The sequence below is a fragment of the Anabrus simplex genome, chromosome 2 (assembly GCF_040414725.1).
Source record: "Anabrus simplex isolate iqAnaSimp1 chromosome 2, ASM4041472v1, whole genome shotgun sequence".
Lineage (NCBI taxonomy): Eukaryota > Metazoa > Arthropoda > Insecta > Orthoptera > Tettigoniidae > Anabrus > Anabrus simplex.
Window position 1 is genome coordinate 516,487,051 of NC_090266.1, and position 144,179 is coordinate 516,631,229.

The following is a 144,179-nucleotide window of genomic DNA, read 5'->3' on the forward strand; positions in this document are numbered from 1 at the left end:
TTTTTCCGCCTTTCAGGAATCTAACTACCTCTGCCGGGTTTGAACCCGCTATCTTGGGATCCGGAGGCCGACACTCTACCACTGATCCACAGAGGCAGCTAAGAAATATGATAGGAAAGACAAAGACAAAGTGAGAAACGAAGAAAGGAAGTCTCAATAGAAAGTCTAAATAAGAGACTTGGTAGGAATATAAAAAGATGCTTGGACATGTAAAGAGGATGGATGAGAAAAGGATATCAAAACAGACGATGGAGATGATATTCGAGGGAAAGGGAGCGAGAAGGAAACTTAGAAGAAGGTGGATCGATTCAATAAAGGGGAACGTAAGAAGAAGAAACCTGGACTGGGACAAAATGCTGGAAGAGGAAAGGTGGAAGGAGAGAGGAAGGTGGAGAAGTGCCATAAATTCCCCTACCCGGCAGGGACTGGATGATGGGAAACGAGGAGGATGACGACGACGACTAATTAAGCCAACAATAATCTACTTTCAAACAAATTTCAGTATCGCACGCCTACAATATAACGTAATTTTGCGAGAATATAAGGAACAATGAAAGGCAGTACTGCCCAGATGATGCCGATTTAATTTATAAGGTGAGTGGTATCATCATTGGCTTCTCAGGCAGGTGTATAAGTTTCAAATTCGGCCAATGCACGGGGCATTCTTGAATGAAAGTCACATGTTGTGGTTTCGATTGAATGTAAAATGGGAGGCCGTGTGGTTACCATCTTGGTATCAACTATCACTTAAAGCAGCAGATCTCATTTTGTTTGTTTTAGTCGGGCCGATATACAGTACAAATACTTGGCTAAATGTTGGTAAAATATGCCACTCTGTCATGTTTTGTATTTTTCAGGAGTACAGGTCCATATTATATTGTACCGTACCCAGGGGTACTCAGGTTTGGGCAGAGAAGTGGGTTGGTTGTCTAGGGTAGGTCTAAATCTCGAAGTTTATCACTTAATTACAAGTATATGACAGGGAATGGAGGTTTTAACTCGAATGAGAAACAACAATATAGGGTAGGATGAGTTTATTCATAAATTAACCCCGAATCATACTATCACAAATAACATTCAGGTAATAAATGAGTATAACCTTGTCAAATAAATAAAATAGAAAATAAAATGGATTAAAAAAACGTTAAGTACGCAATCAATGAAATGCAAAATGAAAGTCCAAACATAACATTAAATACTTGTGAACTTTAAAAAGAATTCACATCATTGTCCAATGTGCATGTTCATAATTATATTCGTATTTGTATGCGTACGCATATTTGATTCGTATAGAGTAACCCAATTCTAATTATCACCATGATACGGAAATAAAATTCAGGAGAGTTGCCGCAGAAATTAACATTACACGAAAATTAAGACGCAATGGGACATGATATGAACTATGAAAATACTAGTGGCATTTAACAACGCTGTATGTATAATAATCACAATATGATCAATGTATCTCGAATATTTACGTCGGATTTTTTTTGCTACGGGCTTTACGTCGCACCGACACAGATAGGTCTTATGGCGACGATGGGATAGGAAAGGCCTAGGAGTTGGAAGGATGCAGCCGTGGCCTTAATTAAGGTACAGCCCCAGCATTTGCCTGGTTTGAAAATGGGAAACCACGGAAAACCATCTTCAGGGCTGCCGACAGTGGGATTCGAACCCACGATCTCCCGGATGCAAGCTCACAGTTACATCGGATTAAGAAAGGGAAAACTTACATACTACACTGACACGACGTGAATCGCGGTTCACCAAAAAGATCTAGTAGGCACTAGATTGACCACAAACACTCACTCAGCACGCGGGCTGTTCCCCATTAAACGATAAGACAACATATCAAAACAACACGAAATTGCACAAAACACTATCCTGTAAGAGAAAACAAATATTATACTTTATTAGTATGTGTAAAGCAATGGGCAACATTCCGTTCTTCTGCTGCATTTGCGCACCAGAAAATGCGTTCATCTGTCACCTATTTCCTGCTGTGCTGTGGGCTGAAAAGAAATGTTAAAACTCAATACTGCATTGAGGGCTTGGTGACTGCTCGACAAGATTGTATTACGGAAACGACAGCTCATTTCACACTGTCTATACAAACACGGCTGGTAAGTAAACCTGTAAGGCGAGCTCGTATTTCCTCAACTGCTTGGAAATTCACATACAATCGTACTTCTTGCTAGCATGCTATTATAATTCAACATACACATCAGATTCACTGGCCTGACATTAATTTCCCGTCAATTCTGATTTTCAATAATCTCTCGGAATACAATTGCATGACTATACTCCCTGCACCTAATTCTCATCACATCATCAGGCATGCAATCGGCCTGCATAATCAACTTCATAAATCAGCATGCGTTAAATTCTCTTGTATTTCTTAACATCTCATCAGCCTCTCTCATTATAAATTCGGGTTCAATTCCCACTCAAATCATTGTAGGAAACAGTTTCCAACCCACATTGGAAGAATCCTTATCCCGTCAACGTTGCGATGCAGCTATACAGGTGTCACAGCTCCTGAAATAACATGCGTCATGCAATCTAACTCTTACTAATATTTCTAAATGAAAAAATTGAATTTACTCTCAACGCAGCAAGTGTTTAACTCGGAATGTGGATGATCTTAGCAATCTAATCCTCCTATCGCTAACATACAAGAATATCGGAATAATCCTAAGCTAAGTAACCTGCTTAATGACACAAAAACAAAATGTATCCTAACAACTCCCTCAATATCCCATCTAACTAACCGTAAAGTAAAAGAAAAACAAAGAGATCATGCATGCCCCTTCTATCCGTATCTACAACATCACAAATGTAAAATATACACATGCCGTCCGGCAAAAATTACGTTAAAGAAAATCCCTACACTAATCTCCACTAGTATTAAACTTAATTTATATAACATGCCACTTAATGTAAAACATGCGCCTTATCTTTGACAACTCCCTGGACATCGGCAGTGGCTCACATCCCTGCACTGGTATGAGGTTACTCCATTATCTGCACAGCTTTAACACATGGAAACAATCTTCGTTCTTGTATGAGCGGTGCCATCTTCTTGATGAAAGTTCCTGTACACTGCAACACAGAAGACTTCAGGTGAATACCTCTTCACCGCTCGATATGCACGTGCCGAATAAACCCTTGTTAGCCGTGAACTAAGTCAATATTAATCTGGCATAACAAACACACGTAAAATCCAGAATACACATGTTAGGGTTAACACAGTTAGTTAGAGCGGCTCGCGGTTCGGTACGAAAGTCCTCGCGATACGCGACCGAAATACAATGCAGCGGAGAGTCTCTTCTTCACTCACCAGTCTGCGGCTGACATTACCGTCTATTACTTTAGAGTAAAACTTTGCGTCATAATATAATCGGCAATTTATCACTGCAGCAGTTAATTTTAGCAAACTTCACGACTAGATGCACTGTTTTTCGGTCGAAAAGACACACGTGGCAACATTCGCGCACAAGTGTTTGAGCAGTATAGATCAACGTTCACTCCCGGCGACTCACTCTATCAGAATGTCCGCTCCCGGCAACTAATGCAATCAGAATGACGCTCCCAATGCTTGGGACGCTTAGGAAGCTTGGCTAACGCTAGGAGATTCCCGTATGTTAAAATGGTCTACCAACAGCGTGCTTGGTATTCACAATGTCTTTTATAGTTAATTGAAATTTACATTAAACACACTCCTGATGACTCCAAAATGACTCAAAACAATTTGTATAGCGTATTCCTAATTATTTCACACTTTCAGACCTGTGGAAATCCATCAAATAACAGAACTGATTCCTCTATATCCGTGTACTTTTCACGCAGAAATCTATGTTGGTCAACCTGGGATTTTAATTCCGCGCAGTCCAGAATTCATATTGGCCACACCCTCTTTTCCTAATTGGCTGAATACTCTTCTTAGTCAACGTCTTCTACAGCCGAGATATGCTAACTTATGGTAACGCTGAACCTTTTCCCACACCGGGCGAGTTGGCCGTGCGCGTAGAGGCGCGCGGCTGTGAGCTTGCATCCGGGAGATAGTAGGTTCGAATCCCACTATCGGAAGCCCTGAAGATGGTTTTCCGTGGTTTCCCATTTTCACACCAGGCAAATGCTGGGGCTGTACCTTAATTAAGGCCACGGCCGCTTCCTTCCAACTCCTAGGCCTTTCCTATCCCATCGTCGCCATAAGACCTATCTGTGTCGGTGCGACGTAAAGCCCCTAGCAAAAAAAAATATTTAGAAGAATACGATATTTTACACCTAGGGCATATAAGAAAAACCTTCTCGAATAATTACAACTTTGTACGTCAAACACTTTTCCAGGGATGAATAATTTCGTTTACGGAGCTAACCTCATTTAACACTTTTGGAGTGGAATGTTTAAAAATATTTCCTATTTCATACCTAGGATTTGAAATATATACCGCTATTTGGAATTTTGTCTTCGTACGTTAGATCTTTTCGGAGGAAAGAATGAATATATCTGTTTTCGGATCTTAACCCCCATTTAACTATCTTAGGGGTCAAATTTATGTAAAGCGTTGTGCTATTTAACACCTAGGATATCATTTGAAATTTTAAGTTCGTAATTCAAACGGTTTCATAAAAATGCAAATTTTTGTCATGATTCCTCATCCCCCAGTCAAAACCCCCTTAGGGGTGTATTGTTTTAAGTCCACGTCTTACTTATATCCTCAAGAAAGAATTCAACTCCTTTTACACACGCCCTTAAGTTGATCCACCCCAAAAAATAAGTGTTTCTTCATTTTTAAAGGGGATTCCAAATACCAATTATCTCGTCCGTAAGATCCTTCCGTTAGAGATATAAGTATACTTCATGAAGAGAATTCCAAATACCAGTTTTCACATCTGTAACACCTTAATTATTTTATATAAAAGTATCCTCATAAAAGGAATTCAACATTTTCTTCACTTATTTTCACCCACTTCACCCTTAAGTGGATTTTCTGAAAACAAAGAAATACTTGTTTCTTTATTTTTAAAGAAGATTCCAAATACAAATTCTCATGCCTGTAACATCTTTAAATTTTAGATATCAATATCCTCGTAAAAATATTTCAACGCCTTTTTCAGTCTTTTTTTACACCCGCTTAAGTATATTTTCCGAAAAAATAAGCGTTTCCTTATTTTTAAGGAGATTCCTAATACCGGCTTTCACGTCTGTAACATCTATAATTTTTGAGATATCAGTACCTTAATAAAAATAATTCAAATCCTTTCAGTTCTTTTAACCCCCATCCCTTAGGTACTAATTCCAGAAACAAAAAATATGTGTTACATTATTTTAACAGAGATTAAAAGTACCAATTTTCACGTCCGTAGCATGTTCCGGTTTTGAGGTATACTGTAGATATGCTCATTTTAAAAATCACCCACTTTGTCACTCATATTCACCCTCTTAGGTAGATTTTCCAAAAACAAAATATACGCGTTTCTTTTGTTTTTAATGGAGTTGCCCAATACCAATCTTCACGTCTTTAAACTGTTAAGTTTTGAGATATAGATACACTCATTTTAAAAATTCACCCTCCTCCCTTTTCAAGCTCTTAGTGAGTACCAACATTGCAGTATAAATTTATCCCCGAAATTGCATTTCTTTATGTCCTGTAGTTTTGACTCGGCAATGATGTCAGTCAGCCAGTCAGTCAGTCAGTCAGTCAGTCAGGACTTGTTATTTTATATATATAGATTACGTCACACACTCATGATGGAACTACAGCTGTTAACTCCAGGACTCGGTAGCGTAGCGGTTAGCACTATTAGCTGCCATCCTAGGGGCCCAGGTTAGACTCCTTGTACTGCCAGAGATTTAGGAATTGTAGAATGGCTGGTATGTTGTTAAAATGGTACATGCAGCTCATCTCCATTGGGGTCTACCTGAAAAGAGCAGGAGTTCAGGAAGAATCCACAAGAACGATTCAAATCTCCATTTGGACTCCACGAGAATGGAACTCTAATTCTCTACTGTACGAAGGAGGAGCTGAATGTAATTATTCTGTTCTCCATTCTTCATAACGATGGCAAAATCGGCGAGGGTGATGCAAAAAAAGCCAGGAGTTATTACGTTTTTTTATAAATAAATCAAAGGAGGAGTGGACTGTTGACTGGAAGGTGGCCGTTTTAGTATTTCTCGTACCACGAAGCCTTAGCCAATTTCTCTTTCACTATTATGAACATAGCTGGTATAATTAGGCACATCATTTACACAGGCAACACAAACAAAGTCAGACTCAGGAGACAGTTTCTAAGTACGTTTTCTTCCAAATTGACCTCCGAACAGATTCGGAGGCGCAACATGCATAATACCGGCCTAACGATGTCAATTTCTGCAGTACTGATGAGAAAAATGTCTTCGGAAGGAGATTCCATCTTTACTCTTCACGCTACTGCAGCTGTGAAGAGACTACCGTATTATGCGACTTGTCATTTGGAAAGGAACAGGAGATAACAAGAAGCACATGCCACGTTTGTGATGTCTACCAGTGTCTGCAGCACTGTAGAATGCGCTGTCAGCCAGATTGCGATCATTTGAACTGTGAAGTCGAAGACGATTTATGACGGAGGGGACTTGTAATTTTTTCCAAAGAGAACTTAGGCAGTTCATAGGAAGTTTATTTCCAAGCGCATTTTATTTTAGATGTAAGATTGCATGCGTAAATAAAGTCTATTTTGTATCATAAGTGGTCTGTTTAAGTCATGAAAAATTTCCTGCCAAGTTCCTTGATTTATTTATCTTCATTTCTTACGTATTCTGATGATAATTAAGGAACGTAGCTACATCGATTGAGGTACATTTTATAAAGAGTGATCTCAGAGTTCTTCGCGATTAACAAGCCTGTGAAGCAGGCCACTTTAACCCGGCGTTAGTCGCGGATGATCTGACAGATCTGGAAGAGACCTTTCTAGTTGTATCATCGAAAGGGCTGGCTGCCCTATATTGCTCTTCCCACTCTCTTCTATCTCAACAACTGGCACTAGTCAGTATGACTTCACAGGCAACATGCATGGTCGTTGTTACCAGCACGAGCCTTCATGATCTCGGAGATCGCCATGACTAAACACCTACGATTTTCTGGCTTCATTACTTTCTTTTCGTTTAACGTGAATCTTTTTCCGTAGAGAATTATACGAGTTAAAAAACATCTTACTTGACATGAAAATTAGATGTAAAATCAGGTTCTCATCTGGGATATCGCCGCTACTACTTTCATATTTTAAGGTATGGATTCAAATATAACTTATTGCTTGGACAAAGTTAGAAGATGTGGTAGTCAGGTTGCTTCAGGACGAAGACGAAAAACAAAGTGACATTCATAGTGAAGAGGAAACTGACACAGAAGCAGAACGTGCTGGAAGAGAGAGCGGAACGAAATTGATGACAGTGATGAGCAGTTTTCAAATGAAGGTTGGGATGACAGAAATAATATTTGTGACTGTTTTATCGCAATAAGAAAAAGAGGAAGTATAATTGTTAAATCCTGGAAGTGGTGAAAAATTTCCAGTGAAGACAATTAGGGAACGTGGCCTCATCCTCCGGGGATCAAAGGCGACGCCAGAAATGTATATGATGGTGAAGATACCTAGAAACTCTTCATTGATGACTTTATGCTGAATTCTATAGCGAATTTCACCAACCAGTACATACTGAATATTCGAAATATGTTTCAGAGGTTCAGGGACATTATGTTCTTTTTCTACTTGTTTAACGTCGGACTAACACATCAAATATATCCGGCGATGGAGGGACGGGAAAGGGCTCGGATTGGGAAGGTATCGGCCGTGGCCTTAATTAAGTTGCAGCCCCCACATGTGCCTAGTGTGAGAGTGGAAAATCACGAACAACCATCTTCATGGCTGCCGACGATGGGATTCGAACCCACTATCTCCTCAGGTATGTTAAAAGATTTGAACATTTTCATTTGCCTTCCGTATCTAGCAGAAGCATACGATGCCAGCCATTTGAATCTGATGGATCTATGGGGTTTAGGCGGTAATGGCGTTGACACTTTTAGATTAGTGTAGTGTCTAAGAAGATTTAGGTTTCTATTGCGATGCCCGATGTTTGATTACAACTAAACAAGGGAAACAAGAAAGAAAACTAACGAACTGGCACTTATTAGAGTAATTCTTTTAGCAATTTAAGTCTAATGCCCAAAATCACTATTGCCTTGGTGACAAACTTGACAATTGACGAAATGCTGGTTGGTGTCAGCGGGAGATGTTCGTTGCGCCAATACAATCCCAGGAAACCAGCCAGGTGTGGGATGTAAATACTTTCTGTAGTTGATGTTAGAGTTTGTTATACCTTCAGTTTGGAAGTACTTAATATGCAGGTGTCCAGTCAGAGATCCCTTATTTTCTAAGCAATAAGTCACTCAATGTTGTCTAAAGGTTAGTGGAACCCGTGAAGAACAACAGAAGAAGAATAAATAACAATGGACATTCCTTTTTGCAATTTGCTTTATGTCGCACCGACACAGTTAGGTTTATGGCGACGATGGGACAGGAAAGGGCTAGGAGTGGGAGGGAAGCGTCCATGGCGTTAATTAAGGAACATCCCCAGCATTTACTTGGTGTGAAAATGGGAAACCACGGAAAACCATCTTCAGGGCTGCCGACATTGGGGTTCGAACCCACTATCTCCCGAATACTGGATACTGGCCGCACTTAAGCGACTGCAGCTATCGAACTCGGTTGCAATATACAATAAGTTCATTGACTTCAAACTGATGGTTGACCTAAAGGAGATGAATTTGTCTATAGTGGAAACAATGCAGAACAAGTCACAAACATGAAGGAGACAACACATAATTCAACCGTGACAAGGAAAGCCCCTAGATTATGACTACGTCCTGGTAAGGGGTGATAAACACTGGGGAATACAGTACCAGGACGTATGTTTCGTAGACCGTGGTTCTGTCTATCAACGGTGATTGAACTAACCAAACTTTGTATATACGGAGAGTGGAGATAGTGAATTTCTAGTAGAAATGGTTTTGACTTGAAGGAAATTCCAGTTAATGAACAACAGTTCAAAATCCCCTGGATAAATGCGCAATATATTCTAACTAAGTGGTGAGAAACTCTTTATCGATTACTCACAATGGCCTGGTGAGACCAATTAGGAACACTATTGTAAATTATTCTTCTTCTATTTAATACAATTATTAGAGAACGGAAATAAGATAAACCAAGGTAACAGAATTTTAATCTGAAAGAAATTTCTTACCGAGTCTGTAAATCTAAGGACATTTGTCCCTTGTATCTGATTACCTTCAAATGTAGAACGACTGCGTTGAAATTCCATCCTACAACTTGGAGCATAAGATGTGAATGCCCAATCATACAGTATATGTCACCATGTCGATTTAAAGAACCGTGTTCTCCAACGAGAGGTGAAGTCCTGGAAATCCAGAAAGGTTGATAAGTGTTAACTGTAATTCTGGGTGACCAAAATTGTGTATATTATTATTAATAATTAATAAATAATGCCCCTCAAAAGTTCTTCAATTGTCAGTAAACACCAGGCTAAGGTATTTGGGCACCTTCAAATAAACCGGGCTGAGCCAGAATTGAACGTGCCACATAGGGATCGGAAAGCCGGTGCTCTACCTTATGAGCCACCCAGTGTGGCATTTCAGTTTTCTTTATTTTCTTCCTCTAATTATTATTGTTACATAAATATGCAAAAGAAATATATCGAGCGTGACCCGGTTATGTAAATCTCTTGAAGTTCTAACAAATGTTCATTAAACAGACGTAGTAAATAGTTTATGATACAGGTGTAAGAGATTTATAATGCAGATACAGATTATCGTTTTCCCCCATCGAAAGCTATAATTACTGGATCATTTCATAACGTTAACTCACGTGATCTAGTATTTCACGTGCCGCTCTTTCTGTTGTCTGTTTCACGAGAGCTGAAATTTGGGTCACGAAGTTACTAAACGAACAGACATCGTAAGTTGGATCATAACGCTTGTGTTAGTGAACAACATCAGTCATTTTAAAGACAACTTTTATCACACTTCATCCTGATATACACGGGGTATATAAATGTATGTCAGATATTTTGCGAAAATTCCAAACAACAAATATGAAGAGTTTTGAAATGTTTTGTTGTTAGAAATATGTATCCTAAATGTTTTACACTAATTTACACACACGGTATAATTCTGTACGGAACACCAATTGTGGGATTTCAGTACATCGTGCGACCTTGGAAAATGGCTCCTTCTTCAAAACGTAATCCCTGGGCCTTGGTAAAAGTTGCATTGTTCGTATATCCATGTTTCCTTTTAAAAGAGTAAAATACGGTGAAACATCACTAATTCGAACTTAACTAATTCGGAATTCGCCATAATTCGGACTGGTTTCAATCGCGAATTAAAACGCCGAAATATTATATCGGGAATCATCTCGCTTTATCTTAATGCAAATATGTCGAATATGTCGAACGCATCCCCCTCCCATTATCAACATACACTGCCTGATCAAAAGTATCCAGGCACCGAGCTCGATAGCTGCAGTCGCTTAAGTGCGGCCAGTATCCAGTATTCGGGAGATAGTAGGTTCGAATCCCACTGTCGGCAGCCCTGAAAATGGTTTTCCGTGGTTTCCCATTTTCACACCGGGCAAATGCTGGGGCTGTACCTTAATTACGGCCACGGCCGCTTCCTTCCCAGTCCTAGCCCTTTCTTGTCCCATCGTCGCCGTAAGACCTATCTGTGTCGGTGCGACGTAAAGCAACTAGCAAAAAAAAAAAAAAAAAAGTATCCGGACACTTAACTGAAATTGCACTTGAATCGTTTGTTGCAGAAACAGCACTTCTCCGCTTTTTGACACTATATGAGTTATTAATACTGCCAAGATTAATGCACGAAGGGCTACAATTTTGTGCAGAGAAAACACTTCTACCACATATCTCTGCCTGTCAGTCGCGAATGCAATTTTCCGTTTTGTGCAGAAAGAACACTTATGCTGGAGAGGTGTTGTTTTTACTTCAAACCAGCTCGCTTCACAAAGTAGTTGTGTCAGTTCTTTCAGTTGAGTCACTAGGAAGAGGTGTGAAAAGAGATGCAAAAATCGCGTTTCATATAAATCAATTTATGGAGTTTCAGTATGAGGCAAATCATGTCTTAGGAAAATACTATATTGATGGACTGTGCGTTCATACTTTCAAGCTGCTTATTTCTGAAACCGTCTTCCTGTGTTACCAACTAGACTTGCTTATCCACAAGGCTGTGTTCCATTAAATGAAACTAAATTAGCAGACATAAAGAAGTTGGAATCTTGCATACCAGAGTTTTATAATGAGCTGTTTGCATGGACAACATCAGCGCAATAGAAGTGAGAAGCATTGTTCAATGATAAGAGACTTACATGTTACTTGTAATATGTTGTGTTTGGTTTTATATATATACTGAACTTTGGAAAGTGACATAAAAGGAGTATTCTTCTGTTTATTTTCCTATACAATGTCGTCTAATTATAATATGCGCCAATAAGTAAGTCTTACAAATAACTATTAAATAATGGGTTTAAACACTGTATTTCCTCAGTACAAATAAAGTTCCTTTTGAAATTGAAATGACGTTAAAATCAATGTTACACTTCCTTATATTCTCATTAATGGTGTTTGTTGCAGAAACAGCACGTCTCCACCATTTTCAACAAAGTCTGTAAAGGAACGTTTTGGACTAATTCATACAAACAACCTATCTGGCATAGTCATTTCAACAGTAGAATAAGCATAATAAATATCGGAAGGATAGAAATGACATTACACACTACAGACAGTTTTTCCTGTTTTCTGAACAATTTGGTGGGGCCGATGACCCTCGATGTTAGGCCCCTTAAAACAACAAGCATCATCATCATCATCATCATCAAGAACAATTTGGTACGTTGGAGAAGTGTCGTTTCTGAAACAAACGATTCACTTATACTTTACCCGTGTCACGATCCCTATTATTGGGGTGGGTACACCCTTCGCATTTATGATGGCTTTAATTCTGCTGGGCACACTTTCAGTGAGGTGTCTGAATGTCTGTGAAAAAATGGCAGCCCATTCTTCCTTAATAGCCAAAACCAGAAAAGGTAGACTGGTGTCTGGAACAAAGTCTGCGTTCTAACAATTCGGGGCCTCTCAGGGTGCATGCACATGGATTTGCATGCACTGTGCACGGTGCAAAAGACGACTTCGCTTGGTTGACCAGAGTGCAGACCCCCACTCCTCGATTTGGAGCAATAGTGCTGTCTCTCCCCACGCCTGTCTCGCTCGTTCCGCCTGTCTCCCTATTTCTCACTTGGTCCGTAGAGCTCCAAATCCGAGCCGAGTTCAGCCGAGCTTAGCCGAGTAGCCCAGAGACGAAGCGTTGGTCTGAGCCGAGTGGGACCGATGCACTGTGCACAGGAACTCTGCACCTCAGTTTGCACGCTTGGGCGTTTGAGAGGCCCTGTATCTAACTAATTCCAAAGGTGTGCCATTGGGCTCAGGTCGGGAATCTGGGCAGGTCCGTCTGTTTAATGTTTGTTATTTTCCACAAAATACTTCCCGACCAATGCCGCTTTATGACAGGGTGCCTTGTCTTCCTAATAACAATTACCGTCTTCGGGCTTGTCCTACCGGGCGAGTTGGTCGTGCGGTTAGGGGCGCCCGGCTGTGAGCTTGCATCCGGGAGATATTGGGTTCGAGCCCCACTGTCGGCAGCCCTGAAGATGGTTTTCCGTGGTTTCCCATTTTCACACCAGGAAAATGCTGGGCCTGTACCTTAATTAAGGCCACGGCCTCTTCCTTCCCACTCCTAGGCCTTTCCTATCTCATCGTCGCCCTAAGACCTATCTGTGTCGGTGCGACGTAAGAAAAACAAGTTGTAAAAATAAAACGGGCTTGTCCTCTACTGTACGTAGTGCACAACGGTTGAAAATTTGTCAATATCTTTCCGCATATGTAACCACGAAAAGCACCCCTCCCCCCCCCCCCCCCCGCATACCATAACACCACCTCCTCCTTACTTCACTGTTGGCACTACACATTACTGCAAGTAACGTTCGCCTGACATTCGCTAAACCGAAACACTTCCATCGGATGGCCACAGGATATAGCGTGATTCGTTACTGCAAATCACTCGTTCCAAGTCATCCAGTGTCCTGTAGCGTCGCTCTTTACACCACGTCAAGCATCTCTTAGCATTGACTAAAGAAATATTTGGCTTATGAGAGCAGCTCGACCATTGTACCCCATTCTGTATAACTCCCAACGCACAGGCATTGTGCTGGCTGGACTGCTGGTATCTCTTTGGAACTCAACAGTCATTCCTTCCGCTGATATCTTGCGATGTTTACAGCCACCCTCTGCAATGTTCGAAGGTTCCTGTCCGTCATTAAATGAGGTCTGCCTGGTCTTGGTTTAGCTGTGGCTGGTCCTTCGCTTTTCCACTTCACAATAACTTCACTAACAGTCGGCTTGGGCAGCTTTAGAAGGGTTGATATGTCCCTGATGGATTTGCTATTCAGGTGATAAATATCCAATGACTAGACCACGTTCGAAGTCACCGAGCTCTCCTGATCGACCCATTCTGCTGTTGCTGCTTCTTTACTGGCAATACAATGCTCGCCGCCTCCTTTCATACTGGCGGGTCCGTCTATCGTGACAAGTAGGGTTCAATTCCGCATTGCATAGGGATGTTCGGATGCGTTCGATCAGGTAGTGTATATTGGCGATGACAGTATTGCCATGGGATCAACATCAGGTAGCAGTGCATCTTTGGCTGCGGTGGACCATATCAATATAGATTCAGATGACAGCAGCAAGTAACTGGTAAGGTACCACTGTACCCTAAATGTAGCATATAAATTATATTTCCAATAAAGAGTTTCATGTTTTATTTCAGACTGCGCATTATCAAGCCCATTTAACGTAACCCTTGAATACTGTAACCTTAATTTGTTTAATCGTACTGTTGATTATTGTGATAGCATTAGTTGCTTTTAAATTAACTATTCTGTAAAATACTTCACTTAATAATATGTTCAACTCGGTTTTATTTAAACCATTAAATACTTTGTACATGTATTGCATTCCTAATTATAGTTTCGGCTAACAATTTTAGAAAACATTCCATAATTCGAGCTTTCAGTAATTTGGGCTAGGTCTCATCCCTGTTAGTCCGAATTAGTGAGGGTTCGCTGTAAATAAATAAATAAATGAATATACATTGTGTGATAGCAACTGAAGGGATTTCCATGGTTGATGCCTTAATGTAAACTCTATGTTTTGACATCAGTTCAGTATTATTAGTTTTAAATTCAAGCAGTGGTTTGTATGTACCGGGTTAAATCATCTTCTAATTTTCAATTTAACGGCAAGAGATGGCTTCGAAACGTCGAGCGCACGGGAGAATCATGTGATCGTCTGAGGGTTAACAGGTTCGATTCAACTTGGCCGTATGTCACTAAGTTTCCTTTAATATTCCTACGTACTCTAATGAAGTTGGCTTGCCTTTACATTACCTCTTATGAGTACTATTACGCTAGGAAGACAAGTAAAACGCTCTTAATGGATCGCAGCTAAGGTTATCGAACATGAAGGAGCAGGTTATACCGTGGACCTGCGTTTTGTTGATAATACAGTAACGGATGAACGGCGACTTCGAAAAAAATTGCAGGGGTGTTTGATTCTGTATCAATGAACCCCTAATCAACGTTATGTTTTACTTCTCTATCGACACACTTGTCCAAATTTAGGTCTGATTTTAGCCTTCACTGTGGCCTTATGCCGTATCTCCTTCCTCACACTTACGGTAATCTCGGATAAGACCATGACTCGTAACGGACCACAGAAACAAAGAATGCGTGAGAACTTTACTATGTTGCAATTCACAGGCTACTGACTTGCAGTTCGTGGAACATTTTCACACATGCACGAATTGAAGAAGGTATTTCAGGAGTATATTGTTGATCTCTCCGTTAGAGTCAAAGGTAAACGACTGAATGATATGCTACCATATAGACTGCTTTGCTGACTTTTTCCGAAAGACACATCTTAGTAAATTGGTTTCTCAACTCATCGAAGTAAGTTTATCATTTCTCAATAAACTGGGGCTATTGGCCCAAATAGCCAGTAGCATTTGTCAAAAAGTTTTGTTTTAAAATTCCCTTAACGTTGCACCGACACAGATAGTTCTTATGGCGGCGATGAGATAGGAGTAGAAAGAAAGCGACCAAGAGCCTACTTAAACTAGAGCCCCAGCATTTGCCTGGAGTGGAAATGGGTAACCACGGATAACTTTCAGGTCTGCTGACAGGTTGGAATCCACTATCTCCCGAGTGCAAGTTGATAGGTGCGTGACACAAACCGCGTGGTAACTTACTCGGTAAAATTAATATCAACTCTAATACTATCCAAATTGAGAATCACTCATTATATCGACACAGGTTATCGAACAGATATCACACCTGTGGTAGCCCTGTTGCATTTCTCTTTAAAGCAAGAATTCACTACGACCATCACTAGACAACACACACACTAAGCGCATGGGGCTAGCTTTTTGGTTGAATGCTACAAGAACTTGCGTTGCTACACACTACTGTTTAAATTATTTATTAAGAAATGTTAAGACCCTCTTATTTTAGGATGGTTCTTAAGTGTCTTTTCATGAGCACATCTTTTACATTAAGAGGTGACAAATAGTGACAACAAAGTGAAAAACATTGTCACTTTAGACATTTAAACCTTTTGTTTAGTCACGGACAAGTTGTTTTTAATATTGTGTTTTACGTATGTTACTTTTTCTTCTATATTTTTGACTATGGAATGGAATGTCGTATGGCTTTTAGTGCCGGGATATCCCAGAACGGGTTCGGCTCGCCAGGTGCAGGTCTTTCTATTTGACTCCCGTAGGCGACCTGCGCGTCGTGATGAGGATGCAATGATGATGAAGACAACACATACAATCATCCCCCGTGCCATAGGAATTAACCAATTAAGGTTAAAATCCCCGACCCGGCCGGGAATCGAACCCAGAACCCTCTGAACTGAAGGCCAGTACGCTGACCGTTCAGCCAACGAGTCGGACATTTTTGACTATCATTCAAGATCACGGCTGAAGATGTACCAAAAAAAAGGTATCTTTTTAAAATAAATTAATGTTATTGTAATCTAAGAAAATCGTAAGAATTTTTGTTAGTGGCTTACGACACAGATAGGTCTTATGACGACGACGTAAGAATTTAGTGGAAAGTAATGGAAAAACCGGGCTGAGTGTTATTTAAAGATGCTCAAAAATGTCAACCTCGTGTCAGTAGATTTACTGGCACGTAAAAGAACTCCTGCGGGATTAAATTCCGGCACCTCGAGTCTCCAAAAGCCGTAAAAGTAGTTAGTGAGACGTAACGGAAATAACATTATTACTAAAGTGGTGGAAAGGTGGAACTTTCCAAACGTAAAGTTGGAATTAGTTATATATGGTATAACTATGAAAACGAAAATCCACAGCCTGTTTCCTGCCATTTGACCGGGTCAGGAATGGAATGAATGAATGAATGAATGAATGAATGAATGAATGAATGAAGCCCCATCTAGCGGTGAGTATAGGAAAGGTGCCAGCTGCCGAAGCCTATCGCACTCCTCTGGGGCAAAGATAAATGACCGACAAATGAAATGAAATGCTAATGGAGAGTGTTGCTGGAATGTAAGATGACAGGGAAAACCGTAGTACCCGGAGAAAAACGTGTCCTGCCTCCGCTTTGTCCAGCACAAATCTCACATGGAGTGACCGGGATTTGAACCACGGTATCCAGCGGTGAGTGGCCGGCGCGCTGCCGACTGAGCCACGAAGGCTCCCTGTATAACTATATAAGACATAAATGATTCGTACTTGTATTCTGTATACCTTTTGTTGTGTAATAATACCATTTCATCCAACGTTAATAAACATTATTGAAAGCCTAGAGTTTAGTAACTTATTCCCAGACCTAGCATACCGATTTTCATTAAATTATCTTCAGCCATTTTCTCGGACGCTCGTACATACTTAGACAGAAATGACGGAAAATTAAAAAGTGCATTTTCTTGTCACTGTGGACACGACCGATACAGAAATACCATTATTTTAAAATTCTGAGCAATGTACACACAGGGCTCTTATTTTATATACCTAGGTATATATATGATGGTTATTCTTATCGTTCTTTATTATTATTATTATTATTATTATTATTATTATTATTATTATTATTATTATTATTATTATTATTATTATTATTATTATTATTATTTGCTTTACGTCTCACCGGCACACATAGGTCTTATGGTGGGGATAGGAAAAAGCTAGGAGTGAGAGGGAAGCGACCGTGGCCCTAATTATGGTATAACCGCAGCATTTGCCTGGTATGAAAATTGGCTTCAGGGCTGCGGACAGTGGGGTTCGAGCGCACTGTTCCCCATCAAGAGATGAGAGTAGTCAGGCGAAACACATTTTGTCATTTATATGACTGATATTTTTGAGCCTCCGTGGCTCAGGTGGCAGCACGCCAGCCTCTCACCACTGAGTTCCGTGGTTCAAATCCCGGCCACTCCATGAGACATTTGTGCTGGACAAAGAGGAGGCGGGTCAGGTTTTTCTCTGGGTATTCCGGTCTTCCCTGTCACATTTAATTCCAGAAGCACTCTCCAATATTTCATTTCATCTGTCATTCACTAATCATTGCCCCAGAGGAGTGCGACAGGCCTTGACAGCCGGAACAATTCGTATCCCCTCCGCTAGATGGGGGCTTCATTCATTCCATTCTTGATCCGCTCGAATGACTGGAAACAGGCTGTGGATTTTCATGCCTGATATTTATCACCTGTGCTTATACCAATGCATCCACCAATGCCATCTTCTCCACAAATAATTCTGATATATTCGCTTGAAAATGGAGAAAAGAAAGCAAACTGAATCTTCACCATAATCATCAATATTGCATGGTCTGTGGCACTTTCTAGGGGCATTCAAGTATATCAATCCTGTCTGAATGATGGAGTGAACTGCAAGCACCCTCGAAAGGTGAATAGGCAGCAAACTCAGTCCAGAAAGTCAAACAATATCGCTTGTACGACCTGAGCCGGTGTGACGTTAATAGTTCATTATCCGACCACGTGAAACTCAATTATCTGCAAGCGGTTTGGCTGGGCTGCAGTTGACTTGGCAGGCCCAAGGCTCATAATGACCCTTGGTCAGCATTCCACTTTGAATCCTATACCAACCCACGAAGCAATTTAATCTCCAGATTCCTCCTTGGTATCAGTCAGGACAATCTCAGTCGTAATTTAGAAAGTTGGATCAAATAGCAATTCTATAACGTTGATCAGAAGAAACATTCCTTGTCTAGTCACAATTTCCTTCAATTCACAATAAGCAGCCTTAGGGTATTATAATATCGGACTTATTTCAGAAATACTGGAGTGACAAAAAGTTCTTTTTAAATAATTGGATTTCTCTGTCCTTTTATTCTTATTCTTAAAATATCCTTATCATCGTCCGTACACAAGCTTTGGTGCTTTTACGAATTTAAAATAAACTCATGCTTGTTGATGAGAACTTGTGCTGAAGCACTGTCTGCAATCTCCGCGGGAGGCGAGCCAATACCCGCACAAAGATGTGCCTTGAAGAAACTCGGGGTCTTTTCCATCCTTGCGCTCGCGAATGAGCATGGCCTGAGGCACGCGATGAAGGATGCTCTTGACACTGTGGGTGTTACGCGATCCTCTAATCGATATAAAAGCCCGCCTACTAGGTGCAGCACTGACGATAAACTATTATTTATGAAGACATTACTTCCTTGTCGGTAACAGTAGTCGCTGTGAACTAGCATGAGGATCACCACGTAATTCTAGTTAAAAGCATATTGTTCCTTTCTAACAATTGCAGGTTAAACTTACCAAGCAGCCCATAAAGTAGTATCACATACCTCGGAAAACGACTTCCAGTTAATGGGATTTAAACATACATTTGTCTCGTTGCTATTCTTAGTAATAACAACAACAACATGTATTTATTTATTTATTTATTGATTTATTCATTTATTTATTTATTTATTTATTTATTTATTTATTTATTTATTTATTGTTCAACAGGAATTTCTACCCGCTTACAGAACATTTCCATTTCTTATTTCAAATGTTAGAAATAATTTAAAATACGAATTAAAATATCAAACATAATACTATCAACCTCCTGTGGGTAATTTACAAGCACGTAAAAGAATTGTGAGACAGAATTTAATGGTTAATGGGACGTAAAACCAATGTGATTATTATTGCTATTAATAATAATAAAATTAATTTATGTGAGCGTTCTAGCACTGCATATGTCTCGACCTGACACACTCACAATTTTTAAAATGTCCAGCGTAAGAATACCTTTTGTATTTTTTTTTTGACACTTCAGACTGAACGCAATCACTTACATGTAAGTCGAACATTATTATAATAATAATACAATAAAACATTTCACTGCTATTCCCGAATATATGTGATTTATCAGTCAGTATGAAGAGGCGAATAACCTCTGCGCTTGACCTCTTTAGCGGTAGTAATAATCATAATCAATCAGTGTGATACTGCATGTAAATGTGTCTTCTTCGTACGTGGTATTTAACCTACTCATGAACAATTCTTCCATTCCTTTTCAAGTAATCAGAATGGAAACATCGCAATTATGTGCTTGATATCGTCCACACTGCATGCGTGTACAGTTAAGTATTTCCCCTGGAGCAAAGCGATATATTTGCGCGCGTGCTAGCTATGCCATTCCCTTTGGAACACAGCTAATTGGTACGAAACGGAACCGTCTCTTTGTGCTGGCCTACTGTTCATTACTGCGTGGAGATTCTAAGAGATGTAGACATCGATTAGATATACTCATATGCGCTTAATGCTAATGGGTCTAGGGTTTTGGTTAAATCCATTATGATGTTAGTTCAAAGCTACCTTCTTTCTTTCCAAAATGGTAATAATGATGTGTGTGTGTTAGCTGAGCAAACTCGTCCTAACTTTCCCGCCAGCTCAGCTATGTTTCGAATCCTAGCCAATGAATGTCAAATCGTTTAAATGGAACCGTTCTTTACATGCCGCGGTTCAGACTTTGTGTAAAGATGGAGTTCTCTAGCGCAGTATCAACAGAGTCATATAGAACTTCAAGCACGTTTAATTTCATTATTATTATTATTATTATTATTATTATTATTATTATTATTATTATTATTAGTATTACTATTATTAGAACATTACTCCGTCCGGCTCCTTGGCTGCTCAGCTTAGTGGCCCCTCGGTTCACAGAGCTCTGGGTTCAATTCCGGGCCGGGGAATTTAATGGGGTCTGGTTAATCCCTCCGACTCGGGGGTTGGGTATTTGTGATCGTTTTAATACACATCCCCACTTACATAAAACACATCATATGTAAACCACCAGAGAGACAAGCATATTCACATGTGGGCTTAATCATATTAGTGCCGATCCCGGATTATCGAGGGAAATGCAAGGAATATTATCCTTCTGTTCCCAAGGTGTTTGGTTCTATTCCGGCTAAAATCGAAGGCGTTTAATAAAGTTTAAATACCAAGCTCCATGTTGTTAGCTTCCGGCACGTTAATATGATCAGGTTGTACGAAATTCCGGCACCTTAAGGTCAATTACAATTTGTAGTAACTGAAGAAATATTCAACAAATAACTGGGGCAACTGTATTGTTATGTTAGAGTGAGGAGTATCACAATTAAAAGTAATGAGTGATTCTTAACCTACTTACTGTTGAAGATTTTCATAACTAGGATGCCGAATTTCACCGGTTCATTTTGCTTTAGAGAAGTAATTTAGTGCGAATTTTCTTACGGTCATTAATCGCCAAATGGAAAAGCGAAATCATTTCCTTACAGGCGATAGTATTCCTTCAAGGAGTGAAAGGTAAAGATTTGCATTATCTGTAACCTGGGCACTAAATGGGATCGAGATGTTACTTCTATGGCCAGTTACCTTTGTGCGGAGGAATTACCCTGGTACTCGCTTTTGGATCGTGTAGCCGTCCGCTTGCATTCGGATGAAGGTGGGTTCGAACTCCACTGCCGGCTTTCCTGAAGATAGTTTTCTGTGGTTTCACATTTTCTCTGGCTGAATTAAGACCACGGTTGCTCTTTTCCCATTCTAAGCCCTGTCCTATTCCATCGTTGCTATAACGGTGCGATGTAAAATGAGTATCATTTAAAATAACTTACTCTTGATCTAGGCCTAGACTGAGTAAACCCCGAAGTCATGTTCCTTTGCAGTAATAGAAGACTCATTTCTAAACATTTAAGCTCCTATTTCCAGCGAAATGAGCACGCCTTTACCAACTCTACTTTATTGCCCTCCATCGCCAGTTAAATTATGTGAGGTTTGTACAAATCCCAACGTATCTTTCCCAAACTTATCGATAATTAGTTACAAAATGCACTACTGACAACAGCTACCGCAAGGAACAAAAAATTCCGGTTCATATACGCCAGTCCTGTATGTGAGGGGGGGGGGGGGTAACTCACTCCCCGTGACAGGACTAGAGGGCATAGGCCTACTGTTCAGTGGCTCGTTGTTTTTAATTACCTACGCTGACAGACGATATCCGAAGTTCGGTTTCCTCAGTAAGTGCGGAGGAATATAGCGGATAATAAGGCGTACTTAATATCACTGGGTATCTGTCCCAAACATACGTGGAAATATCAGTCCCACCTAGAAGGAATAGAATCAGCTACGAGTGAGGTGCCTGAGGTGGCTTGCTGAAGGATACTTCGGATATCTCGGCCGTGATGATGATGATGATGATGATGATGATGATGATGATGATGATGATGATGATGGTTAATATTGTTTCCAGAGGCGAAACAAAGTTATCTGAAGAAGCATCAGACCAAGAGTACAGTTGTATCCTGAATTCAGTAATAATAATTGTACCGGGCGGTACACCTCCACGCCGCTAATTTAAAATTTGCGCCAGTTGAAACTCCTCTGCTGGAGGAAGTCTGAACTTTATATACGCTATTAATTCGCTACCTTCTCAGAAGATGTCCCCACGTGGAAAATTTTGAGTTTTTGAACTGTGTCATTTTTGATGTGTTTTTGTTTTGCTTGAAGTAAGAAGTGTGAACTTTCTCTTCTAGAGGACACTACTGAAGATCAACAATAGTGCACCCTAGTGCGGAGTCAAAGAACTATTTTGTTGGAGAAATTTTTATTTCAAATGTTCGTTCTTTGCTAAATTTCTTTCAGTCATTGGTTAAGTTGGCAATATTAACCCCGTCTTTCCCCTTGTTTTAAATCTAGCCTATCCCGAATTTCTTAAATTAATTTTCCACCAATTATGTGTTTCTTCTTAGTATTGTGTAGGGGGTTTATGGATGAACCAATAAAATCCTCGTGGGAGGGTGTTATCATTCCCCTAACGCCTAGAAACTTCCGCGAGAGTATATAAACTGCTGATTTTAGGGTCTCCGGGCCACTTCTGTTCCATCTTTCAGTGTATTAAGTACATAGCAGGAGGCGGGAAGCGCCTCTTTCCTCGGCAGCGGTCAACAACAAGGTAATGGCCGATTAATAACTTCTTTCTTTGCTAGCTCAGCAGTTTAACTCTCGGGGCGGGTTCGAAGCGTTCCACCATGTAACCTTTTCCTAAATGTAACTACTCTTTTAATATATTCTCTTTTAAAGCTACATACTGGGATAGAGAGTGCTAACCCTCTCGAGCTCCCACTCATATTGTTTTGAGGTGAACTTATTTTTCTCAACCTATTCTTCGTTAACGTGAAACAAATTGTTCTCTTCTTAAGTCACCTCTTTAGTATGGGATTAGCCCTTGTATTAACGGCCTAGTGCCAAGTAGGTCTTAATCAAAGTGTATTAGGAGTGCAAGTTCGCCTCCTCTCAAATTGTTATTTTAGAGGTCATTTAATTAACCTCCTTTTCATTTAATAGACCTCAGTAGATTGGGTATTTTACCCCTGTGTTTACGTCCGTTGAGAACAGCTTGAAGGTGGAGTTTGGTGTGGCCTGGGAGAGGCTTAAATTTGAGAGCGAGTGGCTCTTTTGAAAATTGAGTATTGTATGCCTCGTGGAGGCTTTTCAGTGTAATTTGGAGCAAGGGCTCCTGGGCATGAATGGGGTTTTCTGCCCCTCTGTTGAAACTTGTGTGTGTGGGGTAAAACTGAGCTGATTGCCCTAGCATTGTGAAGTCAGGGCGCGAAGCCCAAATCCTGTAAATATTGTAACTACCCTTTGAACTTGCTACTTTGTACCTGCCATGCTTGTTATTTCTTTGTTTTGAAAAGAAAATATAACCTTGTTAAATTTTAAATTAATTTTACTTTAGCAGCTTGAGACCTGTTCACCACCCCGCACCTTCTTTCACGTGTAACTACCACAAAAACTTGGTAACAATAATAATAATAATAATAATAATAATAATAATAATAATAATAATAATAATAATTTAGTAAATCCACCTACACTAGGCTGGCGTATTTTACCACCCTAAAATGGACTTAACCGTGATCGAACTCACCTACTTGAGCAGACAAGGCCAGTGCATTACCATCTGAGCTACTCGGCCCGGAAGGAATATTCCGAATATTACTATTCTTGACATCAATTCGAATCTTGCATGTTGTACATTTCAGGCCCTAAATGAAATGCTTAATCTTAATCAAGCAAGACAACTTGTAGTTCCAAATGACACTTGATGTCGTGATCATAGCCATGCAACCTCTATTCTTACAGGGACGTAAGTCTACATATCAAAAACTACCATGCAGTGGTCAGGATTCGAATCGTGGTCGCCTTGGTGAGAAGCTAGTGACTATACTACTCCACTATCACACTCCCTATTTTTAGTCTCGTTTGATAATTTGTAAGAATGTCCAGCTCGGGTCGGGGACCGGGTGTCACTGTGCCCACCGTTCCTGTAACTCGTACACTGCTCATAACACTATAATATTCTCCACCACACATAGAAATGTCTACCTTACAACTTCTATGGCAGGATATCAATAGCTATTGAAAATTATTTGTATTATTTGTATTAGTTGTTTCTACTTATATATAATAACTAGCAAGATACCCGTGCTTCGCTACGGTATTATACTGAAATTTATAATTGAATGCTTATTGTTATAGATATATAATCCGCCGAAATTCGCGATCTGACTCGTTTTCTGCGAGAAACCACCAAAATTCCCGATCTGACTCGTTTTCTCTTATTTTACGGCACGTTTCCTCCCATTTTTCAATCTTCCTTTCCAGCAATCGAGTTCGTACTTCCCGGGCTAGACTCAGGTATTCTTCCCGGTCAATTGTGTACGTAAATCTTTGCCATCTTTTCCTATAATCATTTTTAATATGGATAAAATCCTTCAGGAGATCCGGCGTGGTGTTATATTGGGTGCCTTGGCGGCACTGAACCGGCGGCCGGACTGCATTCTTAGTCATTACCCGTCCAGTAGCCGTTTCCAGGGCGATCCGCACATTTGATGACGGTCCGGAACATTATTATTATTATTATTATTATTATTATTATTATTATGTGTTTCTGGAATGGCTGATGACAGGGAAAACCGGAGTATCCGGAGAAAAACCTGTCCCGCCCCCGTTTTGTCCAGCACGAATGTCACATGGAGTGACCGGGATTTGAACCACGGAACCGAGTTGTGAGAGGCCGGCGCGCTGCTGCCTGAGCAACGGAGGATCCTTATAAGTATATTAATAACAGTAAAATCAATTGGTCTCACCTCCTTCTACACCCTACCGCCGTTAAGTTAATTTACCAAACCTCCCCCCCCCCAAAAAAAAAATTAAAAGAAGGCTTGTTTCTATATGTTTAAGGGAGATTCCAAACACCAATGTTCACGTCTATTACCTTCAGTTTTGAGATATAAGTATCCCTATGAAAATAATTTACTTTCTTCACTTCATTTCACACTACTCCCCCCCCCCTAAGTGAATTTTCCCGCAAAAAAATACTTGTTTCTTTAATAGTAAAGGATCCTCTAAATACCAATTATCACGACTCTAACTTCTTCAGTTTTTGATTTATGTGTCCTCGTGAAAGGAATTCAACTCCTTTACACTCCCGCCCTCCAAGATGGTTTCCTCCCAAAACGCGTTTTTCTTTGTTTTTAAAGGAGATCCAAATACGAATTTTCACGTCTGTAACAACTTTAGTTTTTATTAGATGTATGTATTCTCATACAATTAAGTCAATTAATTTTTCAATTCTTTCACCCCCCCCCCCCCCCAACCCTTCATTGGATTTTCTGAGAATACGTGTTTCTTTACTTTTAAAGCAGATTATAAATATCAAATTTCACGTCTGTAACATCTTCATTTTTGAGACATCAGTAGCCTAATTAAAAGAATTCAGCACCATTTTCAGTCACTTTAACCCCTCCCTCCACCCAAGTGGTATTTCCGAAAACTAAAAATACACGTTTCTTTATGTTTAATAGAGATAAAAAATACCATTTTTTACTTCTGTAACACGTTAATTTTTTAGATATACTGTAAAAATTCTCATTTTAAAATTTCACACATTTTGAGTTCCCCTTAAGTGGAGTTTCCAAAAACAAATCACCTCTCTTTCTTTACATTTACAGGAGATTCCAAACACCCACTTTTAACGTCTGTAACATTTTACGTTTCCAAGATAATCTGTAGATATAGTCTTTCAAAAAATTCACCCCAATTCGTCACTCCTGTTTAACCGCCATTAGTTGGATTTTCCAAAAACTAAAAAACGCGTTTCTTTATTTTTAAAGGAGATCCCATATACAAATTTTCAGTTCTGTAATATCCTTCGTTTCTGAGATATATGTATCCTCATTAAAGGCATTCAACCTATTTTTCACCCTTTTACACCCCTCCTATTAGGATTTACAGGAAACAAAAGAATACGTGTTCCTTTATTTTTAGAGGAGATTCTAACTACCAATTTTTACATCTGTAAATTTTAAAGTTTTAAGTTGTAGACACACTCATTTTAAAAATTCACCCCCCTTTTCACCCCCCCCCCCATTATTTGGATTTTCAAAGAACGAAAAAATACATGTTTCTTTACTTTTAAAGTAGATCCAAAATACAAATGTTCAGGTCTGTAATATCTGCAGGTTCTGAAATATAAGTAGCCTCAATAAAGGCATTCAACCCATTATTCACCCTTTTCCACCCTTCCTATTGGGATTTTCCGAAAACAAAATAATATGTTTCTTTATTATTAAAGGAGATTCTAAATACCAATTTTTACATCTATAAACTTTAAAAGTTTTGACATATAGATACACTCATTTTAAAAAATCACCCCCTTTTCAACCCCCCCCCCATTAATTGGATTTTCCACAAACAAAAAATACGTGTTTCTTTATTTTTAAAGAAGATCCCAAACACCAATTTTCAGGTCTGTAATATCTTCAGGTTCTGAAATATAAGTACTGACTCATGAAATGCATTCGACCCATTTTTCAACCTTTTCCACCCTCCCTATTAGGATTTTCCGAAAACAAAATATACGTGTTTCTTTATTTTTAAAGGAGATTCTAAATACCAATTTTCACATCTATAACCTTTAAAAGTTTTGAGATATAGATACACTCATTTTAAAATATTACCCCCCTTTTCACCCCTCTTAATTGGATTTTCCACAAACAAAACAATTCGTGTTTCTTTATTTTTAAAGGAGATCCCAAACACAAATTTTCAGGTCTGTAATATCTTCAGTTTCTGAGATATAAGTAGCCTCATTAAAGGCATTCAACCACTTTTTCACCCTTTTCACTCCTCCTATTGCGATTTACCGAAAACAAAAAATACGTGTTTCTTTATTTTTAAAGGAGATTCTAAATACCAAATTTTACATCTATAAACTTTAAAAGTTTTGAGATATAGATACACTCATTTTAAAAATTTCATCCCCCTTTTCACCCCCCATTATTTGGATTTTCCCAAAACGAAAAAATACCTGTTTCTTTATTTTTAAAGTAGATCCCAAATACCAATTTTCAGGTCTGTAATATATTAAGTTTCTAAGATATAAGTATTCTCTTTAAAGGCATTCAACCCAATTATCACCCCCTTTTCACCCCTCCTATTGGGATTTTCCGAATACAAAAAACTACGTGTTCCTTGATTTATAATGAAGATTCAAAATACCAATTTTTACATCTCTAAACTTTAAATCTTTTGAGATATAGATGCACTCATTCTAAAAATTCACCCCCCTTTTCACCCTCGCATTAATTGGATTTTCCAAAAAACAAAAAATTATGTGTTACTTTATTTTTGAAAGCGATCAAAAGTACCAATTTTGAGGTCTGTAATATCTTCAGTTTCTGAGATATAAGTATTCTCTTTAAAGGCATTCAACCCATTTTTCACCCCTTTTTACCCCTCCTATTGGGATTTTCCGAAAACAAAACAATACGTGTTCCTTTATTTTTAATGAAGATTCTAAATACCAATTTTTACATCTCTAAACTTTAAAACTTTTGAGATATAGATGCACTCATTTTAAAAATTCACCCCCCTTTCACCCTCGCATTAATTGGATTTTCCAAAAACAAAAAATATGTGTTTCTTTATTTTTGACAGCGATTGAAAGAACCAATTTTGCGGTCTGTAATATCTTCAGTTTCTGAGATATAAGTAGCGGTATCCTGATTAAAGGCATTCAACCCATTTTTCACCCTTTTTCACCCCTCCTATTGGGATTGTCTGAAAACAAAAAAATACGTGTTTCCTTATTTTTAAAGAAGATTCTAAATGCCAATTTTCACATCTGTAAACTTTTAATGTTTTGAGATATAGACACACTCATTTTAAAATTTCACCCCCCTTTTCACCCCCTTAGCGACGGAATATCCAAAAATCCTCTCTTAGCGAGCACCTACATTATAATATGAATATATCCCCAAAATTTCATTTCTTTATGTCCAGTAGTTTTGGCTCGGCGATGATGAATCAGTCAGTCAGTCAATCAGTCAGTCAGGACAAGCTACTTTATATATATAGATTGTAGTTGTAATGACCTGAGTTGGGTCTGGAAGACAGCGGTGATACGTCTAAAATTAATACTTAATGTTACTGATTTTACGTTCTACTATATACCTTTAAGGTTTTAGGAGACACCAAGGTGACGAATTTTTGTCCCGCAGGAGTTCAGAAGGTCAGCGCTCTACCGTCCTATCTACTCAGTCCTGCTCGTCGAGAATTGAAGCCCACGTCAAAATATTGAATTCTGTAATGTAATACAACACGAAGGAAAGAAGTGATCAGCAGACAAGAGTGGCATTTGAATGTATTTCTATTGTCAGTTGCTTCCCTGATCAGTCCTGAGGAGAAATCTTGGGCTAATTTTACAAATAAATTTATTGTAAAGAGTCTACTGAGTCTGCAATTTGTTATTCAATTATTAATGATCGTATTTTCTTAATTTCCAGGTTTCCAGTAACTTAGCTCTGGAACAATGATACCTCAGAATGAAAACATAACACTGATAGTCAAGATGTGTCATGCTTATAGCACATGATACGACAAGCCGTAATCACTTTTTGTCCCAAGCTTCTTGGAAAGGATGGAACGATCCAGTATGTCGTATACGATACGTCAGGACTGATGAGCTTACCCAAGGACGAGTGTACTCCAACACGAACCCTCAAACAAGTTTTAAGTTAGTGACAACCGAGCGGGAAACTACTCTACAACCATGGTCGACAATTCTAAAAATCACAGTAAAAATTCAATGCCAGTAAAAATAGGCATGCGAATTTTATGCACACGTATTATGGTCAGGAATAGAAGAATGCAGACCTCAAGGTTACGCTGGTCCAATGCAGTGGTTTCCAATGGGGTTGGTAAACTGCTAGAAATATTATTACCTACTAAAAATTACTGTGCAAACTACTAATAAATTTTACTCAGTGGCATAATGTTAACGCCAGGAGTTATTCTTCAATTACTTCAGAGTAATCTCGGAGGGATATTTTGAATTTCAGCAGTGCACTACAAAATTAATTTCGACTAATGCTTTCTGGTATAAAAATTTTCTTCTCAACTTTATTAATCTTACGGCAGTCAGGACGATTATTTTAACCCACACCACAGGTTAATTACTGTTGACATTTTAACTAACTGTTCTGTTAAGTTTATAACATAGTATCCAACCCAAAAGCGTCCTTCTCTCTCGTCCTTGAACAAAACATTACATTGAAATACGATTCCCACTTACACTATTCCATGTTTGATGAAATAAGATACTCTCTTCGCGTGTGAAAATCAATATGCAGGATCCTCCTGGTTTCTTCCAACTCCATTTATTACACATCAAATGTTTTTCAGATGAGACCATCATCTAATAAGGCTGATGTGAAGGAAGTTCCCATTTCAGTATACGTATGAATTTGCATTTATTTCGACACGTACATATCAACAATTGAGAAAGGGGGTCGATATAACGTCGATTTCATACAACATGTTTCCGAAGTTCAGTTGATGTTTATGAAGGTCTATGAGATTTTCGTTCCATTGGCAATGCATATTTCTGGGAGTTGACATGAACTCCTTATCTCGCAAGTTCGCACAATTTCTTGCAGTTTGCATGCATCCATGTCCACTTTAGTACAGCATCCACTGGAGCTACACAATGATGGATAAGGATGTTGATCAGAAGTTGTTTCACAAACATGAATATGTTGTCATTAGGGGAAATATAGCGAGACTTTCAACTCCAGTTTATACAATTCCAGCTGGACAAAAGAGCAGGAGTATTCTGAACATTACTAGGTATTATCTACTCTCGAAATTAATATTTGTGAAGTTGCTTTATGTCGCACCGACACAGATAGGTCTTACGGCGACGATAGGAGAGGAAAGGGCTAGGAGTGGGAAGGAAGCGTCCGTGGCCTTAATAAAGGTACATCCCCAGCATTTGCTTGGTGTGAAAATGGGAAACCACGGGAAACCATCTTCAGGGCTGCCGACAGTGGGGTTCGAACCCACTATCTCCTGAATAATGGATACTGGCCGCACTTAAGTGACTGCGGCTATCGAGCTCGGTGGACATTAATGATGTGCACATTGTTCAATTCATGGTACCAAGCTCGATAGCTGCAGTCGTTTAAGTGCGGCCAGTATCCAGTATTCGGAAGATAGTGGGTTCGAAGCCCACTGTCGGCAGCCCTGAAGATGGTTTTCTGTAGTTTCCCATATTCACACCAGGCAAATGCTGGGGCTGTACCTTAATTAAGGCCACGGACGCTTCCTTCCCACTCCTACTCCTTTCCTGTCCCATCGTCGCCGTAAGACCTATATGTGTCGGTGCGACGTAAAGCAAATAGCAATTCATGGTTGTGAATCTCAAAGGTGAAGTAATTACACGTGTTGTGCTGTTCTTTTCAAATCAATCTACAGAGTCATTCTATTAAACGTGATGAGATATACACCAAATAAATGAGATGAACTGAACTCGGAAGTTGTTTAAAAAGTACAATTAAGCATCTGTAGACAGTCCCTAGTTTAATAAATGTTGAAGTATTTAATTTTTGAGTAACATGAAATGAACCTATTTTATGGTGGAAACAGCCCTAGAGTCCGGAGGTATCAATGGCTCATGTTAAGTAAATAGATGTACTCCAAGGGAGAGTAGATTAGCGAGTAATTAGAGCTCCACATTAACAGTGTATGAGGTATTCGATCCATGCGTAAGTCTCCATCCTAGTGAACCAATTAACAGAAATGTGTTAGTTGCATATTTCTTGTAAAAGACCTCACACGCAGTACTCTATACTGCATTTGCACATAGAAAATAAGTCGGTAAATTCTTTCCTCTTCCTGACCTTTACCCAACAACGTGGAGTCGGATTAAGCTTTGTCAGTTTTACGGCCATTTGCCCTTCTTGACGCCAACCCTATGTGGAGGTATGTGTTCACAATGCATATTTGTCTTCTGGTTTCTAGTGTCATGTGTTGTATGAAAACAAAGGTGTGTGTTAAGATGAACACTAACACCCAGCTCCCGAGCTGGAGGAAATATACACGGTTTAAAATACGTTGTCCGGCCGGAAAAAGAACCCGTGGTCGTCTGAACCGAAGACCAATACGCTGACCATTCAGTCAAGGAGCTAGTCAGTGAATCAACACAATGCTTTATTTTTATTTATTTTTATTTAATTGACCTTTGTTGGAACAAAATTTGGTCATGCTCCATGTACAATGAACACTCACAACACACATACAAAGGTATGAATTGTCAGCACAAAGTACTTATGAGGAATAAAAACAAAATCTTCCACATTCATCAAGTATATAAAACCACACTGAATCCCTTTTCCGGGAGGAGAGGGTTGGAACAAACAAAACACCGGCATCAATGCGATGAGCACTCAGTCGAATTCTTATATCCGGGGTTCTCATAAAAGTCCATTACAGCGTTGAGAACTGAATCGTTTTCACCTTGCAACACCGCCGACACTGGGGTTCGAACCCACTATCTCCCGAATACAAGCTGATAGCTACATAACTCAAGACCTAGAATAAGTAAAGTAAGTAGGCCCGTGTCTTCGTCCTGAGGTGGAGCAGCTCTTTTCATGCACATCCCGAATGGAGGTGAGCTGTATGAACCATTTTAACCACACATCAGCCCTCCTGTCATTCTTAATTCTCTGGCAGTAGCAGGAATCGAATCCGGGCCACGGAGGACGGTAGGTAATAGTGCTAACCGTTAATGACGGAACGATGTAGAATGATATTTCTGAAAACTTTACGACGGTTTTACAGATCTTACCAACATATACTGAACTTCATTTTGATCCACATTGGTAGTTATGCATTCACTCGTAAATCTCAATACTATCTCAAATAATGACCACTTAGGAGTCCATTTCGTGTGTTTGATTGGATCAGTCATTGATCTAAGGATAAAAATGTACTCTCTCCTACCTCTGTCCTTATAGTAACGATGCTGTAAATGTAATGTAAAACTAATTACAAAGCTGTTATATACCTTTATCTACTTAGCTCGATCACAAAGCCGCCAGTAATGCTAAACACGAAATACGGTTCCACCGTGCGTACATTTTGAAGATAACATATATGTGATGTACACATATTTCATGAGCTAGTATGACAAGGATCTGAACATGATGCAACGTGCGGGACATGATATATGGCTGTGACACCTCGACTATTGCCTCGCTCCGCTTTGCATGTGGCGGCAAGTGGTCTCATGTGCAGGTGAACCTACTATTGATTTCTATCAGCCAGGGAAGGAACCCATCTCAATGGAACGTGAACCGAATACTTAAGGAAGCTACTACCTTAAATACTTTTAAGCGTGTAAGTAAATCACTCACAAAAATCATCACTTCCCCGTGATGAAGCTGCGAATCCTTCCTGCGCATAACTTGCAGGTCGAAGAAGGAAAAAAAAAGTCGAAGAAGAAAGGAGGAGATAGAGTTCTCATTGCTGCTTTGAAAGTGACTCAGAGGGAATGATTTCTTGAGTGTACAATGTCTGCCAACTAAAAGACTCTAACCTTCCTTGTGAATCCGAAGGAAATGATCTTGTTCAGAAATTAACAGGCAATCAACCTCATAACTGACCAATTTCATCACTTCGTCTTCTACAGTACTGCCAGTGTTTGTTGAGAAAAATTCGTAGTTTCAGCTGCAATGAATCTTGAATTCAGACCTGAAATATAAAATCTGTTATTGTCACTATCAAATTTTTTTCAGTGTAGAAGGAAGCAGATGTTGTTGTACATGAATGTCCATGACACGATTTATGTCCTCATAAAATATATCTGCTAAGTACTCTTTATTAGAAGTCTTAGTAATGGGGAACATTTCACTAGCTTGACCGAAGTACAGGGTGCTTTAAGTATTCCGCACACATTTGCACATTCATACGTAAAATCTAGGTACATCACAATTTTATGCGTACATATCTATGTGGGTGTATTTTTCGTTATACAACAACCTTTCCTTGGTCTGATAAGTTTTTCGTATTTGACTACTTGTATTATTTTCGGAGAAATAAGTTCTTTAATAATATTACTGGAATGTGCCTAGTGAAGTCGTCCATTTTAAGTAATGTTAGAGGCGCGCGGCTGTGAGCTTGCATCCGGAAGATAGTAGGTTCGAATCCCACTTTCGGCAGCCCTGAAAATGGTTTTCCGTGGTTTCCCATTTTCACACCAGGCAAATGCTGGGGCTGTACCTTAATTAAGGCCACGGCCGCTTCCTTCCAACTCCTAGGCCTTTCCTATCCCATCGTCGCCATAAGACCTTTCTGTGTCGGTGCGACGTAAAGCCCATAGCAAAAAAGTAATGTTAAACTGATTCCTAGGGTATACGGTACTGTGTACTGTGCTTTGTCTGAAGGAAAGGAAATAATTTAACATACTGCAAGTAACTTGAGTTTAGATGCAGTAACCTATAGATAAAATGATTACAGTAACCAGTTAGGAACTTGCCTCCTTTATTTCAAGATCGTGGGAGTGAACCGCTGAAGGGCCACGAGACATATAGCAGCACTTGTGAACGAGTGACGGGTGCTTGAAATTTACTGGCAGGTTACTAACACATTTCTCAGGAAAAATATTCCAAACACAGACAGCCTACTTTTCAAACACTAAAGTAGTCGATTGGACGTTAAGCTTCTTCTTCTTCTCCTTCTCCTTCTTCTTCTTCTTCTTCTCCTTCTTCTTCTTCTTCTTCTTCTTCTTCTTATTATTATTATTATTATTATTATGATATATTTATCTTTATTTTATTCGTTACGGTCATCTATGGACCACGTTTACACAGTCCACCAGATCTATCTCTCGAACTTTTTTTGCAAGTTAGTTTTTACTAGTTGCTATACGTCGCACCGACACAGATAGGTCTTATGGCGACGATGGGATAGGGAAGGCCTAGGAGTTGGAAGGAAGCGTCCGTGGCCTTAATAAATTAAGGTACAGCCCCAGCATTTGCCTTGTGTGAAAATGGGAAACCACGGAAAACCATTTTCAGGGCTGCCGACAGTGGAGTTCGAACCTACTATCTCCCGAATACTGGATACTGGCCGCACTTAAGCGACTGCAGCTATCGAGCTCGGTATCTCTCGAACTGTCCTTATTCAATAAATCTCCCGATTACTTTCCCTTCTAGTCATAACAACGATCATTCTCACAACATTCATGTATATTATTCACATCTTGTGAATGAGGTGTTAGGTAACTATTTAGCCAAAATTCCACTGATTACAACTTTCAAGTTAATTGTTTAGATTTGCTACGTTTTGATTTTATTTGTGTCATTGTATCGCAGTTCTCGGGTAACTCAACCAGAACACAGGCACTTGAAACAGTCCACCTGTATTTTCCAGCGCATCACTGCAGGGTATTCTTCCTTACCGATATGGGTATTGTCATGGTAATATTGAATTTCATTTTTTCTCCTGGGCGTTGAGATCTTCATAGCAGATATATAGAAATATCCTAAGGTGGCATTCTTGACAGATTGCCGTCGCATATAACCAGACGTAAATTGACAAGGTAAAAGAAATTTCAGTACGCGTTTCTCTTTTTTTCAGGACAAATCACTTGAAATTTGCATCCCAAATATTTTTGAAATGGAAAGTGCTTTGATGTGCTGTTTTCAGAGAATTGCAGTGTAACCAAGGGCTCATTATTGTAGCCCATACACAGATTTGAATAATTATTAGAATATGTGGTATTTAAGAAAGTTTGATTTTACAAATTGAACAGTGCCCACTGAAATTAAAATAACAGAAGTACGGTAAATCAGAATGTGAATGGTGTTTCTTCAGGATTCTAGTACACAACTCGCCCGGTGCAGTCGCTTAAGTGCGGCCAGTATCCAGTATTCGGGAGATAGTGGGTTCGCATCCCACTGTCGGCAGCCCTGAAGATGGTTTTCCGTGGTTTCCCATTTTCACACCAGGCAAATGCTGGGGCTGTACCTTAATGCCACGGCTGCTTCATTCTAACGCCTAGGCCTTTCCTATCCCGTCGTCGCCATAAGACCTATCTGTGTCAGTGCGACGTAAAGCCAATAGCAAAATTGAGCGACTGCAGCTATCGAGCTCTGTAGGAAAAATGGGTTCTTAGATCTATGTCAAAAACGAGTTAATGGTTGCGTGGACCATAGACGAATAAAAGATGCTGATATTCTAACTACAACAATTTTTAAATTAAAAGATCTCCTTTATGTTGACGATACCTTTGCATAAGGGAGAAATAACAGCACGGAATATCCAGGACTTGCTCTGCTAGCGAAGAAAGTATTGTCTATTCCAGTCTCCAATGAGACATGCGAAAGAAATTTCAGTTCAGCTGATAAATTCATTAGTGACCAAAGGAGCTCGCTTAGCCAAGATGCAGTAAATGACGCTCCCTTGACTCATTCTGTGCAAAAAAAAATTGACAACGCAATAATAATAAATGTTTGTGGTAATATGAAGGACACGAGTTAATGTTCTGTGTCCGCTAACATGACAAGGTGATCTCACTTTTTTATAGTTAGTTTGTAATTACATTACCTCAACGCATATTAATTTCGTTAAAATACTTGTATGATGCCCAACATTTAATAGTCGGCCATTCTCTTTTCCTCGTTCCTTTTAAATTTGTTCGTCGTAACTTCGTCAACACTGTCCGTAAGCGCATCAGCCTCCTTACCTTAGACTACACGCTGCTGGCCAACCCGCCTTAAGACTTTTATTGCCTGCATGAATGACTGACGCGGCAACTGCTTTATCACTGCTGTAGAGCGGGTTGTGGTTTAATCAGGCTGAATATTCCTGCTGCACGGATTACAATGCGAAGGGGTTTATTTCCCTTTCAAATATAAACAAGAGGACAGGAAGTATTGCAAACAACTATCGAGGTATTTCACTGATCAGTACATCAGGCAAGGTGTTCACTTGCTCTTTTGAAGGGTGGTGGTGGTGGTGGTGGTGGTGGTGGTGATCACTGTTTTAAGATAAAGTTTGGGAAGGGAGGGTGCGATCAATGGTTGAGAGTAAGTTGGATGCACACAACTGAGGTTTCAGAAGCTGTCAAGATCAGATTTTCAGTATGCGCCAGGTAATTGAAATTTTCTACGAGAGGAATAGACAGTCATTATTCGTAGATCTAAAGAAGGTATACTGTATCACAGAGTACCAAGGGAAAAGATGTTAGCCACACCTTGAGATCTTGGGATAAAGGGTATATTATTAAACGGGTAATGGGTGTGTGTCGTTTTTAACATTATAATTGTGTTCATCTAAAATCTGTAACTTCATTTCATCATGTTAATTCACAATCCATATAAAATGGCAGTAATAGTAAATATCGTACAAAAGTTACTCATTGTCAATACAGGCTGGTTGAATGGTTGATCAATTCCAAAAGAATGAAAAAGAATGGTATTATTAACATCACCCATATCTCAGTCATCTTCATACTAACAAAAGTAAAGGTGAGACTGAGACAAATCAATGAAAGTAACTGATATTTCGTTATAGCCTCTGCCACAGAACACGATGCCTTATAAATAATATTTCTTACGAGAAATGGATCCAGTTTTTTATATATCAGATAAGCTTCATTTCCTGCGACATGTTAGGATACATAAATATATTGTGAAGTTTAAAATGAGGTTCATTTAGCCACATGATGCCTAAAGAGGAGTTGTTATAGGTGGTAAATGAAGCCTAGGGTGAGGAAGTTGGAACGCTGACTATGTGGTGTTTTATTATTTAGAGGCAATCCAGATATGATTGTCTATAATTATACACTTAAATTACAAAAAAATGCTGCAATATTCTCTCGTATAGAAACAACGATCTCTTTCCTCTCAATCATACCTTACTTGTACGCCAGCGCAGAATACCTCCGTATAAAATTAACGGATTGAAAGATAAATATACATTCAGTAGCCTTGCTAGGCCTGGACCACTGTGTGAGAGCCTTTCACAGCAATGCATACAATTGCGCGTAAACTTAGTTCCTATAAAAATAATATCTACTCTGTTTGTAGCACGAGGTGCGAAATTAATTTTAAAAGAGAATTGCAGTTCTGTTGTTTGAAACTCGAGCCACAACTACATTCCATAAATAACTTCATGATGCGTATCAATGTTCCGTAGATTCAAATTATATTTTTCTGTAACAGGACCTATTAAGAATTTGAATTATTATATGGTCAGGTGAAATATAAGTATGCATGCCTGCTATCGCTTTGGAATTGCTAATCATACCTATTAAAGATATTCCAGATTCTGTAATGGAGCATGGCTATGTGCCCTAAATTCTCCTTGGAAAGCTTTGGCATGTTTCCCAGTAAATACAACCTCCATCCCGTGGCCGTTACTCATCTTTCGGCTGAATACGAGCGATATTGATGGAGTTGAGGACACAGGACACGGTTTGAGGGGGAAAGCCGGAGGTTCAAGTGCTGTCACCCTGACCGACAAACGTATTCAGTATACAGTCGTTCCAAAACTCACTTTAAACGAATACTTCGGTCAATATCCATCGCATAATTTCACATCTGTTGTTTGATACTTTTTCCGTCATAACAGCTACAAATAGTATACATGTACAGCATGTAACGTAATACTGTAGACCACACTAAGGCAAGGTTCAAGCTAAGAATTAAAAATCTATTATGAGTGATTCTATCCTTGGACAAAGAGAATTTCGGATCTATTCTCCACGTTTCTCAGTCATTCCGGATAAAGGCTTAGGGAGGTCTACAAATTCCTCTCAGCTGGCCTAAGTTTATTTCTGCTCCTTAGTCCAGTTTACTGTCGGGGATGAGGTTAGATGAATTTTGTATGGCATGTTTCACGGCCAGATGCCCTTCCTGACACCAACCTCAGCTGAGGCGCTAATGAAGATGGAATGAATGATGGTGAATGCAATTAGGCGAGGAGTTGGAAGATACGTCTGTGATCTATAAATAAGAACTGTCCCGGCATTTTCCTGGAAGTGAAGATGGGGAACTACAGAAAATACCTGTGTTTCTCATAGCGTGACAGAAGATCAAATACTGTAAGCGGCTTTTGGAGGAATTTGTGAGAGTCCTGCAGAATATCTAGGAAGCATAAATTTCAAAGCCATTTCGATCAATCTCCGTGTGCACTAATCATTTGATTGTAAACATTCACGCAAATTGACACATTAGAACTCGCCTTCAATAATAATGAGTGTGTGACTTATAATAGGCATCATCTGGGAAGCCGCTTTGCTTTACCATAAGAGAATCAACTGGATTGCATTGGTGTTATATAGCTAGTTTTATTTTTTAAATGTACAGTATATCATTACAACGTTAGGGGTTATTCATTATTATATGACATTGCACATTTCAATAATTAATTTGCAATGTATTTTTATATATTTCTAAAAATTATGTTTTTACATTTTAAATTGTTTCAGTTTTATATATTTGATAGAAGTTTATTTTTATTTATTTCTTCTATTTTTGTGTTTACGCTCAACATTATTTGAATTTGCGTGAACAAATAATTTTTGGCATGTTCTAATTGTATATAAATAAATACATAAATACATAATAAATATAACCGTTCTCAGAACAGCCGACAGTGGGGTTGGAGCCCACTAGTCTCTCGAATGCAGAGCTTGACTCCATAGCCACTCAACTCGGTAGATATCTAGCCTAATACTCGGCCCAAATGAGCAGATCTGCTGCCAAGCTCACATTAGATTTGAAATTTTAACGATTCTTTTCAAGGCAACCTCAGTGGCAAATTAGTCTCGTCGATTTTCTTCTATTTCGAAGATTGTGGGTTCAATTTCGACTGTGATTAGTGGCATGTGAAGTGTTTAGGCTCTACATATTCATGCCTTTCGTTTACGGCTCGTTACACTCCAGGGTCTCTTAAAATTTACAGCAGTGAAAGGAGCGTTAAAGAGATAATAATATTAATACCTTTATCAATAAAGATAAAAGGTTCGTACACGCATCTTCATCCACCTGCTTTATACTCTATCTCCTTACTGCGAGTACCCTTCTGACCTCGTTTCCATCTGCTTGTAGCAGCAACCATTCTATCTGCTGTACGATATATGCCGCAGTCATTAGCTGTGTTACTCTTGAAATATCAAGGACGAATTTATGTGGACATTTCATGATTTAGATAAGTAAGAATGAAATTGACAGAATCCGTCGTACAAGGCCCCAAAGGTCTACTTAGATGGAAACTTTCCAAGTGGTCCTTTTATAACGTTTCTTTGTTTTCATATTTTGAAAATAACTAGAGACGTCTTGGCAAACAGGCACGTATATTTACTGTCAGTCAAGTCTAATGTGTATTTATTTTTCCTGAATTCCAACTGCTGATTATCCTAATAAATGCTAGAGTGTTGGACTTTTGTTCCACTGCGGTTCTATAACGTGCCAGAATTCAACATTACAGATTTGCTACATTGTTGATACCCTTAAATGTCACCGACCTAAGTAATAATTGTATCCGCCATATTGAAAACAGAAGGCCAGTAATTAACGAAGTACACACTGAGTTCGGAGTGTGTGTCAAGTATGTGGTGCGCGAAACCTGCACTGGTATAATTATGTACTTGTAAATGATTGAAATTAGGTTTAGAAAAGAAAAGCTTTGAGTTAACTGTTAGATACGTTTCTCGAACTGTCCTGGAGTTGGATTGATAAACCATGCGAAGTCATTTGTACGATGACATGATAGCGGCGTTTTAATCACTTCCCCACACGGTTGTTACCAGAGCGTAAACGCATCCCGTACCATTTTTATCAAATCAGTCTAGAATTTGTAGCAGTGCCGATCATAAAAATATCATATATGATCTCATCATTCTCAGTAATAAAACAAGAAGCATCAAACACGACATGTTAACAACACATTTATATATTATTTAACTACCGGACGTTGCCTGTAAAGGATTCTGAGATGAAAATAAAAGTAATTTACTTGGGTATATCCCCTTCTTCATCCTAGTAATTCTCATTAGATTTCGTGACTTTCGTCCATCCACTGCGGAATTATAAAATTCTATACGCATGTAATTTAACTAACCTGGATTGAATCCTTCTAGTAAGTGCTCTTTTGATGTTTCTGAAATCACTAGTTTCCAGTTAAAAATTCTGCTGAAATCGAAGCATGTAATGTTTCGCAATTTTTGTCCTCGATGATGAAACACAGTTCCGTTCGACAGTTCCGGATTCAGTGAGTGTTTCGATTTAATATTCTTAATTGACTTAATTACACACCTAAACTGGTTTTTTAATTGTAAAGGAGTAGAAAGTCTTTTAAATACCACGTACTGAGCGTTAAACTTATTTTTGTGTAAACAGTTTGCAAACCACCTCTGAACGGATGATTCGTTAACTCATTCTCTCAGTAACTTTTATAGAGTTGGAAGAATTTTTCTCCTACTTGTGGATTGACAGCACTAAAAATCGTTAATACATCTTCTTCCCCCCCCCCATCTGCACTTTAAACTCAATAACAACATAAAACATCTATTGGTATGAACCAAACATACTGGAGAGATGCAGGAAGGATTGTCAGAATTGATTATGATGAACGATTAGAATAAATTCCCTTCCCAGTCATAGAAGACCAGCAACTGGCATGGATTCTCATTTAGTGTATTTATTATTAATATGTCCGGCTCCATGGCAAAAATGGTTAGCGTGCAGGCGTTTTGTCCACGAGTTCCCAGGTTCGATTTGCGATCTGGTCGGGGATTTTGACCTACGTTGTTTAATGCCGATGTTTCGGGAGCTGTGCTGTGTGTACCATCCTCATACTTCGAATTCATCATAAGTAGGGTCCCATCTTTACAGACGTGTGGATAATCTCTAAGGTGTCAACTCGAGAGACCTGCACCAGGCCTCTCCTGGGGCCACATGCAAATTTTATTATTATTATTATTATTATTATTATTATTATTATTATTATTATTATTTATTTATTTATTTATTTATTTATTTATTTAGGTTATATGCAATTAGTACAAAATATATTCCAAACAACAAAACAAGGCAAATTTTATTGAAATACATTATATTTTATTTCATATATCTTGTAAATGCTTCTTGGAGATATCATGGATAAAAATTAAAGGCTTCGTGAGGTATTCCCTAGATTTTAACTCATAATGTCTAAGATAAGACACATGTATCTTCTCTTGTTTCGCTTTTCTTAGACTTAATTTTCTACATTTCTATTCCCTCTGTTTTGTTCCCTTCTTTCTTTAATACGTGAACGAGGAAGTAAAATACAATTTCAATTTCATCATTACTCTTCTCCGTGTTGTAAGCAACAAATTTAATTGTTTTTACAGTATTAGAGAATATTTACTAACAGCTGAAATATCTCATAATACTGTCTTTAATTATGATATTAGATAGTAGGCCAATTTATACTATTTCTGATACAACAATTAGGAAAATAAAGAATCCTAATTACAACATTTAAGTTTGATAACTTGTAATATTCCTCCTCAGACTTGCAACGAACATATTTCATATCTGCTATTTTATGAAGGCAATCTATTTAAAACACGACTCCCCTTAGTACGGGCGAGGCGCCAACGAAAGTCGGGTAGGCAGGTCGCATTAGGAAAAACAATGAGTTGTGAACCCCGTCACGGTAATTATTACTTTGTAAGATCAGCCAAGGGAAGAGTAAATCTCTCGTGAATATTAAACTCAGTTTTAAAAAAATAATCTTTTAAAATTACTGGAACTAGACTGCGTTTAACGCCATTTCACAGCGACATGAGCAACGTCGAACGCACGTTTTTAATTTCCTGACACCATCTTTCTATTACCTGTACACAATGAGCAGGCGGAATCAAGAAGACACAAGGCCCACTGAGCTTAACATTAATGCTTTCGAGGGATGAAATATTCTGAAACTAGGAAATTAGAATGACGTCCCTTGATAATAATGCGACGAAAGAAGAGAAAATATTGCTTTCACAAACTCAGTATAAATTGAGTTTTAATCACTGGAGTTACAAAAGAGAAGATATTGAATATAATAAAGAGAATACAGACAAATATCACCCTAATATCACGAAGTTAATTAATACAATGCAATTAGTCCAAAACTAAAAACGTGTAGGGGAGCTTGGCTGAGCTAAACTCCAGTTCGGGAGTGTCAAGGAGGCAGAGAAGCTGGCTTAATGGATTTCAAATCACTACAGCTGCCAGGATTCTTGTCGAACCCTGCCAGCAGAGTACACTGTATGAGAGTGCGTGTATTGACTTCATTGGTTATTTGATCCTAATTCCTGATAAGGCAAGGAAATGGCACGTGAAGTGCTGACATGACATGATGGAAAAGCAAACTTGCTATCTTCCCCATCCCGCTAGCCTTACTACTAGAGCAAATTATAACTAGGTCATGCAGACTTCCCAATCCCCTTCCTTCGCCTAGCTCCTTATCATTTTCTTGTCATCAGCTACAGAAGTAGAAGGAAATAGAACATTTTTTCCCCACCGACATTAAGCGTTAGGATTTGGAAAAGAAAAATCTCATAAGACAGACGAGTGCTGAGCTTTAGAAAATCTCTAGAACGTCCGGAAAAACATTAGCAGACATAAAAAATGACATCTTGAAATTTTACCTTTCTATACTCACTAGGTAACTAATTCTAGACGAATACGCTGCATCACGTTTGTACTAGTATACAGGCCGATTGACTGATGATACTAGTTTTGATGAATTGCGCAGAAGGATATCCACCATATAATTATCCGAAGTGCAGCAACTTTTGAATCCATTGCCGTAAGCAATTAATTAATTAATTAGTGAAGGAATTTCTTCCGTTCTGAACAGTAATAGTTTAACCCTTTCAGTAATGATTTTCTAAATATATTCATGATATAATTCGGTAAGTAAAGGATTTCTTGGGTGATATGAAATGATTTTCATTGAAGGGAAGCGGAACTTCAGTTCAAGTTAACTGAACTCTTACAGCAATAATACTGTATTGCAATTATATCTCGGTATAATTATTGATTGATTGATTGATTGATTGATTGATTGATTGATTGATTGATTGATTGATTGATTGATTGATTGATTGATTGATTGATTGATTGATTGATTGATTGATTGATTGATTGATTGATTGATTGATTGATTGATTGATTGATTGATTGATTGATTGATTGATTGATTGATTGATTGATTGATTGATTGATTGATTGATTGATTGATTGATTGATTGATTTCAAGTCCTAGGATTATTTTAGGAAATTGGACAGAAGCACTTTTATAACGTACTAGCCACAAACAAATTATATAACATGGAAAAAACAGATTTGAATTCCGGATGTGCTCAGATTTTGAACACTTCTCGAGTCATTGTTTAGTCATTACCCTTGGCTAATACTCACTGTAGTATTTTATTAACTGTTGTGAAATTAGACACATTCTTACGAACAAACCGTAAATATAAGTTACTAAGGAACAGCAAGTTTTCGTTTCAAAGGATCTATCCTCAAAAACCTATTCCAAAGTTTTTACGTACCAAACAGTTAACTGCTATAGACTATTGATTCTGAACCTCCAATCCATCAGTCTCCTAATCAATTCTCACGAAAACTTGGAACTCTTGCGACAAGCAAAGACTCGCATGTCCATAAATTGTAAATACATATTCGAAAACGAAACTTCGAATAACAGTTTTGGAAGGAGATAATTCGAATTCAACCAACCTTTGCTCCCATACTGGGTATTTGATTTGGTTATGAATCTCCAAAATGATAATTTCGTCTTGCATGTCTAAAATACAACTGACAATTCACTGCATTTTGAGATTATCCGTAACATTTACATCATCTCTGATTTTTCATGAAGTATGTATTACAGGGTGCTCTTACTTGCTTACTCGTTATCTTTGGCTAATCATTACTGTAATCCTTTATGAACTGTTGTGAAATTAGACACATTCGTACAAACAAACGCAAATATAAGTCACTAAAGGAACAGCAAATTTTCATGTCACTGGTTGTTTATGTAATTCCAATATTAATGCCTCTCAAAATTAACCAAAACGCAACATAATGTAATGATATTTTTTAAAAGTTACATTTAAAAATGCCTTCGTTGAAAATATTTAACATACCATGGAGGAGATACTAACTACAGTACATTTGTAAAACAACGTTTCCAAAGTAATTAGATGTTGACGAGGAACCTATCCCGTTTTGAATTGGGCAAAGCATAATGTAGTTGATATCCTTGAAAGCATCACACACGTCTAGCTTGCATGTACAATGGGAGCTGTTAATGGGAATGTAGGCCTATTTATTTATTTATTTATTTATTTACTTATTTATTTATTTATTTATTTATTTATTTATTTATTTATTTATTTATTTATTTATTTATTTATTTATTTATTTATTTATTTATTTATTTATTACAGCCTATGGAGGGCCATGTACACTAATAATAATAATAATGATAATGACAATTTTAAATAAGTATAGAAGATAACTATTGGTATAAACAACAATACTGAGTACAAACAGTATATTATTAACAACAAAAATGTAACAATGGCAACGGTAAGTGGTAAAAGTTGGTTACAGAGTTGGGAAGAAGAAAGGTCGTGGTATGGATTGACGACAGTAAATGGAAACCTGGAGTGGACTTCAAAGAATCTTTTAATTTTGTGTTTGAGGGACGTGAATGGTGTGCATATGTCAATATCAGGTAGTGAGTTACCAAGGGTAGAGAGACGGTGGTGGATGGAGCGTTGTTTAAGGTTAGGCGTAGACGTGACATATGAAGAAGAAGAAGAACAAGAAGAAGAAGAAGAAGAAGAAGGGCAAGAACGTGTATAGGAAAGTACGTCGGACGAGCATTACATCTGGAGTAGCCATTCATTATTTTATGAAGGTAATATAGATCGGAAGTTCAAAATGTCAGATTTAGTTTTGTTCATAAAAACAGGATTGCGAGTCTTAACAATGAAAGTGAAAATGTTAAAAATGCTATATCATTGAGATGTGTATGTGATAGCAGATGAGGACCAAATAGAGGGACAAAAGTCAATAATGGGGAAAACATAGGAGGCAAAGTATAATTTTAACGTGTTACTATCATTAATCTCCGTGAACCTGTGAAGAATGACTAAGGTGCGCACAGTACGGAATTTTATGGACTCAATATGAGCACAGAAGGTCAGTTTGCAGTCAGTTACAACACCTAGCTATCTTACTTCAGAAGCCGATTGCAGTGTATTTCCCTGTATGGTATAGGCAGTATTCCTTCCTTGCTTTAGCAATGCTAAAGATACAGTACTGTGTTACACTTCTTAACAACTGGAGAAAGATCTCATTTCTTAAACCAGTCACCACACGAATTGAGAACAGACGTAGACACTTCACTTAGGATTTTCAGGTTGTCGGCGCACAAGAGGAGGGAAAAATTACTATTTTTGGTCCATAGAATTAGGCTTATGTCATTGATATAATGAACAAAGAACAGGGGCCCAGGAATACTTCCCTGAGCTGAAAATTACAGGCCAGTAAGTTTGACATGCATTGTATGTAAGCTTTGGGAAGGCATTCTTTCTGATTATATTAGACATGTTTGTGAAATTAATAACTGGTTCGATAGAAGGCAATTCAATTGTAGGAAAGGTTATTCCACTGAAGCTCAACTTGTAGGATTCCAGCAAGATATAGCAGATATCTTGGATTCTGGAGGTCAAATGGACTGTATCGCGATTGACCTGTCTCAAGCATTTGATAGGGTGGATCATGGGAGACTACTGGCAAAAATGAATGCAATTGGACTAGACAAAAGAGTGACTGAATGGGTTGCTATATTTCTAGAAAATTGATCTCAGAGAATTAGAGTAGGTGAAGCTTTATCTGACCCTGTAATAATTAAGAGGGGAATTCCTCAAGGCAGTATTATCGGACCTTTATGTTTTCTTATATATATAAATGATATGAGTAAAGGAGTGAAATCCGAGGTAAGGCTTTTTGCGGATGATGTTATTCTCTATAGAGTGATAAATAAGTTACAAGATTGTGAACAACTGCAACGTGACCTCGAAAATGTTGTGAGATGGACAGCAGGCAATGGTATGTTGATAAAAGGGGTTAAAATTCAGGTTGTGAGTTTTACAAGTAAGAAAAGTCCTCTCAGTTTTAATTACTGCGTTGATGGGGTGAAAGTTCCTTTTGGGGATTATTGTAAGTATCTAGGTGTTAATATAAGGAAAGATCTTCATTGGGGTAATCACATAAATGGGATTGTAAATAAAGGGTACAGATCTCTGCACATGGTTATGAGGGTGTTTAGGGGTTGTAGTAAGGATGTAAAGGAGAGGGCATATAAGTCTCTGGTAAGACCCCAACTAGAGTATGGTTCCAGTGTATGGGACCCTCACCAGGATTACCTGATTCAAGAACTGGAAAAAATCCAAAGAAAAGCAGCTCGATTTGTTCTGGGCGATTTCCGACAAAAGAGTAGCGTTACAAAAATGTTGCAATGTTTGGGTTGGGAAGAATTGAGAGAAAGAAGAAGAGCTGCTCGACTAAGTGGTATGTTCCGGGCTGTCAGCGGAGAGATGGCGTGGAATGACATTAGTAGACGAATAAGTTTGAAAGGCGTTTATAAAAGTAGGAAAGATCACAATATGAAGATAAAGTTGAAATTTAAGAGAACAAACTGGGGCAAATATTCATTTATAGGAAGGGGAGTTAGGGAGTGGAATAACTTACCAAGAGAGATGTTCAATAAATTTCCAATTTCTTTGAAATCATTTAGGAAAAGGCTAGGAAAACAACAAATATGGAATCTGCCACCTGGGCGACTGCCCTAAATGCAGATCAGTATTGATTGATTGATACACCTGATAACACAGATAACAATGTTGAAAGTCAGGTTCAGGGAGTACCACTCATTGTTTTCTGCCGGAGAGGAAAGTTGTTATTCATGACAAGACGGGGCCATGGATATTAAATCTGGTAGTGAGCTTATGAGGAAGAAGTGCGCTATCCACTGAGTAGAATGCTTTGGCCAGATCTATATAGTGAACCCTTGAACTTACCATTCCATCGTTGGTCGTCTGCCTCAGCTGCTTCATTAGAGCAATTAGAGCAAACGATAGGGTTCAGAGGAGAGCATAACTCCTTCAAATGAGGAGCAAAAATGTGCTTACTAAAATATTTATTCAATGTAGATCACGACAATGAATTTACTGAATAGGGAAGAGACGTCACTTAAAATTTTCAGAACATGTTTTAGCGCAGTCACAGAGCATAATTTGAGTGGTAAAGTTTTATTGAAATTGTTTATTATTGTCTTTGTCTTTCAAAGAATGAAAACGTAGTGTAAAATTCGTGGACAGCAAAAACCAGAAAAGAATAACAAAAACTGAAAATCGGAAAACATTGATCCAAACGATAACTGGGAGTTAATCCACACGATCCGTGGAAAATCTGACCTTCAACAATTAAAATTCCAGATTTACATTTAATTCGCGTTATCCAACAGTCGAATCTACCATCGGATACAGGAACACCACCGAATGGATCGTTAATCGAACCAAATCGACTATCAGTTGCCTTGGATAGGTTGCGAAATATTACTTGAAAGCACGGTGTTCATTACAAGTTAACAGCAATTGTCACAATCAAAAATAAAATTCCACCATGTATTGTCATCTTTCGCACTCAGCGCGCCGATCTATCGGCGCGAGAGATTATGGCGAAAACGCTCACGGCGCCGATACATCGGCTCTGTCTTATTTACGGATTTTGGTCATTTGCGTAGCTGTTAAATCGTAACAGTTGATCGTGACGGTATCTTAAAGCGTTGAATTTGCGTTTAACTCAACAGATATATCCACCAGTCCTACGAAATATTTTTATTTTCGACAAATGAAATCTGTTGACCGTGAATGTTTATGTTGTGGTTATTTGAAGTTGTTATTGCGTGGATCTGTTTTGATTGGCTTATGAATACAACAAGTTGATCTTGCTATGCGTTTTGTTTATAGTTTATTTCGTTCCTTTGGTATATCGTGTGTTCGATGTACTTCGTAAACTACAATTTTACTCCTTTTCATAACTCCGTTGTTGCACGTGCTTGCGTCATCTTTTTATCGAAATGGCTAGGCCATATTCAAGGCCGAATGAGGCCGATATCCTTGAATTTTCAGATGATTTAGACAGTAGTAATGACCTTCTTTTGCCGAAAGGGATTACCGTTATGTGGGAAGTGACACGGTCATAACTGCTCACCGTGCATCGGACCGCGAGGACCTGACATCGATGACCGTTACATGTACACTGAATAACTTTGTGCAATGCTTCATGAGTGAATTGCAGCACACATATCATATTGATATCGCATTATTCAGAATTAAATGTTCTTTCATTCAAGTCTAAGAGTAAAGAAGGAAGACGCAATAATGTCTAATTTTTCTGTCATTGAAAACAATAATTTATTTTAAAAAAGTTATTTTCCAATTTTAATAATTTTTTCGGCTTAACCAATAATAATACGTCCAAAGTATATTCATTTCGGAAATGCTCATAGTTTCCTGTATTAGTGTGACTAATTTTATTTTAATGTGTGTTAAACTCTTCACGTGTTGAAGTTTTGTAATATGCTTTGGAAAATAACAAAAATTAGTCTGAGCGTCTTCGAGCAAACACCTGCATATAGGCTGAATGCCAAAGGGTTAAGATACAGATGAATCCCGAAGCTGAAAAATGCATCACCCCAAACAGGTGTTCAGAAGGAATCAACAACACTTGATCAGATGGGATTTTACGTTACATCGTTCTGAAGGAACAAAACTGCGAAATGCAGGAACACATTAATTCATTACGCATTTAGAAGAAATCCAAACACTGAAGTTAAAGGAAAGTGAAAAATCACTTGAAAATGTTCTTACTAAACCAACTTTAATGTTATCAAACAGTTCGTTAAATTCGTTAAAATACAAGTCCACAATATAAAGCAAACAAAAGGAAATATTTCCAATATTCTATAACTACGACTACAATTACAAATTCGCCTACCTACACTTGTCCCCTTAACTAAACTACAAATGATCGGTAGATCAATGTCTCACATAAATAATGTGAATTACAAAAAAAAAAGAAAATAATATATAGTAACACCTGGCAAATCGAAACGGCATTTGTAGTATAAATCCTACAAAAATCAACTACGTATCAACACACGGCAGAATATACCGAAAACCCGAACAATAAATCTTAAAATAAATACAAACAAAATAGAACCGAAACTTCACCGAATTTGAACACGCGTGGCTAAGCAGTAATGATCAGTCTCCATTAGCCATCTTTCCACGTGGGACAATCCTTACATTCATGCCGCTATGGTTGCAATGCTATTATGTGAGCACCTTCTGGGTAATAGGAATTATGCCTAAACATGGCTTGAATAGTATCTGCTAACATCCTTCACATTCGTATCCACTACTGCAAACACTAACATCGTTCAAATCGATTCCAAAAATGCTTAACCTATGACTTGGCTGTCGTTGAGCCAACGTTACAGTGTCTACACTTCCTTAAGTTATATAGTACCCGCGGCGTCTTCAATCTATCGTTGAGCCAACGTTATGGTATCTACACATCCTTCACACTGCCAGGCGAAATCGAAACTTTTAACACAATGTCCGGATATTTCAATCTGATCCCCGTTGAAATTCTAACACATGAAGTGAAATTCGCTAAAAAATGAATTTGAACCTGGAAATATTACTGTGACTATTTCCTACAATAATGCGTGATATCGAAATTAAACAACATGTCGGAATAATTTAATCTATTCTTCAATACAATCACAACACATGCATTGAAGTTCGCTAAATAAAAAGAAACTCAACTCTCGTTTAATATTACTTACTGTCACTGGAAACAATAATCACCATCATCGCGATATTCACGGCACAACTCGAATATAAGGCTCCATCTGACCTTCCATGTTAACACTCCAAACGGGGATCACCGTCAACTGTCCAGTGAAGTAACTTCCCATTGATCTACGCAGCTAAACTCTCATTCTAGTTTCATTTTTCACACCCGCAATGTTTCCAGTCAGTGATATTTTCGTCTCGTAAAGATACAGAATAGAATTCAATTTACAATAATGAAGTATTATCCTGACTGTGTGTCAGAATGTATTTTGTTCGTGAGATCGGCTATCACAAAATGCACTTAACTGGTATCAAATAGAACCGTCAGTTGAACTTATTTGCCTTTACCTACGGTCTTACATAAAATAGTAATCGTGGGAGAACATCAATTTGTACTTAAAATTGGCGTTACAACGCACTCACTTGGATTTGACAACATTTATACTCATCAATCGTTCTGGATTGTTACAGGACATCGTTCCCCTTTTACTAACGGTCTCAGAAATATTATATCTCAACCTATACACAATGTCACAAAAATTCCTCTCCGTCGAAATACAGGGCCTCTCATCCTAGGGATCCTGCTTACTCTACATCACACATAAAGTACAAACTTACTCTGCCATTAACATCTTCCTAACTATTCTCATTTTATTCCATTTCCATTACAGTCAATTTCCTTCTTTTTTGAAACTTTATTGAATACAAGCGATCCCATGGCCAAATAACTTTATAATGATCCCACAATTAACATCTCAAAAATGTTCCTGTCCTCAGGAGCAAAATAGCATATAGTGGTTTCTGTATCGCAAATGCACGGTGTCACAAAATTTAAGTTTCCCAAAAGTGCCAAACTTACGATTTTCTTCGCTGAATTTCGATATAAACCGCAGATCTGCAGATCTCGCTTGACATCACTGCTGAACTCGTAATTCATCATCTCAATTTTATCCTGACGTGAAGATTATTATTATTATTATTATTATTATTATTATTATTATTATTATTATTATTATTATTATTATTATTAATATTATTATTATTATTATTATTGGAAAATTTTATATTTGACTTTATCACGCTCTTAACGGTTATTTTATCGTTATCATTATTGTAACATTTACCGACCCAAACATTATTTCATTGATTTTCAACGCAATACTTAACTTTTAATTTATTTAAGAAGTTTAAACATATTTTAAAATCTCGCGCGCTAACATAATAATAGACAATTTGCCTCCACACTAGAATAACGACAAGACACATAATCGTCATCGCAACACTTAAATGTACACACGCCACATATACAACGCGATGTTATGATTTATTAAGTAATTCATTTAAAAGGATATGCATTTACATTTCTAACTACAAAACATGATATATAAATTAGGCAGACATGTAATATCGTCGTTAGCATGGCGTTATCTTTGCTTCATTTTATGCCAGCCACCTCGGACTTAGCCTCTCATAATTGCAGGACACATTCTTCGCTTAAACATTACCTTATAAATACACAGATTCTGCACTCGGCTTGAAGTAACAGACATTTTTTTTCATATCTAATACTTGACAATACATTTTATTGTGCAAACTTATACAACAGTTAAACCGCCTCGCTTCGTGTCGAGAACTCAACTAATACAGTTTGCGGAATCTTCCAACTCCTTCCTATCCAGATGTTTCAGAGGTATTGATATGGCGCATGGGTTTTAGTGCCGGGATTGTCCGAGGACATGTTCGGCTCGCCAGGTGCAGGTCTTTAGATTTGACTCCCGTAGGCGACCTGCGCTTCATGATAAGGATAAAATGATGATGAAGACGACATATACACCGACCCCCCGTTTTCTGAACAACAACACAGAATAATGTCGTTGCCGCCTCTTTCTATATTAACGTTACGAAGACATTCCGTTATTAAAGCTCTGATGAATTATTTAAAGGGTGCTGAGTTGAGCGGGTAATTTTTCTTCACTCGCCCCTCCAAAAATTGTGATTCAATTATTATACTTTTATGTATTTGTTGAATGTAAGAGTTTTAAGTGGTTTGTATTGCCCACTCATATTTCTCTGAAGACTTTATTGAATTTTGCACCAATTTTACAGACAATGACTGAATGTGTTCAACAAAGGACCATAAATAACATACGGTCATTGCACCAGTTGAGTAAGGGTTATTCTGCCCGAAGGCAGGTCCGAACTTCCGCAGAGGTGTTCCTGAGCTGGAGTTTACGTGCGGTAGTGTGGCCAGTTCCTTTCCGCTCCTCCATTCCCTTACCCCTCTCCCCCACCAACAGCGCGTGGCAACCCATCCAACTCCTGACCACGCCCAATGTTGCTGAACTTCAGAGATCTAACGGGATCCGGTGTTTGAACACGGCTACGGTTGATTGCACCAGAAAATATTACGTAATCCTCCATGACTTGTGCAAATATTTCGTTCCTGTTGACATAAAGTTAGACATAGTTACTCTCTCCCTATAATCAATCGATCTGCTTCAATCTGATCTACTTAGGGCTTTCACCCACGTGGCAGATCACCTATCAATTGACTAAATATTCTCTTAAATGTTTTCAAAGTAGTTGGAAATGTATCGTACATCTCCTTCGGTAAATTATTCACATTCCTAATTTCTCTTCCTATAAACGAGTATCTGCCTAATTTGTCCTCTTGAATTCCAAATTTGTCTTCATAATATGATCCTTCCTGTGCTTAATAAATTCCATCCCGACTTATTCGTCTATTTATGACATTCCACGCCACCTCTCCACTGACAGCTCGTCTCCTTATCTCAAATTCTCCCCATCCCGAAGTTTACAACATTTTTGTAATAGCAGTTTTACTCTTTTGTGAGAAATCACCCAGAACAAATCGTGCTGCTTCCTTTCAGTCTTTTCCAGTCCATGAATTAAGAAATCCTGCTAAGGATCAGACACACTTGAACCATGAGCGACTTATATGCGCTCTCCTTTACATCCTTTGCTTTACGTCGCACTGACACAGATAGGTCTTACGGCGACGATGGGATAGGAAAGTCCTAGGAGTTGGAAGGAAGCGTCCGTGGCCTTAATTATGGCCTTAAAATGGGAAACTACGGAAAACCATCTTCAAGGCTGCTGACAGTGGGACTCGAACCCACGATCTCCCGATTACTGGATACTGGTCGCACTTAAGCGACTGCAGCTATCGAGCTCGGTACTACAACCTTTAAACAACCTCGTAACAAAATGGAGAGTTCTGGTACCTTTATTTACAATCTTCTAATGTGATTACCCCAAAGATGATCTTTCATTATGTTAACACCTAGATAGTGATCCCCGTGAGGTAGTTTCACCCCCCACCAACACACTAAATTGAAAGTGGGACATTTCCTCTTAGTGAAACTTACACTCGGACTTTTCGCTCCGTTTACCACCATACGGCCGGCCTGAGTAACGCAGGCGGTTGAATCGATGGCCTTTTCACCCCAAATTGGCAGGTTCGATCCTAGCTTAGTTCGGTGCTGTTTGATGGTGCTCAAATACGTCAACCTCGTGTCGGTAGAATTACTGTCAGGTAAATAAACTTATGCGGGACTAAATTCCGGCAACTTGGCTTCTCCGAAAACCGTAAAAATAGTTCGTGGTACGTAAAGACAATACAGTTATTACACTCATGTTGATAAAAGACAGAACACATTGAAAGACTCGGGATAGGAAGTTCATGTACACAGGAGATGTTTATTAGTATGTTCTGCAGAAACGGTTAGCATTTCATCACCTGCGTTCAGCATGTGTACTGTTACCTAGTAGGCACTGGGTCCACCATGGGCGCTGATAACTTGTTCCATGCGTGATGGCATCGACGCGTATAAGGCGCGAGTTGCGTCCTGGGATATAGCCACCCATGCTGCATTCACCTGGTTCCACAGTTCTTCGTTGGTGGTTGGCATTGGGTCACAGCGCCGCAACTTTCGTTTCACCGTATCCCACACATTTTCGGTTGGCGACAAGTCCGGGGATCGGGCGGGCCAGAGCAACATTCCGACATCCTGTGACAACAAGAAGGCACGTTTTCGTGCAACAACATGCTGTCGCGCTATGTCCTGCTGAAATATGGCGTCTGGGGTATCGGCCAGAAAGAGCATCATTCTGGAACAAACAGAACCTGGATTCGTCCAAAAACACTATCTGCTGCCATTCCTGTCCCGGTGAACTCGTTCCATGCACCATTACAGTCTAGCATGTATATGCACATTTGTCAAATATAGGCGGAGAAGTAGACGACGCGCCGGTGACCTAGACCGTAATAAACGGCAACGGACTGTCAGTCCTCATAGTGCACGATGTGTTACACTGTTTCACTGTTTCGCCAGAGCTGAGGAGGGTGCAGGTCTGTCCTGCAGTGCTATTCGGAAGAGGTGTCGATCTTCTCGGGGGGTGGTCTTGGTGGTGTAACCAAACCCATCTCGTCGTGCTCTACGGCTTTCTGTGAACCAGTCCTTTACACATCCGTTACACTCCCGACACCCTTCGACCCTCAAGAGCGGCAATTTCCCGGATGGCTGCATCAGTTTCTCTCATGCCAATAATGCGCCCTTTTTCAAACTCACTCATTTGACCGTATGGTTCCCGCATACATCTTCGAGGCATCCTGCACGTCTGTTCAAATCACACTGATCTATTAACTTAGGTTTGTAGCGAAAATGAGAGCCGCAAGCACATTTTACCAGTCGGTGGTGGTGCGTGGGGATATTGATGTGGACCTTTAACCTGAGGAATCAAATGATATGCTAATCATTTCTTCAGAACATACTATTGCACTTGTCCTCTGAATATTAACTTCTAACTCTAGTTATTCAATGTGTTCTGGTTTTTATGAATATGAGTGTATTATTATTTAGGCTTACCATCATACAATTGTCTGTTGTCCATCTCATAATATTTTTTAGGTCTTTTGAGTCACGCACAATCCTCTAACATATTTATTTCTCTGTACAGTATAACATCCGCAAAATCCCAGTTCCTTACTCATGCAACTTATACAGGGAGTCTGAAAAAAGTTACGGAAATTTTTAGCGGACACAGGGTTCTGAAACAAAAGTCGATCTCTAGGGAATTTTGTTTCCTCCTAGTGAAAAATGAAATCGGCAAAGGAAACGTAAGTTCAAACGTGAGCAACTTCTGTGTCCGTCTGTTAGGGTATGGTCAGCCAAAACCTCTTGCTTGATAACCTTGGGTGGTGCACTACCGTAGCACACTTACGAGTCGTTCACTCTCACGCAACCTTACTAGTAATGGCGGTGTATCACACAGCAGCATCTGATCATCATGCTCGGATAATGTAGCGTCTTTATTCTGATTATCATATGCTGAGTTACCTTGAACCGACTGGCGTACAATACTTAAATCCTAGTAGTAAAACTCCTCCCGGTTTCGGGTGAGCACAAGCATTTTGTTTATGAAGCATAGTGGAAAACACAGTACATTTCGTGCATGTAAAAGTTCACACACTCCAAAATAATCACTGAATGATATACCCACGTAATATAAATTATGTACTAAAAGTAAACATTGCAAGCACGTCCTCTGGTATTGACAATTATTAAAGGCTGTTTAGAACAGGGTATCCTAGGATATAGGTAAATAAAACTAAGTGAACGTAATTGCGTACGTTATAACTGAGTTTTGATAGGTGTTGATCAGAAATGTACACCACAATTACTGCCAAACCACTTCTTTACGTTGTTCAGGTTTGGTGATGTGACAAAACGGAACTTGACCTCAGAGACTTTAGGTCATTTAGAAAATATGCTTGGTTATAATTGTTTTCTACTAATTAATTACGAATCGTACATACTGTGAACATCAATACATTTTGATATTAATGGAGTTGTAATTAAAAATAAAGTATAAATAAAATACTCGCCTCTTGCGTGGTCGTTAATTGAATTCTGAATATAATTGCATACAATAAACATAACTAAATGGAATTATTAACTGAAATGTCCTCATTTGTACGTCAGAATTCACCTAACTGGATCCCTCGATTTACGATTGAGCATGATAATTCTCTCACACATGGTGTGTGCATGAAGCTGCGTACTTTTGCATCTGCTTTGGTCCTTACCTAACCCTCTGAAAACGATTAAACGGGTAGGAACCGCACATAGGTCTTTTAATAGCTTCTCGACTGATTCTAAAATAACTACATATATTATGATTTGTATCAGCGCATGAGCACTTCATCAGTACACAAAAATATACACTTCACCCTCAAAATATTAACAATTGCTGGAGGACTCCCTATGCACATTGAATAAGTCTAGATCCAAAGCAATGGGAAACGACAGCGAGGACTGCATTAGCATTGATAGTGAGCCCGATGACAAATAGTTACAGTGCAGATATATATACATAGACTGGCTTACCCGCGGGTTCACTCGCTTTGATTTCGTAATTTGATAAAAGTAAACGTTCTTAGGTTCTGCAGTAAGACATTATCTGAAAAACCTTAAAGTATAAAAATTTCACCGAAATCTTGAATTTCACTCACCCCAGGGCCTCTTTGTATGCCACGTTTGTGGTATTGCCTTCTGGGGCTAAGATGACAAGGCTATTGACCTAGCTAACTCTTGAACATGTGACATAGAACTGTACACATGAGAAACACTCCGCTTTTAAGTCGAAAACAAAAAAAATAATTATACGTGTGTCTTTATTTTTGAAGGAGATTTCAAATACCTATTTCCACGTCTATAACATGTTAAGTGTTTGCGCAATCCGGTAGATATACTTTTTAATTCACCCGCTTATTTTCATCCCCTTAAGTGAATTTTCTAAAACAATTACCTGTGTCTTTACTTTTAATAGTTTCCAAATACCAGTTTTAACGTTTGTAACATATCGAATAACGAATTAAGAGATACTGAATCAAATTGGTGAGAGGAGATCATTTTGGCTGAAATTAACAAGGAGAAGAAATACAATGATAGAACACATTTTAAGACACCCAGGGCATGTTCAGTTGGTTTTGGAGGGAAGTGTAGGTGGTAAGAACGGTAGGGGTAGACCAAGGTACGAACATGACAAGCAGATTAGAGCAGATGTAGTATGCAGTACTTACGTAGGAATAAAAAGGTTAGCACAGGATAGGCTGGCATGGAGGGATGCATCAAATAAGTCTACGGACTGACGACTCAAAGAACATCATCTTCTTCACTTTATGAGATATTTGTATACTCATAAAAATAATACATCTCCTCCGTCACTTTTTCAACCCCTATCCCCTTAAGTGGATTTTGACAATAAAAAATAAGTCCTCCTTTACTTTTAAAGAAGATTCCAACTACAAGTGTTATCGTCTGTAATATCTTCACTTTCTGAGATATATCGTCATAAAAAATGTAACTCCTTCACTTCTTTTCACCCCACTCACCAATTAAGTGGACTTTCAGAAAACAAAATTACGTGTTCCTTTACTTTTAAAGGAGATTCCAGATACAAATTTTCACGTGCGTTATATATTCAGTTTCTGAGATATAATTATCCGCATTTAAGGATTCAACCCTTTTTAGTCCTTTTCACTTCCCCCTTGTGTGGATTTTCCCAAAACAAAAAAAATTGTTTCTTTATTTTGAAAGGTGACTAAAAACACCCATTCTTATGTCTGTGACAACAAGTTTTTGAGACACACTAATTTTATAAATTCACACCATTTTCACTCTTTAACCCCGTTAACTGGATTATCCGAAAATATAAAATGAGTGTTTATTTGTTTTTAAAAGAGATTCCAAGTATCATTTTATTGCGTCTGTAACATGTACATGTTTTGAGATACATGTATCCTCATTGATAGGATTTAACCAAATTTAACTTCTTTTCATCCCCGTTAAGTTATTTTTCCAAACAACAAAGGGATTCGTCTTTATTTTTGCGGGAGATTGAAAATACCAGTTTTCACATCTTGAAACTGCTATGTTTTGGAGATATTGATATACTAATTTTAAAAGTGCACCGCTCCGCCTTTTCACCCCCCTTAGCGACGGAATATCCAAAAATCTTTCCTGAGTGAGTACTTACATTGTAATATGAATGTAAGCCCAAAATGTCATTTCATCATCGTGCGCGGACAATGTAGCGTCTTTATTCTGGTTATCATGTGCTAAATTACCTTAAACCGACTGGCGTACAAATCTTAAATCCTAGTGGTAAAACTCCGGGTTTTGGGTGAGGACAAGCATTTCTTTTATGAAGCTTATTGGTAAACACAGTACATTTCGTTCATGTCAAATTTCACCTCACTGCAAAATAATTGCTGAATGACATTCCCACGTAATTTAAATTATGTAATAAAAGTAAACATTGCAAGCACGTCCTGTGGTACTGACAACTATTAAGTGCTAAATTCAGAACAGAGTATCCTAGGATATAGGCTAATAAAACTAAGTGCAACGTAATTTCGTACCTTATAATTCTCACCCCATCCAGTAGTTTTGGCTCGGCGATAATGAATCAGTCAGTCAGTCAGTCAGTCAGTCAGGACATGTTATTTTATACATATAGATTGCCCTTCACTGCTTTTGTGTATCGACGCAGATTGCCGGCTCCCACCGTCAACACATGGTATACCACTTTGATACTGTACCTCTATAAGCACGGACACTAACATTTGGTTTTAGAGACACTTCCGCTTGCACAAACACACATCGTTGGTCTCTGCCTTGAAACAAGTCCATAGAATACCGAAGGCTGCCATAAGATATATAAACCAAGTACAATTACAAGATCAGTACAGTAGCACAAGAGTAGTATATGTCTACAACGCTGCTGCGTTCGTCAATGATCAATCGTTAATAGTCAATAGTTCCTGTTATGTTCGCTGCATCGCGTCCAACCGGGATATTTGTACCAGGTGTATGCTTAAGTAAAGCAAACACGTAATTCTCAAGGGAAATTCATTTTTTGTTTATTCAAAATATTAGCCATCGCATTCTACATATTTCGCCCATCTTTCAGGTAAGTTATGAATACCATGCAACAAAAACTGCTTGGTATTTTCGCGGCAAACCATTCGTCGAGAAATTTTCCAACTTCCTCGAAATTCCTGAAGTGCTGCTCTGCGAGCGCGTACCCCATTGATACGAAGAGGTGGTTGTCAGATGTCGCCAGGTCGGGGCAGTGCAGCGGGTGCTGGAGGATGTCCCATCCAAGTGATTTCAAGGTACCTTTCATTGGTTTTGCTGTGTGAGATGGCGCATTCTCGGGTAACAGAATAACTTTTCCAGGACTTCTAGCCCATTTCGGTCGTTTTTGATCAATGCATGATTTAAATTAATAATTTGTTGGTGATAGCGCTGTGCATTAACGGCTTCGCCGGGCTTCTAGAGTTCATAATACACAATACCGCTCTGGTCTCACCTGACACAAAGCATATGTTGTCTTCTTGCCGAAACCAGATGACAGCCGCGGTTTTCTCCGCTTCGGGTTTTCAAAATAAATCCATTTTTCGACACCCGTCACTATTCGGTACAGAAATGATTTTCTTTCGTGGCGTTGAAGCAGCATTTCACAAGAGGCTTTGCGATTTTCCATTTGCCGTTCATTGAAATAGTTTGGGACCAATTTATCGAGTTTACGAATCATCCTCATTGCTCGTAAACGTCTGGTGATTGTTCTTGTGACACAGTTAATGCTTGTGCCAATTGCTGTTGAGTTAAAGTTGGGTCATCATCCAGTAACGCCTGCAAATTGCTCCTCTTCTCACTTCCGCGCTCTACCAGAGCGCGCACTGTTTTTCACATTGAAATCACCAGATTTAAATTGTCGAAATATGTCTCACATGTTTTAACCGATGTAACGTGTTCACCATATTATGTTCCTACCAGCAAACGATGACTTTCCACAGCATTTTACTTTTGATTAAGTAAGGAAAGCAACGCGTGCCGCAAGTGTTCTCTTTCAGGCACAAACGTCCAGACTTGTATCATTGTCATACTTTCATATGTGTGTACAACTGTTATACACTGACTGACAGAGCAAATGCAACACCAAGGAGGAGTGGTTCGAAAGGGATGAAAGTTGGGGAAAAACATAGACGGCACGGACGAATAATTGATGTTTATTTCAAACCGATATGCAGGTTACACAATGCGCACGGCATCGACTCAGTAGGATGTAGGACCACCGCGAGCGGCGATGCACGCAGAAACACGTCGAGGTACAGAGTCAATAAGAGTGCGGATGGTGTCCTGAGGGATGGTTCTCCATTCTCCGTCAACCATTTGCCACAGTTGGTCGTCCGTACGAGGCTGGGGCAGAGTTTGCAAACGGCGTCCAATGAGATCCCACACGTGTTCGATTGGTAAGAGATCCGGAGAGTACGCTGGCCACGGAAGCATCTGTACACCTCGTAGAAACTGTTGGGAGATGCGAGCAGTGTGTGGGCGGGCATTATCCTGCTGAAACAGAGCATTGGGCAGCCCCTGAAGGTACGGGAGTGCCACCGGCCGCAGCACATGCTGCACGTAGCGGTGGGCATTTAACGTGCCTTGAATACGCACTAGAGGTGACGTGGAATCATACGCAATAGCGCCCCAAACCATGATGCCGCGTTGTCTAGCGGTAGGGCGCTCCACAGTTACTGCCGGATTTGACCTTTCTCCACGCCGACGCCACACTCGTCTGCGGTGACTATCACTGACAGAACAGAAGCGTGACTCATCGGAGAACACGACGTTCCGCCATTCCCTCATCCAAGTCGCTCTAGCCCGGCACCATGCCAGGCGTGCACGTCTATGCTGTGGAGTCAATGGTAGTCTTCTGAGCGGACGCCGGGAGTGCAGGCCTCCTTCAACCAATAGACGGGAAATTGTTCTGGTCGATATTGGAACAGCCAGGGTGTCTTGCACATGCTGAAGAATGGCAGTTGACGTGGCGTGCGGGGCTGCCACCGCTTGGCGGCGGATGCGCCGATCCTCGCGTGCTGACGTCACTCGGGCTGCGCCTGGACCCCTCGCACGTGCCACATGTCCCTGCGCCAACCATCTTCGCCACAGGCGCTGCACCGTGGACACATCCCTATGGGTATCGGCTGCGATTTGACGAAGCGACGAACCTGCCCTTCTCAGCCCGATCACCATACCCCTCGTAAAGTCGTCTGTCTGCTGGAAATGCCTCCGTTGACGGCGGCCTGGCATTCTTAGCTATACACGTGTCCTGTGGCACACGACAACACGTTCTACAATGACTGTCGGCTGAGAAATCACGGTACGAAGTGGGCCATTCGCCAACGCCGTGTCCCATTTATCGTTCGCTACGTGCGCAGCACAGCGGCGCATTTCACATCATGAGCATACCTCAGTGACGTCAGTCTACCCTGCAATTGGCATAAAGTTCTGACTACTCCTTCTTGGTGTTGCATTTGCTCTGTCAGTCAGTGTATTATGGACTCCCTCTCAGACTGATTCTGATGGTTCCGTCTGCTTCCGCTTCGACATGATTACTGAATGATACAACACAGACGGTAGTGTTTTGCGGACTCGACTTGTGTGTAAAGGCTCTGCTCATTTCTGCGTGCCCCATACATTTTCCGTGGGAATTATGAATGCTAATATTAACACTCTTCAGCGTTAAAGTTCTGTTGCAAATTCAGTGCACTACGCTGATGATTGGACGGGCACGCCTGAACGAGCTTGGATAGGGATAAGGGAAGTCTATCAGGAGTATGCACAAGTCTTTTCCGGTTTCACTGAGAGATGGCGTTAGCGAACAGTACGCAGCGTATGAATTTGACACATACACCAGTGTGTTCGTATGTCCTGCGACGTAGTGCACTGTGCCGTGGCAGGTGAGCCATCTGGTGACGAATGAACGTACCACTTCCACTTCTATTATAACGTCCACATTCAAACCTCATTCTTTGAGAAGTCTTCCTCGTGAACAGTGGAGAATTTATTCTGAAGACGTACAACAAAGTCCTCTGTGGAACCTAAAGAATTTTACCTCATTTTCTTAATACGGCTTAAGCCCAAAAGCATATATCATGTCCGTAGGAATAGCGGTAGTAAGGTAATCAATATTACAAGAAATTCGAAGTAAAATCTAGCAAACGACATTCCGGCGTACGGTACTCGAGACTCTAAAATCATAGAATTTACAGATTTCTGAACTCATGTTTATATAACCTTCTAGTCTCCTCCATGTTTCAACGCCATGAAAGAAAATCATTTCTGTACCGAATCGTGGCGGGCAGTTTGGCTCTGACGGTTGAGACGCTGGCCATCTGACCCCAACCTGGCAGGTTCTATCCTGGCTCAGTCCAGTGGTATTTGAAAGTGCTCATATAGTCATCCAGCCAGCCCCATGTCAGTAGATTTACTGGCATGTAAAAAGAACTTCTGCGAGGCTAAATTGCGGCAACTCGGCGTCTCCGAAAACCGAAAAGGTAGTTAGTGGGACGTTAATCCAATAACATTATTATTATTATCCAAATCTTAAATTTTGCCGTGTATATTTGAAACACCCTACACAAACACACAAGAAACCAGTACAGCATTTGTGTGTGTAAATATTATCTCAGAGATTGCCACATGTGACAATCTTGGGGGCAATTCTCGCTACGATTTACGGCGCAAAACTCAATTTTATAAACGTAACGATGTTTAATAGTTTTCTATCATTTAGAAATTCATAACTCCGACAATACTTGACCGCAATTACTTGCATGTATTCACAGAAACATCGAATGAGTCCCTAGAGTAGGCGTGTAGGTTCTAGATGATATTTCATAGAGTTCGAATATGGTCTTGAACTTTTGTACCGCTACTATAATGTCATATCATTCAAGGGCATCCTCATAAGAATTTAATTGTATTGGAGTTTTCCATGTGCATTTTATTTTGTTCAGTTTATAGCGGGATTGTTAAGAATGCGATTCGTTTCCCGCAAAGGTGGCTACGGTTGAATTCCAGCTAGAGCATTTATGATTTTTGAAATAATTCCAATTTTTGTGTTTCGGACAGTAAACCGTGCAGGCCATGTCTTACAGCTGATGGTCATCTGAAATTAGCAGCCGTTGATGGGCGGCCAAGACTGAGAGACATATTTGTGATCATTTGATTTTCGCACAAGGAAAAATGGTTCCATTTTTATTATGGCAGAGCGAACTGTCTACGTGGTGCAGGTCGTGTTGATATAAGACTGCCTTTGGTAGATGGTGGATAGAAACCCCGTCACTGACAGCCCTGAAATGGTTTCCTGTAGTTTCCAACTTTCATACGAGATGAATGCCGGATACTGGTCCTTCCTTCCTTGTCCTAGAACTTTCCAATCTCAGTGTTACAGAAAAAGTGTCTGCATTATTGCGATAAGAATGATGTGGCCCTCGGAGATGCCTGGTTCAGGTCTTTCGAGTTGACGCCATATAGGCGACCTGCATGTCCGTGAGAATGGGGCCCCTACTTAAGATGAATTAATTCTAATGCTGAAGATGCTCCCAACCCGTAGGAATTAACTTTTGGATCAAAAGTCAGCTTTCCAAACATTTATCCACGGAGCCAGGCTATTAGTGTGATTATAAACCACTAAACAAATAATGTTATTTTTTGTTAATTTTACCAATATTGGGGCTTCCAATGACGCCGAGATGCCAGAATTTTGTCCCGGAAGAGATTATTTACGTGCCAGTAAATCTACCGACACCAAATTGCGTATTTGTACACATTTAAATACACTACTTTGGAAAACAAACAGAACTGAATTTAGAGACATGGTTTTAACACCAAGATACGTCATTATGACATGCAAGGCGACGAGAGCAACACGTGTCTTACTGCATCGGCAAAGCATGTATTGAAAATGTGCAACCTCATGTCTAGCGTTTTGCTCATACTTGTAGTGCAGATTATCCAATCTGTTGAAGAATACAATACACGTTGCCGCGATGACACACGCACACACACACACACACACACAACTATCTTCTCTCGTAATTCGGGAAAGTTCCTAGGTGAGTTATCAGACCGGAAAAAATATCTTTTCAGCATAACCGCATATGTAAACATCACCGTCTGAGCCACTCAGTCAGGATTATTATTATTATTATTATTATTATTATTATTATTATTATTATTATTATTATTATTATTAACTGAGCTACCTGCCTACCTTTTTCCCATTAGGCAAATTGTCTCTAATTCGATCTCCGACTCAACTAGGTTATACGTTCTGAAATGTTAGGAACAGCACAAACAACCACTCCCCAAGACAAAGGGAATTCTCGCTTGAGATTAAAATCCGTAGTCCTGGTTGAGATTCAAACCCAGGACTACCGGTTATGCTTGGGCGTTATTGTTTTTATTTGTATTGCATATGAGGTGCGTGTCAGCACGATGAATCATCTCGGCCGTTGTTCTCGACTCCCAAAACCGGAGCCGCCATCTCACCGTCAGACAGCTGCTCATTTGTAATCACGTAGGCTGAGTGGACCTCGAACCAGCCCTCAGTTCAGGCAAAAAACCTAATCTGGCCGGAAATCGAACCCGGGGTCTCCGGGTAAAAGGCAGGCACGCTATCCCTGCACCGCAGGGCCGGAATTTTATTGCAATAGAAAGTATATTTTCCCAAACGAAATTTAATATGCAAAAATATATAAACTTAAACTTGGGCTTAATTTTCAACCTCTGGAGTTAGGTTATACTTAACAATGGTTTATGGTAATTTTGACCACGACAGTGTACACGCATGGTCTATACGGCTCTTGATAACGCTGTCTGTCTGTCTGTCTGTCTGTCTGTCTGTCTGTCTGTCTGTCTGTCTGTCTGTCTGTCTGTCTGTCTGTCTGTCTGTCTGTCTGTCTGTCACTTTTGACTGAATAGGTCCTCATAAAAATATTCTACGTTTAAAATTTGGAGGTAATTACATTGCTTTTTAACAACTATTCTACGGTCTATATATCACTCGTGGGCTGGGTATTAGTGGCACAACTCAAAAAATAAGAATTTGAAGTTAATGCACTCTCCAGCATTGCAGAGTATTCTTCCTACCAGCAGCAACAACGGCATATCTTGTAGTTCCCTATTCCACCAACAACTGGTAGAAGTGCCGCTGTTGGATTATCTGCTTTGTTGTTTACATTGGCTGCAGTGCTGGTGCTTCTCAGTTTGCACCTGGAGCTCGGAAATCGCGTAGCGCATTCTGTTCATCAGTAGTGATACATTGTAAGTTGTGCCACTGATCTAGAAGAATTTATTTATTGTCCTTCGGTCCGTCAGTAACTTTAAACTCATTTATCTCAGAAATTGTTTTTTGAGTTGTGCCACTATTGTAGCCCACGAGAGATATATTAAATTAAAATACGAGTTTTTTCGGAACATTTTATTGCTTAGTATTAGTATAATTTATTAGAAGGAGAGGAAGACGAACAGCAACAGATACTCAGTTACGAAGGCTCACCTTTTAGAATTGTAAATACACTCAAATATTTCGGAATGACTTTCCAGACAACTGGAACTACATTTACAGCTCATAGAAAAGAAAGGACTCTGGCAGCAATAATAGCAATAAACGACATAACTAGATCATCTTAGTCAACCATCGATCATAACAGCCTTGAACATTTCCGTCTAAAAATTACACCAATCGTGACCTACGACATTGAAATCATTTGTACCTTCCAGAAAAAGAAAGACCTAAAGGAGATAGAAAGCGTGAAAGCAATTTTCCTTATAAGAGCACTATGCACCCTCAAGACTTATATATGAACTGACACGAGAACTTGCATTCATTGAGTACCTACGACATACTATGATTCTACTATCTACAAAAAATATCAATATCTGTTACATGAATTAAAGTCGAAGAAGGCAGAAATTTGGAGTGAATTTTGTATAACGGATGCAGTGACAGCAGACAATAAGTGCCGAAGTTGGTTCCTATCTGAGGCATACGGCGATTCTTGCAGCGCTCCATGGTTTCCATCATAAGAAGTGTGTTGTGGGACCGTACTTAGTTTTCACACATGATTGTGTGTGCCGAAGGTGTGAAAAATTTTGTGGTCGTTACCACGCCCTGTAGAGCCCGTAGAGACCTGACAAAACTTTGTAGCGAATAAGTTTACATTCTTGTATATCGTGTGCTTTTATCTTTAATAATTGCTCAGTATGTGCTATGAACAGATTACTATTAGTAGAATATAACAGGGTTGGTATTTGTAGCCCAATCTTGTATAGCACTCAATGTGTACAAATGCTGACTTTGAACTATGACCTGGACTCCAAACGAAGCACTGAGGCCATCCGAGTAAGCGGGTAAGGAAAAATAGGACCGTGGTAGACGTATGAACGAACTAGGCCAAATGCCAAAATTAAAGGAAACACACATTTAGCCTCATTCATTCTGCCAGCGCGGCAGCTTAATCGTCCAACCAACTGCCGAGCACCCGGGACGATGTGCTACAGTTCCAGTCGTCGGCAAGCGCTGGCACGTGTTCCGCTCTTCTCTTGGATGATAGCCCAATATAATCTAATGTCCGACATACTGTAATATGTCATCAACCTTTTTAACCGTCGGAACGATTCTCTCAAATAACAGATTGACGACTTGATTCCACTGAATGCGTACTTTGCGGTAGAAAAAGGGACTTCCTACTTAGAGGTCATTTATAATTTCATAGCACTTTTGTATACAAACGACATTAAGGAAATAGGAACTGCTCGCTAGTTTTTGCATTGACAGCTATAAATACACCGGATTCCTGTAGTTCTTGTAAATTAACGTGGCTAAACATTTCGTACGGTGTTCATGGAGTCAGCATACAGTAAAAGGTCCTAGTGTTCGACAACCGGCTTTGCCGCGAATTCAAGACCGGTTTGATGGGCTGAAGCAAGGTGAACTCAGCTTCAAGTAATGTAACTGAATAGAGAAGAAAGTTAAAATTATACCTTCGGCCATGCTAGAAGTTGATTTCCCTGATTTCACTTCAGGAAAATATTGAGAGCCTACCTAACCTGTAGATCATGGTCAATATTTTCCAAACCTTACCCTGAATTACTCGCGAATTAGTGTAAACACTATGGCAACTTAGGTTATGAGAGGGGCGTCACATCTTCTAAGTACGTGGGGCATGTTGACGAGAACGTCCCAAGCCCCTTACTTCAAAACAAAAATTTAGGGACCGAAATAATTAGGATTTGATATTGGACGTGTTTCTGGAGAATGCATTGTAGTCAGTGTAGTTAAAAAAGTGGAAATGGCGTATGGCTTTTAGTGCCGGGAGTCCGAGGACAAGTTTGGCTCGCCAGATGCAGGTCTATTGATTTGACGCTCGTAGGCGGCCTGCGCGTTCTGATAAGGATCAAATGATGATGAAGACGACACATAACCCAGTCCCCGTGTCAGCGAAATTAACAAATTATGGTTAAAATTTCCGCTCCTGCCGGGGATCGAACCCGGAACCCCTGTGACCAAAGGCCAGTATGCTGACCATCAGTCAGTGTAGCCGAACGTTAGTTTAGTGGAAAACGGCCACTGGTGGCTTTCACCCTCGTTTTGCAGCCAGCGTGAGCACATAGCTCTTCGTGCCCATCGCTCACGGGTCATTCCACTCGGCACGCCAGTTGTAAGAGGATGCCATTGCCTGAATAATGATTGCGTGTGTCGGTTTCACGTAGCAAAGAGAATTTGATTTGCTTTTTCACAATAATAATAATAATAATAATAATAATAATAATAATAATCCAACAACAACCTGGCTTCATGAAGTCGAGAATGATTTGGAAAGGAACAATATGAGAGAAGATATTATTATTATTATTATTATTATTATTATTATTATTATTATTATTATTATTATTATTATTATTATTATTATTAAACACTTTCTCTGAAAGGTCAGTATTGCGGCCTTCGGTTCAGAGTGTTCCACATTCGATTCCCAACAGGCTCGGGGATTTTAATCGCGTCTGGTTAATTGGTCTAATGCGGGACCTTGTATACTGGGTATTTGTATTTGTCCTAATACACTTATTTTCATACCCATAACGCACACCACACTACCAACCACCACAGTAGTGAATACAGGTCTCCAGACAGGGTTGGCGTCAGGAAGGCCGAAATCCACACGTGCGGCATAGTTCGCACCAGGATATGGGAAAAGTGATAAGATAAATTATTAGTCTATTATTATTAATTATTATTATTATGATTATTAATGTTAGAATGCCGTATGGAAAGAAACTTAAAAATAACAATAAGAATGTTAACCAAACCAACGGAGAACAACAGAATAGGAAGTCACAAGTCCCGTAGTTGAAAGTAGTTCATCATTATGTACAAAATGTGGGATTAGGCACGAAGGCACGAAGAGGGGAATTATTCGGAATGAATGTTACGGAGGTGGCGGAAGTCTCCAAGGAGAAACAAAAGATATCAAGTTGGGTAGGAAGAAGGAGCAAGAGTGAGCGCGAGAATGAAGGAATACTGGCGAAAGAGGAAATAACTTTAATGTGAAGGAAGTTGTGCAATTGCTGCCCATAAGTGACTGAAACGGACAAAACATAAATAAATAAATAAATAAATAAATAAATAAATAAATAAATAAATAAATAAATAAATAAATAAATAAATAAATAAATAAATAATACCGAACGAGTTGGCTACGCCGGTTGGTGTATATAGCTATGAGCTTGCATTATTCGGGAGATGGTGGGTTCCAACCACATGTTCACAACGTTGATTATGATTTTCCGTGGTTTCTCATTTTCACATCGGACAATCGATCGAGCTATAGGCTACCTCAAATAAGGCCACGGTCGCTTCCTTTCCAATCTCGGCCGTTTCCTACACCGTCATCGCTATAAGAGCAGTCTGTATCGGTGTGAAGTAAAACATTAAAAGAGACTAGGACATACACGCTAAATTAAGAAAGTTAAGATCTGTCATTCTGGCAGATTTTATATATTTCTCGTTTCTTATTCCAACAAAAAAGGTATTCCCAGCATCTTTGCTATCTTCAACCTGCTTGTAACGAAATGGTTTACCTTGCTTCATAACAAACTAACCCTACAAGTGAGTGTAAGAATTTTGATTGCCAACATTATTTCTTCCCCTCTCCCCCACCTCCTCTGCCTCACCCACACACGTACCAAGAAAATCTATAGTACTTCTAAGACTAGTACGGACAAATCCATGTAGCGTACTGTTCAGGGAAGAGCAAGAAAAATGAATATATTCTTGGCCGGTAGCACTTAATCGTTTGTGATCTTGCATCCAGGAGATACCTAGTTTGTTCGAACCGGACTGTCCGCAGTCCTGAAAATGGTATTTCGTGGCTTCCCATTTTCACCCCAGGCAAATACTGGGGCTGTACCTTAATTAGGACACGACCACAACCTTCTCCCTCCCAGCCCTTTCCTATTCCATCATCGCCATAAGACCTATCTGTGTCGGTGCGAAGTAAAGCAGCTTGCAAAAAAAATTATAATCGTTCTTTGAAATACGGAATGGATTCTGTAGTTCTGATCCGCTGAGGTACGGATGTTCGCCACTGAATATTGAAGTTCACGTGTTTCCCAAAGCAGTGTGCTGCTCATATCTCCGGAAAGGGCTTTGCATTCTTGGCGTGCATATTACCCGTGTGCTGTCTGCTCGGTAGATGAGCGCTTAGTTACTCATCTTTGGTGCATGATTGACGAGACTTATATCCCTTTTCTGAGGCTACCTGATGGCAGAGAGTGTCAAAACTCGGTCAGCATGGGGAGTCGAAATATACTCCTTGCCGAACTGCACATAAACCTAATTCCAAACGCACGTTCAGTAATATAATATTATGTGTTGAACGTTTCTTCATCCAGTAAGGGAACGTGGGACATTTAAAATTTTACCCTGGGACCACCCTTAATTTTCCAGAAAGCCTACTCATGGAGGTTTCCCATAGACTGTACGGGGGATGGGGTGCCCCAAATAACAGTCGACTCTGCAAAAAATCAATCAATCAATCAATCAATCAATCAATCAATCAATCAATCAATCAATCAATCAATCAATCAATCAATCAATCAATCAATCAATCAATCAATCAATCAATCAATCCAATCCAATCCAATCAATCAATCAATCCAATCAATCAAATCAATCAATCCAATCAATCAATCCAATCAATCAATCCAATCAATCAATCCAATCAATCAATCAATCAATCAATCAATCAATCAATCCTGATATGCATTTAGGGCAGTCGCCCAAGTTGCAGATTCCCTATCTGTTGTTTTCCTAGCCTTTTCTTAAATGATTGCGAAGAAATTGGAAATTTATTGAACATCTTCCTTGGTAAGTTATTCCGGTCCCTAACTCCCCTTCATATAAACGTATATTTGCCCCAATTTGTCCTTTTGAATTCTAAAATTATCTTCATGTTTTGATCTGTACTACATTTAAACCGCGCGATTTGGCTGTGCGGTTAGGGCGCGCAGCTGTGAGCTTGCATCACGGAGATAGTGAGTTCGAACTCCACTGTCGGCAGCTCTGAAGATAGTTTCCCGTGGTTTCCCATTTTCACACCAGGCAAATGCTGGGGCTGTACCTTGATTACGGCCATGGCCGCTTCCTTATCACTCCTAGGTTTCTCCTATCCCATCGTCGCCATAAAACCTATCTGTGTCGGTGCGACGTATAGCAACTTAGCAACTTGTAAAGATAAACTACTTATAATGACAGCACTGAAATTTATTCGTCTACTAATGTCATTCCACGCCATCTTTCCACTGACAACTCGGAACGTAGCACTTAGTCGAGCAGCTCGTGTACTAAGCCACGCTACGCAGTAAACATTACCTGAGTACGTATGAAGTAGTCGATGATTTTAATTATATCATTTTGCTTTTCATCGCACCTATACACATACCTTTTTGGCGACGATGGGATAGGAAAGAGCTAGAAGTGCGAAGGAAGGGGCCGTGGCCTTAATTAAGGTACAGACCCAGCATTTGTCGGGTGTGTGAAAATTGGCAACCACGGAAAACCATCTTCAGGGCTGCCATTAGTGGGGTGGAACCCACTACGTCCCAAATGAAAGCTCGAAGTTCAACGACCCTAATCGCACAGCCAGCTCGCTCGGTAGTCGATGATTGAACAAGCCCTATAATGCACATGAATGAATATAATTTCTGATAACTTCCTTCGGGCGCTGTTTCATTATACACCCATCTCAAGTTTGTATTATTGAATATTGATTGAGAAAAAGGGTGATTGCTTATCCGAGGTGGTTAAGGCGTGTTCGGTTCACATGGAAGGGCGAAGGTAAAATTTCCATCTCCGGAGTAAGACACGGCGAAGGGTTCACTCTTCTTCTTAATAAAAAAATGATAACCAGTTTAATTCCTTGGTATGAAGGTGACCAGGCACGGAGTAATCTTATATCACTCTAAGTGCAGTGGTTACGTACAGTATAGCGGGAGCATTAACCTTCCACTACTTCAAGGACCACTATGGCTTTTACGGAGAAGATGACTTTGTTTTTGTTTTTCTAATAGAGGAGCGTTTCTCATATTGCGATAGACAGGTAGCATGTCGTGGATTTACAAACAAAACACACGAAGTTAGTCTTTGAGTTATATTTACACACTGCCCTACAGCGCATTTCAGAATAACTTACTTGAAAACACCTACTGCACGATTTTAAGTATACAATCTTATTCCCATAGCAGTTGTTGGAATGAAATACGGAAAACATTGAAACCATTTTATGTGAAATGTAAAACTTTTGACTAAACGTCTGTTGTTTGTGTACCTACGATATGGTGATTTTCGTTATTTATTTAATATCTATAACTACGCCAGTAAAGACATTTATCTATGTGCCTGTCTATCTAATATCACACTACCTGATATTGGTTTCAACTGCGTTGTGATGGGAATGAGCTAGGAATGGAAAGGAAGCACCCATGACTTTAATTAAGAAACACTTCCTTTATTTGCCCGAGAAACCATGAACAAACCATATTCAGGACAGCTGACGCAGGGGTCTGTGCTCACCATTTCCCGAATGCAAGCTCACGGCCGTATGATCCGCACCCTAAAGCTAACTCAGTCACCAGGGTATGATTAAAATTACATTTTAACAAAGACAATACAAATACGTACAATCGGAGCTATTTTTGTCGGCGCTGTAATGGTAAATGATAGTTTTATCTTAGATGTGTGAATAATGGAGGGATTTATACACTCGAGCAGTTATGCTTCCCATTTGTTTCAGGAAGTAGCCACTTGACTCCCACTCTACATACTGTACTGCTATTTGCTGGCTACATTGCCGACCATTTGTCTCAGTATTCAGAGTTATTTTTCCTTACCACCGTAATAACCAAAAAATAATGATACTGATTTGTTAGTAGTAGCTGACGGGTAAACTGTTCGGTGTATACTAATATTGTAGTATGCGTTTGTGCTCAGGGACTGGTATAATTTCGCTGGAAATCTAGGGTATTTACTTGGAAGTAGCTTGAAAATATTTCATATAGTTTATACATCATAAAACGGGACAGAGCCTGAGAGTTCACCTTAATCACCGCTGCCTACAAAGAAAACTCTACCAGACGCTACTTGCAATGTTTATTACGATTATTATTCCTTACATTAAATAAAACGATAAGACAACGTGATGGTTACAGCAAAATTGTATAAGTGGATGCATTTAGTGATTGAGGAGTGATCTTTCAATTCGTGACCTAGTGCACAAACATTGGCTTCCGTTGGCTTCGGTTTTCGACGTTCGTATAAAGTACTGGATACTAAATGGTCATGATGGAAAGTATGTTATTTTCAACGTTAGGTTGGAAAGTGCGTTAATCACACCGACTTCAAATATTAAATGTACCATCGTATATTATTGGCGGTACAGAAATGACTCATCTGTTTAATGATAGTAATTACAATAATTATCATATTCTATTCCCGACTGTTATAAGCTTTAGCAGTTTTATATAATTCTATAACCTGATCTCTTAATATCTTGGGCTGTGAACAAACGTTATAAATATTTTGAAGACATGGCTGTAAGAAATTTTGAATGACTTTCCACTTCTGTTCTTGTAGGGGAGAATTTTTAGTTCCGTTTCAGTGGTTCTTTAATTGTGAGGTTCACAGTACTGTACATGTGACTCAGATGGGCCTGTGCTTATTGTGTCTTGTTGCGTTTCTCTGTTCTGTGTATCCGATTCAGAAGTTTCTGCTGCTTTGTCCGAGATAATTAGAGTTACAGTTCTGCTCCTGGCAGCTTAGTTCACACACACACACACACACACACACACTCACTTGTAATCGTGAATAATGGTCCTTAGGCAAATCGTTGTTTTAGAGATGTCTGTATGACATGTAGGTGGTCTTCAACACTACTTTTAAGCCCAATTTTTTGTTATTTAGCAGCCGTAAATGTCATTGTCACTGAGCGTCGCACATATTCGTTCTGTATTTTAACAGGGAACTATCGTGATTCATCCTTTTGCTTCACAATTATTCCTCTGCTATTCTTAGTGGGAGTTGGATTCCCTCAATATTTGGTCACAAGTGCTTTGTTCCACAAACCTCGGCTCCATGGCTAAATGTTTAGCGTGCTGGCCTTTGGTCACAGCGGTCCCGGGTTCGATTCCCGGCAGGGTCGGCAATTTTTACCATCATCGGTTAGTTTCGCTGGCACGGGGGCTGGGTGTACAAATATGTGTTGTCTTCATGACCATTTCATACTCATCACGACGCGCAGGTCGCCTACGGGAATCAAATCGAAAGACGTGCACCTGACGAACCGAACATGTCCTCGGACACTCCCGGCACTAAAAGCCGTACGCCATCTCATTTTCTTGTTCCACCAAAATTTTGATTATTTAGGTACAATTTGAATTGAATCTTGCTAGATTTAGTAATATTTATTATTATTATTATTATTATTATTATTATTATTATTATTATTATTATTATTATTATTATTATACAAACCCCATCGCACTACAGCACTTGAAGGGCCTTGGCCTACCAAACGACCGCTGCTCAGCCCGAAGTCCCGCAGAATACGACGTGTCGTGTGGTCAGCACGACGAAACCTCTCGGCCGTTATTCTTGGCTTTCTAGACCGGGGCCGCCATCTCACCGTCAGATAGCTCCTTAATTCCAATCACATAGGCTGAGTGGACCTCGAACCGGCCCTCAGGACTAGGTAAAAATCACTGACCTGGCCGGGAATACAACCCGGGGCCTCCGGGTAAGAGGCAAGCACGCTACCCTTACACCACGGGGCCGGCATTATTATTATTATTATTATTATTATTATTACGTTCCACAAACTACTATACAGGTTCTCAGAGGCACCGAGGTGCAGGAATTTTGTCCCGCATGTCGGTGATCCTACCGACACAAGGCTGAGGTATACTACCGGACTGAAAGGGGATAGAACCCGCCAGCTTGAGCACGGAAGGGCAGTACTTTATCATCTGAGCTACCTAGGCCGAAAATATAGATGGATTTTTATTTTCCTTTTTTGCTACTGATTTTTTTTTGCTAGGGGCTTTACGTCGCACCGACACAGATAGGTCTTATGGCGACGATGGGATAGGAAAGGCCCAGGAGTTGGAAGGAATCGGCCGTGGCCTTAATTAAGGTACAGCCCCAGCATTTGCCTGGTGTGAAAATGGGAAACCACGAAAAACCATCTTCAGGGCTGCCGATAGTGGGATTCGAACCTACTATCTCCCGGATGCAAGCTCACAGCCGCACGCCTCTACGCGCACGGCCAACTCGCCCGGTGCTGCTACTGATTTAACATCGCAATCACTCAGACAGGTTTTCTGCGACGATAAGATAGAAAATTATTAGGACTGGATAGGAAGCTGCCGTCACCTTAATTAATTTGCCTCGCGAACAGTCGTTGGTTGAGCTCGAACACATCGTCTCTCGAATGGCGGCTTGCATTTTTGCGGCCCGTATCACACAGCCAACTCGATTGGAAGCTAGTATATATGATATAGGTTGATCTGAATACATTTTACTGATGTACTATATGTGCTTTGTGATAAATTCAATATGATAAGCTACAGAAAGCTCATAGATATTTACTACCAGTTGTGCCTGTCGTAATGGACATCATTTAGTATGTGCGTGATGACATTTTTGTCGATGTCTCAAATTTCTCCTGAGATTCTGAGGCACGTAGATGGATATGCGCCAGTCAGTGGCTTTTCATGGCGTAGGCTACTCGCTTTTTTGCTCTAAGTGGCCTTTCGCAATTTCGTAGTCTTCGGGTTTTGGGCTTCCACACGGCCGTCACTGGTACTTCCCTTCTCACTTTTTCAGTAAAAGGTATAGAACAAAAAGGTTATATATGATATTCTAAATAAATTTTGTATGAGCAATTTGCCTGTAAAACGAACTATAAAAGAAATACATCGAGATTTATGTTTAAGGCTATCTTTCTATACTCCCAAATCCTGGTTATTATTTCAACCTACCTGCTCTTATACTGAACCTAAATACCGAGTTTCATGAAAATCCATCAATCCATTCTCCCTTGATTCTGTAACAGACAGACAAACCCACCCTATGGCACAACAGGCCTCATGGAACCTAATCTACCAAGTGACCGTTGCTCAGACCGAAGGCTTATATATTATGAACTCGGCAGCCCTGAAGATGGTTTTCCGTTTTTTCCAATTTCACATCAGGCACATGGTTGGGACTATACCTTAACTAAGGCCACGGCTGCGTCCTTTCAACTTCTAGCCCTTTCCTTTCCCATCGTCACCATAGACGTGATGAGGATGAAATGACGATGAAGACAACATATACACCCAGCCCCCGTGCCAGCGAAATTAACCAATGATGGTTAAACTTCCCGACCCTACCGGGAATCGAACCCGGGACCCCTGTGACCAAGGGCCAGTACGCTAATCAGTTAGCCATGGAGCCGGACATTCGTAGTGTAAATCTACACAAATGGACTGGGTGTCAACACACGGCACTGTCATAATATATCTGACATCGGAACAATAAATCTTAAAGTAAAGAAAAGTGAATAAATATGAAGAAAAATTCATGGAACAGGAACACGCGTGGTTAAGCAGTAAGGATCAGTCTCCATTAGTCAGGTTTCCACGTGGGACAACTCTTATATTCATGGCGTTACTGATGCAAGGCTATTTTGGGAGCACTTTCTGGCTAGTAAGAATTATGCCGAAACATGGCCTGAATAGTACCTACTAATATCATTCGCGTTCATATCCACTACTGCAAACACTAACATCGTTCAAGTCGATTCTATTCGCAAAATTGCCTAAGCTATGACTTGACTATGTACAGATGACGCCCTAATCCTGCCGTTGAGCCAACGTTACAGTGTCTACTCATCCTTAAGTTATAAGTTAAGATCGGTGATACGATTCGTAGGAGAAGAGTTATTTACAGAAGTCTCAGGGTAAAAGTTCTCTCAAACGACCTGTGTTCTTTCTAAAGCACCCATGATAGCTGCATCTTCCAGCTACGCATCATTAAGCGCCCAATGACCTGACCTTTGCACTCTTTCACTTCTCTCTAGATCACAACTTTATTCCCAGGAACTTCTATACAAATAATACACTATTCTTTGTTCTTTACGTGCATAAAGGAAATCAGTAGTTTATCATGCGTAGATAATGTGTAATTATTGGAAAAAATATATGGTTGGCCGTAATAGTACGCTTCTAAGTTGATTATGATCCACACATAATATTGTTCTTTTTGACCTTTTCCCAACTACCTGGAGTCGGCACTTTGTATGTACTTAGCCGAGGTTTTCTCTATCCTAACGCCAATCCTACGTGGAGGGATGTGTTCACCAATGCTTAATTCTGTGGTGGTTTGTAATGTGATTCAAATAAAGATGTGCATTAAGATAAACACAAACACTCAGCCCCCAAGCTAGAGAAATTAACTATACGTAGATAAAGTCACCGTTCCAGCTGAGAATCGAACCAAGAACTCTCAGAACCGAAGGCCACTACGCTGACCATTCACCCAGAGAGCGAGACCTTATCCATACTGTAATATCTCTGTTATTTGTCCGTGCTTTAATTAATTTTTACAATTTGTTCTATTTTTAGAATATTTCCCAATTATAAACCAAACCCAAACCAAACACCATGGCAGAACAGCCCCGAAGAATCATGGTCTGCCAAGCGACCGCTGCTCAGCCCGAACGCCTGCAGATTACGAGGTGTCGTGTGGTCAGTATAACGAATCCTCTTGGCCGTTATTCTTAGGTTTCTAGATCGGGGCCGCTATCTCACCGTCAGACAGCGCCTCAATTGTAATCACGTAGCCAGAGAGGACCTCGAACCAGCCCCGAGATAAAGGAAAAAATCCCTGACCTAGCTGGGAATCGACAAAAGGGCCTCCGGGTAAGACGCAGGAACGCTACCCCTACGCTACGCCTTCTCATTATAAAGAAAATGTTTATTGCACATAATTTGTTTCTACTAATGATTTATTGAAGATACTCGGTCTGTCCACTCCAGATACTGAGAAATGGGCAGCAGTATGTTATTAGGACTCCATATTTTAGATTTACAGACATTCAAAGGTAGCACGAAAGTAATGATGAACCCTTTAACACTACTTCGTGAAATAAGCGACGGATTTTTTTCGAATTCTTAGCTTTCATTTATTTTCGAGTTAAAACAAAGAGATGGTAAACGTAATGACTTATTTGAAACCAGCTGATGTACCCGTGCTTCGCTACGGAATTCTACATTTTGTACAGAATTCTAGGTTAATTAGTGTACACGTTGTGAGTAAGATTGTATTAAATTGCATAGCTTTTAACGTTAACCCAGAAATGCGACGGGGAAGTCACCATACGTCTTTTCTCATGTTAAGTGTGGATTAGGGAATTTTCATTATAATGCTAGGCCATCGGTCACAATCGATTTGGAGAGTTCTCATTATTTCATTATAATGGCAGACACTCACTCTCCACCTGCCTATGTATACCCTGAGAAAGACTGTCTCAGTAGTCTTCCCAACTGAAATCAACATAGGTCATTACAATGACGTCAGTAGGAATGTCGCGATTAAAAACAACAAAAACATTGCGTATTGCTCTTAGTGACGGGAGTGTCCGAGGACAAGTTTGGCTCGCCACGTGCAGGTCTTTTTATTTGACTCCCGTACGTGACCTCAGCGTCATGATGAGGATGAAATGATGACGAAGACGACACACACACCCAGCCCCCGTGCCAGCGAAATTAACCAAAGATGGTTAAAAATTCGACCCTGCCGAGAATCGAACCAGGCCAGCACGCTAATCATTTAGTCATGGAACCGGAATATGAGTATATCATATGAAATACTCGATCAAATGAAAGACCACACATTTTCTCTTTTAACGAATAGTGCTGCGCTGCCGATCTAACAGTCTAAAGTTCCAGAGCTGGAGTGACCAGGCCGCTGACAGCCGTAAACCGTTCCATACCAGGAGTATCAGAAAAGGTGTGAACCAGAGGAATGGCATGCTAAAGAAGAAAATTGTGTAAACAGCAGCTATTTCCCGCCAATATTTGGGCAGGCTGTTATACTCGGTACGCAGCAATAATCCCGTCTATGGGAGCTGAGAGACACCATAAGAGACAAAGAACATCACATAAAGCAATGGTCACTGTAATGTTACTGTTGATCAATTTTAATGAGCTTTCGATATTGTAGGCCTTCACACTTAGTTTTCTACCGACTCTGAAATAACACTCTTCTCACAGTCGGTACGGTAAAAGTGAATAAAACGTAAATGATCGGAAATTGTGTTCTCTATAACATTTGTTATGTTGTACTTTTCGATAGGAACAATGACATAGGTACATAATGATTTTAAATATTAGGCACCTTCGCCTAAAATATCATTTCATCCAGGGTGAATACATTTATTTATAGTCTAGATTGTTGTGGCTCATTCCCCGACTTTAACATATCGATTTTCATTAAATTCTCTTCAGCTACTTTTTAGTGATGCCCGTACATACATACAGACAGACATGACGGAAAGTTAGAAACTTACTGTGGAAACGTCCGATAAAAAAAATACAATTATTTTTAGATTCTGAGCCATTTACAGACAAAACTGTATACACATACAGTTTCCAATGAGCATGAATCACCGCAAATTGATGAAAGCATACTTTTAACTAGCGCCATGAGCTGCTACTGAAGAACGATTTGCTACATTGATCACGAAAGTTAATTCGATCTAAATCAAATGCGAACTCCTTCAGTGGTTAAACCATTCAGGACGACCATATTTGCACATCGTGGTTGTTAGTTCAAGAATGGTTACACTTAATATTTTGAACGCTAACGATGACCACTCGAAAGTAAATCTTACATCGTTCTCCTGTAGGCTTTATTTTCCATTAGCAAACAGTATTACATACGTGAATCAGATGTCGAATGGCACTTTCAACGATGTCGACAGCCTTGTTCTTTTCCAGCCTACGTTCATGTTCGAGGTGTGGTTCTCTGAAGTGTGTTTGTAATTAGTAAAGGAAAACTGTTTCATAGTGCCTCGTGAGAAAACCATCGATTTTTTCTAAATAACTCTAACAAATTACAGCAAGAAATGTACTGTATAAATAGAGCTTATTATGTAATTTCCACTGAAACACTACTTGTATGAGGCCGATAATATTTAACTAGTTATTAAAGCCGAAAACAGACAATACATACTCCACAAGCTTCTTCATAACTTATTTAAACCTAACTTTCATTTCTTAATTTTACTACAAAAATCACTCATTCGAAACCATTGGATTCATCAATAGGTTGAGTTTACCAGGCAACAAATATATGTTGCAATAAAATGAGAATTTCTCTGCCTCAGGTGCATCAAGAAACTGTGTTCACACAGCTATGCTTGTACTGTGTGTACTCCTCTTCACAGATCCAGAAGGAAATTTACAAAGTAAAGTAATTCATACTGCACTTCTCCCGTTTTAATTTAAGTACTTTTAATGGAAGATTAAAGTTAAACACGTATTCTAATTCGAACAGTGTTCAGCAATTTAGCAGGAGGACAAGCTAATTACTATACAATTTCAAGGAGATATTTTGCAACAACTTGGTTCATCAAAATCGTGCACGTGAATATTCTTCCAAGTCTGCATTCTAAACCAAGAAATTCTAGCCCAAAGGAGTTTAAAACTGGTCCACAGTATTTTATATGGAAAATTACAAAAGATTCCCTCCCCACCCACCAACTTGGCAGGTTCGATCTTGGCTCAGTCCGGTGGTATTTGAAGGTGCTCAAATACGACAGCCTCGTGTCGGTAGATTTACTGGCACGTAAAGGAACTCCTGCAGGACTGAATTCCGGCACCTCGGCATCTCCGAAGACCTTCAAAATAGTTAGTGGGACGTAAAGCAAATAAAATTATAATTACTCGCCCCATCCCCCACTCCCCACGCCCCTGGTCAAGAAAACCCAAGATACGAACTGAACAAACTTTCTCATGTTCCTGAATGTTGTTCTTTGTTCTTTATGTCAGTTATGCCTCGAAACTAATTGGTACTACAGTGCTAGATTGTGGACAGTCCTCCTAGTTGTGTCAACGAGGAACTTTCAGAACTAACATGGTTAAATTATCTTCGCAGTTCTGATAAATTTCATATCGCGTTGTATTACATTAAATATTTAAGAAACGATACTCGTATATCTGTTAAGTTATACTGGTATTTCATTGTAATTTGTACATCTCGATAGAAATTAAAAATCACTATCGGATAAACTGAGCCTCCGTGGCTCAGACGGCAGCACGTCGGCCTCTCACCGCCAGATACCGTGGTTCAAATCCCGGTCACTCCACGTGAGATTTGTGCTGGACAAAGCGGAGGCGGGACAGGTTTTTCTCCGGGTACTCCGGTTTTCCCCGTCATCTTTCATTCCAGCAACAATCTCCATTCTCATTTCATAGCATCTATTAGTCATTAATAAATCACTTTGGGAGTGGCGACCCCATCGTACTAATAGCCTATATCTGCTTCATTCCATCCCTGACCCAGTGAATGACTGGAAAACAGGTTGTAGGTTTTCATATCGTACAAATTATCTATCAGTTAATTCGTACGTTTCCCTTACTTTATTTACGGCGGTATACTTCATGGCTTAATCCACTTGTAACACGTGAACATATTTATAATGAAATTTAAGTTAAACTAACTATATACCTAAATTTAAGTACACCGGGCGAGTTGGCTGTGCGGTTAGGAGCGTGCAACTGTGAGCTCGCATCCGGGAGATAGTGGGTTCGAACCCCACTGTCGGCAGCCCTGAAGATGGTTTCCGTGGTTTCCCATTTTCACACCAGGCAAATGCTGGGGCTGTACCGTAATTAAGGCCACAGCCACTTCCTTCCCATTCCTAGGCCTTTCCTGTCCCATCGTCGCCATAAGACCTATCTGTATCTGTTCGACGTCAAGCAAATATCAAAATTTAAATTCTCCTGAATAAGGGCGTCATAGACGGCATTAATCTGAACTGAATCAATTCTTGATAAATTAGCGATGTGTGTCAGTATTAGGGCTATTTCTCAATTTTTTTTTATTTTTTTTTTTGCTAGGGGCTTTACGTCGCACCGACACAGATAGGTCTTATGGCGACGATGGGATAGGAAAGGCCTAGGAGTTGGAAGGAAGCGGCCGTGGCCTTAATTAAGGTACAGCCCCAGCATTTGCCTGGTGTGAAAATGGGAAACCACGGAAAACCATTTTCAGGGCTGCCGATAGTGGGATTCGAACCTACTATCTCCCGGATGCAAGCTCACAGCCGCGCGCCTCTACGCGCACGGCCAACTCGCCCGGTATTTCTCAATTTATCAGTCGACTTTACTAATTTCTTTGCACATTTATTTCTATTACGTATATACGCAAGGATACCTCTGTTTATAACTTATGTTCCGTTCGAAGCGCCCTCTGCGCTGTGGAGTATATCGGAGGCTTTTACGCGTTTGAAAAATGACTTACGAGATACTTCTTGGCAATATTGGATGGATCAATGTTTGGCAGGGTGCACTGACGCAAGATGCTTCTATATAGATAACATTTGCTTCTTGCAAAATGGCATCATATGAGAGACTTAAAATGAACGGACAGATAATGTTGTAGGCTATAATGTTCAGTTCTGATAAAGGTGTTTCATCATGGTTAAAATCAATTTCACTCTTACGAATAATGGTGATTTTAGATCTAATCATAACATAAGGACTTTTAAAATGCACAAATTGTAAAGCAATAGTTGGTGGGCATTACATGACTTAATCTGTCTCACTCCTATTGCACTGTTGTTGCAAACATTGAGTTACAAAAATTCACATTATCTTGTAACCCAATAAAAGGATGATCATATTTTATTGAAGATATTTATAACGTGACAATCAAAAGTCCCTGAGCACTAAATGCCTCCTAATTCCGTCTGGATGATTTTTGTACTGGTGTGTGTATTTGGAACCAACTGTGGAAAGAATTATGAAGTGGGCGTTTATGCATTTTTATCAAATACCAACCCGCAATTCACCTGAAGTTAAAATGGTGAACCACGGAAACCAACTTCTAGCATTGACCAGCGTGAAACATTAACCCATTATTTTCGCATTTGTGTAAAACTAGGCATACACACTAAACCTAAATTTGACGGGTGGGTGAAATTAAACTGGGCCTACGTATAAGGACGCTAATGCCCTAGTCTCTAGACAGCGGTGATACATACAAAGAAAATCTGATTAAATATTATGTTCACAAAGAAAACATGGACCCAGGGTGAATTATACAATTATAATGTACTTTATCATACAATATGACTAGCTCTTGGAAACAGTTAACATTAATACAGCGAGGAAATACATATTTTTATTGAAATATAGGTGATCAATTACCGGAATCTCGTTGAAATAAATAAATAAATAAATAAATAAATAAATAAATAAATAAATAAATAAATAAATAAATAAATAAATAATTCAAGTGCAGTTTGTGCTCTAGCAGAATTATCGATTGCGAGATATTCTCATAGGTACAGTACTCAAGCCTCGGAGCTCAAGAAGGGTGGACGGTAAACGATTAAAATCCCCTCCTTAATTGCCGTGTCTAAGCACGTTAAATGAGGGAAGTCTTCTAATGTGAGAAACTGCTGGCTTCTTGCACCTGAACAGTCTATTCATTCACTAATGAGGCTGGCAAATTTATCACGAAAATTAATAAATATACAATGCATCTGCTGTATAGCTTCCGCGCCGGCGTATCTAGTGCGGTCGGTAAGTCACTGGCTTCGTTTTCGTTGATAAACGGATTCGAACCTGGCTAAGGTCAGTGTTGTTTCAAGGTGTTCAAATCTGACAGTACATCGATGTCTGTAAGACTGTTGGTAGTTAGAAGGGATGTTGAACAAATAACATTACTTGTAATCCACTGAGGTGCAGCAAATTCGGTACAAAAATTAACCGTCTCATGACTAGAATGAAGTCAGCTGGGAAGAAGCCTAACAGAATTGAGTGTCAGATTCGGAATAAAAAGCTGGAACAAGCTGGTATTTTTAAGTACTTCAGATATGTATTCTTTTAGAACGGTAGTGTAGTAAGTAAAATTAAGTCACGGTGTTGGAACGCTAATATGGTCTTTTGTATGGAAGAAGTGAGTTATCGGAAGGAATTACATTTAGACCGGTTAGTTTTCAAACCTACTTCACCCTACGAGAGTGAATCCTGGGTGGACTTAGTTAATCTTGTTCGTAAGTTGGAAGTAACTGACATCAAGGTAGCGAGAATTATTACTGCTCGACACAGATCGGAGCAATGGCAGAAAGGTTCCCGAAGTGAGGAGATAAACGTTAAAGTAGGAATGAACTTGGTAGATGAATCTGTGCTTATAAACCGACTTCAATGTTAGGTTCGTATGAGGTGAACGAAGGAGGATGGGCTCCCCATGATAGTAATTTACTCATCCGCGGAGAGTAAGAGAAGTAGAGGGAGACCAAGGCTCAGTTCTTGATGATTCTGAGATGTGGAATTGTATATGGCCACAATGCTAGTTACTAACACAGGGTTGTCGAAGCGCAGAGTTAATTCACACAAGCTTGCAGAATGAACGCTGCGAGGCATAATAATCTATAATGAAGATGCATGTAATAAAATTTTGACATATGGGAGGTATAAACACAATAATCAAAATTATATATTTTACTTCGTACAAGCATCCTTCACCGTCATTACGAGCCGTGCTGTTAGGGGTGAGCAGCTGTGAGTTTGTATCCGGGAGATGGTGGGTTTGAACCCCACTGTCAGCAGCCCTGAAGAAGGTTTTCCGTGGTTTCCCATTGTCATAGAAGGCAAATGCTGGGGCTGTACCTTAATTAAGGCCACGGCCACTTCCTTTCCATTCCTAGCCCTTTCCTGTCCCATTGTCGACATAGGACCTCCCTGTGTCGGTGCGACATAAAGTAAATTGTAAAAAATAAATAAATTGATTCAATATGTGCTCCTCTGTTCTTGCTCTTTCAGCGATATGAACAACATTGTGTTTTCTTGACTTCGAAGTGGGATGGGGTCTTCGTCATCGTCCTTATCTAAGAACAGGGAGTAGGCAGTTTACGTGTTAGGTAGTTCACATACATGTGGAAACTACGTCTGTCCAGAGTGGAACAGTAAACATTCTGAATTTGTAATTTGATTCCGAGCAAAATGTATTTTGACCGTTGATGAGGGAGCTATATAGAATAATGTCATCAGTTTCATGACCAGCGATCTGTTAAGAGTTGTTCAATCATACCAAGTGAGTTGGCTGTGCGATTCGGGACTCTTAGCTGTGAGCTTGTATGTGGGAGATGGTGGGCATGAACTCCCACTGTTGGAAGTCTTGAAGGCTGTGTTCTGTGGTTTTCAATTTTTACACTAGGAAAAGCTTGGGCTGTACCCTAGTTACGGCCATGTTCGCTTCTTTCCCAGTCCTAGTCCTGTCCCAGTACATCGTTTCCATATCACCTACCTGAGCCTCTGCGGCAAAAACTAATAGCTGCAATTTACAATCATAATGGAAAGAGGACTGAATAAGCAATTGCCATGGTCTTTATTTACGAGTCATTCCTTCCCTTTGTTGTGTCTATACATGGATTGAAACTGTATATGATGATGCTGGATTTAGAATGTTAAACTAGTAATATTTCTTGTAATATTTTCTTTCCATGGAATTGCTTGTTGTACCCTTGTTATTGTAGTGTTGTTGTTGTTGTTGTTGTTCTTGGGTAATTATGTATTCACTTTACTTTATTATCACACTACTGTAAATGATAATTGCCGCTGGGATATTTCCCAATTGTGATGTATTTGTTAATAGTAATAATAATAATAATAATAATAATAATAATAATACTGAAAGAGCGTGACTATCTCGTTTCATTTCATAGAGTGCTCTCTGTGTCGCGATCCCATGCCTTGACGAAGACGATCCCATCCCAGTCTAGATTTTGAGAAATACCGTCGCGCAACAATTCATTAAGAGACTTCGCTCGCCAAGACGACTGCTTTTTTTTTTTGCTAGTTGCTTTACGTCGCATCTACACAGATAGGTCTTACGGCGACGATGGGATAGGAAAGGCCTAGGAGTTGGAAGGAAGCGGCCGTGGCCTTAATTAAGGTACAACCCCAGCATTTGCCTGGTGTGAAAATAGGAAAGCACGGAAAACCATATTCAGGGCTGCCGACAGTGGGGCTCGAACCCACGATCTCCCGGATGCAAGTTCACAGCCGCGCGCCTCTACGCGCACGGCCAACTCGCCCGGTAAGACGACTGTTGCCCGGCCAAATTGTTTGCAGAGGCTGGAGTGCCACATGGTCAGTATAACGTCATCCTCAGCCGTATTGCTTGGCTTCCGTGAAAGGGTTCATAAAAATAGAACATTGGTAGTCGATCTGTGATGGATACTGTTCAAGCAAGCGACAGTCCTGTTGCGTTGACGTCAACTGGGCTACCTGGCTGAAAACACCTATGAGGTGTACTACAGAAAACACTCCTATTGAAACTGAGTCAGACTCCGTGGTTGAATGGTCAGCGTAGTGGACTTTAGTTCGGAGTGCCATGGGTTCGATTCCCGGCTGTATCGGGATTTTAATCTTAAATATTCAATTCTCTGGCTTCGGATACTAGGTGTTTTTTTCTGTTCCCAAGACCCCAGCAACTCTTACACCACACACACTATCCTCCACCACAATAACACGCAGTGTCCTATACGCGGCAGATGCCGCCCACGCTCGCCGGAAGAGGAACTGCTTTACAAGAGCTGTACCAGGGTAGCAATAGCCAAACGATTTAAAAAATATTGAAACCAAAACATTCTGTAGGTGTATTAGAATATAGAATAGCTGGTGACAACCCAAATTGTCATGAATGTTCGCCGAAAAATCGATGTGACCGAGGCTTTATACGAACCTTTTTTTTACAATTTGCTTCACGTCGCACCGATACAGATAGGTCTTATAGCGACGATGGGATAGGGCAGGCTTGAGACTCGGAAGGAAGCGTCCTTAGTTTTCATTAATGTGCATCGCCAACATTTGTCTCGTGTGAAAATGGGAAACCGTGGAATACCATCTTCAATACTGCCTACAGTGGGGTTCGAACCTACAATCTCCTGGATGCAAGCTCACAGCTCCGCGCCCCTAACCTCACGATTAACTCGCCCGGTTTATACGTAACTATACATATAGTTAATTCAGTATTGTATTAGTTCTCCTTAGTTACTGAATGATCCGTTAACAGCCTTCGGTTAGAGGACCCTGAGTTCGATCCCCGGCAAGATCATGGATTTTAGCCAGTCAGTTCTTCTAGCTCAGGGACATGTTATTTCTCTCTGGCTTAATACACACTTCTTGCACACTCTACAGTACCACCCTCAACAGAAGTACGTGTTGAATTCATCCTTCGACAGGTATAGGGATGATGTCCGGAAGGAAGTCTTTGCTAGTAGCTTTAAGTCGCACCGATACAGATAGTCTTATGGCGACATTGGGATAGGAAAAGCCTAGGAGTTGGAAAGAAGCGGCCGTGGCCTTAATTAAGGTACAGCCCCAGCATTTGCCTGGTGTAAAAATGGGAAAGCATGGGAAACCATCTTCAGGGCTGCCGACAGTGGGATTCGAACCCACTATCTCCCGGATGCAAGCTCACAGCAGCGCTCCGCTAACCGCATGGCCAACTCGCCCGCTTGGAAAGAAGTCTAGTCGTAAGACTGGGTGTGGTGCACGTGTGTGATACAAATTGCACCTTCAACGCTGGTAGGATTTGAGGGAATGTGTTAGAGAAGGAAAGTAGAAAGAAGAACTATGCCGTTGAATTTTGTGATATAATGATTATCCGATTGCGAGGTAATTGTGTAAATGGACTAATAATAAAATAAAATTACATACTAACATTGTCATCGAGCGAACTGGAAATAATACAACTGAAGGTTCTGAAGCATGTTATGAGTGCATGGCTATAAAAGTCTTATTCGCCAAAAATCCACCTACCGGGCTCGATAGCTGCAGTCGCTTAAGTGCGGCCAGTATCCAGTAATCGGGAGATAGTAGGTTCGAACCCCACTGTCGGCAGCCCTGAAGATGGTTTTCCGTGGTTTCCAATTTCCACACCAGGCACCTTAATTAAGGCCACGGCCGCTTCCTTCCCACTCCTAGCCCTTCCCCGTCCCATCGTCGCCATAAGACCTGTCTGTGTCGGTGCGACGTAAAGCAAGTAGCAAAAAAATGAAATAAAAAAACATCCACCTATGTCACACCAGTGTTAAGCACTGGAGAAAGGCCTCACCAAAAATTTCTCTTTATTTGGGTACTAATGAAGTTCCATGCTCCTCGTGCTGTCCAGAAACCGATGCAAGCCTGTGTATAGTCGCCACGAAGCTCGAGAGAGTATACTTTCGCGTGTTTGCTTATGAAAACGAACTTCGTAGCATAGGCACGCTTAGCAAACCACAGAAGTTCATATTCACGCCTGGTGTTCTGTGAACTGCCACATCGGTGGGAGGTACAGTAGAAACTTAGCAACAGCAAAGGGGAAAAATGGGACGAGAGTGGTAGGTAGTATAATGCGCATGCTCCACAGATGTACTCTGGTACATTCGGCTGGAAGTATATCTCATTCGTTTTTGAATGAGTCTTAATGAGGGATGTGGATAATGAGTAAATAAATGCACGCAAGAAACACAATGTTATAATACACGTGGGAGAGGTAGGGCAGAGATAGCATTACGAATGTTGTGAAGCGCTATTGGAAACTTTAAAATATGTCGGTTAAATAGGTGGGGGAAATATTCTGACGGGAGTCTGAGTAAAATAATTCACCTGATAGCTTGTTTCCTCAAACGTTCTTAAATAAGCATATTCCTCGCTTCTACAGTAATGAAATGAAATGGCGTATGGCTTTTAGTGCCGGGAGTGTCCGAAGACATGTTCGGCTCGCCAGGTGCAGGTCTTTCGAGTTGACTCCCGTAGGCGACCTGCGCGTCGTGATGAGGATGAAATGATGATGAAGACAACACATACACCCAGCCCCCGTGCCATTGGAATTAGCCAATTAAGGTTAAAATCGCCGACCCGGCCGGGAATCGAACCCGGGACCCTCTGAACCGAAGGCCAGTACGCTGACCGTTCAGCCAACGAGTCGGACTCTACAGCACCTGAGTCTTGGTCGCATGATTAAAAACCGCTCTGCACCTGAACAAAACGTGGGGAGATAGATTTACTCTAAAAGTCATTTTTTCTCAGTGTTCCTAGCTGCTAATTAATGGAGATATATTTTTTGTTATTGTGGATTAGCATTATAGTAGAACTCATCCGGTCCTATTTTATATAAATCTCCGAAGAGATTGAGAGCGAATGAGGCGCCCCCATGGTCTATATGTGACTACGAACCGAACCATATTTCATCACAACAGCTCGCGTGTTTCAAGTTATCTGGTGCATGCTAGTACAAATACTTAACTATTGGTGAATAAACCTCAGTTTTCTCAAAATGTTATCTGCACCTCACGGGTAAAAAATTAATATATATCGCATGCTCACAAAGCAAAGACAGCGCATCGACTATTATTGACTGCGATTGAAACTTACATTTTAGATTCCTTTATTCATTTAATTCTCATGTTACACGTTTAGTATCGTTGAACGTTTAGGCACACTTGTCTTCACATCTACTTAAAACAGAGTTTAACATTTTAAATTGATAGGTCGTTTAATCAATACACCGTATTCTAAATTCATGTTCCAGGGAAACTGGGTTTGATCATCGGCAAAGAAGAATAGTGTGTGTGAGAAGTTATGTTATGGGGAAATTCGAAATATAATTAAATTCTATAAATGTATTGAACAAATACCTCCAGTGTGCTCTGGTTGGAGACTAGTACTGTAGTTCAGAATGTGAGTGAGCCAATAAAACACTAAATAATAAAACTGCATTATTGTTTCCAACAAACTTTATCTTGAAATTCTCTCTCCCTGATATTTCTCTAGACTACTGGAAGGACAGTGTCATGAGGAGATCCCTTAGGGAGATATAATTTGACCTACATATTTTCACCAGCTGATGTACCCGTGCTTCGCTACGGAGTTCTACATTGTATACAGAATTCTAGCTTAGGCAGTGTAGACGTTGTGAGCAAGACTGTATGCGATTGCATAGCTCTCAACGTCACCCTAGAAACGCGACGGGGAATTCACCAAACACCTTTTCTCATATGAAGACTGAGTTAGGGAATTTTCACTGTAATTGTTGACCCGCTTGCATACCATCAGTCACAATCAGGTTGGGGAGCTTTCATTGTAATGGTAGACACTCACTCTCCTAATGCCCTTTTACATCCTCAGAAAGACTGTCTTAGTGGTTTTCGCAACTGAAATGAACATACTTTACAATGACGTCAGTAGGAATAGCGGGATTGAAATCAATGCTTTCATATAAAATACTCGATCAAATGAAAAACCACATTTTCTCACTTCTAACGAACAGGACTAAGCTGCCGATCTAACAGTCCAAAGTTCCAGAGCTGGAATGACCAAGCTGCAGACAACCGTGAGCCCTGAACAGTCTTCGTCCCTTTTCGGCGGGGAGGGGGTCGAATAGTGGCGACTCCCAGGGCAAAAACTGTGCCCTTTTACTAATCTGTTTCCTAGGAGTACTCGATGAGTCGGAAAATCTCAATTCACTACACTGGCGGCGGAAAAATCTATCTGACTTCGAGGCAAATTTTTCCTCCAAGCCAGAGGAGAAACCCACTCTTCACTGCTAATTGGAATAAAATGAATGTAGAATTTAATAAAAATGAAGAGGAAGAAGCTTTTCTTAAGAAGCGGTTCTTTTCGGCGTTGAATTTTGAGTTATTTAGTGAATTGTGGTGCCATAATTTGGAATAGCCCTAATTGTTATTCTAGACCAGGCCATATGACTACTACTACTACTACTACTACTACTACTACTACTACTACTACTACTCTACTAAGTGAGCATCTGCCTTATATACCCCCACTGATAATTCAAAACAGCGCGTGAGAGTAGGGATCAAATAGCTGGAATACTATGATGAACCAGTGTCTTACGTACCAACTTTATCAGAAAATGTATGAACCAGAGGAATGGCGTACTAAAGAAGAAAGTTTTCTAATTCCCCGACTATTTCCCGCCAATATTCAGCCAGGCAATTATACTCGGTACGCAGCAGTAGTCCTATCTATTGGAGTTGAGAGGCAGCATGAGAGACAAAGAACATTACAACAAACAATGATCAGTGTAATGTTATTGTTGATCAATGTTATGCGCTTTCGATATTGTAGGCCTTCACATTCAGTTTTCCTCCGACTCTGAAATACCACTCTTATCATAGTCGGTACGTTAAAACTGAATAATACATAAATGACCGGAAATTGTATTCTCTATAACTTTTGTTATGTAGTACTTTTTGATAGGACCAATATCATAGGTATTTAAAAATTACATTTTAGGCGCCTTCCCCTAAACTATAATTTTATCCAGGGTTAATAAAATTGTATATAGCTTAGGCTGTAGTTTCTTATTCCCCGACGCTATATAACGATTTTCATTAAATTCTGTTAACCCATTTTCCCGTGGCTCGGCGTTGATACGGACTTAGCAACAAGAATACAAATTCATGAATATATGTGTTATCATAGCCGGTACGGTAAAAATGTATAAATATTTGAGATTTAAATTTCAGGCCTTCCACTGAACTACCATTTCACTCAGCGTGAATTAAATTATTTATAGCCTAGATTTTTGTGGCTCATTCTCCAACTTCGCATACCAGTTTTCAATCAGATAGGACCACTTATAATGTAAAAAGAATGATATTTCTGGCCTTCCCCTAAACTACCATTTCACTCAGCGTGAATACAATTATTTATAGCCCATATTATAGCGACGTATTCCTTAACTTTGTATACCAATTTGTATTAAGATAGGACCACTAATAACATAAACATTTGAAAATAAAATTGTAGGCCTTCCCCTAAACTGCCATTTCAATCAGCGCGAATAAAATTATTTATGACCTAGATTGTAGCAACTTATTCCTCGACTTTGCATACCGATTTTCATTAACTTCTCTTTCACCGTTTTCAGTGATGCGTGTACAGACAGACAGATAGACAGACACAGACATTACGGAAAAGTAAAATGTTCATTTCCTTGTTACTGAGAACATGACCGATAAAGAAATACCATTTTTTTCAAATTCTGAGCAATGTACAGACAAAACTCTTATTTTATATATTCATATATATATATTATATAATTCTATCCTTTCCGAAGCCATTACCAAAGCTGAAGCCTTGGTAAATGGAAATGGAAATGGCGTATGGCTTTTAGTTCCGGGAGTGTCCGAGGACATGTTCGACTCGCCAGGTCCAGGTCTTTTGATTTGACTCCCGCAGGCGACCTGAACGTCGTGATGAGGATGAAGTGATGATGAATACGACACATACACCCTGTGCCAACGAAATTAACCAATGATGGTTATAATTCCCGACCCTGACGGAAATTGAACCCGGGACCCCTGTGACCAAAAGCCAGCACGCTAACCAGTTAACCATGGAGCCGGACGAAAACTGTTTTTAGGACTACGACCTGGAAACCAAAAGACAGTAGGAGCTATAGAAAAATCCGGGGTCACCCGGACTGATGAAAGCGAGCCAAGTCAAAAGCAACACCAAGTGCATGTTGGGTTTCTCGTTTTTCTTTAATTGGACGGAAATTATTCACAGTCTGTTTCTTCAACCTGTTCAAACATTTAATGCTCTTTTTTGTACAAGTTTTGAAACATCTACAGGATTATGTGAGGAGGAAGCGACCTGATAATTAATGAAACAACACGAGGCTCGTTCACCATACTACTGTCGGCCTTCGTAGCGTAACGGTTAGTGTTATTAGCTGCCGTTCTCGGGGTTCCAGCTTCGATTCCCGTACTGCCAGGAATTTAAAACTGCCAGGAGGGCTGGTGTGTGTTTGAAATGGCACCTCCAATGGGGGTGTGCCTGAAAAGAGTTGCACCACCTCGGGATGAGGACACGAGTTTACTTACCATACTACTCTCCTGACTCGACGGCTTCTTTGCCAAGAACAACATGACCTTGCTGCTATATCCTCCCTATTCGCACGACCTTGCACCCTGCTATTTCCCACTATTCCCAAAACTGAAAATGCAGCTGAAGGGGTGACGGTGAAGGAATTCAGACTGAAACACAGTCAGTTTTGAACATGCTGCGCTGTGAGGAAATCAATTCCTGGAATGCTTGCGATTGTCGCCTGTCGTTGGAATTAATATCTATCCTCATAAGCGAGCGCTTAAAACGTGATGAGAGGAAATAAAATGTACGGTACACAATTAACATGGGATCTGTCCTGGAATTTACAACCTCATGGAGTACTTGAAATCCTGAGTAAATAGGAATTTTAGACAGACGTAGGCCAATAACGATGAATAAGTCCACGATTTAAACCTTCTCTGTTCTTAAACCGACTGCGCATGTGTTTCATCGAGTTATTAAACATGAAATCTGATAATGATATTTTATAGCTTCATGTTGCATTATCACATAATACTATATCGCAGATATAAATTATTATAGAGTTTAGTAAATACTTTTTCACAAGCACCGCTCACATTGTAGCATTCTGAGGGTCCACAAAGGAAAGAGTAGTGGGTGAAAGTATAAATGAGTCTGCGAGGTAATATTACAATGCTAAATGCAGAGAAAAGGGAATTGTGCTTTTATGTACATATTCTTTTATACTGAGTTAAAATCATAGAGCTGAGGGATAATTGTGGTAAATAGTTAAATACGTCGTTAAAATATAGCCGAAAATATTAATTTTTTGAAATTATGGACATTACTTTCTCCAGAGCCTCGTGTTGTATTTCGTCCTCAAACAAAACAGAAGCTTTGAAATTCAGTCTCTCTACAAGATATGGAGTGCTGTGCAAGTTAAAACCTTTATAATGTAAATGAGAGACTGGGGAATGCATTTTAAAGAAGAGAATAAATTATACTCTTACCTGTGAACTTTGCTTCACCGATGGTCTTGTATGTGCTACGGATGTATTATGGACCTAGTTCTGAATGGATGTCATGTAAATGGTAGAAATGTATTTATTTTAACATAAAATGCCATATTTTGGCCACTCCATTGATAACTGGTGAGGTGAAGTATGTCATGTCGTACTTAATTTTCAACCGTTTATCCAGACTTTTCATTCTCTTTCACATTGTCCTAAATTAAGGATTAATTTGAAAACGCGTATCAACAGCTGTCTTAGCAATATTCTCGGACGAATGCGATCTTCGCTTGGTGTGCACATTAATTATATTGCTGTGCAAGGATCTATATTTCAGTGAATAACGATTTCTAAACGTACGTTTTACGTTGAATACAAATGTGCAATCCACTTATTTCTACCACGTCGCTTTTTTCTGTAATTATAAATATTCAGGAATATCGCAATAAGGACGTTATTTGCGACGATTTCTATGCCTAACAGTGAATAATTGTTAATAAACGGATTTTTTCCATGGATTTAAAAAATGAAACCCGTTTATTCCTGTCACGTCTCGTTTTCCAATATTTTTCTCTCTCAGGAATTCACAGTAATACAGTGTTTTGGAGATGGAGTGCAGATCGTTAGTGACTTGAGTTTTTAAACTGATGAGTGTTTGTAACCAATTTGTAAGCAATTGTATGATTTACAACATTAGACATATACTAAAAGGTACGTAGAACCAGAAATTGATATAGTTAAAAAGTATGGGAAACATAAAAGGTATCTGCCTGAAATGATTTCTACAGGTTTCAAAATATACTGAAAACCGAACGGCATATGCAGTAACCAACGAGTCACCCTTCTTGGAGGATAGCAAGTCCACATTTGAACTCATTAATACTGACGCATCAATTATTGAAATAGGATAAACACGACAGAAATCTCAGCAGCATCTAGGAAAAAATCTTCAACACGAAAGTAGTGAAGACCAAAATCTGGAGAGGACCTAACTACAAGGTAAGTTACTTGTATATACGCATCGGCGTCCACGGATCACATGGGAAGATGCACCGAACCAGCGGATTCCCCACTCTAAAGGAGGACTGCTCCTGCCGACTCTGTGTTATGCGCTGTTCACGTTAACATCTGTTGATCTGGTGTCAACAGTACATTTGGCAGAGCCTCATGTAAGCATTTTGTGCACTTTATGTTCTACGTACTCAAATATCTACGCATGTTGCGCTTAATAATCATAAATAAACTGTTTTTCTTAAAGTTCGTTAACGTCCTGCGTAACGCCACCATTAAACTTTGTTTCGAGAGAGCACATTTGAAATGTTCATATTTCTTTCTTTCTTTCTTAATCTGTTTATTGTCCAGGGTTGGCTTTTCCCTCGGACTAAGCGAGGGATCCCACCTCTACCGCCTCAAGGGCAGTGTCCTGGAGCTTCAGACATTGGATCGGGGGATACAACTGGGGAGAATGATCAGTACCTCGCCCAGGCGGCCTCACCTGCTATGCTGAACAGGGGCCTTGGTGGGGGATGGGAAGATTGGAAGGGATAGACAAGGAAGAGGGAAGGAAGCGGCCGTGGCCTTAAGTTAGGTACCATCCCGGCATTTGCCTGGAGGAGAAGTGGGAAACCACGGAAAACCACTTCCAGGATGGCTGAGGTGGGAATTGAACCCACCTCTACTCAGTTGACCTCCCGAGGCTGAGTGGACCCCGTTCCAGCCCTCGTACCACTTTTCAAATTTCGTGGCAGAGCCGGGAATCGAACCCGGGCCTCCGGGGGTGGCAGCTAATCACACTAACCACTACACCACAGAGGCGGACATGTTCATATTTCACTTCACTTAATAATGATTTTAGTTTGCACTTAATTTATTCCTGGTGCACCGTCCAATTGGCTGTGCGGTTGTCCGCGGTTTCCCATTTCACATAAAAAATGCTGAGGCTGTACCTTAATTAAGACCACGGTTGTCTTCTTCCCACTCGTAGCCCCCTCTTATCCCATTGTCGCCATAAGAACTGTGTGTGTCGGTCTGACATAAACCAAAATTGTAAAAAAAAATGCTTCTCACGCAATTTTCATTCAAACCTAATTTCGTTTTCGATTTGTTTAATTAGTCTTGATTAGATGCGAGTACAATTTTATATTCCTTAAGTTCACTTGGCTAGATATCCCTTCACTCGTGATGTTAATTTCGAGTACATCCTGGCTGGACATGAGTTCGCAAATGTTATTGAGAAGAGCCTGGAGATGTTCGGGAACCATTTTACTACTCTATAGAGATGTCTAAAAGCTACGAAATACACTACCGGTCTACCTCAATTCTGACACCAGTTGTAACGTGAAGGTGATAAGGAAAATAGGAAAACAAATACACAACTGACCGGGCGAGTTGGCCGTGCGTGTAGAGGCGCGCGGCTGTGAGCTTGCATCCGGGAGATAGTAGGTTCGAATCCCACTATCGGCAGCCCTGAAGATGGTTTTCCGTGGTTTCCCATTTTCACACCAGGCAAATGCTGTGGCTGTACCTTAATTAAGGCCACGGCCGCTTCCTTCCAACTCCTAGGCCTTTCCTATCCCATCGTCGCCATAAGACCTATCTGTGTCGGTGCGACGTAAAGCCCCTAGCAAAAGAAAAATACACAACTGGTGGTGCTTATTCAAGAATGTATAAATTAACTAATAAATCGCTTACACAACCACACAGGCACACAATTACACTAGTTCGAGCTCTTCACTGTTCAGTTACCAGTTATTCACTCTGATACGTAAAATCTAAAATATTTACACTACACACATTTCTCCAACTGTAACCCGGACCCTGGGCAGTTCATAATTGAACTCACTGTATAACTATCGCGGCCGTGCAGTTCACAGTTTGTGACCGCGCAATACAGTTTCACCATTGTGAACGTGATACATAGTCTGTACACTCACTGCGGTCTTCGTTCACTGTCCCTCATCTGAACTGTTCCGTGTTCGCTATAAATTCACGCATACAACATTAACAGCACTTAGTGAACACAGTCACTGAATGATCCAGCACTCCATTACTGCACTCAGAACTTAACCATCTCAATTACTAGTGGAACTCGAACCGAAATGAACCGCTGAAGCTCGTTCAGCCTACCTTAAATAGGGAGGCCAGGCTTTTGCAGATACTTCGAACGAGGAGTAAGGAAAACAAAATACTAGTAGACCTCATTAATACACACAATGTAGCCTATTGAGAAACATTTAGTTACTAGCGGTATGAGGAACATTGGAATTGCGGTAAGTGGCTCTGAAAATGGACACGTTGTTGAGGCCGTAAATCTACTGATACGTAACTCTTTGTTTTAAGGACTCTTAAATGGCAACCGATATACGCGAATTAGATATCATGACTTCGAATATATGATGTGATCGTCTAAACAACCGCACATCTCAGTTAATCTTCCCCCTTACATTATTTCAGGTTTTTCATGTAACGTTCATAACTAAATGCTCTTCTAAGATCATTTAAAGCTTCATATATAAATGTAAGATTTCCTACGCTGTTTATGTATTTCTGTCATTCTGTACTTTCATGGTTTACTTCGTAGAAGCATCAATGGACTGTGGGGTGACGAATTTTGGATGAGAATATTTGGAGCCCTACTACACGGCGACAACCAAGGTATTGAGATATCTTAAACGTCTATTATTCCTTAGTGCTGCTTTGGAACACTAAACCGAAGAGCTCTATATTTTGACTCTTTAAAGAGAGTAAGAACTCAGTCGTCATCATTCAGTTCTGAACGCAACTACTATTTTCGTGGACATGTGTTCTCATGCTCTTTTTAATTAATTGAAAACTATCAGAGGTATGATATCGGAGAACGCCTGTTTCCATTTCTTGGTGGATGCGATGTTTATGCGCGTGTCTTTTGGCACAGGCCAGAGCAAAATGTAACTTCCACTGAAGTCCCAGTTTCAACCATTGCTGTGACAATATAGAAGCTGCTGACGTTCTGTACACGTCATGGCAGGGCTCAAGGGTTCATCATGGGTGGTGCAGAGTAACGACAGTCTAAGCACGACCAGTGCGTCCTCAGTGTTACGAGAGGTGTTGTACATTGGTTCAGTCATAATGCAATAGCATTTGTGTGACCCAGTGAGGAAAGCAATGGAGAACTGCCTGCCTTATCATCTTGCTCTGTTTGCCTAGTTTTGGATCCACTATCCGTTTTTGCGGTTTCCCTCCGGTGGTGCTATTCGATGATCCAAAGAACCTTCGAGCTTATGACCAAACAGGTAATAGGTTATAGATAACAGTGAAAGAGCTATCTAGTTTGGAGGAGGCGTATACAATTTGGTGTAAAGGTGTACATTGAGCTTGATCACAGCTATACAAATTCTCCATTTCCCCAGTGAAGTATGAATAAAAGTATACAAAAAAAAGTGAAATTTATTCCACTGGCCTGCTCTCCCTGGTGTATATGTAGGGGGTTCAGCACCACCTTCACAATCCCACGCAGATTATTTGCTCAGAGTACGAGTGGGGACTACGGACACTGTTTCTGATCAAAACCTCTTTACATTCATAACATGCGGAATAGAAAGTGCATATTCCGATCTTGGTCAGTACTCTCGGAGAAGCTTTCACAGTATGACATCCATTCATGCCCCAGATAGGGAACACTAGGCACACAAGTTATTTTTGTGTGCAGAGATGAAGAGACTTTTCAGATAAGAATGGCAATGATTCATATTTGAGGAGTCATCTTGACTCACACCAAAACAATGAACTTGCAATTTTGCATTCGGGAGATAGTGAGTTCGAACTCCACTGTCGACAGGCCTGAAGATGGTTTTCCGTGGTTTCCTATTTTACTCCAGGCAAATGCTGGGGCTGTACCTTGATTAAGGCCAGAGCCGTTTCCTTCGCACTCCTAACCCTTTCCTATCCCGTTTTCGCCATAAGACCCATCTGTGACGGTGTGACGTAAAACCGTTTGGGAAAAGACTTTTAATTTTAGGCAAACAAATCCCATGGCCTGGTGGATCTTGACCTACCAGCTGACGGCTACTCAACTCTAAGATCTGCAGATTGCGAGGTGACGCATGATGAGCGCGACAAAACCCCTTATGGTTTTCTAAACTGATGACGCCATATCATCGTCATTAGTTGTTCTGACACCGGCTCAGTGGACCCCGAAGATGTTCTCAGATCCTGGTAGAAGCCAACGACCTAGCCTGGAATGGAACCCGATGCCTCCCGTTGAGAAGCAGGCCCACTACCCGTAGATTACGGGGCCGACATTATCTAAAACTATAGTACGCGAACCTTTTCTTGATACCAGGTTTCACGGGGGTGAGGAGTAAGGAGGGACCTCTCCCGGTTCCGGTTATACTGCCAACTGAATGGAAATTAAATCTGAATTCAATAAATAATATGATCGATCGATATGAATTTTCTAAACTTTTATTATCTTAAACCAACAACTGTGTCACACACACATCATATATCATTATGTAACATTTCTCGATGCGAATCTTGTTCCTAGCATGAATTCTGTCCGACTCGTTGGCTGAATGGTCAGCGTACTGGCCTTCGGTTCAGAGGGTCCCGGGTTCGATTCCCGGCCGGGTCGGGGATTTTAACCTTAATTGGTTAATTCCAGTGGCCTGGGGGCTGGGTGTTTGTGCTGTCCCCAACATCCCTGCAACTCACACACCACACATAACACTATCCTCCACCACAAAAACACGCAGTTACCTACACATGGCAGATGCCGCCCACCCTCATCGGAGGGTCTGCCTTACAAGGGCTGCACCCGGCTAGAAATAGCCACACGAAATTATAAATTATTATAGCATGAATTCTAATGTTTGGCTTTGCTGTGTAAACAAAATCAGTTCTAGTATGTAAAATGCACGCCAGATGTCTCACGGTGATGCATAAGCGATTCATAGTTCGTGTTTCAAAGGTTTCCAATATAACTCTCGGAGATAACGGAGGTCTACCGATTCAACACTAGGGAGCTCAGGTATCAAGAAAAGGTTCGCGTACTATACACATACATTAAGCATATTGCATTACCTATGAAGTCTATAGTTCAAGACATATAACATAAAATGAAGGCCTAATTCATGTGCATATAATACATTAGCACACACCAAAAATGGAAACTTCCTTCTCCAATAACACATTACCAACAGTCTGTTTTGCTGGCGAGATGTAGTGTTTACAGTGCACTATGTCTTCTGGTATGGGCTATATCAAATTTGTTACTTTCATTGACCTGTCACAGTCTCATCCTTGGCTTTGACGATATGAAAGTGACTGAGGTATGAGTGATGCTAGTAATACCATTCCTTATGCAGCCAGTCCCTGTTATGAATGGTGTGAAAATATCGCTCATAGGGTCAGTTGGTGCATACATTTCAGTGGGCTTGGCAGACTGATATGTAAGAGCAACTGCTGGCTCGGTGAGGAAAGCAACGGGAAACTACCTCACTCCTCGTTTCCCTAGTACGCCTCTTCAGTGACGCCTAGGCTGTTTATGACAGCTGTTGGCGAAGCTGCAGAGGATCAAACCAGCCTTCGGGCTGATTACCCAACATACATACATACATATTTAATAATTGAATGAAAGCTACGTGCTGCACATTATGATAACAGTTGTTCAATATTATAGTATCTATTTAGTACACGCCACTATTGGTGTATAGCGCTAAAAGCTTACTAGTGTACACAGTAGTACAGATATAACTGTCATACAAGCTACCCGACTTCACATACGTTATGAATACGGGACTGTTGTCAAGGTAACCCTGGCGCCTCAGAGGCAGCTACACTTTAAGGCTGAATAAACATCTACACTCACGTAAAGAAATGAAACTTTTTATACTGAGACAATATTTTGTAATGGTCTGCGTTGGCAAACAAAGATATTACGTGCGAATTTATCGATTAAACGACAGTCTCTAAAGCATAAAAAGAGCACGGCTGCTCAGTAGGTGTGTAGTACGACATTAATGAGATATATCTTTATCAATACACTCTTTAGTAAAATGCGTTTGTTCGAATACTGTTTTTGCCGTGTTGCAATACGTTCCACTAACATGGAATTACCGAGCTCGATAGCTGCAGTCGTTTAAGTGCGGCCAGTATCCAGTATTCGGGAGATAGTAGGTTCGAACCCCACTGTCGGCAGCCCTGAAAATGGTTTTCCGTGGTTTCCCATTTTCACACCAGGCAAATGCTGGGGCTGTACCTTAATTAAGGCCACGGCCGCTTCCTTCCCACTCCTAGCCCTTCCCTGTCCCATCGTCGCCATAAGACCTATCTGTGTCGGTGCGACGTAAAGCAACTAGCACAAAAAAACATGGAATTGGCATGAGGGATAATGTAATCCACCAACACGTTACCAATTCTCTATAAACATTTAATATTAATGGATTATGCGTCGTAACTCCATAGAAACAAGGGAATTTAAATGGGACGATTTGTGAAAAGTGACGATGTTTTTATTAACACCTAACAAAAACTTTTAAATGTTAATCCAAATAGTCGTGTGGAAATAATCAATTTCACATCATAACGTGAAATGTTTGTTAACTATTACATAATCATATCTGAATGATTATTAATACATCATAATGGAATGTGAAATATTAATTAGCCTCATCGTATCAAATTGTTCATTTCACATCATAATATAATTCCAAAATCGACCTTTTGTTTTTTCTTCCGTCTTACCCGGAAATAGTTCAAGCACGGCTGAGAAATTTAGTTCCTCTCCCTGGTTGAACCATGTTGTTGTTTTCTATACATTCCACACAGCGTGCCGACGTTTCAAATACATTGCAAGCTATACGGAATGTATAGCAAACAAATACACGGCCCAACCCGGAAGAACTAAATAACTCTACATACCAGAGAAGCTCAACATCGATACGGCTGAGCAAAGATTTTTTTGTAATACTGAATTAACTTTTTACTCTTTAATTACATTATATTAACGGCGTTTTCTGAACCACAAGATATTTAACAGCTTGTGTTAAACGTACAATGTAGGCTATACATAACAACGCTCAGAAGTGACTCGACCGGACGAGTTGGCAGTGCGGTTAGGGGCGCACGGCTGATAGCTTACATCCGGGAGATAGTTGTTCGAATCCCACTGTCGGCAGCCCAGAAGATGGTTTTCCGTGGATTTCCATTTTCACACCAGTCAAATGCTGGGGCTGTAACTTAATTAAGGCCACGGCCGCTTCCTTCCAGCTCCTAGGCCTTGCCTATCCCATCGTCGCCATAAGACCTATCTATATCGGTGCGACGTAAAGCCACTAGCAAAAAACAAGAAGTGACTCGAGTTAAACACTCCACGTCAACAGAGCGAAATAACGTCACGTATTAATAATTGCTTTTGTTAAGGTAAAATGGCCGTGCAAAGGGCTGCATTCTTATCCCGAAGAACTTTTGGCAGAATCAGGAGATTATGAAAGAAATGTCAAGGAACAAACAAAATATTTCGATTTATTTCAACTGTAGCCTATACCCGCCAATAATTAAACTTAATCGCATCCTGTTGGTATCCTTCCGAATACATGTCGTGAAACTTTGGAATTTCGTCCAGGTGATGATGACTTAGAATTCCACTGTAAGAAGGCATGAAGATGTTTTTCTGTGGTTTTCCATTTTCAGGCAATACGAAAGTCGGGACTGTAAGTTATATCGTCAAAGTCGCTACCTTCCTAGACCTGGTCTTTTCCTGTCGAAAGATCGTCGAAACTCTGTCTGTGTTAATTTGACGTTGAACAACAAGCAATAACCAATATGCACGTTAATCTATGAACAATTAACCCGAAGTTCCATGGCCTACTAAGCGACCGCTGCTCAGCCCGAAGGCCTGGAGATTGTGAGGTGTCATGTGGTCGGCACGATGAATCCTCTCGGCCGTTATTATTGGATTTGTAGACCACGGCCGCCATCTCACCGTCAGATGGCTCCTCAGTTGTAATGACATAGGTTGAGTGGACCTCGAACCAGCTGTGACCTGGCCGAGAACCGAAACCGGGACCTCGAGGTAAGAGGTAGGCAAGCTAACCCAACATCGCGGGGATGGCATTGTTTACAAAGCATGTTGAAATAAATTAAACAATTCTGAGTTATGTTTTGGCTCCCTACTCTAACTGAATTACTAATGCTCGGGAAAAAGGAATCGTGTTCGAATCGCAAGTGATCACACTTTTTACACTTCCACCCTAGAGATCATTACAATCACCACGTTTATACACCATATTATCCCTAATCATCATCAATTTTAAAAAAATGGTAAATTCGTTCTCCTTCGTCGGATCGTTTAGTCGACATCTCGCCTATCAGCATAGTATACATTGCGTGAACAACATGATGCGACTTGAAAAGCAACATACGAGCTCGAGAAATGGCCTGCGGACATTAATATGACCCATAAGAAAATGATTATAATCTATAAATATATCATTTATCTGGAAAAAAATATCGACATGCACATTTCCCGAATACTTGGCGAGTTCTTCTTCTTCTACTGTTCTCCCACACATGTGGGGTCGCGGGTGCACACTGTGTCGCGCATGTGGATTTGGCCCTATTTTACGGCCGGTTGCACTTTCTGACGCAACCCTATGGAGAGGAATGTAATCGTTATTGTGTGTATTTGTAGTGGTTGATAGTGTGGCGTGTTGTCTGAGTATGAAGAGGAAAGTGTTGGTAGAAAGACAAACACCCCGTTCGCGGGCCAGAAGAATTATTCAGACTCGATTAAAATCCCCCAAGATGGTCGGGAAATGAGCCCGGAACCCTCTAAATCGAAGGCCTCAATGCTGACCATTCAGCGAAGGAGTCGGACATATAATGTATACACAATAACAAGAAATAAAAATTACTTAAAATTATTAACTTAATGGCATACTAATACAGACATTTATAGTAATGACGTGACGAACGATAATGAAGAGAAGGATGATAGCCATGAAGCAGTAAGAAACAATTTACAAAAATACTAACGTATGCAACCGAATCTATATTCAAATAAGTATTCTTGTGTTATACGTGTGGGAGAATGGTTCTTCTTCTATGTGCCCTGCAGAGTCTCCCGGACGGGACGTTGGCGATCAATGTGGAGGGTGCTTTTCCGTCTTCAGCAATACGTTTGCGTTCTTCAGTGCTTTATATGCCTGACCAGTTTTTAATATTCTTAAGGCATGTTGTTCTCCTCCTGCCTACTCCTCGGAGCCCTTCAATTTTGCTTTTCAAAATGAGATGTAAAACTGCGTATTTTTCACTACGCAAAACATGCCCTAGGTATGCAATATTTCTGCATTTGATTGTGGTTACCAGTTCATTTTTTCAGTTTGCTCTCTGTTATACTTATTCATTAGTGGCATGGTCGATCCACGGGACTCTGAGCATTCTTCTATGAAGCCAAAGTTCTCAGCCTTCCATTCTTTAGATGGTGGCCTCTTTTAACGTCCAAGCTTTAATTCCATAAAGGAGAGAAGATCAAATATAACATTTCACCATACACCGCCGAAGATTTAAATTTAATGCATTATCACACAATGTCTTTATCTTCCTGAGTGTTGACCTTGCAATTTCTATTCGTCTCTTACTTTCTAGGTCCGGGTTCAAATCATCCGTTATCCAAGAACGAAACTATTTAGGTTTATTTATTGTTGCGTTTGTTGCCACTTAAGCTTCAGAGTACCATTATTTCTTCCTCTGCTGAAATGTTTCCTTGATGATGATGTTTAGACCCATCTCTTCCCCTACTAAATGAATTTTGTCCAGGAATAGTTGTAAGCTTTCAAGACTATTAGCAACAATTACTGTGTCGTCTGAATATCGCAAATTACTTATTCGTTCTCTATTTACTTCAATTCCCACATCCAAATCGGCTGATGATGGCTTAAATATGGCATCCGAATAGATGTTAAACAATAACGGAGACAAAACACAGCCTTGACGAACTTGTCGTCGGATTTCTATATAGTCCGTTGTATGATCATCAACCTTCATCACAGCCTTCTGATGCCAATATAGGTTTTAAGTAATTCCTGTATCTTTTTAATCAATTCCAGTTTGCTGCAATAGTCTAATGAGTTCGGTATGTTTTACTATACCAAACGCCTTTTCATAATCTACGAAACCACGAGTACCATATACATTCCGAAATCCAATGTGGGTATCATCCAGGTTTTCCTCACACTTCTTCCTTATTCGAGCATGGATAAATTTTAAGAAAGCTTTTAACAAATGGCTCATTAGGCTAATGAGACGATATTCACCATGTTTTTGAGGATTTTTTTTGGAAGGGGAATGAAAGTGGAGGTTAGCCAATCTTGAGGTAATCTCCGGAGTTATAAATGTTATTAAAAAGGTCCCCTATCTTATTAATTTGCTCTTCATTGATAAGTGCCACAACTTCAGCTGGAATTTCATCCGGGCCTAAAGATTTCCTATCTTTTGATTGGCTTACCGCATGTTGGTCGATTATCATAGAAGAGTTTTTGTATACCTTCTTCCTACATCCTAATTTTGTCAAGATGATTGATAATAGGTTTCCTTGAATTATCTTCTAGAACAAGATGCATCTTTCATCTCAAAGTTCCAGTTACTTCTTTTATAATTTTGTGCATATTGATGGTATCGTGTTTCTCTTCAAAATTCCCAATGTTTCGGCATTTTTCAATGGTGCATTTTTGTTTTGCTTTTCTAATTCCTTTTCTAACTAGACCATGTATGTAACGGTATTGAGCCCTATTGTTCTCAGCTTTTTAACGTACTTCCATTAAGTCCAAGATATCATCCGTCATCCACTTCTTCTATTCTGTTCTTTTATCAGATTATAGGTATTTCTTGTTTACTTTCTGTATAGCTTCTTTTACTTCCTCCAATTGGTTTTCCACCTGCTGACTATTTAATGATATTTGTCTTAGCTCTTCATTGACTACTTTTGCAACTTCTTGTTTTATTTCACTGTTTACCAATTTTCTTTGGTCAATTCGTTTGGAATGTTTTGTTTTCTGTAAAACTTTCAATTTAATTTGTAAATCAGCAACTAGTGGATTATGATCAGAACCTATATCTGCTCCTGGGTATGTAGTAACCCTTTTAATGAAGTTTCTGAACCTCTTATTTATGAGTATGTAATCAATTTGCTTCCTTACAGGAACATCATGTTCACTGTCACCAGCTGAAACCCAGGTGTATAATCGACGCTCAGGAAGTTGATACAATGTATTTGTAATAACCATTTAATTTTCTTAACAATATTTGTATAACCTATCCCCGCGTTCATTGGATTATCCAAGTCCCCAATTTCCTACCATATTTCCTCGTCGGCCCTTGCCGATCTTAGTATTGAAATCTCCACCTACTATGGTTATGCTACGATTTTTTTGTTGATTACAGAATATTTTCAAGCTTTCATAGAATCTTTCCATCTCAGTGTCGTACTTTTCACCTGCTGTTTGAGCATATACTTGTACTATATTGATCTTGAAGGTTTGTCCGTGTAATTGTACAAGCATGAGTTTGCATGATATTGGGACAAAACTGGTGACATATTTCACGAATTCTCATTTTTCAAATATTGCTACAACATTTCTGTGACTTGTATCAGCTTCAGGACTGCCAGAGTATTATAGATTTACATCTCTTTGACGGGTACATTTACCTGGCCACTTTTGTTCACTTAACCCAAGGATAGACACTTTAACCTCGTCATTTCTTTAGCCATGTTATCAAGTTTGCCAACCATGATAAAACTTCTTAAATTCCATGTCCCTAATCTTGTGTTGGACTTCGTTACAACGAGCGAGGAGAATGGTGAGCATTCACTAATTAAGGTGTCACTAAATTAAGTTCGGGTGAAAATAATTCACTGTAATCCACAGACTCACAATAAGTATGAATTTAGCTTTTCATTAATTTAGTTTTCGTAGAAAGCTACTAAATACATTATTAAAAGTTGTTATAAGTTTGTAAATTTATTTCTATAGCCATATCCTATAACTTAAATGTTCGTAAGAATAATTTACATTATCTCCAAGACTAACGCATCAAACAACTTAAAGTTATTGGACTGTACTTATAGGAGGTTATGCATTAATTTGATGAAAATTAATAATATTTTTCTGTTTATATAACTTGATAAATAACTGATAACTTCTTGTTGATGATGACATTTTATTAAATTCTCTACACGTATACGTATATACGTAAGTAAGGAAAGCATGAAACGTAGACCAAGAATGTTTCGTTTCGGTTTTAATATGTGCATTTTCTCTGCGTACCTATTTTTAAGTCTCCTACTTCGACCGTTATCTCTTAAGTGTACCATTTGATGAAAGTTTAAGGCTTAGAATTTCATTCATTTGTAATGTTGGTAGCTGTAAAAATATTTTCTTTCCGAATTTTAATCACTGTATCTTGTAAAGTGACCTTAATTTATTTATGCATATACATTTTCATTACAATTGAATTAGTAGTACAGCTTCGCAAAAACTCAGTGCGACAATGGTACGAGTAGCTATCATTTCTGAAGGTATCCGTCCACTTTGTAACGAATATTGATTTTTAAGATTTCTTATATTTGTAAAATGCTGAACAACAGAAATAAATCTGTACTTATACACTTCTTTCTTTTTATTCCAGAAGAACCCGTGGCGCCCGTTCACACTGTAGTGACGGAGGCGGGCGCCAATGTGTCCCTGGCGTGCCCCGGAGTAACTAAGGATTCCCTAGTATTAATGTTGGAGTGGCGTGTGGGTCAGACACGTCTTGTGGAGTATATGGATGCCGGTACTACAGTCTGGGAGCATCGTCATCGTATTTCTCTCCTACCTGACACTTTCTCACTGCATCTGTCGCCGGTGGCGGCGGAGGATAGCGGAGATTACAGCTGTCTGGTCAACAACCGTCCGCAGCCAGAAGCCGTCGTTCATCTCATCGTGCAAGGTAGGAACAGCTTACCTCGATTTCAAGTTTCTGTAGTTACCAACGCGGGCACCTAAAATTGAGGTTTCAGTGATTCAACAGTCATATGTTGCGGGTTGTATGCAATATTCTTACCTAAATCTCCCTATCTCACACTTAATTGAATGGTGAGTACGAAAGGCAAGCTCAGTTGATGTTGTTATGTGTTAGGATAACGGGATTTCTGAATTCGTGCCATGTTCGTTAGTGAAAAGAGATTACTTTTAGTAAATAACCTTATTATAACAATCCAGAACAAAGGTGGTTTTAAATTTTACTTACACTCCTGCTGAAATTGATGTTCTATTTCTGGTTCTCTGCTTCCTTCTCGGCCATTGGTGCCTCTAAATAAGGTATTCCCAATGACAGGATCGGCAGCTCATGTGAATGTTAACCCACTTTTATGAATGAATGCCATTTCTGACGCCGACCCTACAGTAGTCCTATGTGAAGGTATGGCCCGTCCGCCCATAGTTATTTTTTGTCATACGAACCCAACGAATCTAAAAAACTGGTACGTGATCCTTAGTACAACTATACCATTTAAATCCTGCTCGAGAATTACACCACCTTACGTTTGGACAGGTGGTGTCCATTAGGACTAGGAACAAATGCTATACGCGTCAGTCATACGCCACGGCTGTCCGTTGCTAAGGTAGCTAAATAACGCAGGTAAAATCCAATATTCATATCCATTTCTAGTCTATGTAAATGTTATTTTAATCATTTCAGTGAATATGTAATTTTAATGTAGGTGTGTACATACAGAATGCGGTTCACCAGCACTTTCCCGAAACCGAGGTAATATAACGAGATGTGTATTTATGGGCTATAAGACAGCAGAAATATTTAGCGTCACTATTAATTCACTATGGGTACCTCATATAAAACCGTAAAACGAGCACACATGCGATGAACACGTACTCTAGAACAGGAGGTGAAAACATAGACCAGAAGCAGGTAATGTACAAGCTGTGAACTGCGTGCTGCGTGTCAAGCCTCGCAGTAGCTCACATGACAAGAGTGCGGTGGGAGGTATGACATTGGACAAATGTGTGTAATTGTGACTCCATTCGAATAGATTTAATTTCGCATTAAGGAGCTCATTTCCATTTAAAGCTTCTGGCAGCCGGCAAATTGAATATCATAGACGTGATATAGGCTTTTAGGATTATGCCGTGTCTAGAAAATAAGGTGGAATTCTTTGCTCTGCGTCTTCAGAAGAAAATCTCGACAGTTCACGAGAAAGGCTTCTCAAAGGATGAAGTTTGAATTTAGACTTTATAACAGAAGTGGAAGTGGTACGTTCATTCGTCACCAGATGTCACATAGGACGCGGTACAGCGCTAACGTTCGAAGCGGAAGCTGACGGAACCATCTGAATTAGTCTGAGAGAGAGTTAAATGAAATAACAGGAGTACACACATATGAAAGTATTTTATAGACATAAGCCTGGAATGAAATATCTCCTGACGAGGAACGCACGAATTTGAAAAACACCGAAACAAAATAACAATAGTGAAGGGACAGGGAAGGGAACTACCTACGTAAATCCCTAATGGCTGGAGACAAAGTATTACTTAATTGATAGCCAGTGTCCTTGTGAGAAATTGTTTGGATTTCTACGTATTTCCACAGCTTCCCGTATAATGATCGAGTTGAAGAGTCTAGTATGGATAAGAGCTCAAGCATCTTGCAACACGACATCATGACCCGACAATAGACCGTGCTCAGCTATTACTGATTTGTCTGGATGTTTGAGACGAATATTTCATTACTTTTCCTTGATACGAGTACCAATGGACCGGCATGTTTGGCCAGTGTATACCTTGCCGCAAGAACAGGGAATTTCTTATACCCCAGGATGTAAATGTGGGGACAATTTCTCCTTGGTTTTACCCAGAATGTGAGCAATTTTAGTGACAGTACCAAGCACGGTTTTTATATTGTGTTTGCGGAGGACCTTGGCAATTCGATCTGTGGTGTTGTGATTGTAAGGCAGGTAGGCAGTTCCCTTCGCTTCTCCCTTTCGTGGGCTTTCCTTTGTCATTTCTCTGGGATGCAGGGATCTACGAATCTGCAAATCGCTGTAACCATTACACTTGTATGTGACACTGAGTGTGTCCATCTCCACGTACTCTACAACAGGAGGAGGATACTTGTTGGCTCACTAATTCGTCTCCCCCTCTTGGTGAGTGTCGTGGGAATGCCGTGCTTTTGTGCTGGGTGGTGGTGAGAATCTGTATGAAGCCAGCGATTTGTGTGGGTAGGCTACGATAAACGGTATGTCGTAGGGAGCCGTCCGGTTTGTTTCTTACTAGAACATCCAAGAAAGGAAGGCATCCGTCCGACTCCATATCCATAGTGAATTTAATTGATGTTGCTGATTTAGATGGTTTAGAAATAGATGAAGTTTCTCAGGACCTTCTGTCCAGACCACAAATGTATCATCAACATACCTCCACCAAATCGTAGATTTGACGGGCGCTGAAGCAATAGCCTCCTCCTCAAGATGCCCCATACAGAAATTAGCCACTACAGACGAAAGTGCTTTTATCATAGCCACTCCGACCGTCTGTTCGTAAAAATTCCCGCCCCACAAGAAATAGCTTAAAGTCATGCAGTGAAAAAAGAGCTTAGAATGTCCTCATTGAGCAGATGTTCAATGAGAGACATGACCGTGCCAATTTGCACTTTAGTGAACAAGGACTCCACATAGAAACTCACCAAATGTGCATTAGGTTGAAGTGTTATGGTTGACAACTTGTTAACGAAATACCGAGAGTTCCTAACGTATGATTCAGTACGTTCTATGTGTGTCTGAAGGAATTTGCTTAGGTATTTAGCGAGGTCATACGTAGTAGAACCTATGGCAATAACGATAGGTGTAAGGGGAACATATTCGTTATGGATCTTACGAAGTCCATAAAATCTAGGTGGCATTGCGTCCCCCGGGGACAGATGTTTAGCCTCCTCTTTTGGAACTGAAGATTGCCTTAAAAGCTTCACGGTGGCGTTGGACACACGAGTGGTAAGGTCACGTGAGCTCATTCTGTAAACAGGCTCTGACAATATAGCCGAGATCTTATTCTGATACTCGTCAGTGTCCATAACCGTCGTCACATTACACTTATTAGCTGAGAGAATGGTCAGTTGGAAACGTTTCTAAGTTCCTTCAGAGTTATCCTCTCGCCTCTTGTTAAATTGGGCGGGGACCTTATGAGTCTTACACATTTCTGTCTTAACTCCTCAGACTCATCCGTAGGTAGTTTGTGGAAGGCTGCCTCAACGGAAGTAATTAACCACTCAGTTGGAATTTTAGAAGGAGCGACAGCGAAATTAAGACCCCTAGCTAGAACTGCCGTTAGGATCTCGTCCATGGATTTCTTGGAAAGATTGACGACAGTTTTACTAGCATTCGGGTTCGTGCGAGAGACCGCCTGTGTCTGAGCTAGTCGGAGGACTTTGGATTTATGTCTGAATGACATAGGGTTGGGTTACCGTTCAGCCTGTATAGCAGTAATGCGATCGAAACACAACCAAAATTACTGCGAGAGAGTGTTGCTTAACAGGAGGTGTAAATGAAACAAATCTTCGGGTGACTGAGTCCAGTCCCTAACGAGAGTAATACACTTTCTCGATCACAAGAGCCTTGTTAGCGCATTTATACATTCTCGAGGCCTTCGGGGTATTTAACGTGTGCTTCAGCTTCACACAGTTGGGAATGATGTTTTATCGTCCCGGCATCTCAGCATAAAGCGTAAAGAAGAATAGATTTCCTTCTCATTAATTTGCTGAATTGTGAAGCCTTATTAAACGTATCCTTCCCATAAAGGATTTTAATGTTGCCATTGATGCTTTCACGGCCCGTACTTATAGACATGATATACCGTAGGCATTTTGGCTTATGCCGTGTCAAGAAAATAAGGTGAAATTCTTTACGTTTCGCAGAGAACTTTGCTCTGCAGAGACTGATGATTATTCCAACCAACAGACTTCTTTAGTCTTATGCATCGTGATACTGTTCGTCCGTACTACAAGGTAACTCGACCATGAAATTCCCTCAGCATGTTCCTCGAAAGCATATGTTATTCATAATAATAATTAGGGCGACGCGCTGAGTGTGGGCTGTAGGCGGCAGTGGGCGCAAACTGTGTGCCACTGTTGATGACAGTTGAGTGACTGTGGAGCTCGACGTTGCTGGATGTCACTTTCTCAACACACAATAAACCAGCTGTATGTATATTTCTGTAGGCCCTAGTCAAATATCAACTTTATGAAGAGAAGTGTTACACAAACTTAATCGCACATTTGTTGACAGGTATTATCGTCAAAGGACTAGATGTACAATCACTTCCTGTCGATATAACATAAGAGGCTTTCGTTTTCGGAGAAGAGTGTACTTCCAATTCGCAGGTTACTGCTCGTGGCTGTAAAATACCGTCGCTGCCGGGACAAAACCTCCTATGTGAAACATTTTAGCTTAGAACTTTGGCCGGTAATGTTCTTGTCGTCTAATGTGCAATATTGTGTGAATATCGTCAAGGCATTCTCGCTCTTCATAATGTATGTGCGGCGGGTCAGTATATCTTCGAAAATATTATCACATAGGAGGTTTTGTCCCGGCAACGACGATATGTCATCAGAGGAAACATAACTGCACCATTTTTGAAACTTTTAATGTAAGTACCATCAATATGGATTGTGCTTATGTATTTCCAAGTCACTAAATGCAGAAAATGGAACAATGAGAAAGTATACATTCCAAATTTGAATTAACTGAGAATTTCCTGGAAATCATGTTCACATTTTGAGGCACAGGTGACCGGAGACATATTTGAGCACCTTCAAATACCACCGGACTGAGCGACGATCGAAACTGCGCATATTGGGGGTGAGAAGGCCAGCGCCTCAACCGTCTCAGCCACTCAGCCCGGAACGTAGAAACTATCAAAAATATGAATGTCAAATTTCCTAGAGTTCATTGTTCATATCAGTTTCCAGGTTTAAGTGTTAGTCATTTCACCTAAAGCAGAACACGACAACATTACGTTTATTTGATCCGTATAATGCTTTGAAACTGCATGGTAAGTTTCACTAAAGAGCAGATAATAGCCACCGGCATGCGTTTGTCCGTCCAAGTGCGAATAAATTGTAAAATTACGAATATTTAGCAAGATAGAGTGCTACAGCAAACTAGATCACGGATCAATTCATTTGGGTACAGGTAAAACTGGGACTTACAGCACAAATCGGAATGAGGCCCTGTCAATAAAGGTGAACTACTTGGTGAGAATTACATCGTAAACGATAAGTTCACAGCAAGAAAGTAACATACATTTTCCAAGAATATACTGAAGAAATAATGTGATGGTGATTAGAATATTAGTAAAAATCTAAATTGGAAAAGTTATGTCCGTTTGTTATGTCTTCTGAACAAAGAATTTGTTCCAGTTGTACTTCATAGAATTTTGGAGCAGCTTGCTTCCCTGCATGACTGCGGGCAGTAAATCAAGTGTAACTGTAGACGGCTGAGAGAAAATTATCCAAACTGGCTAGGAATTAATGCCCGGTTCTGACATTGAGCCCACACTAGAAGAGCACTCCATGGTCAACTGAATAATGGTTGTGTTACAGGAGAGCACTGAGCTCAAGATGTGTAATAATGTTGAAAGTGTCAGAACCCGTTCATATATTTATCTCTGAAGAGCAGCAAATACTTCATGATGTGACACATTTACAAAACAACGCCACGATATATCAATTTCATCTCGTTATTCTTCTTCCCTGGCCTGGGGTGGGCACTAATCTGGATTAAGTCTAGTTTTACGGCCAGACGCCCTTCCTAACGCCAACCCTCTGTGGAGGAGTGAATTTAGAATTTATGGTGGTTAGTAATGTGATATGGTTTTTTTTTTTGCTATTGGCTTTACGTCGCATCGACACAGATAGGTCTTATGGCGACAATGGGACAGGAAAGGGCTAAGAATGGGAAGGAAGCGGCCGTGGCCTTAATTAAGGTACAGCCCCAGCATTTGCCTGGTGTGAAAATGTGAAACCACGGAAAACCATATTCAGGGCCGCCGACAGTGGGGTACGAACGTGATATGTTTTAGCCTCCGTGGCTCAGGTGGCAGCGCGTCGGCTTCTCACCGCTGGATACCGCGGTTCAAATCTCGGTCACTCCATGTGAGATTTGTGCTGGACAAAGCGGAGGCAGGACAGGTTTTTCTCCGAATACTCCAGTTTTCCCTGTCATATTTCATTCCAGCAACACTCTCCATTAGCATTTCATTTCATTTCATTTGTCAATCATTTATCATTGCCCCAGAGGAGTGCGACAGGCTTCGGCAGCCGGCACATTTCCTATTCTCGCCATTCCTGACCCGGTCAAATGACTGGAAACAGGCTGTGGATTTTCATTTTCATTAGTGTGATATGCGTAGATGAAGACGTGTATTAACACGATCAAAACAACTCAACCCTAGATAGAAAGAAAATAACAAAATGTGGTTCACATTCCCGACCTGGTGAGCGAAATGTAACATAGACAGGACTTATTATTGAAATGGCACAGGAGCAAATGTACCGAAATATATCATACTGTGCTGTGGAAGCAGTTATCTCTTCTTCATATTTCACTTCTACGTACAGTATAAACTGAGGTTGGTATAAACCAGACGACCGAGCTCGATAGCTGCATTCGCTTAAGTGCGGCCAGTATCCAGTATTCGGAAGATAGTAGGTTCGAACCCCACTGTCGGCAGCCCTGAAAATGGTTTATCGTGGTTTCCCATTTTCACACCAGGCAAATGCTGGGGCTGTACCTTAATTAAGGCCACGGCCGCTTCCTTCCCACTCCTAGCCCTTTCCTGTCCCATCGTCGCCGTAAGACCTATCTGTGTCGGTGCGACGTAAAACAACTAGCAAAAAAAAAAAAAAACCAGACGCCTACCAGTATTGCCAGTCACAATAAAGTATTGGTTGGTGTGGAGAATAACAATTGAATTTGCCCATACGTGGAATCGAATGCCATTATGAGTCCCTGGCTCAGTGACTCAGATGGTACAGTCCTGGGTTTCTGATCAGAAGTTAGCGTGTTACATTACTGCTTAGTCCGATTGTATTCGTACACCGTAGATTTACCGACAGGTACATGTACTTGTGTCAAACAAGATTTCCGACAATCCGGCGTCTCCTAAAACCATAAAAAGTGGTTAGTAAGATATAAAGTCAATAATATTATAATTTTGAATTATCCTTGAAGGAAATATCCGGGTCTTCGTATGTGAACTCCCAGTCGACACGATTTTTCAAGATTATAGCAAGTACCCCCAGCTATTTAGAAAACACACACCAATACAGAACACCTTAGATTACATTCACGCAATATGTAGGCCAGTTTGGGTCTATTGACACCTCTATCTTACAGTAAATCTCTACACAATTACACAAATAAGCTTGTGGATTCTATTTCCACCTATGTCCATTTGGCATTTTTGTTCTGAATTTAATATCTTTTTGGTATGCACTATATCTACTAGACATGATCTGATCAGCTAAATCATGTTCAACGTACTATGCGGTCGTGAAAAGTTAAAGTTTTCAATAAGGATGACCCGTAGCAGGCGACTAGTGGGCATTCTACAGTTGTGCTGGACGTGATGCCACCCCTGTATCCGAGATTCCTGCCAACAGAGCAAGAATGACCCAGGACACCGTAGGTAAAACAAAAGCGCATTCGCCACGAAATCTGAAGGCTGTGGGTTTGGTTACATATGGAACCCGGTAGATCATTTACGTTCTCTACTTAACAGTTCTTCGATATGTAATACATGAACTCCACACGACCTAATAAGCATGAAAAATTATTCAGATACATCATCTTAACATTAACTGTCGGTGATAAAGTGTGTTGGATTCCTTTTTTTTGCTAGTTGTTTTACGTCGCACCGACACAGATAGGTCTTACGGCGACGATGGGACAGGAAAGGGTAGGAGTGGGTAGGAAGCGGCCTTGGCCTTAATTAAGGTACAGCCCTACCATTTGCTTGGTGTGAAAATGGGAAACCATGGAAAACCATTTTCAGGGTGCCGATAGTGGGGTTCGAACCTACTATCTCCCGAATACTGGATACTGGCCGCACTTAAGCGACTGCAGCTATCGAGCTCGGTGTGTTGGATTCATGCCTCTGTCTTATACATGTTTACCGAATAAAACTTAACCGATCGCACGCGGATGAGGCAAGGCCGACTGGGAGATGAATTCTGTATTCTGTCTTCACTTATATATCTGTAAATCTCTATATACAGTACAATAACCTAAAGTAAAATCTCATTTCATAGCGTCTGATGAAAATGTCGTCCTTCAGCAGTTCAACAGATGTTATGCCGGGTAATCACATTTCACTTGACATGATTTAGTTTTGCCACTGTAATATTTCTTACTGCAGTTCGTACGTTTTCCTTAAGTTCCTCCAATGTGCGTGGATTTATTTGGTACATTTTGTCCTTCAGGGTACCCCAATGAATAATCGCAGACTGGTAGAGTTGGGGATCGAGAGGGCCTCAATTCCACATTAATCAATCTTCAAACACTTTCGTAATTGAGGAGTGCCAGTTAAGAAAGCGCTATTTCCACCCTCAGTAAGTTGTGTAAAATTCCATAAAACATAAAATAAAAGGCACATGGAACGTACCCATGATCGGGTATGGTACTACTTTAAAGGAATTACATCTTTCTGATCTGGATTGCTCATGGTATTCGATAGTATTCAACTACTGTAATGCATGTGAACGAAATACTTTTAAAAATTGAAGTGAAAATAGCACCTTTTTAACAGAAACTCTTCAGTTATTGTATCCGTAGGCTCCTCTGCTCTAACGGCAGTTGCGGAATCTTTTTGACACCAAGAATATGATTCAACGGCTAGCTGACTGAAAAATGGGGTAAGAATGTCATTTCGGTACCGCTGTCCATTTATGGTATTCTAGTAAAAACATTGGACCTATTATGCGTGTTGCGCTAATCGCATACCGAGCTCCAGCTTTCCTATCATAAAGATGAATTTCCTCTATACATTGTGGATTTTCAGTGCACCAATAGCAATCGCACCTAGGCCACTGACTACAGCGCGGGAAGTGAAGGACAGGAAGCGAACCTGGCAGCCAGATGGGCTGTGGGTATGGGAGAAGCCAGCCGAGCGGTCAGGTTTTATACCGAAAACCCTCTAGATGTATATCATTTCGTACAGTTAATATGAAATGCGAGAGCACAGTTCAAGCTATTCAATAAACAGATGTCCTTTTGACTTCCAAACAATCATATTTTACTCGTTATTATAACTCTTGATAAAAAGAATTGGTATTTCATTTCATTTTATAAACTCTGATCAAGGGAGTGTGGAATTGTTATTCTTGTTCTCGTCGCTAAAACTATAGCCTGTGGATGATGAAACATGCTACTAGTTACACCATTTCTTACAGGTACGTTTCGTGGGCAGGGATCACGAACATGGACTTTGGCACGCAACTCTTCATGCCATGTCCTCCCACGCATTTGATTCTAGTTTCCTAATTATCCCACAAACTAGGGAGAAAGATATCACACGTTAGCGTTGATGAAAAACAATGGTAGTAGCTCTTATACTCCTTTACTGAAGTGTGTAATCAATACTATTCTTTTCATACTCTTCCACTACTTATCCCATGTGATGGTAGGGTCGCATGTGTGAACTGTTTCGCAGATTTAAACGGCCGGAAGCCCTTCCTGACGCCAACCCTATTTGGAGGGATGTATTGAATATTTTATATTTCTGTGGTACATGTGGAAGTGAATGTATTAATACAAACGCGAACACGAAGTTTTCGAGTCAGGGAAATGAACAAGACGCGGTTAAAAGCACCTATCTGGCCGTGAATCGAACCCGGAGCCCTTTAAATCTGAGGTCTCGACGCTGATCATTCAGCCAAGGAGTCGGACGGTTAGATGCTCGTTGATCATGGAAGTGAAGTCGAGATTAAATTAAAAAATAAATCGAATGCATTAAAAGGAAATAGTGCTGGGAAGTGTGAAGTATGTAAACGATTTCGTGTTGTTAATGATGACAAGAGATAGAACACAGAATTTGTGCAATGCAAAATTGGAGAGTGCTTCTTATGAAGCTCAAATATATTCAAATTAACAAGGCATAATTGAACTCGCTCTTCTTAGAGTTAGACAAGTGCTTCATGCAAGCGAGTTATTTCTATCTCTATGAAACATAAAATAAAGGAGCCTTATGTTAAAATGCGTCCCTTAAACCTACGCCATTTCAATGTTCTGTCAGGTACAGGGTTTTAAATTGCAGAACGAGAAATAATGTAGGAAATGACTTTAGTAAAGTAAATGCGCCTGAGACGCTACCGCACTGGACGACTGTTTCCCGGCAGAATCATGAAGTGGCCGATGATATCCGTCGTACTATAATACCGGACGTTCGTGACGCAATGCAGTGTTATTCTTGTGCTGCAAGCAGAGACATGTGGGTGGATGATTTAAAAAATCACTTAATTCCCTTATGGTTTACTACATTAATGAGTGGGCTATAAAAAAAGCAGAGCTCTTTTTAACCTGCCCCTTCCTCAATCCTCTGAAGTCTAGTGAAAACATCATGAAAGAATTGACCACTCAATCTGCTGCGTTAGGGACTCCGCTGGCAGATTTTCAAAGGGTTACGTTTGTAAGAGATCAAGATGGGAATATCAGGGATGCCTTAAGGGTCCACGAAGGTTTTACACGAATATCTGGTACAGGACGTTTTCTAAACACAGTTTTGCGGCACACGTTCCAAGATGATTGGTCAATCTTCGTTATTACAACTACATTATTTACAAAACAATACCAAATATATTTTTCGTTTAGCTCATACCAGCAGCATACCAGTAATCGGCCGCTCAACCCGCATGGCCGGTACGCCAGCACTAGCAAGCCCAGCCTGCAAAGGAAACCAAGCACTGTTAGCCGAGCTGGCCCTCGTGATGTAATAAGCCCAGCCTGGCCCTGTGGTGCTGTCGCACGATGCAAACCTAGCTTAGCTGGCAGACAAACATACGAGCCGAGCCTGAGACCGCTTATTTGCTCACCTCTGGGGAGAATACGAGCCCCCTGCGGCCGTGAATTGCACGCCGAGGTTCTCCTCCATGAGTCATAATGTGAGTTACCCGCCAGAACTCGCAATCTGAGTCATTGAGTGTGCGATAGAGTTTCTCCCATTTCTTAACCTTATGTTCCAGAAATCGTCTGCGGATGACATTAAAGCGGTCGCGCTATGAATGATATCACGTGAAACGTCACAGGACGCGTAAGGAAACGTCAATAGAATTTAAATACCCTAAGCGAAAGTTCTAGAACATGAACAATCGCAAGACAGGAGGAGGGTTAGTAAGTCAACTACTATCAGGGTTGGGGTTGTCGGACTGTCGGAGTTTGGACCATAGAATGACTCCGGAATGTTTTTTTTTGCTAGTTGCTTTACGTCGCACCGACACAGATAGGTCTTACGGCGACGATGGGACAGGAAAGGGCTAGGAGTGGGAAGAAGCGGCCGTGGCCTTAATTAAGGCACAGCCCCAGCATTTGCCTGGTGTGAAAATGGGAAACCACGGAAAACCATTTTCAGGGCTGCCGACAGTGGGGTTCGAACCTACTATCTCCCGAATACTGGATACTGGCCGCATTTAAGCGACTGCAGCTATCGAGCTCGGTCCGGAATGTTTGTGACAAAACTTCCTCGCATTTATATACTCTGAAGTTCCTACTTCTATTTTCTTTTTTTGCTATTTGCTTTACGTCGTACCGACACAGATAGGTCTTATGGCGACGAGGGAATAGGAAAGGGCTAGAACTAGGAAGGAAGTGGCCATGGCGTTAATTAAGGTACAGACCCAGCATTTACCTGGTGTGAAAATTGGAAACCACGGAAAACCATTTTCAGGGCTACCGACAGTGGGGTTCGAACCGTAGTTTATACTAATCTCATCAATATTCCATCTCGATTCCTTGTGAGCAGCAGACGGGCGTCTAACCAGTTGAGCTAAGCTGCCAGCAAAATTGAAGTCACCCAAATAAGACAAAAAGCTCGCATTAGTTTCCTTGTTTGGTCTGTGTTCAGTTCAGGGATGTAGTATTCTGAAAATTATTTACTAACTATGAACTTAATACTCATTATCCTCTTGAAATAACGATTCCACAGCAGAAATGCTGATGCAGATAAAGCAGATTTAGGATTCCTTAGTGCTCGTGTTATGTAGTAAACATCAGATAGTATTAATAATAATAATAATAATAATAATAATAATAATAATAATAATAATAATAATAATTGGGTCAATGTTTGTGTTTTTTATCACGGTTTTGTACCAATGATTGCCAGCATATTACGCTTTGTTCTCCATTTGACTAGTGTGAGAAAGTTTAGTTAACTGATGTAGAATATACGAAAACCGAGTGAGTTGGCCGTGCGGCTAGGAACCCGTAGCAGTGAGCTTACATTCGGGAGATGGTGGGTTAGAATCCCACCGTTGGCAGCTCTGAAGACAGTTTTCTGTTTTTTTCCATGTTCACACCAGGCTGACCTTAATTAAGGCCACGGCTGCTACCTTCCCATTCTCAGCCTTTTCCCATCCTCGAATCGCCGAAACTATTCGATGTGTTAGTCCAATATGTTGTTAAAATCATCGATGACTAAACGTGTAAGAGCAACACTGTAATTAATGTCTGAAGGCTCTGTCAAGAAAACTGTGAAGAATTGTCACCTTGCCGCGGAAACAACTCTGACGCCTTTCATCGGGGATATAGCCCGTTCACTCCCTTTTTATCAAAAGAAAAGTCTTTCTCCTTGTTTAAATGCCTTTACGCAAGTGTACTTCTGTACTAAGTAATGATACTGTATAAGAGTAGATACCACGGTGACGTTGTCAATGGCAGGTAACTGCGTATTCTCCATATCAAGAGTAACGTTTTCATCGTTTGCTCGCCATCTGAGGGCACTCTTACGAGACTGAAGAAAAATAAAACAATTCCCGAAATCGACATGCTAAATGTGAGATTGTTGAAGTAAACAGCCATCTCCGTTACAGATACCCCTGAAGTAGTGGAAGTTAAAGTTTGCCATTAGCCATAATCACGGTAGAAAGGGCGATGGAGTGATTAGCTGTATGTCCGACGGTCCTTGCCGCCAACAATTAACCTTGTACTTTTCTAGGGCATGTGCCTCCCCAGAAGTAGAAACCTTGTCATACAGTATGTTCTGGATCATAGAAATAATTTATCAAGTTAAGAAGGATGTTAGAGAAAAATAGTGTAAAGAAATGTAGGTTCGCAGCTGAAAGGAACCACGAGAGTAAGTCAGCAAGTACAATCCCCATGTTTTTGCTCAGAAACAAAGGATTACACTCGATCTACTTTATGTATCCTGCAGTTTGTAGTCACACCGTTATACAGAGGTGCACAAATAAGCAAACCAGAAACTTGGCACAGCGACGGTTGTAAAATGGTGAAGTTACTGAACGAGTGAACATGGAATGGCGAAAGAACAGATCCTGTCAACTTACATTTACAGTACAGTATGTATGGAGAAAAGGAATGTCTAAAGCCTCCGTGGCTCAGGTGGCAGCGCGCCGGTCTCTCACCGCTGGGTTCCGTGGTTCAAATCCCGGTCGATCCATGTGAGATTGGTGCTGGACAAAGCGGAGGCGGGACCGGTTTTTCTCCGGGTACTCCGGCTTTCCCTGTCATCTTTAATTCCAGCAACACTCCAGTATCATTGCCCCAGAGGAGTGCGACAGGCTTCGGCAGCCGGCACAATTCCTATCCTTGCCGCTAGACGGGGGCTTCATTCATTCCATTCCTGCCCCGGTCGAATGACTGGAAACAGGCTGTGGATTTTCAATGTTTTCAGAAAGAATATCTGACAAGTCCAGCTCCTTGGCTAAGTGGTAAGCGTAGAGACCTTAATTTCAGAGGGTCCCAGGTTCGATTTCCATCCAGATGGGGCATTTTAATTGTGTCCAATTGATTCCTCTGACTCGGAGACTGGGCGTTTATGACTGTCCCTGCACACTCTTCTTCACACACATACACAGACAACACATTACACTACCAAAACCACAGGAACACTCCGAATATGGTTGGTATCAGGAAAGAATCCGGCCGAAATCAGGGCCAACTCTATTTGCGCGACATAGTTTGCTCCCGATCCCCATCAGAGACTGGAAAAAGCGGCAGAAGAATAACAGGAACGGGATATCTGTGGTACATGTATGGAAGTGGTGTCATGAATTTGCATAGTCTCAAACGACTGTGAAAGACAAACAGCAGAGTGATCATGCAGTAACGTCAGACATAATCGTTATTGCCATTGATTAATCGGTACAGGTTAGAGGTATTTAACAAACTGGGTGTCACTTTCTGACGTCCAGGAAAGGAGAATTTCATAGGACTGATGCCGAAGAACAATAGTATTCTTTATATGGACTCAGGATATGGACGATGCGCGATAAGTACTTCGTATCCCACAATTCTCTTCCGATCTGTTATCCTCCTTAAGACTGGTCACGCCTCCCAGTCACACATGAATATGCAGTCCATCAGAACAACGTTCGTTGTGTTCATTTTCCTGTGCTAATGTGTAAAAGAAAGTAAATCTTAAATGCATTATACTGTGGGAGTGCGTAAATATTTCATGAAAATATACATTCCTACAGTAGGGTACATTAAGGTTCATTTTCCTTTTCACTTTGGCATAGGAAAATGAACGCAACGAACATTGTTCTGATGGACTGCATATCCTTGTGTGGCTGGGAGGCGCGCGACCAGCTTTAAGGAAAATAATGGATAGGAAGAGCATTGTGGGATACGAGGTTTTGCTCGCGCACCGTCGTTATACATATATTATTTATGAGTTAAAAGTAATAGACATGAAAGAAACGAGAACGATTGATAGTGCAAAGGGGTGGAAAAATGGCAGGAAGGGGCCCAAAATTAGGAGATAAAGGCTAAGTTGGGTATTCACACGATAGATGAAGCTGTACACATAAACCTCGTTTGTTGGTGGGGTCATATGAGACGAATAGGGTAAGATATGTTATTAACTATGAAAATAATAGACCCTGCCATGGAGGTTTTCAGCAGGAGACGGAGAGAAGGCGACGAAGGTTAGACTAAATTTTTAACGATTTAATGATAAGTGTGGGACTAAAGGAAGCCGCAGGGCTAGTTGGAAATAGAAGAATGTGGAGGCATTTAGTTCATGTAAAGAGGCTTGCGGACTGAACCCTGAAAAACATAGCAATCTGCAATGAAGATGTATGTATGTAATAAATAGAAGTCCCATATTTGAGGAATCTGAAGCTTCGTCGTCCATTCGTCAAGCTCTCCACCCGCGAATGACGATGTACAATAAGTGTCATCTTAAATGTTAAGATGGTTTTCAACACGTGGCCCATTTAAATTGGAAATTCAGTAAATTTTCGATTTGACGAACTATTGCGGGCTAGGATATATTCGTAAAATCAGAAGCCTTTAAATCATGACATACATACATACATACATACATACATACATACATACATACATTATCATTATAGACTGTTATGCCTTTCAGCGTTCAGTCTGCAAGCCTCTGAGAATTTACTGAACGTCGCCACAATCCTCGATTTGCAACTAGTGTTGTGGCTTCACTTAGTTCTATACCTCTTATCTTTAAATCGTTAGAAACCGAGTCTAACCATCGTCGTCTTGGTCTCCCTCTACTTCTCTTACCCTCCATAACAGAGTCCATTATTCTCCTAGGTAACCTATCCTCCTCCATTCGCCTCACACGACCCCACCACCGAAGCCGGTTTATGCGTACAGCTTCATCCATCGAGTTCATTCCTAAATTAGCCTTTATCTCCTCATTCCGAGTTCCCTCCTGCCATTGTTCCCACCTGTTTGTACCTACAATCATTCTTGCTACATTCATGTCTGTTACTTCTAACTTATGAATAAGATATCCTGAGTCCACCCAGCTTTCGCTCCCGTAAAGCAAAGTTGGTCTGAAAACAGACCGATGTAAAGATAGTTTCTTCTGCGAGCTGACTTCCTTCTTACAGAATACTGTTGATCGCAACTGCGAGCTCACTGCATTAGCTTTACTACACCTTGATTCAATCTCACTTACTATATTACCATCCTGGGAGAACACACAACCTAAATACTTGAAATCATCGACCTGTTCTAGCTTTGTATCACCAATCTGACATTCAATTCTGTTGAATTTCTTACCTACTGACATCAATTTAGTCTTCGAGAGGCTAATTTTCATACCATACTCATTGCACCTATTTTCAAGTTCCAAGATATTAGATTGCAGGCTTTCGGCACAATCTGCCATTAAGACCAAGTCGTCAGCATAGGCCAAACTGCTTACTACATTTTCACCTAACTGAATCCCTCCCTGCCATTTTATACCTTTCAGCAGATGATCCATGTAAACTACGAACAGCAAAGGTGAAAGATTACAGCCTTGTCTAACTCCTGTAAGTACCCTGAACCAAGAACTCATTCTACCATCAATTCTCACTGAAGCCCAATTGTCAACATAAATGCCTTTGATTGATTTTAATAATCTACCTTTAATTCCATAGTCCCCCAGTATGGCGAACATCTTTTCCCTCGGTACCCTGTCATATGCTTTCTCTAGATCTACGAAACATAAACACAACTGCCTATTCCTCTCGTAGCATTTTTCAATTACCTGGCGCATACTGAAAATCTGATCCTGACAGCCTCTCTGTGGTCTGAATCCAGACTGGTCTTCAACTTCCTCTCAACGACTGATCGCACCCTCCCTTCCAAGATGCCAGTGAATACTTTGCCTGGTGTACTAATCAATGAGATACCTCGATAGTTGTTGCAATCCTTGCTGTTCCCTTGCTTATAGATAGGTGCAATTACTGCTTTTGTCCAATCTGAAGGTACCTTACCAACACTCCACGCTAATTTTACTACTCTATGAAGCCATTTAATCCCTGCCTTCCCACTATACTTCACCATTTCAGGTCTAATTTCATCTATTCTTGCTGTCTTATGACAATGGAGTTTATTTACTATCCTTCCCACTTCCTCAAGCATAATTTCACCAACATCATTTTCCTCCTCCCCATGAGCTTGGCTGTTTGCAACACCACCAGGATGATTTCCTTTTACATTGAGAAGATGTTCAAAATATTCCCTCCACCTCTCCAGTGATTCCCTGGGATCTATTATGAGTTCACCTGAATTACTCAAAACACTGTTCATTTCCTTTTTCCCTCCCTTCCTAAGATTCTTTATTACTGTCCAGAAAGGTTTCCCTGCTGCTTGACCTAGCCTTTCCAGGTTATTACCAAAATCTTCCCATGACTTCCTTTTTGGATTCAACAACTATTTGTTTCGCTCTGTTTCTTTCATCTACGTACAAATCCCTGTCTGCCTCGGCCCTTATTTGGAGCCATTTCTGATAAGCCTCCTTTTTACGTTTACAGGCTGTTCTCACTTCATCATTCCACCAAGATGTTCGCCTTTTCCCATCTTTACACACAGTTGTTCCTAGGCATTCCCTTGCTGTTTTTACTACAGCATCCCTGTATGCCACCCATTCACTTTCTATATCCTGAACCTGCTTACTGTCTACTGTTCGAAACTTCTCACTAATCATATCCATGTACTTCTGTCTAATTTCCTCGTCCTGGAGATTTTCTACTCTTACTCGTTTGCAGACAGATTTCACTTTCTCTACCCTAGGCCTAGAGATACGTAGTTCACAACAGATCAGATAGTGGTCTGTATCATCGAAAAATCCGCGAAAAACTCGTACATTTCTAACAGATTTCCTGAATTCAAAGTCCGTTACGATATAGTCTATTATGGATCTGGTGCCCCTAGCCTCCCATGTGTAGCGGTGAATAGCCTTATGCTTGAAGAATGTATTCGTAACAGCTAAACCCATACTAGCACAGAAGTCCAGCAAACGCTTCACATTCCCATTAGCTTCCGTATCTTCCCCACATTTACCAATCACCCTTTCGTATCCTTCAGTTCTATTCCCAACTCTCGCATTGAAATCGCCCATTAGCACTATTCTATCCTTGCATTTGACCCTGACCACGATGTCACTCAATGCTTCATAAAACTTGTCAACTTCATCCTCATCTGCACCCTCACATGGTGAATCATGAAAATCATGAAATCATATAAATTTTGTTGGCAATGAAATACTTCTTATAGTATTAGTATGCTCTAGTGGGAATAAATTTTCTAAATGCTATTTTACAGTGGATTGGGATTGAAATATGTATCAAGTTCAGCTGCTTTCCAGTTGTACGTTGTCCCTCGATATTCATGAATTGAAATTGCTGAAAATGTTCGTAATCAGCAGTTACTTCTGGATCTGTTGAGGCACCCATGAACGAAATAATGTCGTCCATGTGTTCTCTAAGCACCGAGAGTTTCGGACCCCTTGAAACCGCTTCTTCATTACTTTATTTTCTTGGTCGTCGTCAGTTTTCTCTGGCCCCCATGGACCACCTTCAACAATTTCCTCTTGACTTAGAATTTGGTAGCCTCGGCCTCGGCCCCTGTCGTTAATGTCTGGCCATTGTTCAATGTCATTCTTACTGCAGTTGTCACCAGCCAGTTTTAAAGTTGCATGAATGTCATAGGTTCCAAAACCTTAAAAGTCCAATTCTAGTTCATTTCCTCTCAATAATTATTTTAAAATTTTTACTACCTCTGTTTATTTATCGAATTATGTCTGTTGAATGGGATTCAACTGAAGCGAGTGTTTACTGTAAAGTGGTTTTGAAAGCCTGTTTCACCACAGATAAACTCTCAGAGGTATGGTGATAAGATTCCACGCGTCACTTCACCAATTGATCCGACACCGCAAGTATGAATTATGAAGTATATATTTGGAATAATAATAGTAGATATAATAATAATAAACAGATCTCCAGGAAATCAACGTCTCAGAATATAATGTAGAGGACAGATGTAAATTCGGAACCAAAATAGATAATCACCAGTTTGAAGCCAAACCCAACACCAGAGCCACAATAACTTGGACAGAAGAACGAAGAAAGAAGCTCAGCGAGAGGATGAAGATATTTTGGGAGGAGAAAAAGTACAACACATCAGATAAGCTGGTTCAATCGAGCTTCTAAGTAGGGCATAACGATGTAATAATAATAATAATAATAATAATAATAATAATAATAATAATAATAATAATAATAATAATAATAATTATTATTATTATTATTATTATTATTATTATTATTATTATTACTATTACTATTGTTATAACAATAATAATGTTGTTGTCCTTTGGGTCATCAGTCCATAGAATGGTTTCATGCATCTTCCATGCCACTCCATCCCATGCTAAACTTTTAATCTATGTAACTACTACATCCTACATCTAATCAGTTTTCCATATTCCTACCTTGGTCAATCCTGCCGTTTTTGCCACCTACACTTCCCTCAAAACTAACTGTAAAAGTCCTGGGTGTCTTAGAATGTGTCTTATCATTCCATCTCTTCTTCTGGTCAAATATCGAAACATTCCACCATTCTATTCAGTACCACTTCATTTGTGATTGGATTTACCTATGTCATCTTCAGTATTCTTCCCTAACAACACGTTTCAAAAGCTTCTGTTCTCTTTCCTTCTGAGTTAGTTATCGTCCATGTTTCACGTCCATACAACGCCACCCTCCATACGAAAGTCTTCAAAACCGTTTTTCTAATTCCTATACAAATGTTGGAAGTGAGCAAATTTCTTTTCTTAAGGAAGGCCTTCCTTGTTTGTCCCAATCTGCCTTTTATTTCATTCCTTCTTCTGCCATCATTAGTTATTCTAATACCCAATTAAAAATATTCATCTGCTTTCATTTCTTTTCCCAATCGAATATTTCCTGCATCATCTGACTTCATTCGGCTGCACTCGTTTAATTTTGATTTGGATATTTTTTATTTTCTTCTTGTACTCCTTTTCAATGACTGTGTCCATATCATTCATCAGTTCCTCCAGATCTTCCGGAGACTCTGTTAAAATAACAATATCACTGACAAATCTCAGAGGTTTTATTTCCTCTCCTTCATTGTGATTCCGTTTCCAAATTCCTCTTAGATTTCCTTTACCGACTGATCTATGTAATCATTGATCAGGAGAGGGGACATACTGCAGCCTTGCCTCACTACTTTAAGGATGGTTGGTGCTTATTCATATCCTTCGATCCTTATCACTGCAGACTGATTCTTGTATAAATTGTAGATAAATCTTCTTGCTCTGTATGTGATACCGATCACCTTCAGAATGTAAAATAGCTTGGTCCAGTCAATATTATCAAATGCTTTTTCTAGATCTACGAATGCCATGTACGTAGGCTTGTGTTTCTTTATTCGACCCTGTAAGTTCAGACATGAAGTCTTCTGAAGTCAAATTCATCTTCTCCCAACCCGGTTTCAAATTTTCTCTCAATTCTTCTGTAAATAATAAGTGTTACAATTTTGCAGCCGCCTTGGCGCCCTCATCTTTCCCTACATGTGGTTTACCATCTGAGCTCTTAATATTCATACACATAGATTTTCTTTCTCCAAAGGTTTCCTTACCGGGCGAGTTGGCCGTGTGTTTAGAGGCGCGCTGCTGTGAGTTTGCAACCGGGAGATAGTGGGTTCACTGTCGGCAGCCCTCAATGATGGTTTTTCGTGGTTCCCCATTTTCACACCAAGCAAATGGTGGGGCTGTACCCTAATTAAGGCCACGGCCGCTTCCTTCCATCTGTTTGGCCTTTCCTCTCCCATCGTTGCCATAGGACCTGTCTGTGTCGGTGCGACGTAAAGCCACTAGCAAAAAAAGAAGGTTTCCTTCATATTCCTGTAGGCAGCTGCTACCTTTCCTATAACCATACAACCATCAACATCCTTGCACTTCTCTTTCAGCCATTCTTTCTTAGCTGACCTATACTTTCCTCTTATTTCACTCTTTAACATTAATTGTTTCGCGGATACCGTGGTGGACAGAGGTTAAAGAAGGTGCGGACATGAATGGGTGTATCTATGACAGTCAAAAAATTAATCAAAATTTTATCATTAGTGTTATACTTCTTTTGTCGATTATCATTTTTTCTCAAAGACAAGCTTTACAGTTCAGGTACAAAAGTTCATAATATAGGGTAACAATTTTAGAATATGGAATAAAAACAACCTTGAGCTTGAAGCTCCCTAATTATACTGCAACTATTTGTAAATACCCATAAATGAAATCATGAATCAAATATATAAATAAATAACATTACTCATAAACTTTATAAAATACTTGAAATAAAATGAATTATTAAAAATCATTAATTGAAATGTCCGTAGTATGGGCGCCAGAGTTCACCAGAATGGATCCCTCGAATTTAGATAGAGCATGATCATTCTTTATATCCCAGGGCGTGTACATAATGCTGCGTACTGGTACATCTGCTTCAGGCCTTACCTAACCTTCTGAAAACGACTAAATAGGTAGGAACTGCACCTAGGTTCATCAATAACTAACATATCTAACTATATTCTCAATAAAGTCCGTGCATGAGCACCTCGTCAACACACCAAAACACACTTATAATACACAAACAAAAGATTGCTGGAAGACTCTACATTTACTGCAACAACGAAGAAAACAGTGGGAAAAAGAAAGCGAGAACTAAGCCACCATTTGTAGTTAGTTCGTTGAACAATGTACATATATGTAAATAAGAACCCTTCTCTGTCTCTATATCAATACGACTTGCCGCTTCTCATAATCAGCACTTATAACACCACACTGATACTGTACCTCGTAATACTGTGTTCACAGACTTTAACACTTGTTGTAAAGATATATACATTTGAGCAACACACGCTTGTCGATCCTGAACATAAATTATGGAAAGTCTGAGAAAGCTTTCACCAACATATTATGCCAGGCCGCCACAAATGCTACAATACTAAGTTGTATGTCAGTCACTTTTCACAGACATAAAATACTACGTTCCACAAACAAGACTACGTTCCACAAACGTTTGAAGTCCAGTCCAGTATATAGAAACAGCGTCACTATCGTACCATATATCCAATTTCACTCCCGTGTGTTAGCAGTACTTCAATCCCATACCGTATGTGGTCTCCTTCCTTCTCGTACAGTGTGTCTGGTTGTAGTTCCATTATGCTGTGATGTCGAAGTATATAAAGACATCAGCATTCCCCTTCCTCTCACATGATACGCCTAGATTGATCCTTGCCAGCCAATCATGAGCGATCCTCTTGTCAAGACCACGCCGTGAACTCATTCTTGGTCCCAAGATATAAACAAACGCTGGGGTGTTTCACATGAGTCATAGAAATTTTCCGAGTACAACAACAAGCTCATCTCATCAGACACCGGGATGCCCGCATGAGTCATACAAATTACCAGAGTTATTAAACCAATGTTTTCTCACTCGTTGTTCAAAACAAATTACTCATAATACATATATGGAGATCTCCCAGCTCTCAAATATAAATGACAAAATTTACAAATAAAATACTGACGATAATAATAATATTAATAATAATAATAATAATAATAAATCGAATACTGACAATGATATCTCTCACCTCTACATGTAGTGTGAGGGTGTGGTATATGTACTATCACAATACATTATCCATGAGTGCTGCGGCTCCTTTAAAAAAAAGCAGTCAAGGAGACGAACCACCGAAATTCTTTTACAGACTATTCAAAATACACAATGTTTCACGAACACATTCTGCTCTTCAAAATGATACAGGAGACTACTCTCCGAACCTTATACCACACCGGCCTTTCAAAGGCACCATTTAACCATTACAGAGAAGAAGCGTCTTTGCTCTATTACATTTTTACAGTTGGAAACCTAGTTCCAGAAAGGTCTAAGCCTATCAAAGGCACAAACTGCATTTTACAATTCAAACAGTATTCACTGTCTTAGACAGTCAACAGTCTAAACTCTTAACATAAAAGAATAAAATTGAATTTTACAGGGTTATCGAATACCCACTCAATCGGGCCTTTGTGGAAAACAACTGGTTAATGTTACTGGCCCAATAATCAAAATGATATGGAGGCAGACACTTGCACTCCTTGAAATTTGCAATTAAAAGATTAAAATCCTATTTGGGCTTTTGGCCGGAAGTTACATAGGCTAAGATTAAACTGCCGAGGTGACTAGATAGAGAGAAATTATGAATTACAAATATTTCAAACTGAAACAGGTTACGAAGTCATAGTCACCTCAAAATCAAATTGATAGGGAACGCGAGAGAGTATCACACCCTATATTCCCTGTTTTCGGCTAAGTTCTATTGACTTGTTTGAAGTTTACATTTTAGAAAATTAAAGTTACATTAGTAAAGTTTGGAAACCTTCCTCTCGAGCTAGCTGTCAAAGACTACCATTTAAATAGGACTGCCATTTCCTGGAGCTGCTGGATTACTCGGCGATGGTCGAGGCTCCCCGCTTCCTTTATGAACACACACTAGACTGGGGCGATGAATAAGACTACCTGGTCGAAAATGTGCCAGCTTTTATATCAGAGATGATGGTTCTAGAGAGCTCTGGGCTAAGGCCCGACACAGCCTCAATTTCCATTGGGTAATTAAATAGATACAAGATAGATGTGATTGGTTGAAGAATAAATATACAAAATTTTCTATTGGCCAACATCCATAATTGGCGGGAAGAGATAGAAGTGTTGTCAACTTTAACACACCAAAAACAAAGGACAATCAACTCAGTGTAGTAAACCTTAAAATAAAAAAAACTTGACAATTTTAATAATTCCTCTTCACACCAGAGAGCATAAACATAGTTTGTCGTAGAGACATCTGTTGACAAAAGTTCAAACTTCTTGCGCTAGTTGGTGCAAGTTTTAGATTTAAGATGGTATTTTCCAAGGTACTTCATTTAAATCAACGGGGCGGGTGTACCTCCCGGTACAATAATAATAATCAATATAATTACCACCCCTCCATCCTGATCTTCTCACAGGGCATATTGCTCATGTTTTTAAGGTTGCGTGTTTCGTTGAAACAGATGGGCGGTCAACAGATGTTATCATTTCTGTGGGAGTGACTATGAAGAGACGAGGCTATCCTGAAGGCGTGAGCACCTCTTGAACAGTTGCGAAGGGTGAAAATACTGATTGATGATACACAGGGCCTTGGAACAGAAAGCTGAATTACCGTCTAACTAGTCGGAACTGGATAAAGACATGCATCTCGCAGATGGAAACCTCTTGGAGCTATAATCTGCAAGGACATAATTATAACGTAAATTTGGGTACTGAACAACTCAAAACTTACCAAGAATAGTCTAGCGTTTATTTCATCTAAAGGCGACACTTGCGTAAACAGACACATTAGCTGTACAGTCAACATGGGCGGTATCTTAGAGCTACACTTTCTTTTTATCTCGTGGACTAAATATGTACTTTGTCTATATAATGTTATTTAGTCTCTACAGAGATATTGCCACAATGTCCACCGTACCGCACTCTAGGAATATATGTTTGCATGATTTATTTACGGACTCCTACAGTTGTCGTCGTTGTTGTTGTTCTTGTTGTTGTTCGAGTCATCAGTCCACAGACTGGTTAGATGCGGCTGTCCATACCACCCTATCCTGTGCTAACATTTTCATTTCGACGCAACTATTGCATCATACATCTCCTCTAATCTGCTTGCCATATTCATACCTTGGTGTACCCCTACCGTTCTTACCACCTACACTTCCTTCAAAAGCCAACTGAACAAGTCCTGGGTGTCTTAAGATGTGTCCCATCACTCTATCCATTCTTCAGGTCAAATTTAACCAAATCGATCTCTCGCTCTCTCTCACACAGATTCGATTCAGGATCTCTTCATTCGTGATTCGATCTATCCATCTCAACTTCAGCATTCTTCTGTAACACCACATTTCAAAAGCTACTATTATCTTTCTTTCCGAGCTAGTTATCGTCCATGCATCAAATCCATACAATGCCACGCTCCAGATGAAAGTCTTCAGAAGCATCTTTCAAACTCCTATATCAATGTTTCAAGAGAGAAAATTTCGTTTCTTAAGAAAGCTCTTCCTTGCTTGCACTAGTCTGTATTTTATGTGCTCCTTACTTCTGCCATCGTTAGTTATTTTACTACCCAAGTAACAATATTCACCCGCTTCCTTTAATACTTCATTTCCTAATCTAATATTTCCTGCATCACCAGCCTTCGTTCGACTGTACCACATTACTTTTGTTTTGGACATATTTATTTTCATCTTGTACTCCTTACCCAATACTTCGTCTACACCATTCAACAGCTTCTCGAGATCTTCTGCAGTCTCAGATAAAATAACAATATCAACGGCAAATTTCAAGGTCTTGATTTTCTCTCTTTGGATTGTGATTCCCTCTCCAAATTCCTCTTTGATTTCCTTTACTGCCTGTTCTATGTAAACTTTGAAATGGAGGGAGGACAAACTGCAGCCTTGCTTCACTCCTTTCTGGATTGCTGCATCTTTTCAAAGCCCTCGATTCTTATCACTGCAGACTGATTTTTATACAGATTGAAGACAATCCTTCGTTCTCGTAATCTGATCCCAATCATCTTCAGAATCTTAAGTAGCTTGGTCCAATCAACATTATCGAATGCCTTTTGTAGATATCTTGCACACTAAATGTAATGATCTTGCCATGCTATTTTATCATAAGGCAGTCTGTAATTCAGAGGATATGTCATCATTCCAGGTGCCTTGTTCCTATTTAGATCACCCACAGCTCTGTCAAATTCTGACCTCAAAATTGGGTCTCCCATTTCATCGGCAACAACACACTCTTCTTGTTCCAGAACCAAATCATCTACATATCTACCTCGATACAACTGTTGGATATGTTCCTGCTATCTTTCTGCTTTGTTTTATTTCCCCAGATGTGACTTTCCATCTGATCTCTTAATATTCATATAACTATATTTCCTTTCTCCAAAGGTTTAATTGATTTTCCTGTATGCAGCACCTACCTTTCCTAGGACCATACAACCTTCGAGATCCTTGCTCTTCCCATTCAGCAAATCTCCCTTAGCTACCTTGCACTTTCTACCCACTTCCTTGTTTAACCGCCTGTATTCTTTTCTGCTCTCCTTATTTCTACTATTTTTGTACTTTCGTCGTTCATCAATCATTTCTAGTATCTCCTGAGTTATCCATTGATTCTTAGTTGATCTTTTCTTCCTTCCTAACATTTCTTCAGCAGCCCTACTGACTTTATTTTTCACGATTATCCACTCTTCTTCTATTGTGTTTCCTTCAGCCTTTCCATTTAGTCCTTGTGCAACGTGTTCCTTGAAACAATCCCTCACACTCTTTTATTTCAACTTGTTTAGTTCCCATCACCTTGCATTACTTCTTTTCTTCAATTTCATCAACTTCAGATGGCATTTCATGACCAACAAGATTTGGTCAGAGTCCACGTCTCTTCCTGGGAAATTTTCGCAATCCAGCACCTGGTTTCTGAATCTCTGCCTATCATAATGAAGCCTATTTGATACCTTCCAGTGTCTCCAGCTCTCATCCACGTATACAGCCGTTGTTTTTGGTGTTTGAACCAAGTATTGGCAAGGACTAAATTATAATCAGTGCAGAATTCAACCAGCCAACTTCCTCTTCCGTTCTTTTTCCCAATCCGAATTCTCCTACTGTATTACCTTCTCTTCCTTGGCCTACCACTGCATTCCAGTCTCCCATCACACTTCGATTCTCGTCACCTTTTATATACTGTATGAAATATTCTATCTCTTTATAGATTCTTTCGAATTCCTCATCATCCGCTGAACTATTAGGCATATAGACCTGCATAATTGTGGTGGGCATTGGTTTGGTGTCTATCTTGACGACAATAATTCTTTCACTATGCTGGTCGTAGTAGCTTACCCGCTGCCCTATTATCTTATTCATTATTAAACCAACTCTTGCATTTCCCCTGTTTGATTTTGTGTTGATAATTCGGTAGTTGCCTGACCCAAAATCATGTTCTTCCTGCGAACTTACTTCACTTATACCAACTACATCTAACTTTAGTCTATCCGTCTCCCTTTTCAGATTCTGTAAGCTGCCACAATGATTCAAACTTCTAACATTCCACGCTCCGACTTGCAGAATGTCGGTATCCATCTTCCTGATGATCGGCCCCTCTCGTGTATTCCCCACCCGGAGATACGAATGGGGGACTAGTTTTCCTCCGGAATATCTTAACCGGGAGAAAGCCATCATCAGTACATCATTCATACAGAGAGAGCTGCATGTCCTCGGGAGTTAGTTACGGCTGTAGTTTCCCGTTGCTTTCAGCCGTTTAGCAGTATCAACACAGCTAATCAATGTTAAGTATTAATACAAAGCCTTATCAGTCAATCATCTAGACTGCCGCCCTTGCAACTTCCGAAAGGCTGCTACCCCCCTTTCGATGAACCATTCGTTAGGGTGGTCTCTCAACAGATACACATCCGATATGGTTGCACCTGCGGCTCGGCTATCTGCTTCATTGGGACGCGCAAGCCTCCCCGCCGCCGGAAGGTCACATGGTTCGCAGGGGAGGACTCTTCCAGTATAATGTAATTAAGGTTCATTTTCCTTTAGCCGGGCTGAGTGGCTCAGACGGTTGAGGCGCTGGCCTACTGACCCCAACTTGGCAAGTTCGATCCTGACTCAGTCCGGTAGTATTTGAAGGTGCTCAAATACGTCAGCCTCGTATCGGTAGAATTACTGGCACTTAAAAGAACTCCCGTGGGACTAAATTCCGGCACATCGGCGTCTCCGAAACCGTAAAAGTAGTTAGTGGGACGTAAAGCAAAGAGCATTATTATTAGCATTTTCGTTTACACCAGGGCCTCTCAAACGCCCAAAAACTCACGCGTGCAAAACGAGGCGCAGGGGTTCTGTGCACCGTGCCTGCGTCCGACTAGACTCGGTTCGGACCAGCGTTGTCTCGGGGCAACTCGGCCAAGCTCGGCTGAATTCGGCTCGAATGGTTGAGCGCTGCAGAACGATTGAGGAATTGGGAAACAGGTGGGGCGAAAGAGACAGGCGTACGGAAAGAGAGACAGAACTATTGCTCAAAAAATTGAGGAATGGGGTATCTGCACTCTGGTCAACTTAGCGAAGTCGTCTTATGCACCTTGCGCTGCGCAATGCATCCATGCATGCACCCTGAATGGTCCTGCTTTGCAGGTTAGCATACGAAAATGAACACAAGGAAAATTGTTCTGATGGGCTAGATATCCATGTATGGCCGGGAGGCGTGACCAGTCTTAAGGCAAATAATGGATAGGAAGAGCATTGTGAGATATGTCCTTTTGCCCGAACAGTGGAGATATGTTTTCTTCAGAGTTGGGGTGACGAATTCTTCGTAAATAGTTTCTTAAAGATCATATGACTTCTTCAGGTAGGTGTAGCACTGTTTGCCAGGAGCATGGACTCGAACTGTGTAATTACTGTATATAGTTTGCTGCCTTACACTTTAATTTATTAATGAATCGATGATGGTAGTGATGATGCTTGTTGTTTAAAGGGGCCTAACATCGAAGGTCATCGGCCCAATTAATGAATTAATCGAAAGGCAAGTGGACACTTCATTTCAATTTTATTCTGTCCATTCCTTAATTTAATACACGTAAAATGTGAGTCTAAATCTTAGTACTGAGAGTGTTTTTTATTTTATCCGGAAACCTACAACATCATCCAATCTAAAATCTACATCACGGAAATCGATTATCGCTCCGTCATACCAACCTAGCCAGTAGATACAGAGTTTTAATTACGCGTGGCAAAGAGGATAATTACCTTTTACATAATATGGAGGAATGCGTCCGCTAGGTAAATTATTTATATGAAAAAGTTATTAAGGTTTTTACTTTTATTCAGAAAATACAATTCTGTGGGGCTGTACCTTAATTAAGACCACGGCCGCTTCCTTCCAACTCCTAGCCCATTCCTATCCCATCGTCGCCATAAGATCTATCTGTGTCGGTGGGACGTAAAGCCACCAGCAAAGAAGAAGAAACTACAATTCTCTATTTCTTATAAATTGTTTAAAAGCTGCGGTGACCAAACATGTATAAGGAACGTGAAAATCGTGGAAATTTTACGAACGGTGCACACATAGTCACTTTCCATTTCCGTTCAGTTGACAGCCGAAATTTCTCTGACAAACTCAATCGATCACGAACCAGACATCAATTAATTTGCAGTCTACCTTCGTGACAGTGCCCATTGAAAGACGATTTCGGGTGACACCTGTGATCTCCAATCACATGCAAATCAATGGCATTTTAAAAAGTGCATAGGTAGACTGTTGTTCAGCCAAAATAATTTGTGTGATACAGCAAGTCAAAAAATCTCACCCCTCTGTAGCAATAGTTGAAGAAGATAAGCCTTGTACAGATGACCACTATTCAAATAATAATAATAATGTTATTTGTTTTACGTCCCACTAACTACTCTTTTACGGTTTTCGGAGACGCCGAGGTGCCGGAATTTTGTCCCGCAGGAGTTCTTTTACGTGCCAGTAAATCTACCGACACGAGGCTGGCGTATTTGAGCACCTTCAAATACCACTGGACTGAGCCAGGATCGAACCTGCAAATTTGGGGTCAGAAGGCCAGCGCTTCAACCGTCTGAGCTACTCAGCCCGGCACCACTATTCAAGAGTTCAATGTTTGAAAATTCAATGACACTTCAAAGGAATTTTTTTATCATATCAGAAATTAACGGAAAATCCTTCTTAAGATTATATTGTGAAGTCGATCTTTTAATGTCACCAAGGATTACTTTTTTACTGAAGACTAGCTCAGCTATACATTAGTAGGAAGTCTGAGGCTCAATGATTAAGAAGAGCATACAAGTGAACAATAAACCAAACACCATGGCACAACAGCCCTGAAGGGCCATGTCCTTCCGAGCGACCGTTGCTCAGGCCGAAGGCCTGCAGATTATGAGGTATCGTGTGGTCAGTACGACGAATCCTCTCGGCCGTTATTATTGGCTCTGTAGACCGTATAGGAGTGAAAAATACGGGTATTATGATCAAGTACATGGGGCGCGATGGATTGGAATTATATTTCCTTTGAGCATATTGACTGCAACTATATAAATACTAGAGACTCCAATAGGTCTGAAATCGTACTCTTGTGCCGAATCACATGCGCAAGCACCGTCTAAGAAAGTGGCTTTCTTTTAGTTGTTACTTAACGAGCAAATACCTTCAAACAGTTTAGATTCCTTTATTTGTTCCTAATGTCATTCAGGGTTTGAAAAAATTCTTAATCAAGAATATTTACCATTCTTCTATTGATCATGTTGTTTAGGGACGTCAAAAAGTATCGTCAAATAATTTTATTTTCGTTCGGGCTAAAGATTTGTTTATTGTGTGTTTCCGGGAAACATAATTTACAATTTCAGACGATAATCTACAGGAAAATTAATTTAAAACGTACAGAGAATTTCAGAAATCTCCTTGTTGAGTAATGCGGAAATACCCTATTTAAAAAGTACATCATCATGTAATTTGATGGAATTCCTTTTACAATTTTTTAAAATAATGTTCTCAACCTAAATCTTTTAGAAAGTTTTTCTTTACTTAAAAATGCTGTTTAAGGAATATAGCCGTATTGAAGAAGTAATTTTCGGTGCACTGTATTACCGAAGGCATGGCAAACACAAAAATAACTTTCACGTATTTAATCGTTTTTCCTAACCAGAAATGGCAGTAGATTTGTCAGATGTCAGTTTACTTTAACACCCCACTAACCTACAGTGTTGTACATTTCATGACACATGGAGGGCACGCCCTTCCTCCAAGTGAAGCTCTGTAACTTAAGGATAAATGTGAGAGTTCGAATGTTCATATTGGAGCATCGAGGTTATCACGACGACGAAACCTTCTTTAATTCACAAAATAGTGAAGAACTGGAATACTTAGAGTTCATCATAGACTCTTTGGTGTATTATTAAATTAGTATTTGATGTTGAACATCGTATGGTAGCTTCTCCTACAGTACGGGTTTACAAACAAATTTTTTAGTTTGTATATGGACGTAGTGTGCAATTTATTCCATATTCATAATGTGTTTCCCACCTCTATGAAGAAACGAGCAAGTAGCCGTGGGGTTAAGTTCGCGCAGCTGTGAGCTTGCATTCGAGAGATGGTGGGCTCGAACCCGACTGTCGGCAACCCCGAAGATAGTGTTCCGTGGTTTCCCATTTTTACACCAGGCAACGGCTGAGGCTGTACCTTAATTAAGGCCACGGCCGCTTCCATCCCACTCCCAGCCCTTTCATATCCTATCGTCGCCATAAGTCCTATCTGTGTCGGTGGGACGAAAAAGTTGTAAAACAGAAAAACCTCTAAAATAGCACTCCGTGTTCATGAAGGAGAGGAGTAATAATATATGTTGCTTCCTCAGCAACCACCTATTATATGACAGTTTATTTTCTCACTGGTGTGAATTGGTGAGAAATCCCACTTGAATCGAGTAACTGGACAACTTTCGAACATCGGAAGTTATAGTTATTTTGACTGTGGTTATAATGTGCTTCCAAATAATGCGGTCTTCCGCCAATTCGATAATGTATTCCATCCCAGTTGTACGATCTCTACATCCAGCAAAGGAATGAGTACGGACCTCGAATCAAGCCGGGCTTTAACACACATGTACTGAACCTGATTTCACAGCGTGGAATACAGCTTTGCAACTGAAGATGAGGTAACGCTTGTTGTAGCCTACACGTGACACGAAATATGCATGATGATAATTTATATGAGTAGTGGACTGTGTCTCCTCAAAATCCATCGTGATCGATTTCTCTCCTTTGCTGCTAAAGAGCGTGAAATTAATTAGGCAATCAGGTCAAATTCCGAATTTTCGCGAAAAGAGAACTTACACTTTGCCTTAATCAAGAATTTATCCTCCCTTTAAAAGAGTTCTATATAACCTCGGCATGCTTTCCGGCTTCTAAAACTGTTTCATCAACGTGCTCGATAGCTGCAGTCACTTAACTGCGGCCAGTATCCATTAATCGGGAAATAGTGGGTCGAGCCCCACTGTCGGCAGCCCTGAAAATGGTTTTTCCGTGATTTCCCATTTTCACACCAGGCAAATGCCGGGGCTGTACCTTAATTAAGGCCACGGCCGCTTCCTTCCACTTCCTAGGCCTTTCCTATCCCATCGTCGCCATAAGACATATCTGTGTCGGTGCGACGTAAAGCAAATAGCAAAAAAAAGAAAAGTACTGTTTCATCCACCTGTGATCAATTCAGTGGTGAGTATCGTATGCCTCTGAAGAGCAGTAAATGTTATAAACGTCAAACGTTTCCTTTTTTTGTTACGGAATGATACATAGAAATCTACGAGTGAAACTTGAAAGGCATTTGATGTTTCGTGAACATAACTTCATAACAGTAAACTCAAGAATGAATAGACCGAGCGAGTTGGAAGTGCTGTTTGGGTCGCGCAGCTGTGAGCTTGCATTCGGGAGACAGTTGGTTCGAATCCCACCATCGGCAACCTTATTTAAGGCCACAGCCACTATCTACCCACTCCTAACCCGTCGATGTGTTACTGCGACGTTCAAAAAGTAGCAAAAATGTGAAAACAATTTCTCAAGTAATCCTTGCACTCGACCGTCAACACGCTGAATGCCTGGTTATATTGTTGGCACGGTTCATCCCTAAACAGCGTCACTGATAGTGAAAGGGGTCTGAATATATATTAATAGCCTTGTAGGATGGTCAAGTAGATACCTTGTAAAATTGTGAAGAATTATCTTTGATTTGCTTGGCTTTAGTTTCCTTTAATTAAACTGGTGAGCTCATGCGTCAGTTAGACCTGAAGCAAGAAGATTAGAGGTTTTAAGCATGGGAATTTTACTTGGGTAAATGGTTGAATATACGTTATGTTGTGAAGTCACACATGTCACGTATTTAGTTATATTCTGGATATATTCTTCTCTTATTTCATGTTTCATGTACCGTGCAATGCAACCAGAGAACAAGAGTCACCTGACCGGCTATGTGACTCAACTGCAGACGATTCCGAAAGCAGACAACTACCACTCTGCGAATCATACTGTAACCACTATTTCCTTACATGGCCACCTTAAATGGCTACGGTTACATCTTGTTGTTAGGTGACGCAGAGGTAGAAATTCGCCTTGTAACTTTGCACTCAACTCTCAGAGCAAGAACGAATCCGTTTCGCTTCATATCAGAAGTATATTTCACACTGAATATTGATTCTGGTATTTCCTCCCATATATGGTGCGAGGAAATCATGTATCTGAATAAAATATACCGGAGGTTCAATAATCATTGCCTCAAGTTCTGAAATTCTTTAGTGCCTCTGCTACTTCTCAAATCGATAATCGTTAATTTTACGTTTGGAAACCATTTCCCGTAGTTTAGTTGCATAATAACAGTAATAATAATATAGCTTAATAGGCATTGCTCTCATTTACAAACCAAATATATGTGTATGTTGGTTACAGTCGATTTCTTCCAAATATATAACAGCACCGAGGAGCAACAATGATGTAACTATGGCCTTTTAAGGAAAGAGGGGTTCGAGTGTGATCCGTAGAGTGGTAGTTGTCTGATTCATTGAGAACGGGTATTAATAATTACTCGCCTCTATCGACTGGGAGAAAAGCAACAAAACGGGAATGATTACACTGACCCTTAAATTATGTCAATTACAATTAGGAAGATAATTATTTTTAACTAATTATGATCATCACTGCACCGGGCGAGTTGGTCGTCCGCGTAGAGGCGCGTGGCTGTGAGCTTGCATCCGGGAGATAGTAGGTTCGAATCCCACTATCGGCAGCGCTGAAAATGGTTTTCCGTGGTTTCCCATTTTCACAGCAGGCAAATGCTGGGGCTGTACCTTAATTAAGGCCACGGCTGCTTCCTTCCAACTCCTAGACCTTTCCTATCCCATCGTCGCCATAAGACCTATCTGTGTCGGTGCGACGTAAAGCCCCTAGCAAGAAAATCATCATCACTGCCGTTGAAAATGAAAATTCACAGCCCGTTTCCAGTCATTCGACCAGGTCAGGAATGGAATGAATGAAGCCCCCATCTAGCAGCGAGAATAGGAACTGTGCCGGCTGCCGAAGCCTGTCGCACTCTTTTGGGGCATGATTAATGACTGACAGATGAAATGAAGTGATAGTGGAGAGTGTTGATGGAATGAAAGATGACAGGGAAAACCGGAGTACCCGGAGGAGAGCCTGCCCCGCCTCCGCTTTGTCCAGCACAAAGCTCACATGGAGTGACCGGGATTTGAATCACGGAACCTAGCGGTGAGAGGCTGGCGCGCTGCCGCCTGAGCCACGTAGGCTCTATCACTGCCACTATTAACGGTAAATATGGGCTTTTCCATACAAAAACTGAACGCTTACACGCGACTGAGGCAAGGCCGGCCGGCCTGTAGTCAGTAGTCCACGTTCTTTTGCGAATATGGGAAGATAGTTACGTTTAGAACAACATATGTTTGCATGTAAATTTGTTATAAATACGAATCAGCTCTTCGTTTTCGTGCGGTTCCCGGACAATTGCCTCCTTCCAGAACTTCAGATCACGATCTTGTGGGTAAGTTTGAGACAACTGGTTTAGTAGTACACCAGAAACACATGCGAAGACGTACAGTGTTAACATAAGGAAATTTAGACGGAACTGGCACAAAACTTCAACGTTCGCTACGAAAATCGCTACCGAAATCAGCACAGAAAAATGGTGTTTTGGTGACTTCTGCACATACACCAATGCAGTTATTAAACCTCAAACATTACAGATGCATATATATTCATATTTTAAATCAAAGCTGATCTCGCAGCACGCGTGCATTATTGCGAGTGCTTTCTGCGAACAGTGACTGAAGGTTAAATTGACCCTCACCTTGTGTGGTTTCGGCTAACTAGGCACATCAACACTCACAACACACGCACTTGGTGTTCCGAAAATCCACATTGTAAAGAGGAAATTCCTCTTTATGATAGGAAAATCGGAGTTTGATATGCGACTATTACAACTTGCACAGTAAGACGAATTTTAAGTAAGATACAGTAAGTGAAGAGCGGTACTGAAATGGCATTCTCGTTCCATTTTTCAGTCAGTTAAGGCAAGAAGAGCAGCTGAACCACTGACGTTGACAAAATCGAAGTGCAGCACGTATAGCCGTACAGTATATAGAGGTTTCGGACGGTAGTTTGAAAGTACCACGGTCTCCCGGCTGTTGGCAGTAATGCGCGCATCCCACTGAGTCATCGAATTTGGAGTCATTCGTGTACATGTAAGTAATTTTAGGCTGAATGGAGCGAATCAGATCTGGAATATAGCTCTGTGTATGCGTTTCTTTGTTGAAAATGCTATTTAGATAGTGTATAGACAGACGATGACCAAAACAGTAAAATCTGACATCAAAACCGGACATGCTTCATGTTTTCAGAATTGATGAGAAAATAGTATTTAGTGCGTTTTACACTTTTAACGTCACACCGACACAGATAGATCTTCCAGCAACGATGGAATAGGAAAGCGTTAAGAGTGGGAAGGAAGCGGCCACGGCCTTAGTTAAGAGAGTGCGTGAATATTTTTTGTACGAAAGGACCAAATATTCAAAATAAGTTTTATTTGGAATTATAAATATTAATAAATATTAATACTAATTTGGCAGAGAAGTGCATTGAATTTAGAATTCAAAAGTATAAGAGTATTACAGGTTCAGACTGAACACGCTACATTCATTCGCTGAACTCACACTGAACCTCAACTCAAGCTGAACCTCAACACAGCAGAACTCACTCTCAGACTGAACACGCTGCACTCCTTCGCTGCACTCACATTGAACCCTCAACTGCAACTGAACGGCTGAAGTCTCTTATTCCGAGGTTGGGCGGAAGCCTGGAAACCCCGCGGGGCGATAATCACAAGCTACATCGCCCCATGTTCCGGGAGCGCTACGCAGATCCACGGATGCCGGGACTCCTGGTTTACTACAGGACGGAACTCAAGAGCAAGCTGCGTAGAAAACTGGCCATTGACACCCTACGCTACACAGCTGGTAGCTGGAGAAGGACGTTGCCGTGTACGTACATCGAATGTTTCCTCCCAGGTAGTCTAATTATTAGGCATAGGGAAGCAGAGCACCTCGACGAGATGCAGGCATAACTCTCTAGGTTGTTTCAGGTGGTGCGACTACACGGCTCTGAACAGAAGCCAAGGGCGATAACCAAGAAGACCACCACTGCGACGCAGACCATCAAAAGGGACAAGGGGTTGAGGAACAAGTCTGTTGGCTCCGACCTGTACCACCCTGCTTCAGTAGAGATCAAGGATGCGAACACTGAGGTGGACGAGAATGCATCCTATGATCGCGACGGTGAGACTCAGATCGTGCAGTCCTGTTCCTCTAATTGGACGCAGACCCAGATTTTACAGTCCAGTACCACCAAGTT